This window comes from Lactuca virosa, chromosome 5 (assembly GCF_052849685.1).
Source record: "Lactuca virosa cultivar CGN04683 chromosome 5, Lactuca_virosa_CGN04683_v6, whole genome shotgun sequence".
Lineage (NCBI taxonomy): Eukaryota > Viridiplantae > Streptophyta > Magnoliopsida > Asterales > Asteraceae > Lactuca > Lactuca virosa.
This window is the reverse complement of record NC_136430.1, coordinates 14,419,321-14,563,499: the sequence shown is the minus strand read 5'-3', so window position 1 is coordinate 14,563,499 and position 144,179 is coordinate 14,419,321. Positions and strand designations below refer to the sequence as shown.

Here is a 144,179-nt window from a genome sequence, read left to right as displayed (position 1 = left end):
AGTTGTGAGGAGGTTTAACCTCAGATCTGGACCCTAAGAGGTCCCAAACGCCTTATGATTCATGCTTCTCTCAATTTTCGTTGAAGCTTTTGGTGTGTACAACCCTTCTAGCTCATGTTTATGGCATGTATTGCTCTAGATGCCATGCATGGGTGTAAAGTTAATGACTTTACGTGATTTCTGAGCCCCATAAGTGTAAATCTAGAGTTTGGGAAGAGATCAGGCCCTGAAATCGTCTGTATGCATGAGAGTCTGAATAGACTCGCCGAGTCCAGCTTCTGACTCGGCGAGTAGCCTAGGGTTTGTCCTGAATAGTTGAGTCGCGTAATAACTCGATTAGTCGGAGGGTTGACCCGTCGAGTTGGGTCAGCCAGAGGGCCCCTGAGAGTCGATGAGACTCGGCGAGTCACTATATGCACTCGACGAGTTAGGTCAAAAAGGACTGTTGACCAAGTTTGACTTCTGTTGACCTTAGGGTTTGGTCAACAATTAGTAATGAGATTTAGGATGGATAAAATGGTCTTTTATTCGCTCCAGGAGTTAAGAAGGAAGAAAGAGTGGTCCTTGGGATATTTGAGTAGGATCAAAGTGATATTTAGAGTTGTGTAATCGATGTGCTAAGCGGAGACTAGTTCGAGATGTCCGAGTACAAGATTACACTGGACGGCTTATGAGGTGAGTCTTCTCACTATACTTTACCTTGAGTGGTAAGTAGAGTTATGTGACAGAGTATCTTGTATGCTATGTATGTGATGTGTTGCACTGCATTATTTCTATGTGATTTATGTTGTGTGTATTCCAGAGTTTACAGAGTTAGGACCGGAAGGTCCACAGAGCTAGGACCAGAGGGTCCACAGAGTGAGGGCCAGTAGGCCCACAGAGTTATAGCCTCGAGTGGCTAATATGAGTTATATGTGGTATTTTGGGGAACTCACTAAGCTTTGTGCTTACCGTGTTATGTGTTATGTGTTTCAGGTTTTCTCAGGATCGAGGGACGGCACCGGCTTGATTGTACACACCAGAGAAAGAGTTATATTTTGAGGATCCTGGATTATTAATGGAGTTGTGCTTGTAATTTGAATAAACGAGATTTCTATACAATATGTTATATAAAGTATGTGATTTTGAAATGAAAAATCTGTTTGAAAATTTTCGGTGTTACATGAAATTTCTCTTGTCATGACACACATGACGAGTAGCTCCGGTATCGATCCACCATTCTCTTGAATTAGTATCCAATATGTTTACCTCCGAGACCATGGTGGTAAGATCTGTAATAATGGCCACCAACTGATCCACATCATCGTTCACCATGTTTGCTTGACGAGGATTATCCGTTTTGTTTGTGGGTACTCTGAAGCTTTGTGACCTGGTTGGCCACTATTGTAGCACTTGAACTTCTTCTTGAAGTTTCCACCTTTAGGGCCTAGGTTTTTACCCTTTCCTTTTCTTTTGTTTGCTCCCTTGACTTTATTCTTGGAAGCTTGACCAAATTCCACCACATGAACCTTTGAAGATTCAACTACCACCTTTCTTGAGGCCATATGACTGTCTTATTCAATGCCAAGACGCACCAAAAGCTCCTCTATAATCATCTCCTCTCGTTTATACTTAAGGTAATTCTTGAAGTCTATTCAACGGGGATGAAGCTTTTCAATGATTGATGCAACTTGGAAAGGCTCATTTAGAACCATCCCTTCTGTAATGTTATCAAGTATAATCACTTGAAGATCTTGGACTTGACTCATAACAGATTTCGAGTCTATCATCTTGAAGTCCAAAATTTTGCAACAACATGCTTCTTGGTTCCAACATCTTCAGTCTTATACTTATGGTCCAATGATTCTCACAGTTCCATAGCCCTTTCAGTTCTGCAATAGACATTGTAAAGTTCATCGGTTAACCCATTCAACACATAGTTGCGACACAGAAATTTGAAGTGCTTACAAGCCTCCACCGCGCTCACAGATTAAGCGTCAACTTGTCCCTCGACAACTTGGGGAGCATTTTATGTGAGGAACCAAGACAAGTTTAGATTGGTTAAGTAGAAGAACATTATCTGCTGTCATCTATTGAATTTAAGACGAGAAAACTTCTATGGTCTTTCAGCAGGATCAACCATGGTGTTTGGCACAGGTGGAGTAGCATTCTGGTTCACATGTGGAGGAGTCAGTGTTTCACTTGTTCCAACCATTCTAAAAAAGTTATTTCAAACAAATGATCAGAAACACAAATAAAATTGTTTACACAAAACAAATGTAAGACGATTAGCAGATATAAAGCCGAAAATTAGAAGAAAACATATTTAATCGAAACAAACTTGATTAAAACAGTTTTAGCGAGAATCTTTTTAAGATTGTGAGTCTTTGAAAATAAATCTGCAAAATAAATAATTAGTGAATTATAACACCGATTGATTGAGGCTCGTGTTTGACACGATTCCCTTAAACAGATTCGCCGTCTGTTTCCAGGGTACAACAACCGAAGCAGTATATTCTGTCCGATCTGACCATTTGCCTAAAAAGTTCGCCAAAATTTGTATATAGATAGTAGGAGAAAAGAGTATTCGATCAGGGTATATCAGAATGAGAAGACAAGGTCTCTTCATATACCAAACTTTCTAACTACACTCATTAATTCGTAATTAAAAGAATTAATATTAATTATGAATTAACTCACCTTAAATGCATTAGTTACAAAAATTATATCAGAGACCAAAACTGTAAAGTTCTGCAAAAACATGGTTTACGCGGGCTGGAATTTCAGATCTGCACCCCCTGCACGTGCATAGGTGTTAGAGTAAAACTATGTATATAAGTTTGTAAACTCATTACACATCTATGCTTATAAACCCAATAAGAGTTTGTACTTTTTCTTATGTTGAACATATTTTCACAGTCAATTTATTTGCTAATTTTATTTTCAAATACTTATTTTAGCATCGATATCTCATTCACATATTTTCCGTTTTGGACACAACATATATCGTTTCGAAGCTCTCACGGTGGAGAACATAACTCACTTAGGATTAATAAAATATACAATATATATTTATATTTAAATTTGTCCAAAATTTAATAATAATAATACATAATTTTTATTAAAATTTCCAACACCTGCAACTTAAAGATTATAAGGTTTTGAAATTCCTTATTCTTCTTTTGGTATCAACTTAAAGTTGTATTTTTACAAAAACTTAAATAGAAAAAAGGATAACAATTGAAATTCGCCTAAAAGAAAAAAATGATAACAATTGAAATTCGCCTAAAATGTATTTAAATATCTACAATCCTTTATTCTAAACCATTTTACTGAAAAAATCAAATTATTTTATTAAAAAAAAAGGATAATTGCTAAAAGTCGCCTAAAATGTATTTAAATCTATCAATATAACCATCAAGGCTGAATTCGAATTCGAGGAACTGAGGGTTATCCCCATCTCCGGTCTTTAACTTTGGGTATACCCGGTCCTCTCCCCTTCCCCCGTTATCTCAGATACGGGTATCCGGGTATCCACTAGATACGTCTATGTTTGCCATCTCTAACTAAAAGAGAAACATATGAAAGGTGTGGTCGGTGAAACAAACTCTTAACAATCAACATGCTATAAATCAAACCATTTTAATTGTCGATTAACATGTCCTTTATACCACTTTTGTATTATGTTATCCAAATTAAGATTTGCTTCCTACATATTTAACTAGTATTTCAACACTTTCATCAAGTTACATGTTTTTCACATTAGAAATTTTCAAAAAAATTAATAATACAAATATGCTTTGTATGCCACCCAAGAAACGTGTAGGGAAGAGGAGAATAACCAAAAGCTTCACTCTACTTCCATCTTTTTTTATGCCCACAATTCCCTTACAAATATACTCACCAAACCCCCCTGATTTCACCACCACCATCTCCACCTCCACCTCCACCTTGTTTCTAGTTCTTACACAGCCAACGCCGCCAATGGCCACCATTGTCCTTGTTGCACTTTTAAGCCTCTTGGTGTCAATTCAAAAGGGTGATGCACATGATTTGAAGATTGGGAGCTCTGGTGATTGGAGCATTGCGTCTGCTCCCTATACTACATGGGCTGAGAGAGCTAGGTTTTCAATCGGAGACACCATATGTAAGCTTTTCATTTTCAATTATCATAATCTTTTTATTAATATATTTTATCTTTTTATTGAATTGATGTAAAATACCTTTTTGACCTTTGCAGTGTTCAACTACGATGGTAGTAAGGACTCGTTGCTGTTAGTGAGCCAAGCCGATTATAACAATTGCAATACCGCATCGCCCATTGAAAAACACAATGATGGCCACACTGTGATCACATTGGAACGGTCTGGGCCCCACTACTTTATCAGTGGTGTACCCGAAAACTGCAAAAAGAATGAGAAAGTGACGATTGTTGTAATGGCAGATCGGAGCCAGAAAGCAACCTCAGAATCTCCATTTGTTGCATCTTCAAATTTCATGATCTTCTTCTGCTTAGTTGGAGTTTTTGCTTGCTTCTTTATTTAATCATCTGCATGAACAGTTTGGTTTTCTTTCGATTATATTTCATTTTTTGGTTTTTGGTATTGTATTGGAGTGTCCTAAGTATGAAACAAGTTTGCACGTGAGAAAATAAATAGATAGTGGTTTTGTGTGAATTAATATATAGGCATTTGTTGTTCCCATATGCTAAATTAAAGCGAACTATCATTTTGAGTAGATTGTCGTTTCATATTTACAATTAACATCAGTACAAGGTTTTTATATGATAATGGACCATAAAAGAGATGACTTAATATGATAAGTTATATATATATACATACGAGTATCTTTTCGATTTAATACAAAAGAAATGTTTTTATAGAAAAATTGAGGGAAACGAAAGTACGAAACCAATGTTCCCTATTAAGTAATGTCCTTTTACAAATTTGCCCTTGTTTATTTGGTCCTATTTCTCCAAATGCGCCGTCAATTTCAAAAGACTCAACTTTTTCATTTATTTAAATAAATTTTCACCACCTTCAATTCTCTCTTGATAGATACAAGTTTTATGTATCTACCCGCAAAAAATACTTCTGAAGGAAGTAAGATGGCCCGATAAAACAGATATGAGGAAAGCAAAAGCCTCCAAAGTCAAGAAAATGAGTTGTATCAAGGCTAAAAGTCTTTCCCCAGTTCAATTTTTTTCACCAATCTCATTGTGTTGTGCAAAAGCGAATCCAATATCCCAGCAACCTGACATGACACACAACGGCAAAAAAAAAAAAAAATCAAGGATAGAAAAGTAATTTCACATTCCCAATCAGCAGGCTTTAACTTTTCAGTTTGTACTTCCTGCATGCATAGTTGAACACTCATTAATCAGTTTCTTTCACAATTCACACTCACACATATTAAGTACATTTATGCATGCACAAGGTACAAACTGGAAGAAAATTAATCTGAACCGTGAAAATGCCGCCGATAATTGCACAGAGGTTGGTGATGAAATGAGGAAACGATTTCGGAATTTCTGTTATTAAGATCTGGTTAAAAAAATAAAAAATAATAAATTAGGAGCTTAAACAGACGTAAGAAAAGGAAAAGTTGTAATTAATTGGGGTTGGAATGTTGAACCTGCATAGGCGAGGGTTCAAAATGAAACTTTGCAACAGGGATTGTAAGCGCGTGAACCAAACTACTATGAGCAGTATACTCGTAATCCTCGATCAACTGATGAGATGAACTCATCATCTCAGTCTTGACAACTTGAAGATAGTGCTCTATCTAATTTTAATTTATCACAGCATTAAAGTTAATAAATTAAAACGGTGTAATTACGAAAAAATTAAATTAAATGCATATATATATATATATATATATATATATATATATATATATATATATATATATATATATATATATATATATATATATATATATATATACCGTAACATTTGCCTTGTCGCCTGTGTTGATGTAGGAGTTGCCAGCCAACTTGTCATGGTTTTCAATGTAAGGTCGAAGTCGCTTAAGATCACTCATCATTTTTGGAGTCACCTTTTTACCGAAAGTAAAACTAGAAATCACATGTGACATGTTCATTTGGGAAGCATCAAACGAGTGGGATTCTGATCGGGCTGATATTATAATATTTCCCGGAACCTGTAAATGTATGACATTTTTCAATCAATTTTGCAAAACTAGAATATATAATATAATATGTTACCTTTTTAACTCGTACAAATCCTTCAATCCTACATCCTGCTGCCTGTGGTGCTGGTCTTTTTGCTTCAACTGTAACCTTGGCATGTTTTTTGGACTCCAGTTCAATAGGTTCAATCAGGTTTTCCATTGCCTGTAGGAGGGAACAAAACATTGGTGTCAATAGGACAAAATTTGCAATTCTTTTGTCCCACTCAAAAGACTGTAGATACTTCTTAAATATGAAAAATACTGCAAATTTAAACATTAATTTTCATACCTTAACCAAGCTATCTGTATCCCGGTCTCCATAATATGATTCATGATTGTGGTGTCTTTTCGGATCCCTGATTCAAAAAAAAAAAAAAAAATGACAGCATCAAGAGCGAGCTTGGGATAAAATATTAATTTACAGATAAATTAAAGCTATTTATTTACCTAGTATCACTTCCCTTACGGAAGATGCGAACAGATGGATAACCTTGTATGTGATGGCTGAAAATCACCAGTAGAGAGAGATCGATTATGTTTTAACTTTTAACCATTGAGGGCAAAAATGCCAATTGTTATGTTGTTACCTTCTACAAAGTTGAGTTTCTTTAGTGCAGTCGACCTTTCCCAGGATGATACGCCCATCTGTTTCTGGATTATGTCTGCAATGCAAACAAGGGACTAAGTAGGTATTAGCTAAGAAGCAGAGAATCATTGATGAAATTTAGGCAATAATTAAGACCTTTCCCTTATAATATCAGCTGCTTTCTCCCATGAGGGTGTCTGAGAATAATCAAACAGAGATGATAAGAACAATTGGAATATTATCGATCTTTAAATGTCACAGAATAAGCATACCAGACGACTACTCCAATAGCACCAGGGAGCAAAGAAATTTACAACCAAAATTGCATGCCTACACTTTGACCAAACAAAAAATGTTTTGTAAGTATATTGCCCAAAAATGAGATTAGCTATATACTTGATTTCACTTCACTTACTGATGAGAAATTTTATCAAAATTATTTGAGTTTAGTGTCACGGATCCTTCACTGTATTCCTGGTGGACCTTATCATCATGCTTAATTACAGTAGAAACTGGTGTAGAGTCAAATTCAGGGCCTTTGGTTTGCAGATGCTTATTGATGGAATACTTGCGTATTGTTTTACTTACATTCAACCTGTTCTGAAAATAACAGAAATAAAAGTCAATCCCCAATTTACTTTAAATTAAAACATAGGATAGGAGTAGCTTCTAGTCTACCAACTAAAAAGATGAAATTTACCGTTCCCAATACATCACTCACATCCAGAGATGCAAACTCACATGATAAAGCTGGAAAACTGCATTGGAATATTTCAATAAATGTTTAAGTGATTATGTAGCATACCACATATTTCATGGAGCTTATACCTCATATTAAACCCAATGAGTAAGAACTCCGAGTCAGAACTTTGGTCAACTATGACAGAAGTTGTAGTACTCATGGTCAAATAATTCTGTAGCTCCTGCAACAATCCCCTAACACTTCATTACAATGGCATGCGAAAGAAAAAAAGGTAGCAAGAGATAAGCTACCTACCATTCCAAATAGAAACATCATAGAGAAAGCTGCCATAATGGATAACCCAGCACCTGAAAGTGATGCCTCTGTCAAATCGCTTGGAATTTTCCTGATGAAATAGAAAATTGGAAGAAAAAAAAAAATTTGTAAGAGTACAAAAACCTTACTCTGAGTTATTTAATATTACCCAATCAACATATCCAACAAAGCATTCTAAAAGCGAATAACCAAATAACTCCATCTTCTTGAAAAAAGTATACATATAGTTTACGACAGATTCCTTATATAAAACATGCTTCTTTTATAAATTTTCATCAGTTAAAGTTTTGCCAGGTTCCCACGTTATTAAAAACAAGTATGAAACGCACAGTAAGCACAGCTAATCGCCAAATAGATGACATATTTTAACATGTTAACTACAATCAATAGCAGCTATAACGCAAACACTTTGTTTCCATTAATTAAAATAAATATATGGAAATCGGGACCTGAAAAAATCGACGGATTTGATCTTCGCCACAAAAACCATGGCTGCGTTGTGGATCTCGTCCAATATCCGTACCGGGATTCGTTTTCCGACGTCTGGCGAACTAATGAATTTGGGCCTACGTTCGTCGTCCAGAAAAAATGGTTGAAAGTATCCCGCTTAGCGCCTACGAGGACAGCGTTTTTTCTCAACTGATTCACAGAATTAGAAAAATGGTCCCTCTAATATTCTCCAACTTCCATTTTTCCGTTATAAATTTAGCAAAATGGACGATTTCGTGCCCGCTCTAACCGGAATGAAACATTACTGAGAAGAGAAAAGTGCCGGGTAAAAAAGTTTCGCTCTATTCAAAAAGGACTAAACTGCAAATGTGCAAATGTCTTTATCGATGGCTCAAAATTGTCACTTTTCTCCAAAAAAAAGTTTGAAATAGAATTACAGGTTCAAAGTTTTCATTTTGTTGCGAGTTTGGTTCAATCTGTTTTAATTTTTATAAAATAACGATTTTGACCTTTGTATTTTCATTTTCTATTTATTTTTTAAATTACAATAACTAAAATAGGAAAAAACAAAAATCTATTTGTATTATCACCCCCACCCCATATTTTTCTCTATCCCATTCAGAAAGAAACACCACCAGATTCCGATGGCTATTTTGGTGACCAACCTTTCAAGCAACGAGTGGATTCTGTCGCCAAAGACATTTTTTAACAGCAAACCAGAGGGGTCCGACAACTAGAAGGTTTTAAGAATATGGGATTGGTTTTCGAAGACGGAGATTGACGGAGGTTTCCGGAAACAAGGAACCAATCACCGGAGCGAACAGGTCTAGATCTGTCTATCATGTTCATCGTATTCCGATAGCGGTGATTAGATCAGCAGTAGTGGTGACACATAGATCGAAGCAAGGGTTTGCTAAGGTTTGTAGAGGTGGCGGCGACGCTAGAGTTTATATATAGATGGTGGCGTCGTCTCACTTCACCTCTTCATCATCATTCTTACTTCACCACAGACAACAGTGGAATAAACTCGAGCCACCAACGGAGGTAACTTAAAGCCGGTGACGAACGACCCTAGGGCTCCGGAGTCGACGACGACGCTAATAGAGATAGTCAAGGATTCGACGGCGGCACTAGAAAGCCAAACGACACAGATACGAATCGTAGATCCGACGTATGATGTTCAGATCTTCGTCGACGGTGATGGTTTGGATGGTCCGACAGGCGGTTCATAACAGTAGAAGGGAGAGAATGAGAGAGATGACCATCGTAGCTGCAGAAAGAATGAAGAATGGTGGTCTCCGGAGGTTCAGATCTTAGTTTTTTTTTTCCGGCGAAGTCGACGCCGGATAGTTCTAGGGTTCCGGCGTCGGCGGTGGTTTTGGTAGTCGGACAACGGTGGTGCTCCAGCAACCGGTGGTAGTTGCTTTTGAAATAATGAAGAGAGAGATATGATGTTTATGTGTGTTACAAAAAAAACATGTGAGTGTAATAGGGTTATATATTTCTGTTCTTTTTGGTTTAATTTTTATATAGAAAATACAAATTTAATAAAAGAAAATTAGAAAAAGAAAATAACAAGGGCAAATCCGTCATTTTAGAAAATTTTAAAACAAACTGGACCAAACTCGCAATAAAATGAAAACTTTGGACCTCTGGTGCTAGTCCAAACCTTTTTGGACTAAAGTGGCAATTTTCGACATACCACATGGACCATTTGTGCGGTTTTGTCATTCAAAAAGTGTTATTAATTTTTTGTGGTAAAAAATAAAATAAAATGTGATGTGCACAAAATATATAAATTCAAATTTTTTGATATATTTAATTTTTTTATTCGATAAACTAAGGTTGTGTTTGGCACGCCACAGCTAGCTGATAAGCTAGCTTATTTTTTGAGCTTTTTTAAGTTGTCATGTTTGGCAAGGCAAAAAGTAGCTTATAAGCTAACTTATAAACTAGCTTTTTAGGAGTTTTTTTTTTAATTTTCCAAATATACATTTAATTAATTATATAAACACATTCTTTTAAAGGTCATTTATGTCATTCTATATCTTTCAACTAGTTTTACCAAACGCTATTTTTTATCAGCTAACTTTTTAACTACCAACTAGCTTTTTATTTAACAGCTAGTTTTTTATTTAACAGCTAGCTTTTCAGCCATCAGCTACCTTTTTAGCTAACAGCTAGTACGCCAAACATAGCCTAAATATTAAAAAGTAATAATTTAAATTTATATTTATATCCTCAATTCTTTTTTATTCTCGTACCTTATGTGGCATATAAACCAGATAAAAAAATGTTAAAGGTTAAAGTGTCCAAATTAGCATGTGATAATCAAGTTCATGTCTTTAAAATGCCCAAAAAATTAGATTAATGAACTTTTAAACCAAATCAGGTTAGTTTAAACAGCTACACTAATATTATCTAACTGAAAATTTCACAACATTAACTTGATCCAACATGTACAATCTTATAAACCGAAACATAAAACATGAGAAAAGCCAGCCCATAGTTACGAGAAATGGGTTAGATGGTTTGGTTTGAAAATTTATTTTAGAGAAAAAAATGCAAAAATTGAAACTATTTATTTATTTATTTATTTCTTTAATTTTGTAAGTTATAATTTTTTGAAAAAATTATATAAGATTATGGGAAGTGATTCGTACACAATAATTTTTCTCCATACACAACAATTTGTGTTTTATAGAGTTGTACAATATAACATTTTAAAACATAAATTGGTACGAAGAAAAACGTTTATGCACGACTCAGTTCTTATTGGTAAAACATACAAAAAGTTTTAATAATATATAATCTGTACATAAGAAACAAAAAAATTTAGATTGACAGCCACATAAATGATGATTTACTACTACCAGCAATGTCCCCATGAGAACACTACATATAAAGCTCAACAATTGGATTCAAGGATTATCCTTGTTGAAACAATAATATATCAAAATGAGTTAGGTAAATGTAGGAATTTAAATTCGATGATGAAATCATTAACATACAAGAACTAATTGAAATAACTTTATCTGGAAGCGCAGAAGAAATTGTTCCATATTCACGCACCATACATAAGTGTAAGCTTGAGTAGAGGTGCCACTTAAAAAAGAATTGCGTATATACCTTCATTAAACGTCAAAATATCATATGTACCCAGTTTAAAACTTAAATATCATATATACCCTTTATGTAACACCGATATCTCCAGGTATTATTCTTTAAAGTTTAAATTATTGTTTTTGCATTTTGGTGTCCTACGTCGAGCGTAGGATAGCCCCCTACACTTAGCGTATGTGGAAGATCTAATGTGGGGGTTTAATGAAATACACTGAGCGTAGGTTGAGCTATGTCGAGCATAGGTGCGTTGCACCAAAACCCTAATTCTTGGGGTTGTGAGCCCTATTTAAAGGCTCTAACTCCTTGAGGCCCTCCCCATGCTCAGCATCCACCCTCTTAATCAGTCACCTTGAAACCCTAGCCACCTTGTGAGAGTTTTAAGACCTTAGAGTGTTTTTGTACGCATATTTGAAGGAAGGGTTCATTGGGGAAGCACTTAGGAGCTCTAAACTTTGTAGATCCGGATTTTTCATCTCATAATCCACCTCCAGAAGGTATAAAGCTTCCATCTTGATGATTATACATGTTAGATCTATTTAGACATGAGTTTTTGTGCTTTTATCCCCATAACCTTGGTCTTTGTGAGTATGAGCTACTCCAGACCATTTGAGTGCCATTTCCAGACATTTTTTAGCTTGAAAAGCCATAAAAATGAGAACTTGGCCACTCTCATCCATCCATGCATGAATTCTTGAGCAAAATGTGGTATTATGGACTTAGGGTTTGGTTTTGTGCTCTATTTAGCCATGCAGATGGTTAAGTCAGAGACTTTACCCATTAAGACATCCTCTAGATTCAGATCTGAGAGTTGGAGAGGTTGGCCTTTGATATTAAGAACTTAATATAAAGTTGAGCGTAACTCTCTCTACATTTAGATTAGCGTGAAATTCCCCCGATTTTTGTCTAAAACTCTATGCCGAGCATAAAGCGGTGTGCTACACTGAGCGTAACACCAGATAGTTGACTTTTTTTTACCAGTTTGACTTTTGGTCAACTAGATTGGGTATTAGTCTTGGAAGGGCAAAATGGTCTTGTAACGCCCTAATTTTTCAAACAAATTTTTCATTTTTAAAACCACATAAACACAATCTCACATTTCTCAAAACTCAAATGTATAAGTTGTTCAAAACTCAAGACAACAAAATGTTTGACAATATCCCAGAATTCTCAAAACATAATCTCAAGCTGGTGTGTACAATCATGCTGGCGCCTTCCTGCGATCCTGAAAGGTACCTGAAACACATTTCACACAACAATGTAAGCACGAAGCTTAGTGAGTTCCCCAATATACCACATACATAAATAATAAGCCTCTCATGCCTATAACTCGGCATGGACCCTCTGGTCATGCGTCTCGGTAGGAACCCTCTGGTCTCACGGCTCGGTGTGGACCCTCCGGTCATGTGTCTCAGTGAAGACCCTCCGGTCTCACAACTCGGGTTGGACCATCCAATCTTGTATCTTAGTGAAAACCCTTTGGTCTCACAACTCGGTTTGGACCCTCCGGTCCTAACTCAGTATAGCATAGAATAATATAGCATATATCACAAAGACAAAATGCGTAATATCACATAACTCAATAATAACACATAGGACCCTCCAGTCGATAACTCAAATAAGACCCTCCGGTCATAGAGTATTACCACTCAGGTAAGTATAGTGAGAAGACTCACCTCGCATAGTAAAGCAGTATATCCCTCACTCGAACTGCTGGTCTAGACTCTGCCCCTCCATAGCCTCCAAAATCCACAGCTTGACCAAACCCTAAAGTCAACGGAAGTCAACAGTCAAAGCTGAACCAACTCGTCGAGTGCAACTCATGAACTCGTCGATTTCCTCAATACTCAGTAATCACTAAAACCCGAGTCAAGTCGCCGAGTTGCTAACCAACTCGTCGAGTCTATGCAGAGTCTAGAAGTTCGGGGGAAAACCCTAACTACTCGTCGAGTCGTTCCACCAACTCGTCGAGTTTACTCTGCATACAAAAACGGGAAAACCCAACTCAAATCGTCGAGTTGGATGCCCAAATCGTCGACTTCCTCACCCCTTTCTCATTAAACTCATTCCAGTCGATTCCAATGCTCCAAACTCCAGATCCAACCTCCTAGGATGAAGTTACCACATAAAGTTGCTAACTTTACGATCATGCAAGGCCTCACAAGGCTATATCACTCAAAACTAAGCTCAAGAAGGGGTTCAGGACATGAGGAAGGGTCTAAGCTTCATAAAGCTTGAGACTTTATGTACATGAGGGCTTAGAGGAGTCCAGATCTGTAACTACCCCCCTGGACAAGCTCAACTCGAAAATGGCCCTCATTTTACACCAAAATACCCATAAAATCACACAAGAAGAGATCTAAGAAATGGCAAGCCAAGGTAATGACTTTTTACCTCCAAATAGATGCTACAACTGTATGAATGCTGGATCTAAAGACTCCTTCTTGTTCCAAGTTCTTCACTCTTCAAGCTTCCTCCAAGAATGCACACTTTTGGCTTCACACACTCAAAATATGGGCTAGCTAATTAGGGTTTCTCTCTGGACATGATAGGGTGATGAGGGAGGCGGGGTAACAGAGTTAAAGTCCTTTAAATCGGGTGCAAACCCGAATAATTAGGGTTTTCTCTAAACAGCCTCAACTCGTCGAGTCCAGCTCTCCAACTCCACGAGTAGACTTCATAACTCGCGCGTCCAGATCAACTCCTACATGACGAGTTGGGCCAACCAACTTGTCGAGTAGGCCCTTCAACTTGCACCAAATCCTCAAGTCATACATCCAGGAATCGGGGTGTTACAGGTCTTTTGTCCCTTGGAGGATTAGCTTGAACCATGACTTTTTGAGTGTTTAATTATTACCTAATTTTTAATTAGGTTTTTCTTGTGTATATGTTTAGTGTGTGGAGTTTCGGTATCATCATCTCAAGTGTGTGATTATCTTGTTTGCAAATTGAGGTGAGTTTTCTCACTATACTATATAGGTTGCTACATTGTTTCTGTGACTCTTGCATGAAAGATTGTGGTTGGATCACAACACTTATATGAAAGACTGTGATTGGATCACAACATTTATATGATTTTTCAATGATAAGAGTATTGTTTCTCAAATAATTAAGTGATTGATCGATTGTACTATAATGTCATAATTGTAGCGGAAAGAGTTTGAGAGGTTAGCGGTATTTGTATCACAAATCAATAGTTATTATTATGGATATATTTTAACATTTGTAAATTGTTGAAAATTTATAATTTGTCGTTTCATATGTATCTTTTTTTTATTGAAACATTTTTACCATTTTCTAACATAACATGAAATAGCTATGGAATATTAAGATATTGATATGAAATTTAAATGTTATTTTAGATATATAATTATCCCTTTTAAAGAAAAACTTTTTTGGATCATATATATAAAAGTCTTTTTTATATTTTGTTTTTTTTTATAAAAATTGTTGTGATTTGAAATTATTATAAAAAATCACTAATGAAAAGTAAAAACACATTAGTATTTATATATAAAGTTAGTAAAAATTTGGTTTTAACAGATTTGTGTTTTGTCATGTTATTGTAGTAATGACCGATATTTTTTATAAAAATTCTATGAAAATTTAATATTGACGTTTTTTAAAAAGAAAAAAAAATTCAAGTGAAATGAAAAAGAAACAATTGGCAATGAGTGGTGAAATAAATAAATCTAAATCAATGTTTTTATTTGTAAATATGTCATTTAATTATTAATACATTTGAATTAATAGCAAATCATAACTTCTATTTATTTTTATCCTTAAACATATATTTTTATATAATAACTCATTGTTTTATATAATTTAATTTATATGAATAAAACACACAAATATTAGAGTCTTATAATTAAATATCATAAATATAAATAAAAAAAAACTTTTGATTTGTAGTGATTTAATTGTGTATAACATTTATTGGAAGTTAAAAGGTTGTATATTAAATTAAAACTACAATGTAGTAACACATTAATACTCATATATGATTTTAATAAAAAAAAATTAGTTATGGTAATAGTATGATATTTTTTGAAAAAAAAAATGAAAAATAATGTAGTAAAATACAAAAAAAATTTGCAATGAGTTATCAAATAAATAATCTAAACGATGGCTTAGTTATAAATACATTACTAATGTAGTTAAGTTAATATAAAATCAATATTTTTATTTATTTTAGACTTAAAATATAATATTTTTATATAACAACTCATAGTCGTATAGAACTTATTTTATATAAATAATACATATAAAATATTATATGTTTATAATTATGTTTTTAATTTAATAGTAAGTTATGAGGTTTTTAATATAACTTTTGATCTATACATTATATGATATTTTATCCATTTAATTGATTAAACACAATTTTACTATTTAATCATATGTAATTAAATCTCATAAATAAATTAAGTGTCAGTTGTAATGGTTTAATCTAAGTAACTCTTAGTTATTTGAAATTTGAAGAGTAATAATATTAATATAAAACTTTAATATAATGACACAATAGTATTTATATATGACTTTAATATAAAATTTGGTTTTAATAAAAATTTAAGTATAGACACATTAATATTACTTTTTTCAAAAAATAAAAAGATGAAAAAATATTCAAATAAAATAAAAAAGTGACATTTATTTTTTAATAGAGTCGTATCAATAAAAAAAATCAAAACTTCTATTTATTTCAGTTTTAAAGCAAAATCTTTTTATATAATAAGTTAGTCTTACACCAATAATAGTTTTATATAAATAATCTATATAATATTTTGTGTTTATAATTAAGTTTTCAATAATAAGTTTTGAGATTTTGACGAAACATTTTATCTAAAGATTAGATTATCATATTATCCATTTAATTGATTAAATACAACTTAACTATTCAAATTATATTTCATTAAGATTTATAACTATCATTTAAGTGTCATAAGTAAAAAAAAACTTTTAAATTGTATTGGTTTAATGTCAAATAACTTTTAATTAAAAGTTGAATAATTATAATATTAGATGAAAACTTCAATGCAATTAACTAATTTTGATTACCTTATTCTATTTATATAATTTATCTTTATATTGTTATAATATAAATAACTAGATTATATCTCGCGTTAAACGCGGGGAACGCATAAAGACATACAAATGTCAACCGATATTGCATAATAATTATAAAAAAAAATTATGGTTATTGGTATTATTGAAATGTGTAAAAGATTGAAATCGATAAATATCTATAATCGTTGAAAGACCTCTTTGTATAAAACATTTTTTGTTTTATTAGTTGAATGACATTCCTCGTCACATATGGTTATGATATTGTTATATAAGTATAAGTGTTCTAATTAGATGTTCCTTCCATAATAAAGTTACTTAATTTAAGCCTATATTGACAACCAATATATCGTTTTTTTCACTGCATTAAATATTGACATCTATTTCATTTATTCAAATAAAGTCATAGAGTATAATTTATGGAATGTTAAATGTTATATGAATTTAATTTTAATATATCATCAATGAAAATTCTTTTCTAAATCATGATTGGTTTATTTTAAATTGATTATGAATATAAGTGCTAGCTTTTATGTTTGTTCTTATTTATTTGGTGTTCGCAAGAACTTTGCATTAGTCTTGTCGCAACTTTGAATAATTTTAGTATATCATCAATGTAATTTGGTATATCTTTCAATTATATGAAATATCAAATAATGACATTTCATTACTATTGAGCTAATTTAGTTTATATATTGCATTTTTACTAATTGTACTTACAAATCTCCTAATATCTTATAATTTTTATCCTACTTTATAATTTTTCATAACTATACTATTTTCAAGATTGTCTGTCTTAATAGTTTTTTTTCAGTCTATTCAATTTTATATTTCGTTGTACAACATCATCGTTTGTATGTATTCTAAAATTTCATTTTAAAAATGCTTAATGTTTACATCTTGATATTTTTTTTAATAAACCCGTGTAATAATTATGGAATATATATCTTGTTTGAATTAGCATTTACTTCATTCACTAAATTAAATTCATCATTAAACGGATATATTTTGCAAAGTAATAATTATAATGGGGCAACATTATCTAAGGCATAAATGCTTGATATACTTTTGGAGGGAAAAAATCGGGATCATTAAAAAAATTTATATAAAGAAAATACAAATTTAAATTGGGTGAAATTATGGATGAAATTACTGACGAAAATTATTTTAGAGGAATTGTATTATGTAAAATATAATACTATGACAAAATTCGAAATATGTATATTGTTGTGTAAATTTATAAATTTTATTGTTACTATATAAAGATAAAACAAAGTAGGTTGCTATGTTAAACAAAAAAAATTATTTCAATGAACGTATGTAACTAAAAAAATGGAATTTGAAGATGATAATTTAAAACTTAAAGTATGAAGACATGTGATAAAAAAAATATGTGAAAGAGATCTAACCATATTTGACCAATTTGTTAGTGAGAATATCATAAATGGACCCTTAATGATCAACGGATTATTTCCTGTATGACAAAAGGTGAATTCTATAATTTGTGGATTCGAAATGTTTTAAGTAATGCTAAAATAAACATGTATATTGAAGTGTAGATGAAAATGTCATTTTCATGCAAACGACATGTTTTATGGTATCATGTAGAAAAATACTTTAGAAAATAAAATGTTTTAAACACATATACTTAACTTAGATCCTGATCAACCAGGTTCATCAATTGTTTCTCCCTTGAATTTTCAATAATCACTTTTATGGGATTAGTCGACACAACCTGACCAAGAAAATATGGAGAAAAAAAAATAAATGGTTGTTGTATTATAGATGTGTAATACAATAAATATTTATGTGTAGACAAGATAGAATGTTAAAATAAAATCTTACCAAATACAACACGAGTGTCGAGATTCCTGGTTGTCAAATCCTAGAAAGTCACAAAATTATAAGGATCCACCATAATAGCAAAATCATTTGATACACGAATTTTGGTTGTTTTGTAGAAATTATTCTTATGCTTATGATAAACCAGCATGTAATCTCCTTCATTTTTGGCCATACCAAAACTACTAATTTCCCTTAATGATCCTTCAACAAAGAGAGCTTCAAACGAACTAATGAGATTTTATTTATTGTTGCTTGTATTATAGTGTCATTTAAGTGAAAAAATTTGGTTAAGTTTAAAATTTAATAAATTAAAAGCAACATAATAATAAAAAGAAAAAAATGTACCTACTCGTCAATTAAAATCATGTCCAAGTAGCTGAACATGTTTGGGTTGTTTTTTAAGTTTGCTTCCAAAGCAAGAGTACTTGAACACGAATGTTTCAGGTTTCCTTAGATACATCGATGTCAACAATCTTATCAAAGACGATCTCATTGTGGTTGTTTTTTGTCATGGGTGTAAAATGAAAAAGAAAACAATTAGAATTAGAAAGAATTTTTATATGAAATAAAAGGGACATATAAAGATGTATGATTCATAAAGTGGTATGAAAGCTATTATAGCTGCCAACAAAGTTGTTTCCATACTTAATTTCAAAGGATGCATAAATAGATTATATATTATTTCCTATTAAATCAACCTAAAAGTGTAATAGGATCATACCAAAATATTTTAAAATCATACCAAAATTAACCGGATTATTATAATAATTAAAAAAATCATAATCATCTCTAATATATAAAAATAACATTTTGCTAATTAGTGTCAATGCCAAATATAGTTAATTTTTGTTTTCTTAAAGGTACATAATATATTTTTTTGTTTATTTGAAAAGTTTCAGAAAAGTAGTTAACCGATTTCATGTAATTTGTGACAAAGAAATCGAAATATATGAATACATATATTTGATATAGGAACAAAAAAATAATCGAAAAAAATATAAAAAACGAAAGAAGGTACTGACATTCTATTGCACAACAGCGAAAGTTTGAAGCAGAGAATGATGATGGAAGTTATAGACAATAAGAATGATGTTGTAGGAGAAGGTTTGAAGAAAAACAATGATTGAAAATAAGTGTGAGCCGCGGATTCAATGATGAATCGTATATATATGTGATAATTTGAATATGATTTTTTGGTATTAATGGTTTCCTAATAAAAGTGGATTTTATATTAATGGTTTACTAATATAAACAAATTTATATTAATGGTTGATATTAATTCCTTAATTGAAATAGTCTGTTACTAATATGTTTTTAAAGCTGACCATATTAAAACCTTTATAACCGGAAATTCAAGATTTAAAATATGGGAAGATTTGATTGGAATTATATACATTCTATTTCAACGGATATAAGTTAATTTTGTTTGACAATTGGAAAACTTTTATTAGAATTAAATACATTCAATTTGGGGAAGATGATATCAACAATTTGATCTAAGGATAGAAAACATAGGATTGAAATACAATGAAGGGCCTAGATTGTTTAAGATGATGTCATAATGTTTCTCTTTTAATAATATTTAGAGATTTAATATATTATTCTATAATAACTTTGAGTAAAGTACACAAATGGTCCCTATGGTTTGGGATAATTTGCGCGCTTAGTCCTTAACTTATTTTTTTAACTCGGAAGGTCAATATTGTTTGTTTTTATTACACACTTGGTCTCTACTGTTTGTTTTTGTTATGCGATTGGTCCCTGTCTTACCTAAAAAGACTATTATTTAAATAGGGAAAAATGGTGAGATAGGTAACGTAAGGTGAGGATGGTGGGGTTGGGGGTTCAAAAAAATTAAAAAATAAAGGGAAAAATAGTCTTTTTAGGTAAGACAGAGACCAAGCGCGTAACAAAAACAAACAATAGGGACCTTCCGAGTTAAAAAAATAAGTTAGGGACCAAACACGCAAATTACCCCAAACCATATGACCATTCATGTAATTTACTCTATAACTTTCAGTATACAAAACTTGGTATAAATGAGAATATACCGTTGAAACCATATAATTTCTATCTACATTATGATGCAAATTTTAATCACAATCTCACATAAACATACAATGCATTTAATTTGTTTTTTTATCAGAATATGATAGTATATGTCATTATAAAGAATATTTTCTATGTATCCTCTCCAAAAGAAAGATATATTAACTTTTGGTCATTTTCAATGAGAAATATGTGTTTCTATAGATTTTTTATAACAATGTAATCAATCATTTTTAACAAATGAAACTTGTAGGATTCAATTTTAATTTTAATTTATATTATATTTTAGATGGTACAATTTTATAAATTAAACAACTTTGTGCAAATAGTTATTTTTGATTTTGAATATATTTGTACTCTCAATATCTAAATTATTGGTTCTTATCAACTATTTTAACTGTAATTGTATTCTTGTTTAAGGAAGAGTAAAAATATATCGGTAGATGTAAAACGTTTGGCTTGGTTAAAATAATAATCACGTGGAAGATAAAGAAAAAAATAGTAGGCCGAGTTTGACGATGGAGGTGTTGTCTACTGCTCTAGCATCGCAGAGAAAGCACTACACGTCGCATAGTGCTCCGAGTTATTATTCTCAGACACATAATCGTTCACGCTCCTCGTTCAATCTCCTATTGTAGATACGTAAGCCTTGATTTTGTATTCTGAATTGATTGCTCCTTTTAAGGTTAATTATTTATTTATTTGGTTATCGATTTTAAGTTGTGTTTTCATTGTTGTTGTGAATCTCATCTAATTCAATATTTTTGATTTATACTATTGGTTATTGTTAGCAAACTACTCAAATCACTTGATCATTGATTCATATTATTAGCTTTTGTCAAATTCGTGATGGTTATATGTGTTAATTGCTTGCCTTAGCATGCTAATGGTTGATTAATGGAGTGTGTGGATTTACTGCAAAAGCAAATCCGCATCTGATTCTGCTGATTTATTGGGGCACAAATAACTTTGAATTGATGTAGCTAATTACTGATTATAATAAGTCGTAGTATAATCAATTTGGAAATTCACATCCAAAAACACTTTGCAATCAGGATTGTAGAAGCTGAGTAGTTTAATTACCTATTTTACATCCAGTCTCTTATTTAAAAAAGAAAAAAAAGACTAATTTATGGGAGGCATCAGAAGCACTATTTTGAAACTCAAACACTCGTAAAAAAGATCTATAGTCATCTTTGAGAGCATTTGATGGTTGTATTAGAAGTTAGAACACTTTAGTTGAAAATATAGTTGAATTTGCTCAAAGTTGATTGTAAGTCATCATTGATATGGTGCCAAACCTGAATAACTAATGCTCCAAGTTTTCATACCCGTTTTATAATTACCTGACTACTGGTGGTTGCTTCCTATTTCTCTTTTTTGTCTTGTCTATCTTTAATGTTGTAACATCCTGTTTCGGACCGTCCGTGATTAGGGTTCGTGGACTGCGACCCGGGCATGAGGAAGTCTCGGGGTTGCGACGAGTTGCTAGGAGCGTAGGGCATCTCGTCACCTTTCTGTGGATATGAGGTTCATTAGAAACGGAGTTATATCGAAGAAGCAATGGAAGTTTGAAGTTATGGAAGGATAAGTCCTTTAATTGAAAAAGGTGGCAGCAGAGTACGCTGGGCGTACGTGTGTGTACGCTTAGCGTACTCATGTGCATGATTTTTAAGTGCAGCCACCTAGTATGTTGGGCGTACCAGTGGGTACGCTGGGCGTACTAGGCACCGAAGGAAAATCCTAATTGAGGGGATGTCCCTATATAAAGAATGAGATGGCCTCATTCCTGGCCACCATTCTTAGACAACAAACCCTCTTAACCCTAAATCTTCGTTCATAGAGCTTGTGAGTGCATTTGAGAGCCTTTGAGTGACATCTTGTGTTCTTGGAGTGAAGAAGAAGCTTTGGAGAAGAAGGAGTGAGAGTCCAGGCTCTTGGATCTGAGCATATCTGTGTTAGGAGCTTCACATAGAGGTATAAAGCTTCAAGCTTTCCCACTCTTTTGATTTGTGCATTATAGTAGAGTATTTTAGGGTTTTGTCCCAAAAGTTGGAGACTTTATGAGATATTGAGCTCCAGAGACTATGATCAACCCTTTTGAGTGTATTTAGTGGTGTAATGTCATAAAAATCCAATCTTGGACGTTGGAATCAAGCCATGCATGAGATATGAGCTTTTTGAGATAAGAGAGTGAGTGTTTTGTGTGTTTGTGACCATATTAGCCATGCAAAAGCTTAAAGTCACTGAATTTATGGAGTAAGAGCTATTAGGGAGTCCAGATCTAGGCTATGAGCCAAGGTCTTAACTGATTAAGAGCAAAAGAGTAGAAAGAGTGAAGCTGGGAAGTACGCTGAGCGAAATTCCAGTACGCCCCGCGTACTGCCCAAGTGTCCCCGATGGCCAATCTGGATTCGTGAGTACGCTGAGCGTACCAAGGGAGGTACGCCCCGCGTAACCTCACTGTGGACTTTTGGGCTAAGTCTCATTTTGGGCCTTGAGTGTTGGGCCTGGAGTTTGGGCTTATTGCAATAGAGTTTTGGACTAGAGAAATATATATATATATATATATATATATATATATACATATATATATATATATATATATATATATATATATATATATATATATATATATATATATATATGTGTGTGTGTGTGTGTGTGTGCTTTGGGCCCTTGACTGGGGCTTGCCATTCAGATTTGAGAGTTGGGCCTCGGGGGAGCCCATTTATTATTGGGCCTTGGTGGGCCCAATGGGTTTTAGGTCATTGATGAGCTGGTTAGTGGGCTACCTTTAGACCTAATGAGTGAGAGTTTGGAGTTAGTTCCTAATTGGGTTAATTGTGGGTTTTGGCTCAGAGATAGAGGCCGGTGCGTAGCAGCAACGTTTATAGGGTTTGTTCATCATCCGAGGTGAGTCTTCTCACTATACTTTACCATGAGTGGTATCCATGTCTGACCGGAGGGTCTTATGTGCTTATTTGAGTTATGTGATATTATGCATTTTGTCTGTGTGATATATATGCTATATTTGTGTTTACTGAGATCGGACCGGAGGGTCCAACCCGAGTTTTGGGACCGGAGGGTTCCCACTAAGACAGGACCGGAGGGTCCAAGCTGAGGTGTGAGACCGGAGGGTCCTCACTGAGACACGTGACCGAAGGGTCTACACCGAACCGTGAGACTGGAGGGTCCACACTGAGACGCATGAGACCGGAGGGTCCATGCCGAGTATAGCCATGAGAGGCCTATTGTTTGTGCATGTGGTATTTTGGGGAACTCACTAAGCTTCATGCTTACCGTGTTATGTGATATGTGTTTCAGGTTCTTCTCATGATTGCGGGAAGGTTCCGGCTTGATTGTACACACCAGAGAAAGAGTTATGTTTTGAGGATCCTAGATTATTAATCAAACAATTATGGAGTTGCATTTTGTAAATTAAATAAAAGGGGTTTTTATGAAATGTGTTATGAGAATTATGTGATTTTAAAATGAAAATTTTGTTTGAAAATTTACGGTGTTACAAGTTGGTATCAGAGCGTTGGTTTGAGGGATTCGGATGCACCTCCGGGTGTGTTTGGATTCAAACTGAGGATTTGAGAAAAAATTTCAAAAGAGGTAAATTTTTATAAAATGAGAAAGAGTTTAAGAGAGAACGAGTTAGAGCCGTGTGTACAATCAGCCAGAGCCCGAACGGTGATTTCCCAAAATACCCTTACTTTTGTGTTATGAGATATTTATGAGACATTATGCATGCTAGAGGGTAGGCTAGGTAATTCATATCTTAGGACTAGAGTGGCCTGATTTGTGATGCCTTAGCCTAGGAGTTGTTGCTATCTGTGATATGCTTTTGAGAATGAGCTGAGTAAGAGTATTTAGCAGGAATCACCTAGAGAGAGTTCTGAGTTGAGTGATAATCTAGTAGAGATGCCTAGATGTACATTTGAGGAGTTTACTGAGGGAGTAGAGAGATACCCACGAGAGGTAGGGTTGCTTGAGTTCGGTGATACCTTTTGAGTGTGAGTAGAGCAAGTGGAGTTGTAGCCTAGAGTGGTTTTACATGTTGGTGGAGATTATTCGATGCCCGAATGTTGCTTGCTTTGTGCTTTGTGGAACTCTTGATGATGGGATTCAGCTACCCAGTGAATATGACGATATTCAGGAGGTAGATGGCTGGCATCATGAGGAGTTCTTCAGCAGCTGATGACGGAGAAGTGTGAGAACCTAAGAAGAGCCTGGGGAGTGACTTTAGTTAGAAGAGTGCGCTGATAGAGGAGAGTATTCACTGGATAGCGACCATGTATATCGGGATTGGTGATCGAGGAGGTTGAGCAGCTACTTAGGAAATCTGGGACGATCTGTGTGGAATGTATGGGTAGATGTGGCAGGTAGTATGGGCCCGTACTACTGAAAGCAGAGGGCCCGTACTCAAAACAGGGAGAATTCCAGAGGTTCTAAGTAGTAGATTGAGAAGTGATAACATGGTTCGAGTACCATGATTCGTAGCAGATTGAGAAGTGATAACATGGTTCGAGTACCATGATTCGTAGCAGATTGAGAAGTGATAACATGGTTCGAGTACCATGATTCATAGCAGATTGACAGGTGATAACATGGTTCGAGTACCATGATTCGTAGCAGATTGAGAGGAGATCACATGGTTCGAGTACCATGATTCGTGGTGGCTAGTGCTTCTGGTTTTACCAGTTATCCCGTTGTGATTGATTAGACTGAGAACATATATGATGGAGTGTGGGGCCAGAGGGCCATGTCGAGCGCATTTTAATGGAGCATACCTAGAGAGGGAAATCGAGTTAGTTTTGAGAGATTTTCATTGGTGAGATGCCATTTGGAGTCGCAAGACACAGGGATGAGTGGAGATGAGACTTTATGGATAATTGCGGCCTGATTTGAGCAATCGGCCGATAGTTGAGATGTCACTTTCTGTGACAAGAGTTGTGCTGTTCCCGTTTCCTGGGAGAAGCAAAACGAGATATTGAGCTTTCGGTTTTAGAGTTGGAGGTAAACCCTGTAGGGTAGCATAGGGTTGCAACCTTTTCACCAGTGTGTTTGCTGCGAGGTATTCCATATACCACGAGAGAGCTATTAGTAGAGACTGAGATGAGGACAAGGAGATGCCTTAGTTGAGTCAGGCATGCTTTTAGCTGCGGTTTCAAGTAATCAAGAGGACTATACTGGGGCGGTGGCCCTCGTTGTCTAAGTTGTGTATCGACTGTGAGAGTGAGGTATCTTGCTTTGATGATGATTTCTGTGATGGGAGGCTGGTCGAGGAATCAGAGACGAGGTGTGTGATAGTGCATTATTTCTAGATGGAGAGTCGAGACTAATTCGGAACAGTTGGGGTATCCGGCGGTGTGTCGGTCAGAGGCTTCGAGATGACTAGAGGCAGTCACGTCGAGAGGATTCTGAGATTTTTGTCTGAGTTACGGGATATTTTGAGTTGTTTGGTTTTCATCGGAAGATCATCGAGTGTTACGTTGTACGAATCCAGGAGTCAAGTGTGATGTACCTGGTGAAACAGTCTGTGGAGTACACTGTTGGTATGACAATTGGTGATGGTTCGAACCCTGAGTGGGGGAGAACTGAATATTTTATAAAGAGGATCAGAGATTTGTTCAGGTGTGGTTAGAGAACTGATTATGGAGATCTGCGGTACGAGAATTATGATACTTGGGTCATTAGTAGATAAGACAAGGTGCAGAGTGAGATAATGCAACCATAGTAAGTAGTCGTTGGCTAGGGACCTTATTGTGGTTAGGAGCTCTTCAAGTCGTAGTGGTTGAGATTCGAGGCGGTTGGCTCGTTGAGGTACGGTTTCGACTGCTGAGAATTTCTAGTTCAATATATGAGTTATTATATGCACTCCAGGAAGGGGCAACAGTTGTTGGCAGTCAACTTCAGAGTCGGTATGAGTATTCTCGCATGGGTTTTGAGTCGTAGAGGATGAGGTTTCGGATAGTCGTCAACGTGTTCTTGACATTGAAGATTCCTCCGTGTTTCAAGTTGTGAGTTGGAGTATTTCGAGGTTACGAGCTGTGCAAGTGGAAGATCAGTGGATGAGACAAGACATTGTGAGATTCTGAGAGGGTGTATTGTGGTATCCGAGTATGATGCCCTGAGTGGAAGATCAGTGGATGAGAGAAGACATTGCGATATTTTGTGAGTATGACGCCCTGAATTTTTGGATTATTTATAGACTTGAGTTTGCAAGTGGAGTACCGAGTGATTATTGTTCTAGTGGGAACCCATCAGTTAATTGTCGCTAGAGCAAGAGTTTCTAAGGGTCTACCTGTGTTGAGAAAAGTGCCTTGCTTACGAGAATTTACATCAGGAGTGGTGGTGCATAAGCTGAGTGGGTGTGTGCACCTATCTATGTTGGGTTGTGGAGCATGAGTTAGTGAACTCAATGTAGTGATGACTTGATGATGAGATTATGAGGTGATAAGAGAGCGAGTGGATCCGAGTGGGAGTAATCACTTAGGATTATCAGGGAAAACCATGGAGTGAGCCCATGGCGAGTCAGTGAGTGAGAGAGTGTTGTAAGACTACGGGGAGCCGTAGCATCCATGAGTCAGTGGGAGAAAGAGTATCGTGTGGATACAGAGAGCCGTAGCATACGTGAGTCAGAGAAAGGGTATCGTGTGACTGCGGAGAGCCGCAACATACGTGAGTCAGAGAAAGGGTATCGTGTCACTGCGGAGAGTCGTAGCATACGTAAGTCAGAGAAAGGGTATCGTGTGACCTGCAGAGAGTCGTAGCATATGTGAGTCAGGGAGAGAGTATCGAGTGACTGCAGGGATCCGCAGCATACGTGAGTCAGAGAGAGCATTGTGAGACTACGGGGAGCCAAAACATTCGTGAGCTAGCGAGAGAGAAAGAGAGAATATCGCAAGACTGCGGGGGGCCGTAACATTCGCGAGGCAATGAGAGAGCGCCATAGGACTATGGGGAGCCGTAGCACGTGTTAGTCAATGAGAGAAAGTGTTGTATAACTGCGTGGAGCCGCAACCTTATTAGTCAGGGTATGGCGCAGAGTGGCTCTTAGGCATGTGTAGCCTTAACAGAGGAGTCTGTGAGAACCTGGTGACCGAACAAAAGGTGAGACTGGGGTCTCGGAAGTGGTCGAAAACCATTGTATTTTGAGATTTAGAGGGCTTGTCGCGAATCTGACGGATCGAGGTGTAATGCATACGTATAATCATGGAACGTGGGTCATGAGTTGAGTGCTAGATTGGGACGAGTGGTTCCAATTCTATGTCGGACCAGACTCTGGTGGGTGAGTTGTGTTCTATCTGTGTGGAGACGAGCAGTTTGAGATTTCGGGTGGATCTCATTCTGAGGGAGATGTGTTTCCGTCTGATGTTTTAGACTTGAGTGAGCTAGTTCGTTGGTTTGGGAAGGACCACGAGACACACAGAACTATTAAATAGTAGACGACAGAGGTCGGGAGAGAGGCGACTCCAGGAGGGGAGTGTAGTGTTCGCTTGAGGTAAGGCAAACTTCATGACTTCGCGTGTCACATGAAGGGTTGAGATGGCTAGTGTGAAAGGGAGTTATAAAGAATGACTGGTTGGACGAGCAATGAGTAGCCCTTGGAGGTCCAACCATCGGGTCGGGAGTTGATTTGGTATTCAGTGTCGGAAGGAACATTTGAGAGGAACTGGGGCTTATGATTATGGGAGTTTGAGGATCATTCCTTCAGAAGAGTTCTGATAGCTTCTCAGGCGGTGGGTTCTTGGTGGGACATGACCTTTCCATTTATTTTGAGTTACAACCGGGGTCGACTAGAGAAACATAATTGGTAGAGTGTTCCTAGAGTTTGTTATTCGATGAGCGATTAGCATGATGATATCCTGCGAGGGTGGTCGGGCAGGGAGACGGACCACTACAGTTTTCAAGTTCTGAAGAGACAGGACGAATACCGCAGCGGTAGAAGAGTCTGTCCATTTTTGGGATTGGGAGTTCTTATTGGGTTCGATCTATGTGTTGATAAGGAGCGATTTCGAGGGAGAAATCAAATTCAAGTTGGGGAGAGTTGTAACATCCTGTTTCGGACCGTCCGTGATTAGGGTTCGTGGACTGCAACCCGGGCATGAGGAAGTCTCGGGGTTGCGACGAGTTGCTAGGAGCGTAGGGCATGTCGTCATCTTTCCGTGGATATGAGGTTCATTGGAAACGGGGTTATATCGAGGAAGCAATGGAAGTTTGAAGTTATGGCAGGATAAGTCCTTTAATTGAAAAATGTGGGAGCGGAGTACGCTGGGCGTACGTGTGTGTACGCTTAGCGTACTCATGTGCGTGATTTTTAAATGGAGCCACCTAGTACGTTGGGCGTACTAGAGGGTACGCTGGGCGTACTAGGCACTGAAGGAAAATCCTAATTGAGGGGATGTCCCTATATAAAGAATGAGATGACGTCATTCTTGGCCACCATTCTCAGACAACAAACCCTCCTAACCCTAAATCTTCGTTCATAGAGATTGTGAGTGCATTTGAGAGCCTTTGAGTGACATCTTGTGTTCTTCGAGTGAAGAAGAAGCTTTGGAGAAGAAGGAGTGAGAGTCCAGGCTCTTGGATCTAAGCATATATGTGTTAGGAGTTTCACATAGAGGTATAAAGCTTCAAGATTTCTTAATCTTTTGATTTGTGCATTATAGTAGAGTATTTTAGGGTTTTGTCCCAAAAGTTGGAGACTTTATGAGATATTGAGCTCCAGAGACAATGAACAACCCTTTTGAGTGTATTTAGTGGTGTAATGTCATAAAAATCCAATCTTGGACATTGGAATCAAGCCATGCATGAGATATGAGCTTTTTGAGATAAGAGAGTGAGTGTTTTGTGTTTTTGTGACTATATCAGCAATGCAAAGGCTTAAAGTCACTGAATTTATGGAGTAACAGCTACTAGGGAGTCTAGATCTAGGATATGAGCTAAGGCCTTAACTGATTAAGACCAAAAGAGTAGAAAGAGTGAAGATGGGAAGTACGCTGAGCGTAATTCCAGTACGCCCCGCATACTGCCCAAGTGTCCCCGATGGCCAATCTGGATTCGTGAGTATGCTAAGCGTACCAAAAGAGGTACGCCCCGCGTAACCTTACTGTGGACTTTTGGGCTAAGTCTCATTTTGGGCCTTGAGTGTTGGGCCTGGAGTTTGGGCTTGTTGCAATAGAGTTTTGGACTAGAGAAATACACACACACACACACACACACACACACACACACATATATATATATATATATATATATATATATATATATATATATATATATATATATATATATATATATGTGCTTTGGGCCCTTGAGTGGGGCTTGCCATTTATATTTGAGAGTTGGGCCTCGGGGGAGCCCATTTATTATTGGGCCTTGGTGGGCCCAATGGGTTTTAGGTCATGTATGAGCTGGTTAGTGGGCTACCTTTAGACCTAATGAGTGAGAGTTTGGAGTTAGTTCCTAATTGGGTTAATTGTTGGTTTTGGCTCAGAGATAGAGGTCGATGCGTAGGAGCAACGTTTATAGGGGTTGTTTATCATCCGAGGTGAGTCTTCTCACTATACTTACCATGAGTGGTATCTATGTGTGACCGGTGGGTCATATGTGCTTATTTGAGTTATGTGATATTATGCATTTTTTCTGTGTGATATATATGTTATATTTGTGTTTACTGAGATCGGACCGGAGGGTCCAACCCGAGTTGTGGGACCGGAGGGTTCCTACTGAGACAGGACCGGAGGGTCTAACCCTAACTGTGAGACCGGAGGGTCCTCACTGAGACACATGACCGGAGGGTCTACACCGAGCCGTGAGACTGGAGGGTCCACACCGATACACATGAGACCGGAGGGTCCATGCCGAGTATAGCAATGAGAGGCTTATTATTTGTGCATGTGGTATTTTGGGGAACTCACTAAGCTTCGTGCTTACCGTGTTATGTGATATGTGTTTCAGGTTCTTCTCAGGATCGGGGGAAGGCGCCGTCTTGATTGTACACACCAGAGAAAGAGTTATGTTTTGAGGATCCTGGATTATTAATCAAACAATTATGGAGTTACATTTTGTAAATTAAATAAAAGGGATTTTGTGAAATGTGTTATGAGAATTATGTGATTTTAAAATGAAAAATTTGTTTGAAAATTTACGGTGTTACAAATATTACCTTTATACAACATTATTATTGCTAATTAGTGACCTATGTAGCTAAAAATAATAATTTTTAGTCAATACTCTATAACTTTGCATCTTACGAATCACGTTTTTGTTTGACTTTTGAGAACAATGCTTGAAGGGATGATGACATGGGTCTCTTTTATTTCCATTTTCACCAATGTTCTTGTTTTTCTATAAACTAGTTAAATACTTCATTTATGTATTAAAAAACATGCTTTCTGATTAGTTATGATAATTTTGTAACAATTTGGAACATTAGTTATAGATAAACATGAAGTTGGTTCAGTGACTGGCACATCCCTGAGTTCAATAGAAGCTGCTAGCAAGTTCATATGTAAAGACAATTCTTTATCTTTGCTATTGGCTGGGACAGGCCCATCCTTACAAGAGGCTGCTACAAATGCTGCTTCATGCCATCCTTGTATTTCTCAGGTACTGAAATATCATGCTCTTAAATTCCTTATTTTAGCGTGTCTTAATGGTCTGGTTGTCTTAATGTTTCTAGGTGCTTGTGGCCGATTCTGATAAATTCAAACACACTCTAGCATAACCATGGGCGAAATTAATCCATTTCGTACAGCAAAAAGGTGAATACTCGCATATAGTTACTGCTTCAAATTCTTTTGGGAAAAATATATTACCTCGAGCAGCTGCCCTTCTTGATGTCTCACCGATCACCGATGTCATTAAAATATCAGAGCCTCGAACATTTGTCAGGTACTTTTTCTATTCTCTTTGCTTATTAATATTATTTTCTTTTTTATTAAAAAAAATTCATATATATGACAGGGCGATATATGCTGGCAATGCTCTATCTACTATCCGCTACACTGGGTCGAATCCCTGCATGTTGACCATCAGATCGACCTCATTTCCAGCTTCTTCTACTTCACTTAATTCTAAAACCAATGTTGCACCAATACACCAGGTTGATCTATCAAGTTTTGGTGAAGGTTTGTTATGTGTTATTTAACTTTAATCGAATTAATATATATATTTTTTATTTTGCAAAGAATATAATTGATATTATTTTGATTGAGGGGAGTTCTAGACATGTGAAGCAAACAACTCAGGAATTGGAACGCCCGGATTTTGGAAGCGCACGTGTTGTGATCATAGGGGGGCGAGCACTTAAAAGTGCTGAAAAATTTAAAATAGTTGAAAAACTTGTTGAAAAGCTTGGTGCAGCAGGTATGTTAATCTTATGTATCAGAGAGGAAATTTGTTATTAGGTTAATTGTAAGTTGTAGTTTCTGATGTCATCCCTTCTGTTGCTTGCATAGTTGGTGCTACTCGTGCTACTGTTGACGCGGGGTATGTTCCCAATGAGCTCCAGGTAAAGTCACATGTGTTTTTTTAGTGTCACTAATCTGGATGAATGATGTTAAGTTTATATGAGTTTATTATGTTGTATAGGTTGGGCAAATGGGGAAGATTGTTGCTCCAGAGCTTTATATGGCTTTTGGTGTGTCTGGAGCCATCCAACACATTGCTGGAATGAGAGATTCCAAAGTCATTGTTGCAGTAAACAAAGATGCTGATGCCCCAATATTTCAGGTCACCACTCAACCCTTTTTGTTCTTTTTTTTGGGTCAAAAGTGTAAAATTTCACACCTTTTTCAAATTTTCAGTTTTATACCTTGACCTATTTTTTTTGTTTTCGGAAAAGTAACTAATCCCGGTGTCTTCAAGTTGCCAACAAACTGATTTTATTGGCAACTTAAAAACATGGGTCATTTTTCAATTTTACACTTTTGACACATGTTTCCAAGTTTCCAATAAATCGGTTTGTTGGCAACTTTAAAGACACCAGGATTAGTTACTTTTTGGAAAACTATATATATATATATATGGCTAGGTTATAATGTGGATGGACAACTATTGTGCGGACGTGTGGACAGTACTATTCTATGAGAATTACTAAGAGATAAGTTGTTTAGTAATGTGAATACGTTCAACATCACACAACTATCGTCATTTTCATGCATTCTCACTAATTCTTATTCATTTTTGTTCTCACACATCATTTTTCACTCATTTTCATTCTTACAGAATACGACTCAATAAACATTCTGACAACATTATGACAGAATAAAAATAATAATAATAAATCTATAATAACCTTATAGACGATTTAATTAGTGAGAATGTCTAATAATGACAATAGTTATGTAAGATTGAACGTATTCATATTATCAAACAACATATTTTCTGTCATTCTAATAGAATAGCACTGTCCACACGTCCACACAATAGATGTCAATCCACATTTGAACCTAGCTCTCTCTCTCTCTCTCTATATATATATATATACATATATATATATATATATATATATATATATATATATATATATATATATACATATATATATATATATATATATATATATATATATATATATATATATATATATATATATATATATATATATATATTGTTGTGACATGTTCGCAGATGGTTTGGATACTGAACGATGGATCCGACTTGGGTGCCTGCCTGAGAACACAATCACAAGAGAATCGTTAAAGGACGACCATGTGTTCTCCCGGGACGTCACTCCGATGATCAAGTTAGTTTTTCTTCAGAGAGAGAAAATATGGGGTTAATTTTCATAAGAGAGAAGATGGATCCCTTCCTTGAGGCGGAAGAGATCCTTTTGTACCTGTTACTAACGGATCGTGGGGACCGTGCCTCGTGAGCATGAAACGTGGCCTCCTCTTATTGGGAGAGCTATTCACGCTAACTAACTATCAGGTGACGTCAGTTTTGGGCGTCACCCGAGCTATTTGTTGCCTTCTCATTGGCTGTGAGTTATTGAGAAGATCACATTGAATGTTCTTACCACGTGATGAGAAATGAGCTGATGCCCTGGCCTTGGCTCGTTTAGGCCAAGATCGGGTCTTAGCCAAGGTAGTAACGTTTATGTTACATTTTCCGTTATATTTAACGTGTTCGTTAGGTAACGTTAACAAGTCCCTTAGGCATTAGGCCTCTGTGTTCATGACATATCAGAGTTGTTCTGGTCTACTCACAGATACGTGTCGGGCTGCTATTGATAGCCTATGCTGATGGCAGGGCGAAATTGTCGTTGATTGGCGGTTTCATCATGAAGACGGTTCGCTGCCCCTTTCTTTGTATTTAAATCTCTGCCTTCCCTGGCACATCTTCCCCACCTGCTACCTTACTTTTTTTACGTTTCTTTTTGAATGAAATCTTTTTCGTTTTTTCCTCCAAATCCTTCCATGGCTACTTCTCGCACTTTGGGAAGGAATCTCACTGCTGAATAGTGGGAATCTTTTCAATTTCGGTTCGGGTTTGTTTCAGAACATGGGGTGCAGATCCCTTTGCCTGATGCTTCTTTGTACAGTCCTCCTGAGGGTAAATTCGGGATCCCAATCGCCCTGTTCGAGGCAGGTTTGCGCTGGCCTACCACTGATTTCTTCAAGTTAATCATCCGGGAGTACGGGTTTTCAGTAGGAGAGTTGACCCCTATCGCTATCAACAAGATAGTGGGATTTGAACTCCTTTGTCATGCCATAGGCCACTTGCCGACCGTTCCTGCTTTCAAGCACTTCTTTAATGCCTCCACCCAGTCGGGGACTTGAACCCTTTCCCGCCGACGGGGAGTCCCTATTCTTATCCATGATAAGAAGTCAAAGAAGAACTGGCAAGAGAAATTCTTGAAGGTGAACAATGATCTCGTGGTACTCAGCTACCCGAGGACTAAGGTGTACGTCGACCGTGCTCCCGTATTGTTTGGCACTGACAAGGAACTGGCTGATGCCCTGGAGAAGATCAGCATCACCAGTGAAGATTGGCTTGACTGCTTCTTGGCCGCCGGCGGGATGAGTGCTGCTTGGAGGGCTCGCGGGAAGATTCCTGAGATCTTTGTTGAGAAAGAGGGTACCTTTTTCGCTTCTCTTCTCTCCCCCCCTTTTTAAAAAAAAAAAGATTGCCAAGTCACGTTTGTAGCGGTGCTCCGGCTTAACCAACATTATTTCTTATTTGTACCGGGTGTGGAGGAAAGTGTTTCTTTGGAGAAGGACCTTCGGGATTTGTATGATGGCGAGCTTCAGATTCACGACCCTGACCTGGTGGAGGCTCTTCCACCTCCTTTTTCTGGCCAAGGATACGTGACGACTGCCGGTTCTGAAAGTGTTACCTGCGCTGGTGAGGATTTGGAACTACATGACGTTGTCGTCACTGGTGCTTCTCAGAAGGATCCTACATCGTCCGGGTCCCCCAGGAGTCTTCACCGGATTAAGAGGCGTTTTGTTTTATTGGAAACCTCTTCTGGTGGTCGAACTAAGGAAGCTAGCACCGGACCCCCTCTACGTAAGAAGCGTAATTTGAGTCTCTTACTAGGGGTCTTAAGGATTCCAACCGTGCCCCCGATGAAGGTCCTCCGAATCTGCTAGAGGGGGCACAAATCGAGGCGACTGGATCGCCTTGTCATACGGGAGAAAGCAGCACCGAGAAAACCAGCCCTATGCCCACATCCAAAGGGGGTCTTCGCCTCCACCTCTTCTGGTAAAACCACAACTGTCCCCCTGCTGATGGATTCTCATCCGGATGCTTATAAGCCAGCTTGGAGACTAACTGTTTAGGATCTTGTCTCTGATCATGACACCACTCTCGAGGGGTGTCAGCATGCACTTCCTCCTGCCACGACTGAGGTCCTAAGTGCGCTTTCCGACGAGCATATGGCTGACGGGTTATGTTACGCTGCCGCCCAAGTGTCGTTTTATTTTGTCGCGGCCGTCGAACGTATCTCCGAGATGGAGGACATGCAGTCCGATTTGGACAGGAGGGGCATTGAATGTGAAGAATTGAAGGCCCAAGTGGCGAAGTTGGAGGCCGATAAGAGCGACTTGGGGGCTAGGCAGGAGGCGGTGTTACTTGAGAGGACGAGCTTGGCGGATCAAGCGACAAAACTGGGGGAAGAGGTGGAGGGCCTGAACGATTGTGTGGGGGTCCTGTCATTGGAGAACACCAGTCTGCGCAAGCGGGTGGAAGAGCTGGAGGTTGATCTGGTGACCGAGAACGCTGCAAAGGGAGCGTTGGAGAGGGATATTTCTTGGATCCTTAGCGACGGGCTCAGTCGGGTTGTGGATACGTTGATTGAAAATCCACAATTCCTCCATGGCTTGATTCTTGTGAAAGACGCTTTGTGTCGCCGCAGGTATGGAGCAAGGTAAGAAGATAGTCTGGGAGTAGGTGTCCGCCGGGGAGGTCGACCCGAAGTCGGAGGAGAATGTGGCGGCCAGGACTCAAGAAATGGAAGACGCCCTAGTGACTATCATGGAGACGGACTTTGTTGGCCATCTTCTTTTGGGCGCCCTGGACATGGCTGGGCTTCGAAATCTCTGTGAGGAGTCTCAGAACGAGGAATCTTCCCCCGGTGATGATAACACTTCTGTTGGTAAGTAGCTTTTGTGTTTGGCTTGCTTTGATGTAACTTTGTTGAACAATTTTCTCTATTTCTTGCTTTATTTTTTGTATTTGCTGCCCTCAGGGGCTACTTGAAAGTCCGGGAGTTCGGCGACGTTGACAATATTTATTTTCTATATGTGGGTATGAATGCTTGCTATTACCGCACATATTCTTTTGTTTGCTTCATGTATGGTTTGTGTTGGCCATCACATGGTATTTACGCAGGGTTTGGTTACACCCCTGGTGAGAGTTCTCTTGCTAGTGAACTCTTTTTGCTTCACTGAAGATGGTCTTTGAGAGATTTGTTCTAATCTACTGCTTAAAGAGCCTGGGTGTAGCCAATATTATCATCTTGAGGCTCACCCAGTTTTGTTTACTTTTGTTTTCTTCATGTATGGTTCATGTTGGCCATCACATGGTATTTACTCAGGGTTTGCTTACACCCCTGGTCAGAGTTCTCTTGCTAGTGAACTCTTTTTGCTTTACTGAAGCTGGTCTTTGAGAGATTTGTTCTAATCTGTTGCTTAAAGACCCTGGGTGTAGCCAAGATCGTCATCTTGAGGCTCATCCAGTTTTGTTTATTTATGTTCGTGGAAGGTTATTACCCTTCTACACTCATGTCACATGTTCTTTAATTGATGAACATGTTTTAGGAGGAAGGTTATGAGCCTTTCTAATAGAAACTCACTGGCTTCCTCCTTGTAACGATTTCGCTCATGTGACGTTGGATGACCAGTCCTTGTTGTCACACGGTAAATGTACACAAACTCTTTAGATTTGGATATAAGGAGTATCTGAATTGCCCTTTCTTATTTACTCTAGTTTTGCTTAGAGAAAAATATGACTTCAAATAGTAAAGTAACTTATTCTGATTACATTTACATACTAAAATGAACACACAATGTGTTAGCTAGCACTGTTGCTACCTTTAACACTTGTTTCAAGAGTAGAAGTGACACAGGCTCTGCACATTCCACGTTCTTGGAATGACACGCCCATCTTGAGCTTCTAGGACATAGGCACCATTCTCACATGCTTCTATCACTTTGTATGGTCCTTCCCACGTTACACTGAGTTTCCCTAATAGTTCAGTGTGGCCGAACTCATTTTTTCTTAGTACCCATTCTCCAACTTTGAAGTTCTTGGCCCGGACTTGGCGGTTGTAATAGCTCTCAGTCCGTGACTTAAACAGTGCTTGGCGCATCTGTGCCGCCTCGCGTTTCTCGTTGAGCATATCCAGGTCTTGGCGTCGCCCTTCCTCGTTGGCTACGTCCTCGAAACTCTCCGTTCGCAAGGAGCCAATGATTATTTCCAATAGGAGGACCACCTCTGTCCCATAGGTTAGACTGAAGGTCGTTTCTCCCGTGCTTGACCTTATTGTGGTGCGATAGGACCATAACACTGTCAGGAGCGCATCCACCCACGTGAAATTTGATCTGAGTAGCCGTTTATTTAAACCATTGAATATGGTTTTGTTGGATATCTCCGTCTGTCCGTTGGCCTGAGGATGCACTACTGAAGTGAACCAGCGGTGGATTTTCTTGTCCTCACACCATTCCTTGAAGGTACTTCCTTCAAACTGAATGTCGTTGTCACTTATGAGGATCCTAGGAGTTACAAAGCGAGCCAAGATGTTCCTTGTCACGAAATTTAACATCTGCTTGCCAGTGACAGTGGCGAGTGGTTCCGCCTATATCCACTTGGTGAAATAGTCCACGACTACCAGTAAAAACTTTACGCCACCCGGTGCCGGTGGGAATGGTCCCACTATATCGATCCCCCATTGGTGGAAGGGCCAGGGGCTGGTGATGCTTGTCAATGGAACGGCTGGTTGATTTTGGAAAGGTGTGAATGCTTGGCATTCCTTGCATATCTTGGTTAAGGCTGCGACATCGTTGTACACGTCCAGCCTGTATACTCCTAGGTGGAGTATCTTGCCTGTGAGTGCGCGAGCACCTTCATGTGCTATTGTGTCCCCGGAATGGCTTTCTTCGAGAAACTCCTGCCCCTCTGTCTTAGAGATGCACCTGAGCCACAGGCTTAAATATCCTCTCCGGTACAACTGATTGTCCCTTATGGCGAAATGCGGTGCTTTGATTTTGACTTTTCCCGCCTCCTGTGGATCGTCCGGAAGCACGCCATGGCGCAGGTAATCGAAGAATGGTTTTGTCCATTCTGGAGGGTCTCATATGGTATTGACCTTCTGGTTATCAATACTCATTTCCGGGAGTACTTCGACCAGCACTTTCTTTGTGAGATGATCGTATGAGGTAGAGGCCAGCTTGCTAAGGGCGTCTGCCCTTGCATTTTCCCCCTGAGATATTTACTTTATTGAAAAACTTTTAAACGTGCTGACTAAACAATGGACCTTGTCTAGGTATTTATGCATCCTAGGGTCCTTTGTCTCGTATACTCCATTGATTTGTTTTGTGACAAGCAACGAGTCACTGAGAGCTGTTAGTTGTTTTGTGCCAACCTCCCTGGCCAGCCTTAGTCCTGCCAGGAGTGCCTCGTACTCTGCTTCGTTGTTAGATACTTGGAATTCGAACCGTAATGCGTAGGTGATCTCTTCGCCTTTGGGGATTTGGAGGATCAAGTCTTCTCCTGAGCCTTCTTTGCTTGCTGCGCCATCAGTGTACAACTTCCAAAGTTCTTTGCCGGCCTCAGGCTCTAGTGGGTCGACATAGATTGTCGTCGACACTCCCTTGATGGTATCTGGGATCTCAACCAGGAATTCTGCAAGGGTCTGGGATTTGATGCTGGTTCTGGAGTGGTATTGGATGCCGTGTTCGCCCAACTCTATGGCTCACTTGGGTAGGTGTCCGGACTTTTCCGGCCTTAGCAGCACTTGTTTTATTGGGTAACTGGTCAGAACCTCCACCTTGTGGGCTTGAAAATATCTCTGTAAAAACGTCTAATCGGCGTAGACCAGGGCGAGGACCAGTTTTTCCAAGGTCGGGTAATTTCCTTCTGTCCATTGCAGGTCCCTCCTTACAAAGTGAATGGGGATTTTCTTGCCTTCCCTTTCCACTGCTAACACAGAGGAGATAGCCTCCTCAGACGCTGCTAAATACATCTGTAGTGTCTCCCCGGGGAGCGGAGAGGCGAGAGTCGGGAGTTGTTGCAGTGCGCCTTTTAATTTTTGCAAGGCCACACCCGCTTTGGCTGTCCATTTGAATTGCTTTTTGTCTATGCATCCTTTGAGTGTTTGGTACAGAGGAAGCACCTTTTCTGCGGATTTGGCAATGAATCTTCCAAGCCCCGTTAACCTACCGTTGATCTCCTGTACTCCTTTAAGGTTGTGGGGAGTTTTCGACTCGAGTAACTCTTGTATTTTGGTGGGATTGGGTAGAATCCCTTCCCTGGACACCTGATAACCAAGGAATTGTCCCTCCTTGACTCCGAAAGTACACTTAGCCATATTTAACTTCATCTGCGCTTTTACTATCATTTTTAAGGTTTCTTCCACATCTTGGAGTAACATCTCTTCATTGCGGTTTTTAATTACCATATCGTCGACGTAGACTTCGATATTCCGACCAATTTGGTCGGTGAATACCTTGTCCATCAGTCTCTGGTAAGTAGCGCCAGCGTTTTTGAGCCCAAATGGCATTTTCTGATAGCAGAAGATGCCCTTTTCAGTATGGAAGGCTGTTTTTGCTTCATCTTCTCGCTTCATCTGCACCTGGTGATAGCCCTTATATGCGTCGAGAAAACATTTGAATTGGAAGCCTTCAAGCGATTGGACTTTCTGATCGATCTCCGGGAGAGGATAGCAATCCTTTGGGCAGGCGTTGTTGAGATCTGAATAATCTATGCACATTCGCCATGCCCCATTGGATTTCCTTACCATGAATGGGTTTGCTATCCATGTTGGGAACATTGCTTCCCTGATTATGCCAGCACTCGCCAGGTCGGCCACTTCTGCGTTAATAGCCTTATTGCGGTCTGCCGCCTATCCTCGTTTCTTTTGCTTCACAGGTTTACTCCCAGGTGCGATATTGAGGCTGTGTTCTATGACCTGTCGATCGACGCCCGTCAGATCCTGTAACACCATAAATTTTCAAATAAAATTTTCATTATAAACACAATAAAACACATGCCACATTTTCTCAAAAATCACAAGTATCAATTTATCAACATTTTTCAAAAGTTGTTTATCACAAATCCAGGATCCTCGAAACATAATTCCTTCTCTGGTGTGTACAATCAAGCTGGTTCCGTCCCGCGATCCTGAGAAAACCTGAAACGCATAACACATAACACGGTAAGCACGAAGCTTAGTGAGTTCCCCAAAATACCACACACATCTCATTATCCACTCGAGGCTATAACTCAATAAGACCCTCCGGTCAATGTGTCTCAGTGGGACCCTTCGGTCCCACAACTCAGATGGACCCTCCGGTCCCTCAAATCAGCAACTCAGTATAATACACAGTAAGCATATCACAAAATAAATAGCAGGATATCTCATAACACAACTCATGCACATAAGACCCTCTGGTCACACATTAAATTACCACTCAAGCTAAGTATAGTGAGAAGACTCACCTCAGGTAAACTCGGATGATCTCGAACTCGAAACACTGATCTAGCCTTCGCCTAATCACATACAGAAATTACCTCTAATTAACAATGGCTCTCAAAGGCTAGACTATTTCCTTCCTATGCTCTCTCAGATGTGTAAAAGACCATTCTACTCTTCCTGACCTCTTTCACTCATCTCGACCAAACCCTAAGGTCAACAAAAGTCAACTCCAGCTTTGACCAGACTCGTCGAGTGCACTCGGGAGACTCGTCGAGTCCAGTCAATTCATGGCATCCCCAGCAAGCTCCAACTCGACTAGCTAACCCCTAACTCGTCGGGTCACCTGTCACACCCCCAGCCATCGGCGGAAACACCGGGTAGTGTAACGTTATTCTTCGTATCACAGTTATATAACATACATTGAACAGTACTAAAGAAAATACATACCTTTATTGATAACTGAAAGTTACATAACTGTTTTTCTAGAACCTATTACATATTATCCGACTATGGCATACTTCTTAATGAACAAAAAGGTAATAGTAAAACTTCTTCTGTTCGAATACATACCAGCTTTTCAAGTTCCTGAAAACACATGCATTTTAAAATACGTCAACATAAAGTTGGTGAGTCCACAGGTTTTGACTCCATAAAATAATACATTTTCCACATTCAAAAGTATAGTTTTTGAAAGTATCATTTTGACTCTCCATCATTTAGTATGTATATTAGGTATAATAGTTTACTTATCAATTAAGTGTTATACCTAAACATTCCTTAATCCTAAGGTATAAGTAGGGAAACTTATACTTAACATTACTACTTGTATACGACAAAGTATAATGTTTCTAACAATTTGCTACCATGAGCCTGTAACCGCTGCTATGACATAATACCTCTGATAGAACACACTCATGATTTACCATGAGAAACAAACACACTCATGATTTACCATGAGAAACAACACCGTACGCTTCATCGACGCCGGAACAATAACAAATAAAAGGATAGTTCATCACTTGCTTTTGGTTGACTGTAGCTAACAGTCACAAGTGGGGTGGTCAACCCGTATACTAATTATACATGACTTCCTCGCTCACACAGATTAACGGTTACAGTTCAGAGGATTTCCACTAAGATCCCCAATCTTAGTTGATGAATACAATTACTCATGTAGACTTTGACGGCTTCCTATAGCTCTAACAACAAAAGCATCTTTATGTCTAAAACCCTAAGTTACTAGACTATGCTTTTAAACATTACTCCTAACTTCATAATATTTAGGCAGTATAACAGCTATATCTTGAAGTAAAACCAGGTTTTATCTTGACCTAAAACCAATAATAACAACATATAACGTTCCTAGTTTTATCTTGACATAAAACTATCAATAACAATACCAAGTTTTATCTTAACATAAAACTAACAATAACAACGTATAACATATCCAGTTTTATCTTGACATAAAACTATTAATAGCAACATACTTTATAACTTAACATATAAATCTTCCGAATATAACTTCGGAACTATATCGCACACAACATATATATAAAATCTTAAGTATAACTCAAGATCTACATTAGTAAATTAACATACTGTTAAGTTGATAATAGTTGTATATATTCAAAATATTATATTTAGAACAACTATACCCCGGCTATTATAACTATATACTGTCATATAGACATAATAATAACATATATATAATATCTAGCATGCGTTTTCCCCCGAAATATTAGAAAGTGGGGCCGTGAAACTCACCCTAGTAGCGTGATTTTATGTTATCTAAGCAAAAACGGTCAGCGTACGAGGTCGTCGGGACTCGGGATGCAAAATGGCCTCCAAAAACGAGATAAAGAGAAGAGTTTAGGTGAAAGAAGTGTTAAGGTCGAATTTGCTATTTATAGGCTGATTTTTGGCCATTCACGACGTGAACCAAGCATGTTCACGTCGTGAGCTCGATCCTGCTCACTTCGTAGACCCGCCATTTGGTCCCTAGCTTCGGATGGTGTCCCTTTGACTCCTCACGACGTGAATCAATCCTTGCTCACGTCGTGAGTTTGGATCTTATCCCCTCGTAGCCTCGTCACACCTTCTAGATCCGAAATGTGGCGGTTTGAGTCCTCACGTCGTGAGTTTTTATGCTCACGTCGTGAGTTTAGTCAAATTAGGGTTTCTAACAGCGATATCTTTGGAAGGCCATAACTTTTGCATACGAACTCCGTTTTTGACGTTCTTTATATCCACGCGTAGGTATTTATGAGTACTACAACTCTCTTTTAGACTTAAATAGCTAATTCTAAGTCTATTTTAAATTCCTCTTATTATAGAGATTTATAGTGTTCGGTTTATCATAACTTCTTCATGCGAAGTCAGATTCAAACATTCTCTATATTTTTGGGATCGTATGGACGTATACTTTGAGTTGTATTATAAAGAAGATTCATATTTGTATTAGAATTTATCATGAACTACATAACACTCTTACCACATTACTAGGTTAACATAATCACATTACATGATTGGCATAATCACATGTGATTTTCTATTGACCTATTTTGACTAGTGTTACATTCTCCCTCCGTTAGAATAATTTCGTCCCGAAATTTATCTTATGGATGGGGTTTCGTCAAACAGTTGGGGGTATTTTTCTTTCATCTGATCTTCACGTTCCCAAGTAAATTCAGGTCCTCGCAAAGAGTTCCATCGAACTTTCACTATGGGAATACGACTTTGCTTTAATCGTTTGACTTCTCGATCCATAATCTCAACAGGTTCTTCTACAAAGTTGAGTTTCGTATTGACTTGTATCTCTTCGAGAGGTATAACAAGAGTGTCATCGGAAAGACATCTTTTGAGATTTGATACGTGAAAAACATCGTGCACATTACTTAGCTCTTGAGGCAACTTAAGTTGGTATGCGACGGAACCAATTCTTGCCAGAATTTCAAAAGGTCCTATATATCGTGGGTTTAGTTTGCCTCGTTTCCCGAATCGAATTACACCTTTCCAAGGAGAGACTTTCAACATTACTTTATCTCCAACTTGGAATTCTAAAGGCTTACGTCTTACGTCAGCATAGCTCTTTTGACGATCACGTGCAGCCTTTAATCGATCCTTAATTTGCACGATCTTTTCAGTTGTCTCGTGGATTATTTCTGGTCCAGTACGTAAGGTATCGCCTGTACGTTCTCTGGCCATCTGCGTATCTCCAACTTCTGCCCAACACACTGGGGAACGACATTTTCGTCCATAAAGAGCCTCAAATGGTGCAGCCTTGATGCTGGTGTGATGACTATTGTTGTAGGAAAACTCAATTAATGGTAAATGAGTATCCCACGCATTTCCAAAGTCTATTACACAGGCTCGGAGCATATCTTCTAAAGTCTGAATGGTTCTCTCACTCTGACCATCAGTCTGTGGATGGTAAGCGGTACTCATGTCTAGACGTGTTCCTAAGGATTTTTGTAGAGATTGCCAAAATCGTGAAGTGAATCTACTATCTCGGTCAGAAATAATAGAATTTGGAACTCCATGCAATCTGACAATTTCCTTAAGATAAACTCTAGTCAGCCTCTCCATCTTGTCGTTCTCCTTAATTGGTAAGAAATGGGCAGACTTAGTCAACCTATCGACTATCACCCAAATAGTGTCGGACCCACTAGGAGTTTTAGGTAACTTAGTGATGAAATCCATTGATATCTGCTCCCATTTCCATTCAGGTATTTCCGGTTGTTGAAGTAAACCTGAAGGTTTTGATGTTCTGCCTTTACTCTAGAACAAGTCAAACATTTGCTCACATAAGTAGCAATTTCAGCCTTTATGTTTGGCCACCAATAATGTACTTTTAAATCTAAGTACATTTTGTCAGAACCTGGATGCACGGAATATTTGGACTTGTGGGCTTCTTCTAAGACCAAGTCCCTGACTCCACCGAACCTAGGCGTCCAAAATCGGTTCATAAAGTATTGTATTCCGTCATCTTTTCGTATAAGTTGCTTTTCCATTCCTCGCAAAGCTTCGTTCTTAATGTTTTCTTCTTTTAGAGCCTCAAGCTGAGCTTCTCTAATTTGTGCGGTAAAGTTAGAATGGATAGTTATAGTTAATGCTCGTACTCGTCGGGGTTTAATATATTCTTTCCGGCTCAAGGCATCTGCTACCACGTTTGCCTTTCCGGGATGATAACGAATCTCACATTCGTAATCATTCAACAATTCAACCCATCTTCTTTGTCTCATATTAAGATCTTTTTGGTCGAAGATGTGTTGGAGACTCTTGTGGTCGGTAAAAATAGTACACTTAGTACCGTATAAGTAATGTCTCCAAATTTTTAGTGCAAAAATTACAGCTCCCAATTCAAGATCATGGGTAGTGTAATTATTCTCATGCATCTTAAGTTGTCGTGATGCATAGGCGATAACTTTTCCTCTTTGCATCAACACGCATCCCAATCCTTGATTTGACGCGTCGCAGTATACAACGAAATCTTCTGTTCCATCTGGAAGGGATAGGATTGGTGCACTACACAACATTTGCTTCAGTTTCTGAAAAACAGCTTCTTGTTTGTCTTCCCAGTTGAACTTTGTATTCTTCTGGGTTAGTGCTGTAAGTGGCTTGGCTATTTTAGAGAAATTCTCTATGAATCTACGGTAATAGCCAGCAAGTCCTAGGAATTGACGCACCTCTGTTGGCGTCTTTGGTGCTTCCGAATTCCTGATTGCTTCAACTTTGGATGGGTCAACATGAATTCCTTCGTTGCTAACTACATGACCTAAAAATTGTACTTCTCTAATCCAAAACTCACATTTGGAGAATTTAGCGTACAACTTTTCTTTTCTTAGTAGTTCCAAGATTATTTGCAGGTGTTGGCCATGTTCTTACTTGGTTCGTGAATATATCAATATATCATCGATAAATACGATCACGAATTTATCCAAGTATGGTTTGCAAAAACGATTCATGAGATCCATAAACACTGCTGGGGCATTGGTTAATCCAAAAGACATAACTAAGAACTCATAATGACCATAACGTGTTCTAAATGCTGTTTTTGGAATGTCGTCTTCTTGTACTCTGAGTTGATGGTATCCTGATCTAAGATCTATCTTTGAGTAGTACCTGGATCCTTGCAGTTGATCGAATAAATCATCAATTCTCGGAAGTGGATAACGATTCTTGATCGTTAGCTTGTTTAGCTCCCGATAATCAATACACATTCGAAAGGATCCGTCCTTCTTCTTGACAAACAAGATTGGTGCTCCCCAAGGTGAAAAACTTGGTCGGATAAAGCCTTTGTCAAGAAGTTCTTGTAGTTGGCTAGACAATTCTTGCATTTCAGATGGAGCCAACTGATAAGGAGATTTTGCTACTGGTGTTGCTCCTGGAATTAAATCGATTCGAAACTCGACTTGTCGGACGGGAGGTATTCCAGGTAGATCTTCAGGAAACATGTCAGGGAAATCACACACTTGAGGTATGTCCTTGATTTCTTTTGTCTTTCTCTTCCTATCTACAATGTGGGCTAAGAATGCGCTACATTTCTTATGTAGATATTTCTGGGTCTTAGTACAAGAGATGACTTTGAGGTTCTTCCCAGATTTATCACCATAGATAATCAGGGCTTCGCCGTTTGGTAAGGGTAGTCGTATGGCTTTCTCATGACATAGAATTTCGGCGCGGTGTGAAGATAACCAATCCATGCCAATTATGACATCAAAACTATCGATTGGCATTGGCATGAGGTTGACGTGAAAAAGGTAGTTATTAAGAGTTAACAGACAGTTTTCTAGGATTTCATGTGTTTTCTCAGTTTGACCGTTAGCGATTTCTACTTCATAGATTTCTTTTAATCTGCTAGACTCATGACTTAACAATTTTCTAAATGTCGGAGTTATAAAACTTCGATCTGCTCCAGAGTCGAAGAGTATAGAAGCATATAAATTATCTATAAGAAACGTACCAGATACGACCGAAGGGTCCTGGATAGCCTCTCTGCTTCCGATCACAAACGCCCTGCCACGTCCTATGCCTCCTTGACTCCTTAACTTTGGACATTCTTTCTTGATATGTCCAACCTCCCCACACTCGTAGCATCTTCTTTCTTCACCACGGCCTGTCGCATTATTGGTTTGTTGTTCGACTATTACAGGTGTTGTGCTCTTGCAGTAACTAGTAGTATGCCCCTTTTTCTTGCACTTCATGCAGACAAAACAGTCACCTGGATGATGACGGTTGCACTGATTGCACCATGAAGATTTTGGTTGTGTAGGTACTGCTGTTGTGGCTGCATAATTAGTTACCACTTCTTGTCTTTTCTCAGATGATTGTTTGGGATTCTTCCTATTAAACTTGCGCTTGTTTGTTCTAGATTTGGGAGACTCAGCCTTTGAGACCACTTCTGTTCCTTGGATCTCTGTGAGGGTTAGCTGATGAGCTATCCTCTTGGTGCTGTCATAAGTCGTAGGCTTTGATGCGATCACCATGCCTTTAATTTGCGATGCTAAACCCCAGATATATCACTCAATCTTTTTATATTCAGGGTTTATAAGTGCTGGACACATTACAGCAAGATCATTAAATCTAGCGGTATAAGCTTTTATCTCTGAACCCTTCATGGTTAGGGTCCACAGTTCTTGTTCCAGTTTATGTATCTCCTCCCTAGGACAATACTCCTCTACTAGCATTATTTTTAGCTCTTCCCATTTCATGGAATTTGCAGTATCAATTCCCATGGTATTCACATGGTTGTTCCACCAGGTGAGTGCTGTATCAGCGAAAGTACATGCTGCAAATCGTACTTTATAATCATCTGGAAAGAAGCTTATTTGAAAGACGGGCTCTGTCTTTTCTATCTACCTCGTCAAATTAAGTACCCCTTCATTTCCATGAAAGCTTTTTGGCCTGCAATTCATAAAATCTTTGTAGGTACATGTTCTAGTGGTCCCTACATGGCCTTCATTTCTAACTCCATCTCTTGTGACATTAGATAGAGCCGCAACAATTCTTTGAGCTATGATTTCTTCAAGTTGTATTGTACTTATTGAGGGGTTTATTTCTGGTGGTGGTTGCGGTTGTTGTTGTTGTGGTGCTGATGGTCGGTTAGGGGTTAGCCGATTACTCCTTCTAGGCATTTTGTTTTAGTTCCTATTATAAATAATAAGAATTTTATGAGTTTTGTTAATCATTTAATACACGAGTACTAAATACTCCAGTTATTATTCACAGTGTAAAACGTAATAGACAACACAATGATTACTGTAACATATGCTTCATATTATTACCAGTAGTTACATTAGTTTATTTAGGTTATAAGAGAAAAGTTTCTATAAACATTGCAAAACTTGCAAGGCTTTCTATATCCTTGCTATAAACTTTCCTCTTTTCGCCTTAACTAGTCTGATTTTCTCTATTTACATAACCACTAGTTGGAGCTTATCTACCAGAAACCTAAGTGATGACCCAGCATGTCAGTGACATTAACCACTTGCTCTTCAAGTGCTTGAGTTCTCTGCTCAAGACTTCCCGTGCATTCTTCATTTCTTGAGGTTTGATTGTAGAGCTCTAACTCTGCAATCCTGGCATCGTGATTAATCATGTCATTATAAGCAAAATTTATACGATGATGGACATCCATCACCGATTCCTGATCTCGTGTCCTTTGTCCTTCTAGCCTTCGCACTCTTCCAGAGAGATGAGTAGCCCTCCCTTCGACAATTTCCATTTTGTCTTCAATTTTGACACTTTTCTCAAACAATTGGGATAAAGTGTTATCTTCAGAAGAATGTGGGAGATGTGGTCGAGATGATTGACCAGTCTCATACATCTTGGCAGCCCTTTCTTCCGCCACCCACCTATCAACGGTTTGTGCGATCCGTGCAGGTTCATCTTGAACTCTATGACTTCCTGAAGATGTCGCCTTCTAACTCTTCTTAATCTTTGGCCATATCGGTATGGATTTACGTGCCGTGCGTTTCATTTTTACTCCTCCTGGAACTTTATGGTAAAGAGTGTTCAGTGGTGGTAAAGATGATGCCACCGATTCTGTCTCCTCCATGGATTCACTTTCTTCCATTGGTTCACTCTCTTCCCATTCGTTGGAGGGTAAAGGTGCTCCATCGTCAGAAGTTATTGGATGAAAGGTGGTTGGATTTATAGGGTAGTAAGGATCGCCTGCCATCATGGGGAATGAAATTTCCTCTTCTTCATCCGTATCCTCGATGATTATCCATTCTCGTGAATGTGCCATGTCGAATTCCTATATGTTTTGGATCATCAAGAGTTTTAGTCTATCAAATATTACTCCCAAATTAAATAGTTCATATGATCTGATCATAATAAAATGTAGTTGCGCACCTACACCTAGTTGTGATAGGATATATGCACATATAAACTTTAGTTGGAATATTTGATCTAAATCCTTGAGATCAAAAACATTCCGGGTATTAAGGTGTATTCTCATCGCGGGTATGAGTCTTTACATATGACTCTATATTCTTATTTATTGTATTCATGCTTTAATTATTGTTTGTTACTTCAGGTCTATCTGATAAGGCTCCGGCCAGTCAGGACAGTCGAAAGGGCAGGATCATTTTAGCATATAGCTCCAGCAACCCAAATCGACATGTCTATCCTTGTCACCGCTCCCGTAAGTAGTCCTTCAGTAGAATAATTAATAATACTTTTTATTTATAGGTTAAGGGATATACCTAAACCTAATAGAGTAAGCCCTAAACTATAGACGTGCTTTCCTAAGAAAGTACTAGTTCACTATAGTTAATAGCTCTGATACCAATTTCTGTCACACCCCCAGCCATCCGCGGAAACACCGGGTAGTGTAACGTTATTCTTCGTATCACAGTTATATAACATACATTGAACAATACTAAAGAAAATACATACCTTTATTGATAACTGAAAGTTACATAACTGTTTTTCTAGAACCTATTACATATTATCCGGCTATGGCATACTTCTTAATGAACAGAAAGGTAATAGTAAAACTTCTTCTGTTCGAATACATACCAGCTTTTCAAGTTCCTGAAAACACATGCATTTTAAAATACGTCAACATAAAGTTGGTGAGTCCACAGGTTTTGACTCCATAAAATAATACATTTTCCACATTCAAAAGTATAGTTTTTGAAAGTATCATTTTGACTCTCCATCATTTAGTATGTATATTAGGTATAATAGTTTACTTATCAATTAAGTGTTATACCTAAACATTCCTTAATCCTAAGGTATAAGTAGGGGAAACTTATACTTAACATTACTACTTGTATACGACAAAGTATAATGTTTCTAACAATTTGCTACCATGAGCCTGTAACCGCTGCTATGACATAATACCTCTGATAGAACACACTCATGATTTACCATGAGAAACAAACACACTCATGATTTACCATGAGAAACAACACCGTACGCTTCATCGATGCCGGAACAATAACAAATAAAAGGATAGTTCATCACTTGCTTTTGGTTGACTGTAGCTAACAGTCACAAGTGGGGTGGTCAACCCGTATACTAATTATACATGACTTCCTCACTCACACAGATTAACGGTTACAGTTCAGAGGATTTCCACTAAGATCCCCAATCTTAGTTGATGAATACAATTACTCATGTAGACTTTGACGGCTTCCTATAGCTCTAACAACAAAAGCAAATTTATGTCTAAAACCCTAAGTTGCTAGACTATGCTTTTAAACATTACTCCTAACTTCATAATATTTAGGCAGTATAACAGCTATATCTTGAAGTAAAACCAGGTTTTATCTTGACCTAAAACCAATAATAACAACATATAACGTTCCTAGTTTTATCTTGACATAAAACTATCAATAACAATACCAAGTTTTATCTTAACATAAAACTAACAACAACAACGTATAACATATCCAGTTTTATCTTGACATAAAACTATTAATAGCAACATACTTTATAACTTAACATATAAATCTTCCGAATATAACTTCGGAACTATATCGCACACAACATATATATAGAATCTTAAGTATAACTCAAGATCTACATTAGTAAATTAACATACTGATAAGTTGATAATAGTTGTATATATTCAAAATATTATATTTAGAACAACTATACCCCGGCTATTATAACTATATACTGTCATATAGACATAATAATAACATATATATAATATCTAGCATGCGTTTTCCCCCGAAATATTAGAAAGTGGGGCCGTGAAACTCACCCTAGTAGCGTGATTTTATGTTATCTAAGCAAAAACGGTCAGCGTACGAGGTCGTCGGGACTCGGGATGCAAACTGGCCTCCAAAAACGAGATAAAGAGAAGAGTTTAGGTGAAAGAAGTGTTAAGGTCGAATTTGCTATTTATAGGCTGATTTTTGGCCATTCACGACGTGAACCAAGCATGTTCACGTCGTGAGCTCGATCCTGCTCACTTCGTAGACCCGCCATTTGGTCCCTAGCTTCGGATGGTGTCCCTTTGACTCCTCACGACGTGAATCAATCCTTGCTCACGACGTGAGTTTGGATCTTATCCCCTCGCAGCCTCGTCACACCTTCTAGATCCGAAATGTGGCGGTTTGAGTCCTCACGTCGTGAGTTTTTATGCTCACGTCGTGAGTTTAGTCAAATTAGGGTTTCTGACAGCGATATCTTTGGAAGGCCATAACTTTTGCATACGAACTCCGTTTTTGACGTTCTTTATATCCACGCGTAGGTATTTACGAGTACTACAACTCTCTTTTAGACTTAAATAGCTAATTATAAGTCTATTTTAAATTCCTCTTATTATAGAGATTTATAGTGTTCGGTTTATCATAACTTCTTCATGCGAAGTCAGATTCAAACATTCTCTATATTTTTGGGATCGTATGGACGTATACTTTGAGTTGTATTATAAAGAAGATTCATATTTGTATTAGAATTTATCATGAACTACATAACACTCTTACCACATTACTAGGTTAACATAATCACATTACATGATTGGCATAATCACATGTGATTTTCTATTGACCTATTTTGACTAGTGTTACATCACCACCTGACTCAGTTCATCGGGACAAAACCATGGCTACTAGCCGAGTCAGCGACTCAACTCGGTGAGTCTATTCAGACTCTTTTGCATTCAGAGCATTTAAGTGCAAGATACTTTCCCAAACTTCAGATCTATGCTCACAAGGCTCATTAATCACGTAAAGGTTCGATCTTTATGTCCATGCCTCACACAACTAGCTCTATTTGATAAAATGACCTCCATAATGCTGTCTTAGGCTCAATACTCTTATGTGGTTGCATAAAGCTGGGTTCTTGGGACTCTCTGGACCTCTCAGGGTCCAGATCTGATGTCTAAGCCTGAAAGGGACTTCACATGTTCCATAAATCAACTTAAAAGAGGGTAAATAAACCCTAAATTCATGAGATCTACTATTCATACGAAAACAGGTATCGATTCATACCTTAAACAGCAGCCTTGAATGAAATAGCAGAATATCTGAGCCCCTCAAGTCAGCTTAGCTTGAACCCCCTCCTTCTTTCTTGCAAGAATGCACCAAGATGATGAAAATTAGCTCCTTCTTTCTCTCTCTCTGGATCGATTATGGTCCCTAAAGGGAAGGTATGGCCGTAATTGAAGGCCATAAGGGCCTTTAAATAGGTCACAGACCCGGACAATTAGGGTTTCTCTACCCAAAACCTACTCGGCGAGTCCCTCCTCTGACTCGTCGAGTCCACTCATTAAATCCACGCGAGCAATTCGACTCGACTCGGCGAGTTGGTCCCTCAACTCGTCGAGTCTCTCCTTCAATCTCCAGATTAACATACACAATAATGTCCCTGAAAATCTGGATGTTACAGATCCGTTGGTTTCCAGGCGAAGAAGGTGGAGTATTGCCTCAGGAGTGCCACCAGTCGTGCCTTAGTTTCGTCTGTTAAGTGAGTGCCGATTCACATGAGCTATTTTGGATACTCCGTGTTTATCTGGTGTTGCTCGGTGGAATATTCCTTCTTAGACTTCTTTGGCGTGCGCACGTGTTGTGGGGAGGCTATGATTTGGTGGCAATGTTGTGCTCTATTGCTTGTGTCGAGGACCGTCGCCGATCCCTGTCGTGTGCTGAATTTAATGATGCCATGTATCGTCGATGACACGAGATGCAGTAATGCGATTGCTGATCGCCCAAGCAGAATGTTGTGTTCTGATGGGTATTGCATCACATAGAATTCGAATGTCCTTGTGATTCGGTCCCTATCGTCGTGGCTGACCAACGTTAAGGGCATCCAAACTGTACCTTGTGGCCACAAGCTATGCCCGGTGAATCCTACTAATGGTCCACCGGTTGGGGGTTGGAGCCCTTGTTGGATAAGGTGTCTAAGTCCATAACTATTTCTGGTATGTACTTGACCCGACCCGACATGGTCCATTTGGGTTGCATGGCACCATGCAATTGGATAAACTAAAATGAGAGAAATAACACTTATGGTTTATTAATATATTATAAGTTCTAATATATTAATAATATTATTTAATTAGTTTGATCAAGAATTAATTTAGAATTAATTAAGTGATCAAAAGATAACTAATTAAATATATGGGTAGATTATGTAAATCTTCCATATCTTATATAGTGGGCTAAGAGGCTCCATGGATTATCAAGTTGGGTTCCACCCATAGGATGCTCCATGGGAGTTACAAACCCATGGGTCATGGAAATGAAGAGTCATGACACATTAGGGTTTACATGGTGTAACCCTAGATGTGTCAACACTATATAAGAAACCGATTCTCCACCAAAATAGGCTACACATAAGAAACAAGAGGGCTAGAGCCGATTTTGCAAGTGTAAGATTCTCTCAAAGTTTACTCCTTTGCATTTGGTGTTGTGTGAAGCATTTGAGGCATCACACTTGGGGTGCTAGGCTCACAAGGTTTCAAGGATCATAATCAACAACAAGGTAAGTTATTCTATCTTTCATTCAAGTTAAAAATGTTCCCCATGTATGCTAGATAGGAATATAACCTTGGAATTCAACTTTGCATGATTATTAGACAAACATAGATCCAAGGTTATTAGGGTTGCATGTACACTTAGGAAGTGTTAGAATGTTCAAAACCCATCAGTGGTATCAGAGCCTGGTTTGTTTGTTGTTTTTTTTTTGTGTGCAAACAGCTTGAAAAAAAATCGTTAAATTACAAGTTTTTTTTTTAAGTGTAATTTTTGATTCTTGAAAGTGTTCATATTCATGTTCTTGAACTTATGAAGATTAGATGATCATATGAATTGTTTGTAACCTTCATGGTAGTTTAATTCATGATCATAATGTATTTTAATGGAGTCCATAACTTGTCCTCAAGTTATGGAAAAACAAAAGTCTCACTTTTATTAAAACCATTAAAAGAACACAGGAGTTATAAAAATGAAGAGTCTTCATTTTTATTACTCAATTAATTCATAAGTTATAAGAAATGAAAAGTTTTGGAAGTTTACAAAACTTGCCCTCAAGTTTTGGAACATGTAAAGTCTTGATTAAAACTTTAGTTCCAACCCTTAGAATTTTAAAAGTTAAAATTCAACCCTTATACTTTATAATATTATAAGTTACTAATATATATATGTATAACGTCAAGTCGTTTTACCGCTAGTACGCCTCATTCACGAAGCCGGTCTATAAGGGGGGTATAAGGTTGTTGCCTATAAAATGGCAACTTAATGGGTGTCCACTCTCACCCACCGCTTCCTTGATCGGTGGAGGGTCGTTAGCCGAACGGGTAAGACAAGGACTTATAAATTCTCATTAAAAGTATGATGAATATTATAAAGTAACTAAATGCTTTTATTAAATTCCCAATCTTAGTTACTTTAGGAAAATGTGAATAAGGTGCTAATCCATGAAATTACACTTTACACTTTGTTTAAGTCGTTGGTGGAGCGTGTGTGGTTAACCGGCACACTAACTTGGACTTAACAAGGTAGTTAAAGGGTGACTTAAGGTTTACCATAGCATCGGTGGAGTGTGTGTAGTTTACCGGCACATCGATTGAGTGATAAACCTTGAGGGTACCAAGTGATTTGCATGGTTACTTCACACCTCGTTTTGTGATCCTCGGTATCCCAGTCACAAAACTTGGAGGGCACACTCGAGATTGAAACATGCCTTTGAAAAGTTCATTGAATCTCAAAAGAATCTAGGAATTTCTAAGAACCAATTAAAAACCTAATATTTATATTTCGTTTTTCATGGTGGAAATTGGTGAATCGTCATTCACCTACCTTTCAAATATGTTATAGCTTGGATTACGGCATACCTCTTCTAAGTTATAATATATTGTGATTGGATCCTAGCCTTAATATTACATTTGGGTGTTTTATTAAGGACTCTCTTAATATCTAAACTAATATTGTTCTCTTCTTTCAGATGTCTTCAAACAATGCTGCTTCTGGCTCTAATCCTAATGGCTCCTTTACCCTTATGAACTTGTGTGGGAAAGTCACTTTTGATGGATCCAACTTCAATGAATGGATCAGAAACATCAGGATGATTACCCGCTACGAGGACAAAGAATATGTCCTTGACAAGGAGCTTAAGGAGATTGATGAGACCACTGCAACTCCCCAGGAGATCGCTGAATTTCGGGCACATGAAAGGGATGCTACAAAAGTGGCATGCATCATGTTGGCCACCATGACAGCGGAACTCCAAAAGTCCTATGAGGACTTCTACCCTTTTGAAATGCACCAAGATCTGATGGAAAGATACCATCAAAGTGCACGACAAGAGAGGTATGAAATCATATGCTCTATCATAACAACCATGATGAAGGACGGGGAATCCATCACGAGCCACATGCAGAAAATGCAAAGGTATGTGGATCGGTTGCTGAAGCTTAATGTGAACTTCCCTGAGGAGCTTGCAATAGATATCATTTTGCACTCCTTACCATCGTGCTATGATCAATTCCGCATGACATATCACATGAATAAGGAAGAGGTCACACTCAGCAAACTTCAGGGACTCCTCAAGACCGCAGAAACAGGTCTTAAGGATAAGTCGGTTGTTAACACTCCTACTCCAAACTCCGCCCCGGTTTTGGCAATCGGGAAAGGTAGAGGGAAGAAGAGGAAGAGCTCTTCGAAGGGTACCAAGGCTAGGACCCTTGATGGCTCTTCTTCAAGTGGAACCAAGAAAGGTTTTGTCACTCCTTCTTCTGACCCTAAAGAGGCTGAATGCTTCTATTGCCATGAAAAGTCACATTGGAAGCGGAACTGCCCAAAGTACCAGCAAGATGTGAAGGATGGGAAAGTTAAACCCAACCATGCAGGTATTTACACTATCTTATCTAATAACTCACCCCATTCTAACTCTTGGGTCCTTGATACTGGTTGTGGTATTCATATCTGTTCTGATTTGCAGGGACTAAGAAGAAGTGAGAATGTGGAGCATGGAAGAATAAACTTAATCATGGGGAATAGGAAAGCTTTACCTGTCACCAAGATTGGAGTTTATACTTTATCGCTAAGTAGTGGGTTTAGTTTAGATTTGAATAAATGTTGTTATTCGCCAGAAATGGCAAGAAATATTATTTCCTTTCATGCATTGTATAAACAAGGTTTCACCTTTTCATTTGATAATGAAGTTGGTTCGATTAATGCTTTCTTTAATAATGTTCTTTATTTTAAAGCATTACCTTGTGATGGTGTGTATGAAACTGTATCTGTGGTTGATAACTTAGGAAATAATGTATTGTGTATTGATTCTGTTAATGATAATAACTTGGATAAAGCATCATTATGGCATTGTCGTCTTGGACATATAAGCAAGAAACGCATAGGCCAAATCCAAAAGGATGGAGTATTGGAGTCATTTGACCTAAAGTCAGATGATAGTTGCGAATCATGCTTACTTGGAAAAATGACAAAGTCACCCTTCACAGGTTCTTGTGAGAGGGGGTGAAGGTTTGTTGGATCTTATACACACGGATGTGTGTGGGCCCTTCAAACATGCCACAAGGGATGCTAATCGTTATTATTTGACTTTTACTGATGATTACAGTAGATATGGATATGTCTACTTAATCAAGCATAAGTCAGAGACTTTTGAGAGGTTTAAAGAGTTTAAACAGGAAGTCGAGAATCAATTGGGCAGGAACATTAAGATGCTTCGATCCGATCGAGGTGGTGAGTATCTTAGTTTAGAGTTCCTCGACTATCTTAGGGAATGTGGGATTGTCTCACAATTGACACCTCCCAGGACACCGCAGTTGAATGGTGTAGCTGAGAGGCGTAATCGAACCTTGTTAGATATGGTTCATTCCATGATGAGTCGATCTTCGCTACCAATCTCATTTTGGGGGTAAGCCTTAGAGACTGCCGCCCATATCCTTAATCTAGTTCCCACAAAGAAAGTTGCCAAAACTCCTCATGAGATGTGGACTGGTAAAGTACCCAAACTAGACCACATTAAGATTTGGGGTTGCGAGGCTTTCGTGAGACGCGAGACTCATGATAAGCTCGAACCTCGAAGTGAGAGGTGTATTTTCATCGGCTACCCACAGAAATCCTTTGGTTACCTCTTCTACAGACCTAGTGAGAATGTGGTCTTTGTAGCTAGGAGGGCTTTCTTTCGAGAGAGAGAGTTCATAAGCCAAGGAGACAGTGGGAGGCACGTTGACCTTGAAGAAATTCAAGAGTCAAGTGGTGAAGGAACTTCAAACCCTATCACTCAACTTGAGGAGGAAACTTCTGTTGAGCCAATTGACAAGTCTGTACCTCTGAGGCGTTCCACAAGGGTTAGGAATGCACCTGAGCATTACTATGGATTCCATATTACTGCGGAAGGTGATACACTTATCAGTGATGAGACACTGATAGGTCTGGATGAACCTAACAGTTACGCGGAAGCCATGGCAGGCCCTGAGTCAGCCAAGTGGAAAGAGGCAATGGACAGCGAGATACAGTCCATGTATGACAATCAAGTTTGGAACTTGGTTGAGAATGTACCAGGTCGTAAGACTGTAGGGTGCAAATGGATCTTCAAGAAGAAGACCGACATGGATGGTAATGTACACACTTATAAGTCACGACTGGTTGCAAAGGGTTTCTCACAAACTCCGGGAGTTGATTATGATGAGACCTTTTCTCCAGTGGCCAAGATTAAGTCTATTAGGGTTCTGTTAGCCATAGCCGCATTTCATGGCTATGAAATATGGCAAATGGATGTCAAAACCGCTTTCCTTAATGGAAAGTTGGCTGAGGAAGTTTACATGAGTCAGCCAGAGGGTTTTGTCAACACAGAGTACCCTAATAGAGTGTGTAAGCTTGAGAAATCCATTTATGGGTTAAAGCAAGCACCTCGCAGATGGAATCTTTGCTTTAATGAGAAAGTCAAGGAATTTGGTTTTTCTAGGAGTGAAGATGAATCTTGTGTATATGTCAAGGCTAGTGGGAGTATAGTTAGCTTTTTGGTATTGTATGTGGATGACATACTACTCATAGGAAATGACATCCCAACTCTGCAGGAAGTTAAGTCCTGGCTTGGGAAGTGTTTCTCTATGAAGGACCTAGGAGAAGCTGTCTATATTCTAGGGATAAGGATCTTGAGAGACCGGAGTAAAAGACTAATTGGACTTAGTCAGAGTACCTACTTGGATAAGGTGCTGAAGAGATTCGGTATGCATGACTCCAAGAAAGGAGAGTTGCCCATCCAGAGTAACGCCAGATTGAGTAAGACACAAAGCCCTAGTACTGAGGCTGAGATAGCAGAAATGAGTCGAATACCTTATGCTTCGGCTGTAGGATCGATCGTGTATGCTATGACGTGTACTCGACCTGATGTAGCCTTTTCTTTGAGCATGGTTAGCAGGTATCAGGGGAACCCTGGCAAGGCACACTGGACTGCGGTAAAGAATATCCTCAAGTACCTACGGAGGACTAAGGACTGGGTCCTTACCCTCGGTGGGAGTGAAGACTTGAGAGTTGTAGGGTATAGTGATGCTAGCTTTCAGACTGATAGGGATAATTTCCGCTCTCAGTCAGGCTGGGTCTTTACCTTAAATGGAGGAGCAATTTCTTGGAAGAGTTCCAAGCAAGAGACAGTGGCTGATTCAACTTGCGAATCAGAGTATATAGCAGCTAGCGAGGCAGCAAAGGAGGCGATATGGGTGAAGAACTTCATTGGAGACCTTGGAGTTGTACCAGCTATTAAAGAGCCAATGGAAATTTTCTGTGATAGTGAAAGTGCAGTTGCCTTAGCCAAGGAACCAAGGGATCACGGGAGATCCAGACACATCGACAGAAAATACCATTTCATCAGACATCGAATAGAAGAAGGACTCCTCGTGGCAAAGAGGGTATCATCGGATGAGAATCCAGCAGATCCCCTCACGAAGGGACTGACTCGGGTTAAGCATCTCCAGCATGCTCGGAGCATAGGGCTGAAGGATGATATTAGATTTAGTAGTTAGATAACCTTGAAATTTGTAAAGTGTAATTGACATTAGATGATGAATAAAAGGTGTTTTATTTATGAGTAAAGTGTTGCTATCTCTTGTCGATCGTTTACTATATTTCTTTTGCATGTTTTGACTTCCAGAATAATTATGTTTGGTATATCATATTATTCGAACCTCCATAGTCGGTCATATGTCGGAAGTAGGTATGAATCAAGACTGTCATGATTGGTTGCAGAGGTCTAAGTTGTTGGACATGGCTACAACACTCATGAGTGCTCATAAGTTCTGAGCATTGGACTCAACCCACGCTCACTGGAATCACTTCATGGAATTTATCTCGAGTGATCGTGAGACGGTAATATCATATAAGTCTTCAAACCTAGATATATGATTTGTTACTTATGAGTTGGTTATGCATTGATTGTACGAAAACGCATTGGTAACTCGATGTTATAAAACGTGCTCTTGTGTATAATTCAATGAGTAGTAGAACAAACATATGAGTCGAAGTTTATCTGTTCCTTCTTGGATTAGAAGCTGATATCTGGGCCCCTCGATGATTTTGTTTTGACCTATGTACCGGGCCCGGTCAGAACTAAGTTGATGTGTTCAATTGAGTTCTATGTCAAACAAATCGGAAATCGGGAAACAAACTGCTGGACACAAAGTAAGACACTAATCCATGTATTTGTCCGGCTGATATCTAGAACAGAGGATTATATGATCACTTATCTTAAATGGCGTATCATCATCTTCTCAGTTCCGAGAGACCTTGAAAGAGCTACGATTGCCGATCGGTTCCTGAAGTATTGCAGTTATAGTTATTAGACTTATCCAAGTGGGAGACTGTTGGATAAGGTGTCTAAGTCCATAACTATTTCTGGTATGTACTTGACCCGACCCGGCATGGTCCATTTGGGTTGCATGGCACCATGCAATTGGATAAACTAAAATGAGAGAAATAACACTTATGGTTTATTAATATATTATAAGTTCTAATATATTAATAATATTATTTAATTAGTTTGATCAATAATTAATTTAGAATTAATTAAGTGATCAAAAGATAACTAATTAAATATATGGGTAGATTATGTAAATCTTCTATATCTTATATAGTGGGTTAAGAGGCTCCATGGATTATCAAGTTGGGTTCCACCCATAGGATGCTCCATGGGAGTTACAAACCCATGGGTCATGGAAATGAAGAGTCATGACACATTAGGGTTTACATGGTGTAACCCTAGATGTGTCAACACTATATAAGAAACCCATTCTCCACCAAAATAGGCTACACATAAGAAACAAGAGGGCTAGAGCCGATTTTGCAAGTGTAAGATTCTCTCAAAGTTTACCCCTTTGCATTTGGTGTTGTGTGAAGCATTTGAGGCATCACACTTGGGGTGCTAGGCTCACAAGGTTTCAAGGATCATAATCAACAACAAGGTAAGTTATTCTATCTTTCATTCAAGTTAAAAATGTTCCCCATGTATGCTAGATAGGAATATAACCTTGGAATTCAACTTTGCATGATTATTAGACAAACATAGATCCAAGGTTATTAGGGTTGCATGTACACTTAGGAAGTGTTAGAATGCTCAAAACCCATCAGCCCTTCCTTCCACGTATCAGGTAGCTGCCGGAAACATTGTTCATATTGATGGGTTTTGAGAAAAAGAACATCCTATGTGCACATGCAGAACCCTAAAGCATTTGGATCTAGGTTTCTCTATTGTAAATGCAAATTATCCAAACCTTGTAAACCCTAATCTAGCATACTTTGAAAAACGAGATCTATAACAAAACAAGTTTAAATGATACCTTTCAATAGTTGCAAGAATCTTCGATCTTTAAGAAGCTTAGTGTCACAAGTGTAACACCTCTAATGGCTTACAAACACCAAAGCAAGAAGATGATCTAGAAGAGAGAAGGAGAGAGGCATAATTTCGACTATAGTAACTTTAGGGTTTCTTGGTGTAGCCGAAACTGAAGCCCTGGGGTCCCTTAAATAGCTGAGCTGCTACGATTTCAGTCAAAACCCTAATTGGATGACTTAGGCCCTAAGCAGCTTAAGAATCTTCTGGAATAAATTAGAGTGGGCTACCACTCCAAATTTCTTCCCCCTTATGTCCATGAGGATTCACAGGCCAAATTCAATTATCTTATAATTGACAGTTTCAGTCCCCCTTATTTAATTAATCTCTTTTAGCCACAAAATTAATGCTTAATTAATTCATGACCAATATTAATTAAACTATATGATTTCTCTTTTAAAATATTATTCATATAATATATTAATAAACCATAATAACCTCTATCTCTCTCCATAAATCATCCTATCTAGTTGCTTTGGTGAAGGCAACCCGAAAGGACCATGCACAACCGAGTCAAGTACATACCAAATATAGTTACAGGCTTAGACACTAATCGAACAGTCTCCCACTTGGATAAGTCTAGTAACTATAAATGCAAGTATGACTTTAGGATCCGATTAGAAATTTTAGCTCTCAAAGATGTTGTCGACCTCTGATCTTATCAGTAACCTGTCCTTTAGATAAGGGATCGTATAATCCTCCATTCTTGATATCGTGCGGACAAATACATGGAACATAGTCATACTTATTGTCCAGCAGTTTGTTTCTCGATTTTTGATTCGTCTCACATAGAATTTAATTGAAGAGATCAATTCAGTCATGACCGGGCCCGACACATAAGTCAAATCAAATCATCGAGGGGCCCAGATATCGCATTTACCCTCTTAGGATAAAAGGAACAGATAAAGTTTGACTTATATGCATTTACCATTGACTCATCAAATCATGCACAACAATGCGTTTTATAACATCAAGTTACTGATGCGTTTACGCATTATCAATGCACAACCAACTTGTAAACAATAAACCATATATCTAGGTTTAATGACTATATGATATTATCGTCTTGCGATCACTCGTGATAAATTCCATGAAGCGATACCTGCAAGCGTGGGTTTAATCCAATGCTTAAATCTTAGTTCATAAGCACTCATGCACGTTGTAGCAAACTTTTGCTATGTCTAATACACTTTAGACAATCTACAAACCAATTCATGACAGTCTTCATTCATACCTACTTCCAAAGTATGAGCGACTGTGGACTGTTCGAATAATCTTATTATTCAGGAAGTTAAAACATGCAAAGTGAAACAATAGGTAAATGATTAACACAAGACAGTAACTTTACTTATAAATAATACACCTTTATTTAATCATCAAATGTTAATTACAATTTATCTATTACATGTTTCGAGGCTATCTAATCTAAACTAATATCGTCCTTCAGCCCAATGCTCCTAGCGTGCTGCAAGTGCTTAACCCTACTCAGTCCCTTCGTAAGGGGATCTGCTGGGTTATCCTCTGACGATACCCTCTTCACTACGAGGAGTCCCTCTTCTACCCGATGTCTAATAAAGTGATATTTCTTGTCGATATGTCGAGATCTGCCATGATCCCTTGGTTACTTGGTCAAGGCAACCACTGCTTCATTATCACAGAAAATCTCCATAGGCTACTTTATGGCTGGCACAACTGCAATGTCTCTAATGAAGTTCTTCAACCATATTGCCTCCTTTGACGCTTCGCTCGCCACTATGTACTCTGATTCACACGTTGAATAAGCTACGGTCTCCTGTTTGGAACTTTTCCAAGTCACTGCTCCTCCATTTAGGGTAAAGACCCAGCCCGACTGAGAGCGGTAGTTGTCTCGGTTGGTCTGAAAACTGGTGTCACTATACCCTCGCACCCTTAAGTCATCACTCTCACCAAGGACTAGAAACCATTCCTTGGTCCTCTGAAGGTACTAAAGAATATTCTTGACTACGGTCCAATGTGCTCTGCCAGGGTTTCCCTGATATCTGCTGACCATGGTCAAAGCGAAGGCCACATTAGGGCGATTACAAGTGATAACATACATGATTGAGCCAACTGCGGAAGTGTAAGGTATTCGGCTCATCTCTGCTATCTCGGTCTCCGTACTCGGACTATGAGTCTTACTCAGTTTGGCGTTGCTTTGGATTGGTAACTCCCCTTTATTAGAATTCTCCATACTAAAACGCTTTAGTACTTTATCCAAGTAAGTATTCTGACTAAGTCCTATTAGTCTCTTACTCATGTTTCTCACTATCCTTATTCCCAGAATATGGGCAGCCTCTCCGAGGTCCTTCATAGCGAAACACTTCCCAAGCCAAGACTTAACTTCCTTCAGGGTCGGGATATCGTTTCCTATGAGTAGTATGTCATCGACATACAATACGAGGAAGCTTACTATACTCCCACTGGCTTTGACATATACACATGATTCCTCCTCGCTTTGTAGAAAACCAAAATCTATGACTTTCTCATCGAAACAAAGATTCCATCTGCGAGATGCCTGTTTCAATCCATAAATGGATTTCTCAAGCTTACACAATCTATTAGGATGCTTCGCATCGACAAAACCCTCTGGCTGACTCATGTAAACATCCTCAGCCAACTTCCCATTAAGGAAAGCGGTTTTGACATCCATTTGCCATATTTCATAGTCATGAGATGCAACAATGGCTAACATCACCCTAATAGAATTTATCTTCGCAACTGGTGAGAAGGTATTATCATAGTCAACTCTTGGAGTTTGAGTAAAGCCCTTCCCAACCAATCGCGCCTTATAAGTGTGTACATTCCCATCCATGTCGGTCTTCTTCTTGAAGATCCATTTGCACTCAGCCGTCTAACGACCTGGCACATTGTCAACCAAATCCCAGACTTGGTTGTCGTACATGGACTGAATCTCGTTATCCATAGCCTCTTTCCATTTTGCAGACTCTGGGCCTGCCATTTCTTCCTTGTAGCTGTTAGGTTCATCTAAATTTATTAGTGTACTGTCACTAATAAACCTATCACCTTCACTTGTTATATGAAACCCATATAACACAGGAAGAACACTAACTCTACTAGAACGTCTAAGAGGTAAGGACTCGTCAATCGGTTCAACAGGAGTTTCCTCCTCAGGTTGAGTGCAAGTGTTAGAGGTTCCTTCATCGTTCGATTCTTGAAGCTCTTCAAGATTGATTTGCCTCCCACTGTTTCCTTGGCTTATGAGTTCTCGCTCTCGGAAAACCCCTCTCCTCGCAACGAAGACAACATTGTCACTCGGTCTATAGAAGAGATATCCAAAGGACTTCAGCGGGTTGCCGATGAAAATACATCGCTCACTACGAGGTTCGAGCTTGTCGTGAGTCTCTCGTCTTACGAAAGCCTCGCAACCCTAAACATTGATATGTGCCAATGAGAGAGCTTTCCACGTCCACATCTCGTGAGGTGTTTTGGCACCCTTCTTTGTAGGGACTAAGTTAAGAATATGGGCGGCAGTCTCTAAGGCATACCCCCAGAATGAGATAGGTAGCGAAGCACGACTCATCATGGAACGAACCATGTCTAGCAAGGTTCGATTACGCCTCTCGGCTACACCATTCAACTGCGGTGTCCTAGGTGGCGTCAATTGCGAAACAATTCTGCATTCCTTGAGGTAGTCGTGGAATTCAAGACTAAGGTACTCTTCACCTCGATCAGATCGAAGCATGTTGATTTTCCTGCCCAACTGATTCTCCACTTCCTGCTTAAACTCTTTGAACTTTTCAAAGGTTTCTGACTTGTGCTTGATTAAGTAGATATAGCTATATCTGCTATAATCATCAGTGAAATTCACATAGAAGCGGCTTGCATCCCTTGTGGTAGATCTAAAGGGCCCACACACATCTGTATGTATGAGATCCAATAACCGTCACCCCTTTCACAAGTACTAGTGAATGGTGACTTGGTCATCTTTCCAAGTAAACAAGACTCGCACACGTCATCGTACCTAAGGTCGAATGACTCCAACACTCCATCCTTTTGGAGTTGGGCTATGCGTTTCTTGTTGACATGTCCAAGACGACAATGCCACAAGCATGATTTGTCCAAATCATTGGAAGAATCGATATACAACCCTAAATTGTCTACAACCATCACAGTTTCATATATTCCATTACAAGGCAATGCTTCAAACTAGAAAACACCATTAAGATAAGCATTAATAGAACCCTTTTCATCATCAAATGAATATCTAAATCCTTGTCTATACAAACCATGAAAAGAAATGATGTTTCTAGCCATTTCTGGCGAATAGAAACAATTATTCAACTCTAGTCCTAACCCACTACTAAGCACTAAAGAGTAAACTCCAATCTTGGTGACAAGCGACGATCTTCTGTTTCCCATGATCAGGTTTATCTTCCCATGCTGCACATCCATATTTCTTCTTAGGCCATGTGTAGGATGCTTTTATTTTTCCATCCTTGATGTCCTGCAGATACTTCGGGCAGCTTCGTTTCCAGTGCCCTTTGTCGTGGCAGTGATAGCACTCTGTATCCTTTGGGTTAGAAGAGGGTGCAGTGGTACCAACTTTGGTTCCACAAGAAGAGGTGCCATCGTGAGACTTTCCCTTATGGTGCCTCTTTGAAGGAGCCTTCTCTTCTTACCCTTTCCTTGCCCAATAGCGAAGACTGGGGCAACAGTAGCAGTAGGAGTTGTGTAACATCGTAAATTTCAAAATAAATTTTTGATTTTAAATCATATAACCTTCACATCACATTTCATAAAACTCGTTTATTTATTTTACAAAACACAATCCCTCGTTAGTTACTTATTAATCCAGGATCTTCGAAACATAATTCTTTCTCTGATGTGTACAAGCATGCCAGTGCCATCCCACGATTCTGAGGAAACCTGAAACACATAACACATAACACGGTAAGCACGAAGCTTAGTGAGTTCCCCAAAATACCACATACAACACATACGCCACTCGAGGCTACAGTACGACCCTTCGGTCGATGTGTCTCAGTGGGACCCTCCAGTCCCGTAGCTCGTTGGACCCTCTGGTCCGGTCATAGCTTGTTGGACCCTTCGGTCCGGTCTGTATCGTTGGACCCTTCGGTCCGGTCTATATCGTTGGATCCATCGGTCCGGTCTATATCGTTGGACCCTCCAGTCCGGTCTATACAACACATAACATTCATATATCACATAACACAAAATCTCATACATACACATAGCACACAAGACCCTCCGGTCTACACATAGATACCACTCTAGGTAATGTATAGTGAGAAGACTCACCTCGGGTAACTCGGATAATCTCGCACACGGGTATACTGATCTAGCCCCCGCTTAATCACATAAACAATATCCTCAATTAAATAATGGCTCTCAAAGGCTAGATTAAATCCCTTTCAACAATCCCACAGAAGGGTAAAAGACCATTTCACCCCTCCCTGACCCAAAAGTCCAAATGTTGACCAGAACCCTAAAAGTCAACAAAATTCAACTCTCCGGGTTACGCTGCGCGTACCAAACCTGTACGCTGGGCGTACCCGGCAACCTCACAGAATCGGGGAACGCGACCTCCTACGCTGCGCGTACTGGGATTACCCCCCGCGTAAGTCCCAGTTTCATGCTCCTTTGCTTTTGGGGTCTTAAACGGTTAAGACACACGTCCAACTCCAAGATCTGACTACCCCTAAGCCTCTTAATCCATAAAGTTGGTGACGTTAAGCCTTTGCATGGCTGTAAGAGTCACCAACACCCAAATCATTCCACTTCCAACACTTTAAAACCCATAACTCAAACATGACTCCCTAATGACGATCAAGTTGGGATTTTTATGGATCTACAACACACATATCACTGAAATGGGACAGATCTAGGTCCATGGAGCCCCTTTTGCTCATAAAGTCTCCACCTTTGGGACTTAAACCCTAGAAATGGACCATGAAACACCAAACCAAAATAAAGAGGAAAGTTTTGAGCTTTTTACCTCTAAGTGAAGCTCCTTCCTCTGAAGAACTCAGATCCAAGCTTGAACTCCAAACCCTAGCCTCCACAAGCACCTCCCCTTCTTCTTCACTAACACACGAAGGCACTTTTAGCTCAAAACACTCACACACAAGCTTTAGAACGAAGGAAATGCTCTCTTAGGGTTTCTCTCTGTGAAATGGTGGCTGAGGATAAGGCCATATCATTCCTTATATAGTGCACAAGTCTCATTTAGGGTTTGCATCTGGACCAGTTACGCCCAACGTAACTTTGGTACGCCCAGCGTACCTTAAAGAGTCCGCGTCCATTTCGAGCGCATGAGTACGCGCAACGTACTCTCCAGTACGCCCAGCGTACTCATTTGTAACATTTTCCACTCAGGGACCAATCTTGACAACTTGACAAAAGAGAAGGGTTAAATAGTTGCACCTGACTTTCGGGATGTTACAATTCTCCCCCACTTATTTTGATTTCGCCCTCGAAATCGCTCCTTAAACCACACATAGATTGAATTCAACAACCCGAAAGGCATCACCAAAAGGACCTCATGCCGCACCGAAACTTTTCCATGGACACCTGAAAACACCCAGAAAACTCCCAAATCCATAAGTAATCCAACCCTTCTGCCCCTAATATACTCCTTCTCAAAGTCTGGCAACTCTGGTGGCCTGACAGCCGTCAGATCGCCTACTCAAGCGATCACCATGATATTCGCTCCTCGAATATCAAACCCTGATAACTCACTGGTCCTTTGATTCTCACAAGACCAATTCCAACAATCGGCTACCGTTCACTCATACAAAACATGCCAAATGATCTGATCACGCCCCAAGAAACGGGAGGGTTCACACCCCACCGGGGCTCATCCACTAAACTGCTATCAGACCCCATCCGAACAAAGAATCCCCAACACTCTGTCCTCAGACATAAGAGAATGACCATGCTCGCTTAAAAGTATCCTCAGACATCACCATGATAAGCTCCAGTTTTGTTTCTCATATCCCTTTTCAATACTGAGCACCAGATCAATTCCTGAGTCCACCGATGAACCTCCAAAGGTCACCTATAACATGTCCCGAAATGTCTCATTGACTCCTTCCCTACAACAACTATCTTGGCCCAGTGACACACAAGTCACGAAGTTCTCTTTACCCCAACAGCTACCACATTCCCACTAATCGTTTCACCCTCGACCTCGGTCGAACACTACTCCCTAGATACATGCGCCTCGCGGTATCTCTTGCACCAACGAACTGACCCACCTCGTTCTAAAACATCAGAAGACAAACAATACTCCTCCAAATGGATTCCCTCTCAGAATCCGCAGTCTCCTCTCGTCTACTCAATGCACCACTCGAGCCAAACTCAACTTGAGAGTCCGGCCTGACCCAAAATTGGAACCACTCGTCCCTAAAAGAACCACCCAACTCATGATTCATGACCCGCAACCCATGTGCACCTCACTTATCTAATTCCTTCGAATTGCGATGTCCATACCTCACTCAGAATACAATGATTCTCGATCATTGAGGAGGCCCCGGCCTCGCCCCTGGTCCGACCACCAGGCTCCCAAAACTCATAAATTAGGGCTAACCCAAGCTTAAAATTCTTCTACGTCGTGCTCTGATCAAATAGTACTTCCTCATAACCACCTCTTGCTGACTAGAGAATACTACGGCTCCCCGTAGCATCGCAACAACCTCCCTCAGACTAGTGAGTACTACGGCTCCCCGTAGCATCACAGCACCCTCTGACTAGTGAGTACTACGGCTCTTCGTAGCATCACAACACCCTCTGACTAGTGAGTACTACGGCTCCCCGTAGCATCACAACACCCTCTGACTAGTGAGTACTACGGCTCCCCGTAGCATCATAACACCCGCTGACTAGTGAGTACTAGGACTCTTCGTAGCATCACAACACCCTCTGACTAGTGAGTATTACGGCTCCCCGTAGCATCACAACACCCTCTGCTATATGCCCACCTCATTCTCTCGTTAACACCACACTGCGTCCACTAACCCATGCGCCGCGGACTAACATAGACAGGTGCCCATCCTCAACCAAATTATGCATCACTATTCCTGACGACAACCGCCATCACCAAAACACCTCTCCCCATTGCAATCCTCATTCTTAATTAATCCCTCTTAATGTCAATACCCGAAGGGCTCCTACTCGAATCGTAGATACTCGATACACCACTTACCTCCTCAAACTCAAGACTCTATAAGTAATTCGGAATTCAGGGCATGATACCCGGATTCCTCGGAACACCATTACAGAACATCACGATGTTCTGCCACAACCACTGATCTCCTACCTATGGCATCATACACAGATACCTTAATGCATTCCCTCAGGATCTCATAACTATCCTTCATTTCACACAACGCGCAACTTCGGAGTATTCCAACTCCTAATTGAAACATGGAGGAATCATCAATGACTCGGAACATATTGACGACAATCCGAAACTCCCACCTATAACGCTCAAAACTCAAGCAAGCATACTTACAACGACCCGGAAGTTGGTTGCCTAATAAACTTTTACCCTTCCCAACTGCATATACTAGCCCATACATTGCACCATACTTTCTCAACCACCGCACTAACCTTACGAGCTAGCTCCCTCGAATTTACCATAATCACCACAAAGTCTTCGACTAACAGCCATCTGCCGTGGAGACGCTCATCCGTTCTCAAACATGAACCACATGTATTACCACGATTTGTATCTTGCTTCTACCATCAATAACCCTGGTCTCATGAATCCATTCCGCAGGTTTTTATATTCAGTTCTCTAACCGTTCTTGAACAAATCTCTGATCTTTTCAATACAATGCCTGTTTCTCCCCCACTCAAGGTTCGAACCATCGCCATTTGGCCCACTAACAATCCATCCCACAAACTGTTCCCACCAGCACTTCGCACCTACCCTGGGAAAGTGCTACACAACGCTTGATGATCTCCCGATAAGGATCAAGCAACTCCAATACCCCTAATCTTGGATGAGATCCTCAAAAACTGCTCATTGTGGCTGCCTCTAGTCATTCAGAATCCCGTACATTTCTTCTACCAGAAATCTCAATAGTCCAGAAAAATCCCTGACTCTCAGTCCGGAATTAATGAGTCATCATACTCCTTATCCTCGACTTCTCAGCCAACGTTCCATCACATGAATCATCGCAAGAGCAAAGACTCCTTTCCCACACTCGATACCCATCATAGACAATAAGGGCCACCGCCCCGATATACTCATCTTGATCATCCGCGCGCTACGGCTAACATATGCCCTACTATACTCAAGTAGGGTGCATCCTGGTCCTTGACCACCTCGGTCCTCACTGACAACAGGCCCATGCTATAACATCACCTTGCGGCAGACATACTGCCAGATACTCCGGTGGAAGATTACCATCAATGCTACCCCGCAGGGTTTACCCCATCTCAGAACTGAAATTTCAACACCTCTTATGTTTCCCACAGGAAACGGAATTTGCACCTCTTAGGTCACAGAAGGTGACATTTGCACTATCGGTCGATTGCTCAACTCAGACCGTAGTCCTCCATAAAGCACCATCCTTACACACCCCTGAGTCTTGTGACTCCAACTGGCATCTTACCAAAATCACTCGGAACTATCTCAAATACCCTCTCAAGGTATACTCTGATGAAACTCGCTCAACCTGGCCCTCTGGCCCCATAATCCTTTGCATCCGAACTCGGTCTAATCAACCATGATGGAATAAATGAAATAGGCACAAGCATCATCTAATACAAATCATGGCACTCAACCCATGACATCACCCCTCATTCTGCTACTAATCGTGGAACTCGAACCATGACATCACCTCTCAATCTGCTACCAATCATGGAACTCGAACCATGACATCACCTCTCAATCTGCTACCAATCATGGAACTCGAACCATGACATCACCTCTCAATCTGCTACTTAGAATCCTCCGGAATACTCCCTGCATCGAGTATGGGTCCTCTGCTTTCAGTAGTACGGGCCCATACTACCTGCCACATCTACCCATACTCTCTACACGGACCATCCCAGATTCCCTAAGTAGCTGTTCAACCTTCTCAGCCGTCATTCTTATTACGCGTGCTCGCTCCCCAGCGAAATGCTCTACTCTGTCAGCGCACTCATCTGATCATGATCACCCCTAGGTTCTCCCAAGGTCCTCACACTTCTCCGCCATCAGCTGCTGAAGAATTCCTAATGATGCCAGCCATCTACCTCCTGAATATCGTCATATTCACTTAGTAGTTGACTCCCATCATCGAGAGTTCCACAAAGCACAAGGCAAGCATCATTCGGGCATCGAATAAATACGTAGAACTCACTCTAGGTGATAACTCCACTTGCTCTGCTCATACTCAAAGATATCACCGAACTCTGCAACTCTACCCCTCGCGGGTATCTAGCTACTCTCTCGATTAGGCTCCACAATGCTCATCTAGGCATCTCTCCTAGATTACTCCTCTACTCAAATCCTTCTCTACAAGGATTCATGCTGGATACTCCTACTCAACACATACTCGGAATTGCATCACAGATAACAGCAATTTCCTAGGCTAAGTCATCACAAATCAGGCCACTCTAGTCCTAAATTATGAATTACCTAGCCTATCTCTAGCATGCATAATATCTCATAAAATATCTCATAAAATATCTCATAACACAAAAGTAAAGGTATTTTGGGAAATCACCTTTCGGGCTCTGGCTGATTGTACACACTTTCTCTTTCTCGTTTTCTCTTAGAAACTCTTGCTCGTTTTTAGAAAAATCATTTATTTTGAAAATTCTTTCTCAAATCCTCAGTTTGAGTCCAGATTTACCCGAAGGTGCATCCGAATCCCTCAAACCAAGGCTCTGATACCAACTTGTAACATCGTAAATTTCAAAATAAAATTTTGATTTTAAATCATATAACCTTCACATCACATTTCATAAAACTCGTTTATTTATTTTACAAAACACAATCCCTCGTTAGTTACTTATTAATCCAGGATCTTCGAAACATAATTCTTTCTCTAATGTGTACAATCATGTCAGTGCCGTCCCGCGATTCTGTGGAAACCTGAAACACATAACACATAACACGGTAAGCACGAAGCTTAGTGAGTTCCCCGAAATACCACATACAACACATACACCACTCGAGGCTATAGTACGACCCTCCGGTCGATGTGTCTCAGCGGGACCCTCCAGTCCCGTAGCTCGTTGGACCCTCTGGTCCGGTCATAGCTCGTTGGACCCTTCGGTCCGGTATGTATCGTTGGACCCTTCGATCTGGTCTATATCGTTGGATCCTTCGGTCCGGTCTATATCGTTGGACCCTCCGGTCCGGTCTATACAACACATAACATTCATATATCACATAACACAAAATCTCATACATACACATAGCACACAAGACCCTCCGGTCTACACATAGATACCACTCTAGGTAATGTATAGTGAGAAGACTCACCTCGGGTAACTCGGATAATCTCGCACACGGGTATACTGATCTAGCCCCCGCCTAATCACATAAACAATATCCTCAATTAAATAATGGCTCTCAAAGGCTAGATTAAATCCCTTTCTACAATCGCACAGAAGGGTAAAAGACCATTTCACCCCTCCCTGACCCAAAAGTCCAAATGTTGACCAAAACCCTAAAAGTCATCAAAATTCAACTCTCCGGGTTACGCTGCGCGTACCAAACCTGTACGCTGGGCGTACCTGGCAACCTCACAGAATCGGGGAACGCGACCCTCTACGCTGCGCGTACTGGAATTACGCCCCGCGTAAGTCCCAGTTTCATGCTCCTTTGCTTTTGGGGTCTTAAACGGTTAAGACACACGTCCAACTCCAAGATCTGACTACCCCTAAGCCTCTTAATCCATAAAGTTGGTGACGTTAAGCCTTTGCATGGCTGTAAGAGTCACCAACACCCAAATCATTCCACTTCCAACACTTTAAAACCCATAACTCAAACATGACTCCCTAATGACGACCAAGTTGGGATTTTTATGGATCTACAACACACATATCACTGAAATGGGACAGATCTAGGTCCATGGAGCCCCTTTTGCTCATAACGTCTCCACCTTTGGGACTTAAACCCTAGAAATGGACCATGAAACACCAAACCAAAATAAAGAGGAAAGTTTTGAGCTTTTTACCTCTAAGTGAAGCTCCTTCCTCTGAAGAACTCAGATCCAAGCTTGAACTCCAAACCCTAGCCTCCACAAGCACCTCCCCTTCTTCTTCACTAACACACGAAGGCACTTTTAGCTCAAAACACTCACACACAAGCTTTAGAATGAAGGAAATGCTCTCTTAGGGTTTCTCTCTGTGAAATGGTGGCTGAGGATAAGGCCATATCATTCCTTATATAATGCACAAGTCTCATTTAGGGTTTGCATCTGGACCAGTTATGCCCAGCGTAACTTTGGTACGCCCATCGTACCTTAAAGAGTCCATGTCCATTTCAAGCGCATGAGTACGCGCAGCGTACTCTCCAGTACGCCTAGCGTACTCATTTGCAACATTTTCCACTCAGGGACCAATCTTGAAAACTTGACAAAATAGAAGGGTTAAATAGTTGCACCTGAATTTCGGGATGTTACAAGTTGGTGCAACGGATTTGTCATTGAGGTTGCTCTCAACAGTCCTCAACAAGCCTTGAAGCTTGATCAAGTTGACCTCCTCTTTGTTCATGTGGTAGGTCATGCGAAACTGGTTGAAGCAGGCTGGCAGTGAATGAAGAATGATGTCAATCGCCAGCTCTTCATCAAAGTTAACATTTAACTTCAGCAGGCGGTCGACATATCTCTGTATTTTCTGCAGATGAGCAATGATAGACTCTCCGTCTCTCATCTTCGTCATGATCATCGAAATGATGATCTCGTATCTTTCCTGCCTGGCACTCTGGTGGTACCTGTCCAGTAAATCCTGGTGCATCTCATAGGGATAGTAGTCCTCGTAGGACTTTTGGAGTTCTGCAATCATAGTTGCGAGCATGATGCAATGGACTTTCGTAGCATCTCGCTCGTGGGCCTCAAAGGCAGCAATCTCCTCTGGAGTAGCAGTGTTGGCATTCACCTCCTTCAGTTCATTGTCGAGGACATATTCCTTATCCTCGTAACGGGTAACCATTCGAATATTGCGGATCCAATCATTGAAATTGGTCCCATCAAAAATCACCCTCCCACACAAATTCATGAATGACAATGAGCCTAAAGAGGTTGAGCCTGAAGCGTTGTTGGTGTTCGAGTTAGACATCTGAAAAGAAAAAAAAAGACAAAGTTTGATTAGCTAAGAGTCACCAATTAAACACCCAAATGAGAAATTAGGGCTCGGATCCAACAACATTATTTACAACTTAAAAGAGGGATGCCGTAATTTAAATTGCAAATAATTTGAAGGTAAGTGAATGACGATTCACTAATTTCCACCATGAAAAACGAAAAACAATTAGGTTTTAAATGTAGTGAAACTCCTAGATCTTTTGAGATTCATTGAACTTTTCAATGGCATGTTTAAATCTCGATATGCCCTTCAAGTTTGCGACTGGGATACCGAGGATCACAAACAAGGTGTGAATAACCATGCGAATGTACTTGGTGCCCTCGATGTTATAGTCACCTAATCAATGTGCCGGTTAGCCACACACGCTCCATTGATCAATGACAAACAACGAGTCACCCTTTGCCACCTTTTCTTAGAGCCAAATTAGTGTGCCGGTTAACCACACACGCTCTAGTAACGTCTTAGCAAGGGTACAAGGTGTAATTCCATGGAATAGCATCAAATTCACATTTTTCCTAAAGTAACTAAGATTGGGAATTTTATAAAAATATTTAGTTACTTTATTAATCATTATACTATTAATGATGAATTAGGTTGCCCTATCCTACCCGTGCGGCTAACGACCCTCCACCAATCAAGGAAGCGGTAGGTGAGAGTGGACACCCATTAAACGGCCATTTTATAGTTCATAACATTATACCCCTCTTATAGATCAGCTTCGTGAATGAGGCCTACTAACGGTAAGACTAACATTTATCTTATACATATACAATAATTATTCTTATAATATTATAATAGTATAGGGTGAATTTTAAACTTGTAAAATTCTAGGGTATGGAATTTAATTATTTCAGAATTAAACTTTTAATCCAAAAAATTAAATTCCAAAACTTGAGGGCAAGTTTTGAAACATTTCAAAACTATCTAGATCAAAATTCAAATAATAATAATTAAACAATTAATTGGTGATTATCTAATTTTGACCTAATCCAATTTCATGCAAGATAATTGATCAAATAATTCAAATAATTAAGGTTTATCAAATAACGCAATAATTATCTAATTAAATGATAAAAATCTTTTATTTTGACTAAGATAATCACATGGAATCAATAAAAATCGGATTTTATTAATTAAAAACAATTTTGGTAATTATCTCAAATCAAAATAAGCCAAAATCCCGAGATTTGCACTCTGACTCGCCACCACGTCGTGGTCACCAACCAGAAGCAAAAAACGAAAAAAACTTTGCTTTGAATGATTAATCTATGCATCAAATACAAAAGAAAAACAGCCAAGGCTCTGATACCACTGATGGGTTTTGAGCAAAAGAACATCCTATGTGCACATGCAAAACCCTAAAGCATTTGGATCTAGGTTTCTCTATTGTACATGCAAATTATCCAAAGCTTGTAAACCCTAATCTAGCATATTTTTAAAAACGAGATCTATAACAAAACAAGTTTAGATGATACCTTTCAATAGTTGCAAGAATCTTCGATCTGCAAGAAGCTTAGTGTCACAAGTGTAACACCTCTAATGGCTTACAAACACCAAAGCAAGAAGATGATCTAGAAGAGAGAAGGAGAGAAGCACAATTCCGACTGTAATAACTTTAGGGTTTCTTGGTGTAGCCGAAACTGAAGCCCTAGGGTCCCTTAAATAGCTGAGCTGCTAGGGTTTCAGTCAAAACCCTAATTGTATGACTTAGCCCCTAACAGCTTAAGAATCTTCTGGAATAAGGCCCCCTTGGACGAAATTAGAGTGGGCTACCACTCCAAATTTTGTCCCCCTTATGCCCATGAGGATTCACAGCCTAAATTCAATTATCTTATAATTGAAAATTTCAGTCCCCTTATTTAATTAATCTCTTTTAGCCACAAAATTAATTCTTAATTAATTCTTTACCAATGTTAATTAAACTATATGATTTCTCTTTAAATATATTCTTCATATAATATATTAATAAACCATAATAACCTTTCTCTTTCTCTCTCTCTCCATAAATCATCCTGTCCAGTTGCTTTGGTGAAGGCAGCCCAAAAGGACCATGCACAACCGGGTCAAGTACATACCAAATATAGTTACGGGCTTAGACACTAATCCAACACATATAGTATATCAGAGAAACTACCATTTTCAATGTATATTTGGTGGACCTTCGTGTTACGAATGAACCCTGATATAAGGAGTGGGTCTCGTGGATCCCAATTTGATGGTCTGAGATCGTTGCTCGAGAAACTGATGTTAAGTAGGTTTCTCGATAGTGCCTCAATCTCGCTTTCTGCATGGTGAGGTGCGTTCCTCTTACGGGAGCTAGAGATAGTGAATACCTCAGTGTCGTCAAATGGATTTGTCTGCAACAGATTGGGATTTGATACCGTCATCTGATTTGGTGAGATATCCGATGACAATTGTCGGAAACTGCTCTGGAGGCGTGGTTCTATTGTTCTTATCGTGATTGGTGGGATCTGTGTTATCAGCACCTGGGATGGTTCGTGTGTTTCGAACAGATCTTTTACTGCCATTCGAGATACTGTTGGGCTTAGATCCCCCTTATACAGAGAACCGACGTTGTCTATTGGCTGTATCACTCTAAGGATACGTCCGGATGGCGCCAAATGTTGTGACATGTTCGCAGATGGTTTCGATACTAAGCGATGGATCTGACTTGGGTGCTTTCCTGAGAACACAATCACAAGAGAATCGTTAAAGGACGACCGGGTGTTCTCCGAGGACGTCACTCCGACGATCAAGTTAGTTTTTCTTCAGAGAGAGAAAATCTGGGGTTAATTTTCATAAGAGAGAAGATGGATCCCTTCCTTGAGGCTAAAGAGATCCTTTTGTACCTGTTAATAACAGATCATGGGGACCGTGCCTCGTGAGCATGAAACGTGGCCTCCTCTTACTGGGAGATCTATTCACGCTAACTAACTATCAGGTGATGTTAGTTATGGGCGTCACCCGAGCTATTTGTTGCCTTCTCATTGGCTGTGAGTGAATAAGAAGATCACATGGAATGTTCTTACCATGTGATGAGAAATGAGCAGCTGCCCTGGGCTTGGCTCGTTTACGCCAAGACCGGGTCTTAGCCAAGGTAGTAACGTTTCTGTTACATTTTTCGTTACATTTAACGTGTTCGTTAGGTAACGTTAACATATATATATATATATATATATATATATATATATATATATATATATATATGTAGAGAGAGAGAGAGAGAGAAAAGATAAGATCGGGTGAGGACTCTTTTAAAGTGAGGTTCGTGATGACACCTTAAAAAAATTGAAAAAAAATCTAAAAAAAATACAAATCATAAAATCGAGCATAGTACTATATCCGGGAGAAAAAAAATTAGATTTTTTTTAAAATGATCAATGATTCAATTTTAATGATGTAATTTTTTTTCCAATTTTTTTCTCCCAGATATAGTATTATGCTCGATTTTATGATTTGTATTTTTTTAGATTTTTTTTCAATTTTTTTAAGGTATCCTCACGAGTCCTTACCGGAACCGGACCTTCGGGGGTGTCTGGACTCAAATCGAAGGTTTGAAAGATTTTTACAAGAAAATAGTTTTTCTAAAATTTAAAAATAAGAAGATTTGAGAAAGAACAAGGTGTGTGATGCGTGCAACCGGCCGAGCTCAAGTAAGTATTCCCCAAGATACCAATACATGTTATGTTATGATGTGATATGATTATGAGAACTACATGCTAGATTTGGGCTAAGGATCTTGGAAGATGCCTTATGTGCCTGTTATATGTGTTTATTGAGTTACATGCTAGAACTGATAAGTAAGTAATATGATGGTCTGAATAGGAAATGTTCGGTATGATTACTCAATGCTCGAATGCTGCTTGCTTTGTGCTTTTAGGGATTCTAGTTATCTTTAACTAACTAGTAAACGATTACATTAAGTCACATATTGCGAGGACTAAATAATTTCAGAAGGTTAGGTCTAGCCCTATTACGCAGCTCTTGTTTGAGTTCAACCGTTGTAGGGCAGGATTTCTCATTCGAAGAATTATCTGGTCTTAGTGATATGTGATGGTATTCGCAAGCTAGTTAGGTGAGGGTGACGGGAATTCCGTATGCAGTTGATGGCGGAGAGTTACCCTAGGGTAAGCCTAGGATGAGATCAGTACAGCGAGCAGTAATAGTGTAAGGGACTTGGTTAACTCAAGGAAATCTTTGAGGAAAGTACGGATAGATGTGGAAGGTAGTATGAGCCCGTACTACTGAAAGCAGAGGATCCGTACTCGAGTCAAAGAGGGCCGAGATAGAACCAGAGAACTTGTAGTATGTGAGACCTCCTGAGGTTATGTATGACCCTGACGATTATGTGTTTTGTTTCAGAATGGTGATGATTACGCGGCACGGAGGAGGATCAGGTTCAAGATCAGGTTCGGGATCAGGTGCCGAGCCGGTTGATGAGGGACTACGTGAGTTCATTGCTTCTGAGATCACTAGAGGCATCCTTGAGTCGACCCCGGTGATTTTCGGGTCGATCAAGGAAGGGATTATTGAGCTGATGGAGGATCGCCTTAGGGCGTTTAGGAGTGACTGGGCGGCTAGCCAGTCAGGAGCACGCACACTGTCCTTTAAGGACTTCAGGGGATGCAGTGCACCAGACTTCCATGGGGTGAAGGACCCCATTGTTGCCAGAAGATGGATTGCAGACATGGAGTCTGCTCAGTTGACTAGCTTCTTCCCTGAAGGGTCGAAGGTTCGGTATGCTGCTGGATGTTTGAGGGACAAAGCTAGAGATTAGTGGGAGTCAGTTGGTGATTCTTTGGGAGCCTCAGCCATTGAGGCTATGACCTGGTCTGACTTTGTGACCAGGTTTAGGGTTGAGTTTGTACCGACTGTGGAGCTTCAGCAGCTGGCCACGGAGTTTCTGGACATGATACAAACTACTGAGACGGTGGCGGAGATTACCGACAAGTTTCGGGAGAGGGCCTTATTGGTGCCTCAGTATGCAGGAGATGAGGAGATGCGGAAGACCCGCTATCATGATATGTTGGGAGCTGACACCCGGGAGCATGTCAGCTACTCAGCATGCCCGACGCTGGATTCTATGATTACCAGGGCGAGGGAGAGGGAGATTGACTTGGAGCACATTAGGAAGAGGAAGGCAGTGACGAAACAAGTTACTGGGGCTTCGGGGAAGAAGCCCAAGGGATTCGACTCTAGGTCGAAGGGCCAGCAGGGCCGGAGCCGCTGTGGGAAATGTGGCATGTCACATGAGGGGGTTTGTCGCACCGGGTCGGGATCAGGCTGCTATAAGTGTGGCAAGACTGGGCACTTTGGCAGGGATTGTACTGCCCCTACCCACACTTTTCAGACATCAGACTTGATTTGCTTTCATTGCAACTAGAAGGGCCATAAAAAGGCCAACTGCCCGAGATTGACAGCAGCAGCAACGCCAGTGGTGGCGCCAGCTCCAGCGACCCTGCGGATCACGGATGGCCGGAAGGGTATGTCAGAGGCTCCAGTGGTGAGGAACCGAGCCTTCCAGTTGACTACTGAGGAGGCACGCACCGCACCCGATGTGGTGACGGGTATGATCTCTTCTCCCTAGCTTTTATTATATGTTGTTTATAATATTTATGTGCCATGTTATGTGTTTTGTTTAGGATCGTTCCATGTGAACGGTACTCCAGTTCATGTGTTGTTCGATTCGGGTGCTACCAGATCATTTGTCTCTCTTGCTCTTAGAAAGAAGTTCCCTGAGTCTTCGGGCATGTTGGATTTCCCTCTAGAGGTCGATATTGCTGACGACCGATCGGTTCGAGCATCAAAGGTTTTCAGAGATTGTGCTTTAAGGATTGTTCGAGGAGCTAACTAGTAGACTTGGTTCCCATACCATTGCATGGGAACAAGGTCATCATCGGGATGGACTAGTTGAGCCTAATAGGACTGTGATTGACTGCGCTCAGCAGTTGGTACGTGGTAGGACCCCAAGTTAGGGAGAGCTGGTGATTCAGTGCGAGAGGCCACAGCGTGGACCAGCTCTATGCTCAGAAACGAGGGCTAGACGCTACCTTCAGCAGGGTTGCGCCGGATATGTCGCCTACGTCATGGATACCCGAGAGGAGGGCAAGGCGAATGTGAGTGATGTGTCAGTGGTGCGAGAGTACCCAGATGTGTTTCCAGAGGAGTTGCTTGGGATACCTCCAAAGCGGCAGGTGCAGTTTAGGATCGATCTGGTCCCCGGTGGTGCTCCGATAGACAAGGCACCATATCGGTTGGTGTTGGATTAATGTCTAAGTCCATAACTATAATTGGTAAGACTTGACCCGACCCGGCATGGTCCATTTGGGTTGCATGGCATCATGCATTTGGATAGACTATAATGAGAGAAATAACACTTAAGGTTGGTTAATATATTATAAGTTCTAATATATTAATAAGGTTATTTAATTAGTATTGATCAAGAATTAATTTGGAATTAATTAAGTGATCAAAAGGAGACTAATTAAATATATGGGTTGATTGTGTAAATCATTCATTCTTATATATGTGGGCTTGTGATCCAAGATTCCTTATGTTGGACTAAGTCCATGGGGTGACCCATGGATACTCCATAGAGGTTAAAATCCATGGAGCATAAGGAATGGGTAAAGTTATGAGTTACATGGTGTAACCCTAATAGCCACCATATAAAAGAATCCCATGGCTCAAGAAATCGTGCACTAATGTGTGAGTGTGAGGGCTAGACGATTTCAAGGAGTGTTCAAGTTTATCTCAAGTTATTCCAAGTGTATTTGGTGTTGTGTGAACCATTTGAGGTGTCACACTTGGGGCACTAGGCACTCAAGCTTCATGAAGACATTCTACATTAAAGAGGTATGTATTCTATCTTGTTATATTTATTATTTTGTATGCTAGATTAGGATAATACCTTGGATGTTCATAATTGTATGTATAATAGAGAAAACATAGATCCAAGGTATTTAGGGTTGCATGTACACTTAGGAGTGTTAGAATGCTCATAACCCAACAGTGGTATCAGAGCCAGGTTTGTTTTCTTGTTATACTTGCAAAAGTAGCTGAAAAATCGAGTTGGATGCATATATTCGATTGTTTTGGCTGGAATTGGACTAGGAACATTACCCTAAGATGTTTTTGGACTTATAAACTTGTTTTTGATGTGGTAATGTTCATGCTAATCCAATTTCTAAGATAATTGTCATAATTTCAAGATTTGTATTAGTTTGTATGTTCATGCTAATTTCTTAGAGATTGATGATTTGAATTATCTTGTTCTTATGAGGTTCTTAGATTAATAGAAAAGTTGTGTGAAATAGTTGTTTTCAATCCATTTTAATCTAAGAGTTGATTCCAAAGTGTGTTTTTGTAACTTGTCCTCAAGTTATATGAAAAGTCACATTTAAGAATCATAAAACTCATAAAAGTTGGCAAAGGTTATGAAATGAAGAGTCTAGTTCTAATTAAATGGTTTTATGACTCCATAACTTGTCCTTAAGTTATGGAGGTTCAAGAGTCTCTTCATTAAATTAAAAAAAAATGTAACCTTAATTAGTTCCATAAGTTACAATAAAAAAAAAGTTATTTTTTTTATTAATTAGTTTAAAGTATTCCATAACTTGTCCTCAAGTTATGGAACTTGAAGAGTTTTTTTTTTTTTTTTAATTAAAACTACTTTAAACTCATAAGTTATGGAATTAATTAGTTTTGAATAGTTTCAAAACTTGCCCTCAAGTTTTGGAATTTGAAAAAGTTTTCACTTATGAATACTTTAATTCCAAGTTAGCCCTTAGAATTTTAAAAGTTAAAATTCAACCCTTATACTTTATAATATTATAAGTTAATAATATTTATATATATGTATAAGAGTAAAGTCAGTCTTACCGTTAGTAGGCCTCATTCACGAAGCCGGTCTATAAGGGGGGTATAAGGTTACTGCCTATAAAATGGCAGTTTAATGGGTGTCCACTCTCACCCACCGCTTCCTTGACTGGTGGAGGGTCGTTAGCCGAACGGGTAGGACAAGAACTATAATTCTCCTTTCATTAAAAGTATTAATGATAAATACTAAGTAACTAAACTCTTATTAATACCCAATCTTAGTTACTTAGGAAAATGTGAATTTGGTGCTAACCCATGAAATTACACTTTGCACTTTGCTTAAGTCGTTAGTGGAGCGTGTGTGGTTAACCGGCACACTAACCTGGACTTAACAAGGTAGGCAAAGGGTAACTTAATATTTATCATAGTATCGGTGGAGCGTGTGTGGTTAACCGGCACACTGATTAAGGGGTAAATATTAAGGGTACCAAGTATATTTGCATGGTTATTCACACCTTGTTTTGTGATCCTCGGCATCCCAGTCACAAAACCTGAAGGGCACACTCGAGATTGAAACATGCCTTTGAACAATTCAATGAATCTCAAAGATCTAGGACTTTCAAATCCAATTAAAACCTAATAAATTATTTCGTTTTTCATGGTGGAAATTGGTGAATCGTCATTCACCTACCTTCAAATATTTTATAGCTTGGATTACGGCATCCTTCTTCTAAGTTATAAAATAGTTTGTTGGGTCCTAGCCTTAATATTTCATATTGGGTGTCATATTAAGGACTTTAAATCAACTATCTTGAATATCTCCCAAAAAGATGTCTGGTCTAGACATTTATGATCTTCCCAAATCTCTTGAAACAAGCTTTCCTAAATGAAGATGATGTCGCATGGATATCATACTTCTTTCACCTCCTCCAATTATTCTCCCTAACCCACAAGTTCCTAAAAAGTTTAAGGTCACTCAAGCCCTATTGGCAAGGCAAGGTCTAGGTGTGATCACATCTTGGAGATGTAGTCACATATTGACAAGCCGGGAGAGTTGGGTGTCAAAGTCTTGAGAAAGTTGGTGGCTCAACTACTTTCTAAGTCACATAGTGAGTTCTTTTCGGAATCCTATGAAACAGACTAAGACAAGACCCTTAATGATCTTATCTATTTGCTAAGATCAACTTCCTAAAACGCTATGGACATTGACAATGATGACATTGGATATCCAGTAAAGCTCTCTCTTCCCAATGGAAAGGGATCGGCCATAGTCAACTCGGTTGACCCAATGGTAAAGAGAGAGGCGAAGTCTGAGATAGTCCCATTATCAAGGGTCCATAGGTAACTATTGCCAAAGGAAGGGGCATTGGTTACGAATCTGCCAAATTTACCTAAGGATGTTAAAGTCAATAAGTTTGGCTCTACTTCAGGTAAAGTCCATTGTCTAACTCTATTAAGTACATGCTGATTCTGATCGCGAAGATGGATTTCAATCGCATGGTTCGGTGATCAGAATTTTGGGCTATTACTTAAGAGTTATGATATTTATATTGCTTAGGAATAGATAACAACAAAGTTTTCATATGGATTGTAAGGATAAGTTTTTCCGCAAAGTTTTAAAATAAAAGAAAAAGGTTTTGATTTTATTTATTTTAAGTATCCTTACAATGGCATTTGTGAAAAGTTGTTGCTTATAAGATTCCATTGATAGCAATATTGGAAAAATGGATTTGATTCTTTCGGTTGTGGTAGTGTCTAATATTACCAAATAAGGAAAGATTCTCATCACCCAAGGTTCAATAGGACCGAAACTTGGAATCATGCAAGTTGTATAGTATGATGAATGAGAACTTTCAGCTTGGAAAATTAAGACTAATTCCTTATGTGAATAAGGAAAGGACTAAGGGATCGAGTACACATTCTTGTGCACTGGTCAAGTCCACCACAAAAGATCAAGAAGACTATTCGTCATGATTTACTTAAGTTCAGTAAATATGGTTATACTTATAAGTTTAAGTATAAGTCTGTAGCATTGGAGAAGTTTCAATGTGAGACAGAACGAATAAGAAGAATCAAAGTATGGCAGAAAGATAAAAGTTTCTCAAATCTGAAAAGATGGGAGAGTACTTTAGTATCATGTTTATGATCATCTTAATGATTAAGATACCATATCACAATTGGTCCTCTAAAGTCATCTCTTATGACTAAGAAGAGGAGTCATGAATTGTTGAAATGGTTAAATCAAAAAGATGAGTCATACTTCGTTCCAAAACAATTCTTAGAGTCATACTCCAAGATTGTAACTTGAGTGACATATCTTAAAGAGGGTTTGTTAACATTAGTCAAATGTAAGAGTAAAAGGTTATCTACTCTTGTACATTTGAAATTGGTAAGTTGTGATGTTTTGGATAAAACAGAGACCAACTTAGGCCAATTGTGTAAAGTGTTAGTCTTGATAAAGAATCCGCACTATCTCTTGAATATTTGACAAGGGAGTCTTATATGTCAAGAGGACAGTGGGAGTCTTAAAGCTCTTGAAAGTTTCAAGACTTAATCCAGAATAAAACCTAAAGTCCTTCACTAGCACACGACTTGAGGTTTATAACCTATCGTGTTGAAATTTTTGTGCCTATTCAAGTTGGCTTTGCATAGGAGTTCTGAGAGTTCTCAATTGGTTGCACAACTACTTGGAAGCAATGGCAGGCACCTGAGCTGCCAAATGGCAAGAATTTAAGATTGCACAAATTTAATCAATATGAGTTTGGATTTGTCACTAACCTTGTCTTGTGATTATGGTTTTGACAAATTCACATGGATAAGAACACATACACTATTAAATCTAAGTGTCATAAGGTTTCTCTCCGATTCATGAAAATGATGGTGAGGAAACACTTTCACTAAGTAGATTTTAGCTAGATAGCAATTGTGATATTTGCATTCTCAAAGTCGTTAGTGGAGCGTGTGTGGTTTACCGGCACACTAACATGGACTTGTGAGAAGTGGCAAAGGTCTAAACAATTGAGACTATGATTACGGCATCCCTTTTCATAGTTCTAAAATTGTTTAGACACACATGTGAGCTATCTAAGAGAGGTGTATGATTTTGATAAAGTTTTATCAAAACAATCTAGTATCAGAAATCTGAACTTTGGTAAGAAAGTCAGCTGATTTCTGAGTACATGTCAAAGCTAGTGGGAGCATAAGTGTTATGCTAATAATCATCATGTTAGTAGGAGCATGATAATTATGACAAAAGGTTGCAAGTTAGCAATGTTAATTATAGAAAACAAAAGTTTCAATTCGTGAGGTTGCAGGGGTTGAAAAAGTTGTTTTGCTATAATTAAGGGAGAGGAAATTATACTTCATTTCAATTCTAAAAGCTTAGATTGAGATTTTAATCGTATTTAATCAAGGATATATATATGAATTTCATGTTGGAATGGCTCAACATAAGGAAATTCTATATATGGGTCCATTATTTGCGTTCTAAAATTCGATTATGATTACGACATCCCTTTTCATAATCTGAATTTTGAGAACTTGGCAAATTGAAATGGAAATATTATAGCAAAAGACTGGTTTAGTCTTTATTTGCGTTCTAAAATTCGATTATGATTACGGCATCCCTTTTCATAATCTGAATTTTGAGAACTTGGCAAATTGAAATGGAAATATTATAGCAAAAGATTGGTTTAGTCTTTATGTGAGACATCATGAATCCTGTCCCATATGCTTCGGATATAGGATCGATTACATGTGCTATATTCATCCTTTCTAAAATTTTCCAAATGCCTGGGGCATTATGAAGGGAAAAGGTCTAGAATTAGATATGACTAAAATGATTAAGCAATTGTCGAGGACAATCTAAGGTTTACCAAAGATTGGGTTGCTCAAGGACAGTTGGAAGTATAATGTTAATTCTGGAAGGACCATATTGACATAATCTGTAAGGAGGCAACTCTTGTTCAGAAGTGATAGTCAAAATGGAATATGGAAATGTTTCAAAGTTAGAAATTATTCAATCTGTGTAAGTTAGGAAACTTAATGAAAGAAGGATGTTTCCAAGGAGCTGATCTCCTATGGAATGCTCTGTAATGATTGTTGTCAAGTCTTTCTGACTTTGTGCATAATCATTAAGAGGATCAATGCATATAAGTTTAGAATCTAACAGATTTCAGTAAATGGCATGAATTTGGAATTCTTGCATTTGCAGTAAGGATTTGGGACTATGAAAAGAGGATCATTGGAGTGATGTTCAATTGATCTATTTTACAAAGTAAAGATCATAGACAAACATAGTATGCATACTTGGTGTATGGCATGACTAGTGTTTAGAAAACATAGTGTACATGCTTGGAGCATGGGACAACTATTGTTTTAAATTCAAGTATAAAGTTGATAAAACCGAAACAATGAATAATGAGTAATCAGTATGGTGATAAATAAAAGTGTTTATTTATATTCATAGGGTTTGATACCACATTTGATTCATTTATTCTTGTGTTTCACTTTGCATGTTTTGACTTCCAGAATAACTAAGTCGCTCTTCCTGAATGATTAAGTTATTCAAACCATCCACAGTCGGTCATATGTTGGAAGTAGATATGAATCAAGACTGTCATGGGTTGGTTTGTAGAGGTCCAAGTTGGTGGACAAAGTGGTGCTACAACACTCATGAGTGCTCATAAGTTCTGAGTATTGGATTCAACCTACGCTCATTTGAATCACTTCACGGATTTTATCACGAGTGATCATGAGACGATAATATCTTATATTCTTCAAACCTAGAGATATGAGTTGTTACTATGAGTTGGTTATACATTGATTGCACGAAAACGCATTGGTAACTCGATGTTATAAAACGTGCCTTTGTGTATGATTCAACAAGTAGTAGAACAAGCCATATGAGTCGAAGTTTATCCATTCCTTTTACCTTTGGGATAAAAGCGATATCTGTGGGCCCCTCGATGATTTAAAGATGATACATGTGAGTGCTTGGCCAAGCCAAGACTGATTTGATTTGTTCAATCAGTCAGTCATCATGAATCGGAAATCAGGAAACAACAAATGGACAGAGAGAATGATTGATAATCCATGTCTCAGTCCATATGATATCTAGAATGGAGGAATATATGATCCCTTATCTAATGGACAAGTCATTGACAAAGGTCAGAGTTCATCGACAAGGTCAGAGTTCGACGGAAGCTTTTGAGAGCTACGATTGCTGATCGGTTCCTGAAGTCATACGCAATAATATTTTTAGACTTATCCAAGTGGGAGACTGTTGGATTAATGTCTAAGTCCATAACTATAATTGGTAAGACTTGACCCGACCCGACATGGTCCATTTGGGTTGCATGGCATCATGCATTTGGATAGACTATAATGAGAGAAATAACACTTAAGGTTGGTTAATATATTATAAGTTCTAATATATTAATAAGGTTATTTAATTAGTATTGATCAAGAATTAATTTGGAATTAATTAAGTGATCAAAAGGAGACTAATTAAATATATGGGTTGATTGTGTAAATCATTCATTCTTATATATGTGGGCTTGTGATCCAAGATTCCTTATGTTGGACTAAGTCCATGGGGTGACCCATGGATACTCCATGGAGGTTAAAATCCATGGAGCATAAGGAATGGGTAAAGTTATGAGTTACATGGTGTAACCCTAATAGCCACCATATAAAAGAATCCCATGGCTCAAGAAATCGTGCACTAATGTGTGAGTGTGAGGGCTAGACGATTTCAAGGAGTGTTCAAGTTTATCTCAAGTTATTCCAAGTGTATTTGGTGTTGTGTGAACCATTTGAGGTGTCACACTTGGGGCACTAGGCACTCAAGCTTCATGAAGACATTCTACATCAAAGAGGTATGTATTCTATCTTGTTATATTTATTATTTTGTATGCTAGATTAGGATAATACCTTGGATGTTCATAATTGTATGTATAATAGAGAAAACATAGATCCAAGGTATTTAGGGTTGCATATACACTTAGGAGTGTTAGAATGCTCGTAACCCAACAGTTGACTCCTCCCGAGATGTAGGAATTATCTATACAACTGTAGGATCTGTTAGACAAGGGATTCATCAGACCGAGCAGTTCACCCTGGGGAGCCCCGATTCTGTTCGTGAAGAAGAAGGACGGGTCGCATCGTATGTGCATAGATTACCTGGAGCTGAACAAGGTAACGGTGAAGAACCGTTACCTACTCCCGAGGATTGATGCTCTCTTCGACCAGCTACAGGGGGCATCTTGGTTTTTCAAGATAGATTTACGTTCGGGCTACCATCAGATGAGGGTCAGAGGCGAGGATGTACAGAAGACTACGTTCCGGACTCGCTATGGCCACTACGAATTCGTGGTGATACCCTTCGGGCTCACCAATGCTTCTGTCGCGTTCATGGACCTCATGGATCGGTCTGTGATAGTTTTCATCGATGACATCTTGGTTTACTCCAAGACGTAGGAGAAACGTGAGGAGCACTTGCGGGAGGTGTTGGTGTTGGATTAGGTGTCTAAGCCCATAACTATTATTGGTATGTATTCGACCCGAGAGTAGCATGGTCCATTTGGGTTGCATATCATCAGGACAAATTGTTAGGATGGACTTTTGAGAGAAGGTTATTTGTGGTTTATTAATATATTATAAGTAATAATATATTAATATGAAATCATATGTTTTAATTAGTATTGATCAAGAATTAATTTGGAATTAATTTAGTGGTCGAAAGAGACTAATTAAATCTATGGGGACTAATTATGATAATTAGTTATATTTATATGTGTTGGGCTTAGGATCCATGTTGGACCAAGTTTATGTATGGATACATAAAGAGTTGGGCCACATGAACCATGGATCATAAAACCCATGGGTATGGATTTGGGTTATATCCATGACCCTAGAAATCCCACATATAAATAGATACTTCATTGCCCAAAATCGCCACTTGTATTTTTTTAGAGTTCATGGTGTCTTTTGTGTGCATGGAATTCTCTCTCAAGTTCATCCTTTGTCCATGGTGTGTTGTGATTCCATTTGAGGCTTCCACACTATTGGGGCTAAGCTCTTTAAGGCCAAATACACCAAGAATTCAAGCTCCATCAAAAGGTATGTCATGCTAACTAGTATATTATATTTTTATGTTAAATGCATGCTAGTTGTAAGATTAATACCTTGGAAACCATTTGCATGTATAATTAGTGAAAACATAGATCCAAGGTATTTAGGGTTGTATGTGCATCATAGGATGTTGTAGTATATCAAAGCCCAACAGTGGTATCAGAGCCAGGTTGTTTTCATTTATACTTGATGCAAGTTGCTGGAAAAAACTGAAAAAAATCGAATTTTTTGCTGTCGGGACAGCAGACTCGACGAGTCCAGTGATGGACTCGACATGTCCATGAACAAATTCATCCAACTCGTCGAGTTGGTTCATGCACTCGACGAGTTGGACCCCTGACAGCTTATCTTCGAGTTTTTTGGCCTGTTTTGGATTAGAATCATTACCGCAAAGTGTTTTTGTTCATAAAATTTGTTTTTTGATACTATGGTAATGTTTATTCTCATCCAAATAAAGGATAATAATCAAAGTTTCAAGTTTTATACATGTTTATATGATGCTTGAAAAATGTTGATTATGAATGTTCATGTTTATGAGTTTGTTTAGATTAATAGGAAAAATTATGAGATACTTGTTTTCAATCCAAATTAATCTAGAAGTTGTTCATAATATGTGTTTTTGTAACTTGTCCTCAAGTTACATGAAAAGTCACATTTATGAATTTTAAAACTCATAAAATTTCCATAAGTTATGAAAAAAATGAAGAGTCACATTTTTTAATGCTTTTAAAGTCTTCCATAACTTGTCTACAAGTTATGGAACTTGAAGGGTTTTTTCCATTAAACCACTTTAAAATTCATAAGTTATGGAAACCATAAGTTTTTGAATTCTTCAAAACTTGTCCTCAAGTTTTGGAATTTGTAAAGTCAAACCCCATATACACTTTAATTCCAAACCCAAGAATTTTAAAAGTTAAAGTTCAAACTTTATGGACTTCATTAAATTAATTAAAGTGTCTAATTAAAAGAGTTAATAATTCCATAAAGACATGGTTTAAGTTTAATTAAATTAAAAGTATAGTTTAATTAATAGATTAAACCACCAAGTATTTTAAATGTTTAAAATACACCCTTATACTATTATAATATTAATAGTTAATACTTATATATATATATATGTATAAGAACAAAGTCAGTCTTACCGTTAGTAGGCCTCATTCACGAAGCCGGTCTATAAGGGGGGTATAAGGTTACTGCCTATAAAATGGCAGTTTAATGGGTGTCCACTCTCACCCACCGCTTCCTTGACTGGTGGAGGGTCGTTAGTCGAACGGGTAGGACAAGGACTATAATTATCCTTTCATTAAAAGTATTAATGATAAATACTAAGTAACTAAACCTTTTATAAATACCCAATCTTAGTTACTTAGGAAAATGTGAATTTGGTGCTAACCCATGAAATTCACACTTTGTACCTTACCAAGTCGTTGGTGGAGCGTGTGTGGGTAACCGGCACACTAACTTGGACTAGTAAGGATAACAAAGGGTGACTTAATGTTTGTCATAGATCGGTGGAGCCCGAGTGGGTAACCGGCACATCGATTAGGTGATAATATTAAGGGTACCAAGTGAATTTGCATGGTTATTCACACCTTGTTTTGTGATCCTCGGCATCCCAGTCACAAAATTTGATAGGGCACAATCGAGATTGAAACATGTCATTGAAAAGTTCAATGAATCTCAAAAGATCTAGGAGTTTCAAATCCAATTAAAACCTAATAATTTATTTCGCTTTTTCATGGTGGAAATTGGTGAATCGTCATTCGCCTACCTTCAAATATCTTATAGCTTGGATTACGACATCCCTCTTCCAAGTTATAAAATATTGTGTTGGGTCCTAGCCTTAATATTTCATATTGGGTGTTATATTAAGGACTTAAAAATCAACTAACTTAAATATCTCCCATTGTAGATGTCTAGTTTAGACATCTATGATCTTCCCAAATCTCTTGGAATTTCACTTCCTCTACCCCTCCAATTATTCTCCCTAACCCACAAGTTCAAGGTCACTCAAGCCCTATTGGCAAGCAAGATCTATGTGTGATCACATCTTGGAGATGAAGTCACATATTGACAAGCCGGGAGAGTTGGGTGTCAAAGTCTTGAGAAAGTTGGATGTTCAATCACTTTCTAAGTCACATAGTGAGTTCTTTTGGGACTACTATGTGACAGACCATGACTTGACCCTTAATGATCTTACCTATTTTCTTGGTGCTGCTGAATCAGAAATGATTTGAGGACTAGTAAAGCGAATTTGATTAGAAGATCAACTTCCCAAACCTTCTATTGCCAAAGGATAGGGCATTGGTTGCGAAGCTGCCTAATTTACCTGAACAATCATAAGGTTGGTAAAGTCAAAGAATTTGACCCTACTTCGGGTAAAGTGCACTATCTAACTCTATTAAGTTCCTATTTGAGATTCTTATACATGGTGTGACCAGATCACATTTTGATGTTTTGTAGAATCGAAGAGAGAAAGCTTAAAGGAAGTATATGCTGATTTTGATCGCGAAGATGGATTTCGATCGCATGGTTCGGTGATCAAAATTGTGAGTTGTTGCTTAAGAGTTATGATATATTGCTTAGGAATAGAGAACAACAAATTTTTCATATGCATTTGCAATGTAAGGATAAGTTTTTCCGCAAGTTTTAAATAAAAGATAAGGTTTTATTTTATTTATTTTAAATATCCTTACAGTGGCATTTGTGAAAAATGGTTGTTTATATGATTCCATTGATAGCAATATTGGAAAATGGATTTGATTCTTTCGGATGTGGTAGTGTCATAATTTACCAAATAAGGAAAGATTCTCATCACCCAAGTTTCAATTGGACGGAAACTTGGAATCATACAAGTTGTATGATGAATGAGAATTTTCATCATTGTAAAATTAAGTCAAGTGAAAGGACTAAGGGATTGAGTATACATTCGTGTGCACTGGTCAAGTCCACCACAAAGATCGATAAGACTATTCGTCATGATTTACTAAAGTTTAGTAAATATGGTTATACTTACAAGTTTAAGTATAATTCTGAAACATTGGAAAATATTCGATGTATGGTAGAACGAATGAGAAGAATCAAATTAGGCAGAAAGATAAAAGTTTCTCAAATCTGAAAAGATGGGAGAGTACTTTAGTATCATGTTTTATGATCATCTTAATGATTAAGATACCATATCACAAATGATCCTCTAAGGACATCTTAGTGCTTTCTTATGGCTAAGAAGAGGAGTCATGAATTGTTGGAATGGTTAAATCAAGAAGATGAGTCATACTTCGTTCCAAAAGCAAAGTCTTAGAGTCATACTCCAAGATTGTAACTTGAGTGACACATCTTAAAAAGGTTTATTAACACCGGTCAAATGTAAGAGTAAAATGTTTTCTACTCTTGTATGTTTGAAATTGGTAAGTTGTGATGTTTTAGATAAAACAGAGACCAACTTAGGCCAATTGCGTGAAGTGTTAGTCTTGATAAGAATCCGCACTATCCCTTGAATATTTGTTTTGACAAGAGAGTCTTATATGTCAAGAGGACAGTGGGAGTCTTAAAGGTCTTGAAAGTTTCAAGAACTAATCAAGGATAAAACCTATAGTTCTTCACTAGCACACAACTTGAGGTTTATAACCTATCGTGTTGACATTTCTGTGCCCATAACTACTTGGAAGCAATGGTAGGCCCTTGGGCTGCCAGGTGGCAAGAATTTAAGACTGCACAAGTTCAGTCCATATGAATTTGAAATTGTCACTAACCTTGTCTTGTGATTATGGTTTTGACAAAATTCACATGGAAAGGAACACATACACCATAAAATCTAAGTGTCATAAGGTTTCTCTCCGATTCATGAAAATGATGGTGAGGAAACACTTTCACTAAGTAGTTTTTTAGTAGATAGCAATTGTGACATTTGCATTCTCAAAGTCGTTAATGGAGCGTGTGTGGGTAACCGGCACACTAACATAGACTTGTGACAAAATGGAAAAGGTCTAAACAATTGAGACTATGATTACGACATCCATTTTCATAGTTCTAAAATTGCTTAGAATCACATGTGAGCTATCTAAGGAAAGGTGTATGATTTTGTTAAAGTTTTATCGAAGCATCTTGTATCAGAAATTTGAACTTTGGTAAGAAAGTCAATAAAGTATTGATTTCTAGAAGTCCAGTTGTTTTCTAAGTACATGTCAAAGCTAGTGGGAGCATAAGTGTTATGCTAATAATCATCATGTTAGTGGGAGCATGATTATTATGTTAAGTGTTAATTATAGAAAACAAAAGGGTTTCAATTGGGAAAAGTTGTTTTGCTATAATTAAGGGAGAGGAAATTATACTTCATTTCAATTCTAAAAGCTTAGATTGAGATTTTGATCATCTTTAGTCAGGGATATATATATGAATTTTGTGTTGGAATGGTTCAACATAAGGAAATTCTATATATATTGCGTTTTCAAAATTCGATTATGATTACGGCATCCCTCTTCATAGTCAAATTTTGAGAACATGGCAAATAAAAAATATTGTAGCAAAAGATTGGTCTAGTATCATGTCTTTATGTGAGACATCATGAATCGTGTCCCATATGCTTCAGATATAGGATCGATTGCATGTGCTATAATATTTATACTTTCTAAATTTTCTGAATGCCTAAGGCATTAAGATCTAGAATTGGATATGACTAAAATGATTAAACAATTATCGAGGACAATCTAAGGTTTACCAAAGATTGGTTGCTCAAGGATAGTTGGAAGTATAGTGTTAATTTTTGGAAAGGACCATAATTGACATATTCTGAAAAGAGGAAACTCTTGTTCAGAAGTGACAGTCAAAATGAGAATATGGAAATATTCCCAAAGGTAGAAGTTGTTCATTCAATCTGTGTAAGATTAGGAAACTTAATGCAAGAAGGTTGTTCAAAGCAATGTACTTTTAATTTCAGACTTTGGTTCCATGGAATGCTCTCCATTGGGATACTCTGTAATGATTGTTGACAAGTCTTTGTGACTTTGTGCATAGTCATTACGAGAGGATCAATGCATATAAGTTTAGAATCTAACAGATTTCGTTAAATGGTAGGGATTTGGAATTCTTACATTTACGATAAAGATTTGGGATTGTGAAATGAGCATCATTGGAATCATGTTCAATTGATCTATTTCACAAAGTAAAGATCATAGATAAACATAGTGTGCATACTTGATGTATGGCATGACTAGTGTTTACAAAACATAGTTTACATGCTTGGAGCATGGGACAACTATTGTTTTAATTCAAGTATAAAGTTGATTATTTGAAACATTATACAATGAATAATGAGTAATCAATATGGTGTTTAAATAAAATGTGTTTTATTTACTCTCAAATGTGCTTGGGACCATAGAGGATTAGTATTATCCTTGTGTTTCACTTTGCATGTTTTGACTTCCAGAATAACTAGGTTATTCTTTCCAAATGACTAAGTTATTCAAACCATCCACAGTCGATAATATGTTGGAAGTAGGTATTAAGGCAAGACTGTCATGAATCGGGTTTGTAGATGTCCAAGGTAGTGGACATAGTAAGAGTTACTACAACATTCATGAGTACTCCTAGAATAGGGATTCGAGTATTGGATTCAACCCATGCTCATTTGAATCACTTCATGGATTTTATCACGAGTGATCATGAGACGATAATATCTTATATTCTTCAAACCTAGAGATATGAGTTGTTACTATGAGTTGGTTGTACATTGATTGCAAGAAAACGCATTCGGTAACTCGATGTTATAAAACGTGCCTTTGTGTATGATTCAACAAGTAGTAGAACAAGCCATATGAGTCGAAGTTTATCCATTCCTTTTACCTTCGGGATAAAAGCGATATCTGTGGGCCCCTCGATAATTTGGTGATGACAAACGTAAGTGCTCGGCCGGGCTTGGACTGATTTGATTTGTTCAATTAGTCAGTCGTCATAAATCGGAAATCGGGAAACAACAAATGGACAAAGAGAATGATTATAATCCATGTCTCAGTCCATATGATATCTAGAATGGAGGAATATATGATCCCTTATCTAATGGACATGTCATTTGATTTGTTCAGAGTTTGACAGCGACTTTAAGAGCTACGATTGCTAGTCGGGATCTTGGAGTCATACTTGAATAATAGTTTTAGACTTATCCAAGTGGGAGACTGTTGGATTAGGTGTCTAAGCCCATAACTATTATTGGTATGTATTCGACCCGAGAGTAGCATGGTCCATTTGGGTTGCATATCATCAGGACAAATTGTTAGGATGGACTTTTGAGAGAAGGTTATTTGTGGTTTATTAATATATTATAAGTAATAATATATTAATATGAAATCATATGTTTTAATTAGTATTGATCAAGAATTAATTTGGAATTAATTTAGTGGTCGAAAGAGACTAATTAAATCTATGGGGACTAATTATGATAATTAGTTATATTTATATGTGTTGGGCTTAGGATCCATGTTGGACCAAGTTTATGTATGGATACATAAAGAGTTGGGCCACATGAACCATGGATCATAAAACCCATGGGTATGGATTTGGGTTATATCCATGACCCTAGAAATCCCACATATAAATAGATACTTCATTGCCCAAAATCGCCACTTGTATTTTTTTAGAGTTCATGGTGTCTTTTGTGTGCATGGAATTCTCTCTCAAGTTCATCCTTTGTCCATGGTGTGTTGTGATTCCATTTGAGGCTTCCACACTATTGGGGCTAAGCTCTTTAAGGCCAAATACACCAAGAATTCAAGCTCCATCAAAAGGTATGTCATGCTAACTAGTATATTATATTTTTATGTTAAATGCATGCTAGTTGTAAGATTAATACCTTGGAAACCATTTGCATGTATAATTAGTGAAAATATAGATCCAAGGTATTTAGGGTTGTATGTGCATCATAGGATGTTGTAGTATATCAAAGCCCAACAGTTGGATACCCTGAGGAGGGAGAGCTTGTATCCGAAGTTCTCCAAGTGCGAGTTCTGGTTGCGCGAGGTGCAGTTTCTGGGGCACCTTGTCAACCAGAACGGGATTTTGGTCGATCCGGCCAAAGTAGAGGTCGTGATGAGATGAGAGGTTTCGAAGTCTCCATTTGAGATTCGGAGTTTCCTTGGATTGATAAGCTATTATCGGAGATTCATTCAGGACTTTTCCAAGATAGTCGTACTCTTGACCCGGCTGACGAAGAAAGCAATTGTATTTCGATGGGGGCCTAAGCAGCAGGCAGCGTTGGAGACATTGAGGCAGAGATTATGTGAGGCGCCGATTCTCGCCCTGCCAGAGGGCGTGGAGGATTTTGTAGTGTACTGTGATGCATCCATTTCAGGTTTGGGCGCAATGCTGATGCAGAGAGGGCACGTCATCGCCTACGCCTCGAGGTAGCTGAAGCCTCAGGAGGCGAACTACCTGACGCATGATTTGGAGTTGGGGGTGATCGTCTTTGCCCTCAAGATATGGCGACATTACATCTATGGGGTCCGTTGTACCATTTACACGGATCACAAGAGTCTGAGGTACCTCATGGATCAGCCGAATCTGAACATGAGGCAGCGTCGGTGGCTAGATGTGGTGAAGGATTACGATTGTGAGATCCTCTACCACCCGGGGAAGGCCAATGTCGTGGCCGATGCTCTTAGCCGCAAGGCGGCCCCGATCAGAGACGTTTGCTTGCGGGTGATAGTGGTGACTTCGCTGGTGGACTAGATCTGAGGCCCAGCAGGAGGCTATGAAGGAGGAACATCGGAAGAGCGAGCGTATTGTAGGACAGGTTTCCTCCTTCGACTACGATAGTCGTGGGTTGTTGGCACTACACCGTAGAGTGTGGGTTCCATATCATGGAGGGGTGCGCCAGATTTTGATGGAGGAGGCGCACAAAATCCCGATTCTGGATTCATCCTTGGGCGACGAAGATGTACAGAGATCTTCGTCCTGACTACTGGTGGCCCTGCATGAAACGGGATGTAGCCTGGTACGTCGAGAGGTGCCTGACATGCAGGAAAGTCAAGGAGGAGCACCAGCGGCCTCACGGCAAGATGCAGCCGTTGGACATCCCCATGTGGAAATGGGAAGATATTACCATGGATTTCATCACCAAGCTTCCCAGGACCGCACGGGGAGTGGATTCCATATGGGTCATCGTGGATCAGTTGACCAAGAGTGCCCATTTCGTACCTATCCAGGAGAGCATTTCGGCCGATAAGCTGGCCGACATCTATATTCGAGAGGTTGTAGCTCGACACGGAGTGCCAGTCTCCATGATTTCTGACAGGGATGTGCAGTTCACTTCCAGATTCTGGAAGAAATTCCACGACGAGTTGGGTACTCGTCTGCACTTTAGCACCGCCTTTCACCCGCAGACGGATGGTCAGAGCGAGCGGACCATCCAGACTTTGGAGGACATGTTACGGGCATGCGTTTTAGACTTCGGTGGTAGCTGGGATACCTACCTTCCCTTGGTAGAGTTTTCCTACAATAATAGCTACCACGCGAGTATCGACCCTCCTCCTTTCGAGATGTTATACGGGAGGAGGTGCAAGACCCCGATTTTCCAGGGTAAGGTTGGGCAGCGAGTCATGGGGAGTACCGAAGTGGTACTCAAGACGACGTAGAGGATCCAGCAGGTCCGGAACAGGCTTCAGACTGCTCAGAGTTGACCGAAAAGTTATGCCGACATGCGTCGTTCGGACCTGGAGTTCCAGGTCGGGATATGGTTCTCCTGAAAATGTCACCTTGGAAAGGTGTCATCCGGTTCAGGAAGCAGGGCAAGTTAGGTCCCAGGTACATCAGTCCTTTCAGGGTTGCTGCCCGGGTAGGCAAGGTGGCATATAAGCTGGATCTTCCATCCGAGCTTAGTCATATTCATAGCACCTTTCACATCTCCCAGCTGCAGAAGTGCCTGGTAGACGACTCCGCAGTGGTGCATCTAGAGGATATTCAGGTGGACGACAACCTGAACTACATTGAGCGACCAGTAGCTATCCTCAACCGGAAGTCGAAGGACCTGAGGAACAAGAGGGTTGAGTTGGTGAAGGTGCAATGGCAGCACCGTAAGGGATCAGAATGGACTTGGGAGCCGGAGGACGAGATGAGGGAGCACTACCCCGAGCTTTTTCCAGACGCAACAATAGACTTCGAGGACGAAGTCTAAAATGAGTGGGGGAGAGTTGTAACACCCGATTCCCGGTATGTATTTTTAAATATAAGTAATTGCATTTTTACGTTGGGACTCGGTGAGTTGGAGGCCTAACTCGTCGAGTAGACTAGACTCTTGGATGCGGGATTTAAGTAACCTACTCGACGAGTCGGAGAGCCCGACTCGGCGAGTAGGACTGTCTGGATGAAACCCTAATATTTAGGGTTTGCACCCAATTTAAGAACCTTATCTTGTCCCAACCCAGCCTCCATCGTCCCTCCCAGTCCAGAAAAGCGCTAACTCGAAACCCTAATCATTTATTGAGTGTTCTTGAGCTTTTTGGTGCCATTTTGTGTGTATTTGAAGTTTGAGAAGGGGAAGGAAGCTTGAGAGATCAAGAGGAAACAAGAAGATCCATAGGTTTTGGCACATTTCAAGCTCATTTGAGGTATAAAGCTAAAACCTTGACCATCTATCTCTTAGATCTCTAGTTAGGGTTCATTCCTACCTTTTCTAAACCGTAGAAGTGCCATTTTTGGGATTTTGTGGTTATAAAGGGGTATGAATTCAGATCTGGAACCATTGAGGGTTCCTATGGCATAAAGGTGCCAACTTTATTGCCATAAGAGCCCCATGCATCTTGTAGACTCCATTTTAGGGCCATTTGAGCCAAATACCCCATGCATAAACGTCAAGTTTGTAACTTTACGTGTACTATGAACCCTAGGAGGCCATATCTATGTTTTGGATGTGTTCAACCCGATTGAAATCAACTGTATGGACATGGAATTTGGGGGACTCGACGAGTCGGGGTATGGTTCCCCAACCCTTTTCTGCTTGGATCGAACTAGTTGAGTCTAGAAGAGGACTCAACAAGATACATGTGAAATTGGACCTGGAAATCATGGAACTCGGCGAGTTCAAGAAAGAACTCGGCGAGTTCAAGGCAAGTCCCAACTGCATGAAGGCGTACTCGACGAGTTCATAAGGAACTCGGTGAGTCCAGGGCTAAATGTGTCTTCTTGCATGAAGAAGGACTCGACGAGTTCAAGGTTGAACTCGTCGAGTCAGATGAAGAAGGTCCCGACTTTGTATGAAGGAGAACTCGGCGAGTGCGTGCAATACTAGGCGAGTAAGATCGAGGTTCTAGTGTTTTGAGGATTTGGGGACTCGGCGAGTTGAGTCAACCAGAATTTAACTTGGACCCAGAGTTGACTTTGACCAAGGTGTTGACCTTGACCTTGACTTTGACCAGGAAATGGTAATTAAGGAAGATTGTTGTGTGTAGGATCTGAGAGGGGTTGTTTCCGGCAGCAAGGACAGTTCAGACACTTTACGACATTGAGGTGAGTTACCTTCCAGTAGGAGTGGGTCTACGGCCACAATGCCAGCCCACTAGTAGGAGTTGGTTGATAGATGATTGTCTTTGTGATAATTATCTAGGTTTGCTACTACCTGATATGTTTTATGTGATTAGCACGATAAGATATATGTGATAGTGGTAGTAGGGGGATTAGTCCCGGTTATCGATTGAAAGATACCGAAGGGGTCGTCAGAACCCACACATGTCTAGTAGTATGTTCATGATATGTTCTTATGTGGTAGTGGTAGGGGTGAAATAGTCCCCGCTCAGCTCCCGACTACCGGTTGAAAGATATCGAAGGGAAGTCCAGCTTCCGATTATGCCAGTCAGATACCGGTTGAAAGATATCGAGGGATAGGCAGTATATGTTTATGGTATGTGGTATGATGGGGGAACTCACTAAGCTTCGTGCTTACAGTTTTCAGTTTGTTTCAGGTACCTCTTCAGCAAAGGGGAAAGAGCCGGCACGGTAGCAGCGCATCCCACACTTATGATTTCCGCAATTTGAGATCCATGAGATTGTACTCTGACATTATTACTATTTTATGTTATGGTTTTTGAGACACGTGACTAAGGTTTTATGAAATGATATGAATCGTTGATGTTTTTCTGTAAACTGTTTTATAAGTTACTTAATTAAAAACAAAAGTTTTGGTCTTGAAAATTGGGATGTTACAATATATATATATATATATATATATATATATATATATATATATATATATATATATATATATATATATATATATATATATATATATATATATATATATATATATATGTGTGTGTGTGTGTGTGTGTGTGTGTGTGTGTTTCTATTTTTGTTTGTTGTTACATTGTAAATTTGTAAGATGATAATTTATTTTTCAAGTGCAGGTTGCTGATTACGGACTTGTAGGTGATCTTTTTGAAATAATACCCGAGTTGATAGAGAAGCTCCCGGAGAAAAAATAACTTACCAAAAAATTATTTTTATGTCTTCTTTTGTCCTATCTCTAAGAAGATATTGTGATTCAACTCTCTATTTTTGTCGTCCGTTTCAAAAAAGTAAATTAAAATTAAAACCTTGTAATCCTCACCGTTGTAGTCGTGTACTCCTTTCTTTTCTTTTGGTTGTTTTAGTGGGCATGTTCAATATAATGTGCACATTCATGATTCATGTAAGTTAATGTTAATAAAGAGTATTGAACCCAACCCACAGAACCAAAAGAACAATGATGAATTTAATAGATTAGGATTAGGATTAAGAAAATGAATTTGAATATGGTAAAATTTTAAATGTCGGGTGTGTCGTGTGTCATGTATATTTATTAATTTATTATTAAATACAGGTGATTGAAGGTCTTCACTTCCGTCCATGTCAGAATTCGAGTTAAACGGAATATTCAATATTTAGGTTATGAATTGACAGGTGTTATAAATTATAACCCTCCATGTTTACTGTCATTTTTAATATACCTTATTTTATTTTACAAACTATACTTGTTCTTCTATAAGAATATTAAAAAGAACATTGAACTATATACAAATTAGGGCAAAGATTTATTGCAAATATTCAAATATTTATAAAAAAGCCATTTATCATATTGACATTTGTAAGTTGAGGATACCATGGAATTTTTATTTTATTTTATTTTATTTGAGTTTTTGTAGAAAGAACCATACCTTTTACTATACCTAGACCAAGTACAATAAAAAACCATGCTTAAAAATTGGTTTTACAATGTTTAAGAATAAAAATTGTATAAGTTTATTAAAATGAAACTTATGTGATTCGAACGTGACAAACTTTAATTCGAATGTTAAATCTCAAGTGATCATCAAAATCATCTTGTAACTGTTAAATTTCATTATTTTATCAGTGCTTATTTTTTTTTTCTCTAAAATGTCAAAAACTTAATAACATACTTGTAACATGTCGGAGTAATTATTATATTGAACTACAAAGTTACATGTATTCGTCCAATGATGATTTGCAACATATTTTCTTGGTTTACATATATACCCACATTAAGCAAAATTAAAAAGCTAATTAACTCATGCTTATTATGAAAATGCACATTATATTTCAACATGGTTTTGGATTTATTTACTTGTTTTGAGTTCATTATCAGGGATGAATCAGTTGAGGAGTGATAAATTTCATCAATCTCATTATATAGATTTTTGGATTTCTTTTGAAAAATTGATCCACTTTCAATGAGCCGTTCATCAAAGAAAAAAAAAATTCAAGAAAAATAGTTGGCCAATGAAGATAAAGGTACTAAACAAAGCCCTCGTTTCTTCAACACCATATTTGGATTAACCTTTCTCTTGTTTCCTTCTTCACAAAACCCAACCTTCTCCTACAAAATCCAATCCACATTTACAAACAACTAATTAACCTTTTGTTCCATCATACCTAATTTTTTTAATTCAAGATGTTGTGAAAATGGAAAAATAGCACAACCCTTTATAAAAAGCAAAAATGTCAAAAATTATAACGGTTTTTTTTTTTTTTTCATTTGGGTAACACGACCAAAGAGGCCACGATTCATTTAACTAACCTGATCAGAGATGTCTACGACTGTAGTGTTGTTGTTTTTGTTCTTGATTTTCACTTGATCAAAATAAGCAACCTGCTTGAAATAACAAAACATGTGTCAATGATCTTTGTATATAAAGTGACAACCATAAAAAGACCCGAGAAAATGTAAATTAATTCTCGAAAACCTTAATGATATATCAGTGAACCTGCAATATGCCATTTTCATTTTGATTTTGGGTCGAATTACTACATTAAATCCCATTAATGAGTTTTAATGGTCTATGTTAAATTGTTGAAAGATAATTAAACGCATGAAGTCTAACCTTGGGACTACATACAGGAGAACTAGCCGTATCTTCTAAAGAATCATCAACCATTACTCCAATGGTTTTCCTCTTCTTGAACCTCAGTTTCTTATCTTGATCATGATCATTTCGGATCTTGTTGATAGCCGAAGAAGAAGCAACATGAGGCACTCGAGAATTTAAGGTTTCATCATCACAACTCATGATCATTTCTTCATCATTTTGCCATAGAAACTCCTCGAAGTAACAGGTCCAGCTGCTTTCTTCTTGCTCATCAGCTAATTCATTCATGGATGTTTCTTGAAAATTCTTCATGTTTTCAAGACACATATGTATATATATGAAACGAAGAGTGAATTGTTAGGGTTTGTCGCAAAGCCCTTAATTCTGGGTGTGATAAGTGGTATTATATATAGAGCTAAGGTTTCATAAATTTAAGGAAAAATAAACTTAAGAACATATATGTGTTGGAATCTCGATTGTAGTGAGGGAAAGTTTTGACCTTTGTTGGTTGTGATTCTTGAATTAGATTATCATTAATAGACCATATTTCAAACCCATTTTCTTTCCACTAATGGTTTGAATGGGTCACCTTTTAAATTAATCTTTTAAAAAACTGATGTACGGATAAATTTTGTTAAAAATTATTCAAGACTATATCCTATCTTGTGAGTATATACTGTATATTATAGGCCGAAGACACATTTCGTAAGAAAACAATTATTTTTCTGTTACTTTTCTCTTTATTATGTATGTTATAAAAAATTAAACAGATGGTTTTGTTTTCGATGCCACTATAATTAATGAAAATGGGCGTTTGACCCTCGTATGACTTTAGATGTGCTGACAAATCGTTTTACTTGAGAGTTGAGATATAATATAACGTTTTGGATTTTACACTTCTTGCAAACATTATTATCATCATGGGTATGACATCACCCACAAATTCAAACGATCCTAATTGTTGTGGATTAGCCTATGACTTTATGAAACACTTGTCATATTTTGGTTGGTAATGGTTGACAATGGTTTTATATATAAAATATTATATTATTAATTTATTATATCCATTTCATCACTCTATCCTTCTATATTAATTATTACCGATTTTTGTAATCTTAAAGGAACTTTGCAACGCATAACTTAATGTTTATTGAATAAATTTGGTTAATTAAAAGTTAAATATTGTTGACTAAGTTTGCCAATCTATTGTAGGGATGTTAAATATATATACCACAAAAAATCAACATGTGACTAACCAAATCAATAAAATTGGTAACCAATATGTTTGACAACAAACATATTTTCTTTTCGGAACCTCTATATATATATATATATATATATATATATATATATATATATATATATATATATATATATATATATATATGACCTAACTTGCAAGACACTAAAAGGCAAGGAACAAGTACAATTACAATATATATATATATATATATATATATATATATATATATATATATATATATATATATATATATATATATATATATATATATATATATATATAAAGGACCTAACTTGCAAGACACTAAAACGCAAGGAACAAGTACAATTACAAAGTTATAATTTTGGCCGATAGTACCATACAAATCAAATAGTCTCGGTATAGTAACCCTACAACTCACAATTTAATTTTTATTCGCTAGATCTTTATTATTTCATTCTAATTCTAATATGCCTTTGAATTTATGGAGGACTATGTTTTGACTGCAACATATTCAATCCACAAAAAAGGTAACGAGTTAAAGTATTCGACCACCATTCCTAATATATCGGATAAGTACAATCTTGTAATATCGACGTGTCTGAGGGTTCACTATTATTAAGAGATAATAAACCTACTAATAATGACAATATGAATTACCCTCTTGATGTTGAACTTGAAAAGGTCTAGTCATGATAGGAGAGTACCATCTAGGTTTATGGATTTTATTATTAAAGATAAACATAAATTTGGAATTGAAAAAGTTGTTGGGTATGGTAATTTAAATCCTAAAATTATGTGTTTTTATATCTACTTTGAATAAATTTGTAGAACCTAACAATATTTACAAAGCTATTGATGATGTAATTTGGATTAGGGATATAAATGAGAAAATGAAGGCCCTATAGAAATGAGACTTGGATTGATACTCATTTACCCAATGGTAGAACACTCATTAGTTGTAAATGAATCTATAAGGTAAAATATAGATATAATTGTGAGATAGAAAGGTTTAAGACGAGGTTGGTTGTAAAATATATAACAAAAGAGAGGGTATTGATTTTGTGAGACCCTTTCTCATGTTTTAAAGCTTGACACATTTAGAAAACTCATTAGTTGTAAATGAATCTTTAATGTAAAATATAGATATAATTGTGAGATAGACAAGTTTAAGTCAAGGTTGGTTGTAAAATATATAACAAAAGAGAGGGTAATGATTTTATGAGACCATTTCTCATGTTTTAAAGCTTGACACATTTAGGCGTGGTATAAGTATGACTATAAATTTTAGATGCAAATTTTAATAACTTGATGTCAATAACTTTTTTCTGTATAGATCCATTAAAAAAAAAGTTTATATAAAACTGTTGGATTTGGTGTCTAAGCCCAGAACTATAATTGGTATGTACTTGACCCGAGAGTAGCATGGTCTATTTCGGGTTGCCATCATCAGGACAATTTGATAGGATGGATATTTGAGTAAGAAATTATTTGTGATTTATTAATATATTATAAGTATAATATATTAATTAAAGAATCATATTATTTAATTAGTATTGATCAAGAATTAGTTTCAAATTAATCTAGTGATCAAAAGAGACTAATTAAATATGTAGGGATTGATTTGGTAAATCAATGATTCTTATAGTGTGGGCCAATTGTTGTTTAGGATGGGCTAAACCAATATGGTGGTCCATGGATAGTCCATGGAGGTTTAACCCATGGATCCTAAGGAATATGAAAGGTCATGGGTAGTAGGGTTTGTATGGATGTAACCCTAGACCTAGCCACACTGTAAAAGAGACCCATAGTCACAAAAATCGGCACCCCATGCATTCCAAGTAGAGTGAGAGCCAATTTTCTGCTTCATAACTTCACACTCAATATTCTCCAATTGTTCATGATGTTTGTGACTTGTTTGAGGTGCAACACTTGAGGCACTAAGCTCTTAAAAGGCCAATGTCTACAAGCTACACCAAAGAGGTAATCTTCTAACTCATTTTTATGATTTATATGTCAATTGTATGTGTAACGCCATGTTCTGAAAGTATTCGTTTATCGATTTCAGAGCCCGAGATAAGGGGAGTTTCGGTCTTTTATGGGATTTGAGTTTTAGGCGAGGAGGTTTCGGGCCGGGATATGTTGCTAGAAGCGTAGTGTTTCTCGGCACATTTTCATGGATATAAAGTTCGTCAGAAACGGACTTAGAATGAAGGAGTTATAACACTTTGAAGTTACTGACATTAATGGTCCCTTAATGGAAGAAGTTGGAAAGAAGGACCATGCATGCAAAGTGGAAGGCGCGTGGGTACGCCCAACGTAAGCTGGGTTACGCACATCGTATAATGGGAAATGGTCGCGGGTGCCTTTGGCGTACGCCCATCGTACAGTATGTACGCCCAGCGTACGTCCAGAGTCCAGAAACCCTAAATTTAGGGTGTACCACCATATAAAGAACATTATACCCTCAAGATTTAGCCTCCATTCCACCCTAAATAGGTGTTACGAAACCCTAAACCCTCTTGAGAGTTCATAGAGCTTGTAAGGCCATTTTGGAGTGCATTTTAGTGTTCTTGGAGATGAGTGATCATCTTGGAGTCTCATTGATCAAGGAGGAGCTTTTAGATCCAAGTTCTCTAGCTCATTTACAAACATCAGAAGGTATAAAGCTTCTATCTTTCCTTATAGAAGTTTAGATCTAGGTCTAAGGAGCTTTGGCCCTTTTTAGGTCCAAAGAATGGACCTTTATGATGAAACCTAGTGTTTGAGCTTAGGGGTGCCACCCTCAGAGCTAAAAAGGTCCCATAAGCAACAAAGTCTCCATCTTGGACGTCTTAATGAGTTCGTGCATGAGATCTAGCCCTCTTTATGGAAGAAGAATGTCATTTTGGGAGTTTGGACTTGTTTGGGCCGAGTTAAGTCACAGAGTCAGTGACTTTATGGATTAAGACATGGAAAAGGACCAGGATTTGTAATTGTAGCCTCTAGAGTGGAGGAATAAGCACTTAATGGAAAAACGACTTAACAGGGGGGTTACACTGAGCGTACGTGCAGGTACGCCCAGCGTACTCACCATTGGGCCTGTACGCTTAGCGTACGCAGATGTACGCCCCGTGTAATCTGTCTGTATGGGCAATGTGTTATTGGGCCTCGGTTTGGGCCATACTTTGGGTTCTTGGGCCTTAGTGGGCCATCAGTAGTCAGATAATATGGGTCAAGGAAATAGTTGGGCTTAGAGGAAGGCCCAATAGAGGGAATGGGCCCAATTTAGCAAATTGGGCCATTAGTGGGCCACTAGTGGGCTTGGGAAGCTTGCATAGTGTTGGGCCTTAGTTTTGGGCCTTAGATGTGGACAAAGTTGGTTTAGGGGTAGAATGGTCATTTTACCCCAGAAGGGTTATTGTATTGGACTAAGTGATGTTTGGTATTGGTAGTCGGGAAGCCGAACGGTCAGCAGTTCGGGAATTTTCCAGTCAGCAGCCAGAGGAGTATCAGAAGGGTTCAGCAGTGCGAGGTGAGTCTCCTCACTGTGCGTATGGGTCTACGGCCACAATGCTGGCCCATTATGTTTGTGTATAGTAGGAAGACTCGGGGGTTAGCCCTAGGCATTATTATGATATATGTTCCGGATCACGATCCGATACCGGGCGAGGCCCGGGGAATGTAGTATGCTAGTTATACTTGTTGTCTGTGTGATACTTGTATGTGCCTGGTAGAGAGGTGAGTGTGGGCGAGGTCCCGTATCTCATCACTATCCGAGTATGGACGGGGTTCCGTATCTCATTAGTAGCAAAGCAGGGGTGAGGCCCGAGTTAGGAGGGAGGTGAGTGTGGGCGGGGGCCCGTATCTCACTATCAGGAGGAGCGTGGATGGGGTTCCACGACTCATCAGTAACAGGACAGGGGCGAGGCCCAAGTTAGGCGAGGCCTTAGAACAGGAGTATAGTAGAGTATGTTTAGCTATTTGTTATGTGCTATGTTATATGTTTGTATGTGTTTAGAGGGCGAGGCCTAGAGACAGGCGGGGCCTAAGAGAAATAGATATGTATACCGAGCGGGGCTCGAAGCCAGGCGGGGCCTGAGGTCGGGCGGGGCCCGATGTAGCGGGCGAGGCCTAGTGTTTGCAGTATCCACAGTGTTTGCAGTATGTGGATATGTGTGGTATGTGGTACGTTGGGGAACTCACTAAGCTTCGTGCTTACGGTTTTCAGTTTTGGTTTCAGGTACTTCCGGTAACAGAGGGAGGAGCTCGGGGTGATCGCATGGCACACACCGTATTTGTTTATCCTGAGACGTTTTACTCTGATATAAAAAGAATGCGTTTTGGGATTTTACTTTGATTGGATATAACACTTTTGTTTATGAATGAAATGGTTGATAACTATGCTTTTACTAATGATTTAAAAAGAAATTTTTGGATCGTATTTTTAAGGATGTTCCAAGTTGGTATCAGAGCCTTGGTTTGAGGGATTCTGATACACTCTCGGCTGTGTCTGAACTCCAACTAAGGACTTGGTATGAAAATTTTCAAAAGTAAAATCATTTTATAAGAGAGGTTTAAAAAGAGAAAAAGAGAAAAGGGTGTGGTGCATGCAATCAGCCGAGTTCAAGTAAGTTCTCCCAAATTACCCATACAAGTTTATGTTATGCTATGTTAGAAATGCATGCTAGATTAGGACTAAGGATCTAGGAGGATGCCATATGTACCTGTTATTTGTGTATCAGCTTTATGTGTTGCATGTTAGTACAAATTCCTGAGTAGGGAATAGAGGAGTATGATTGGACTATGTGGTTAGATTTTCCTTTTGTCTGAATGCTACTTGCTTTGTGCTTTGTCGGACTCTGAGTAATGGGATTTAGCCATTAGGTGAACACGTTAAGTCACATGCAATCAGGGTTGAATAATCTCAGAGTTCTGGATTTGGCCCTATTGTGCAGCTGTCGTCTGAGTCTAACCGTTGTAGGGACGAGTGCTTTACTTGAAGGATTATCTGAGCCTTGTCACATGTGATGGTATTCAGGTAGTGGCTAATTGGCATTACGAGGATACCTTCAGTAGCTGAGGACTGGGTGCGGGTTGGAGATTACCCTAGGGCAAGCCTAGGATGAGGGTAGTGTTGGGAGCAATAGTAGTAGTAAGGGACTTGGTGGAGTCAAGGAAATTCTTGAGGACGGTACGGATAGATGTGGAAGGTAGTAGGGGCCCATACTACTGAAAGCAGAGGATCTGTACTCGATTCAAGAAGGGCCGAGATAAAACCAGGGAACTTGTAGTGCGTGTGTGGTCCCTCGGTAGTGATGTGTATTCTGATGGTTGTTATGGTATGTTTTCAGAATGGTGACGTTGCGTGAGAGACCAGTGGGTGGATCAGGCGCCGAAGAGGGATCAGGCTCAGGTTCAGGAGCCGAGTAGCTTGAGGAGCGGATGAGAGAGTTTATTTCAGCTGAGGTTTTGCGCAGTATTCTAGACCAGACTCCTGTGATCTTTGGTTCGGTCAAGGAGGGTCTTTTGGAGCTTCTGAATGAGAAGCTGGGAGATTTTCGTACTGAGAAAATGGCCATGATGGGGGCGCGTTCGCTGACTTTCCGAGAGTTTAGAGCTTGTGGAGGTCCGGATTACCATGGGGCCAAGGACCCCATCGCTAGCGGCAGGTGGTTGGCCGATGTTGCTAACGCTTTCCGTACGAGCCGATGTCCCGAGGGGGACAAGGTCCGACTTGCCTCCTGTCTTCTGAAGGACAGAGCACGGGATTGGTGGGAGGAGGTTGGTCATGCTATTAGGGATGATGCCGCGTTGGACGCGATGACATGGAGTGACTTCTCGACCAGGTTCAAGGCCGAGTTTGCACCAGTGATTGAGGTGCAACAGTTAGCACGAGAGTTTCAGGATTTGCGGCAGACTACAAAGACAGTGGCGGAGATCACCGCCAAGTTCAGGGAGAGGGCTCTTCTTGTTCCGCAGTATGCCGCGGACGAGGAGATAAAGAAGGCCCGATACCACGAGATGCTGAGGAGTGACATCAGGGAGTTTGTGAGCAGGTCCAGCTCCAAGACGCTGGAGGATATGATTGCTCGGGCCAGGGAGAGGGAGATCGATCTGGAGCACCTCAGGAAGAGGAAGCCGGAGAAGGTTCAGGTAGTTGCAGGTTCAGGCAAGAGACCCAAGGGGTCAGATGTGAGATCTAGGGATTATCAGGGCCGCAGTCGTTGTGACAAGTGTGGCAGGACGCACGAGGGTGCGTGCAGGAGTAGTAGTGGTGGTGATTCGGGCTGCTTCAAGTGCGGCCGGACTGGTCCTTTTAGCAGGGATTGTACTACTACCACCACTCAAGGATCAGACCTGATATGTTTCCATTGCAGTCAGAGGGGCCACAAGAAGGCCCAGTGTCCAAGTTTGCTTCCAGCAGGACAGGTGATGGCACCTGCCCCTGCAACCATGAGGATCACCGACGGCCGTCAAGGCCGGGCAGAGGCGCCTGCGGTGGGGAGCAGGGCTTTTCAGCTGTCTACAGTGGAGATGTGTGCAGCATCGGACGTTGCAGGTGTGTACCTTTTTCCTTCCTATCAATTTTTATTCATGATTATATCGTTATGGTACTGCATCTATGTTAGTGAATGTATGTTAGAATTTTATTTTTGTTCGTGTTCGGATCATATGCCATCTGCATACCATGTTTTTTCGGGCGATAGATCATAGTGGTACCCCTTTTGAACTGGTTCTCAGGATGCAGTCACTGTAGCAGGTGTGAGTGGGGTTCGGGAAGTGTTCTGTTAGTCTTAAAGAGCGGTTCGGATTTGATGCTAGTGAGTTTTGGGTCACTAGTAGCGGTAAGCATTGGGTTATTAGAAGATTTGTCATGGGATAATAGGAAGGATCGGGAATCCTTTCCAAGCTGTGAGCTGTAAGGATGTAGCAGGATCAAAGTGGGGGAGAACCCTCCAAGTATTCAGGAGCAGTAGCATGCTAAATCTGGAGGAGTTAGTGACCTTCGAGAAGGAAGGGAAAACAGTCTGAGGGGCTGTGTAGGTAAAGGAGTGCATGAGTTGGGAGTTTGGGAAAATTCCCAACGTTGAGTTTGTATAATCATGTTAGCTGAGGGCTGGTTTGGGAAGCCAGGTCGGAGGATCGCCAATAGGACTCGAGTGAGTCGGGCTATAGATTATGCGAACGTCCGGCATGGGATGCTTCCGGATTAGTAGTCAGTGGCAGAGACAGCATGGAGAGTGTGGTAAGACTGCGGGATAGCCGCAACATTCGTTAGTAGCCAGTTAGAGGAGTATAGGCAAAGGCTCGTATCTCCTAAGTCGGAGGAGTGTGGGCGAGGGCCCGTATCTCCTAGTTAGCATAGTTTGGGCGAGGCCCGTGTCTCCTAGTTAGCAGGATAGAAATCAGGAAAGGATAGCTCGTTGAGATATAGTATGGAGTTGGCCTGCATAGCCCTAGAGAGGTGAGACCTTGGGAGAGGCCGCTCCAAGATATAGTGGGTGAGACCCGTGGGCGAGGCCCGTATGTTGGTAGCAGTGCAGGTGGGACCTGGTAGAGACCTTAGGGTCAAGATAGGGGATTGAGGATACCAGGACTTGTAGAGCCAGAGTGGCAGGGTGGATGGAACAATTTAGATAGCCGAAGTTTCCTTCGGGAGTCGCTGAGAGCGACTGAGCGATTGAGCTTGGGTTCAGTAACCGGTGGGAGTCCGGTAACACAGTTAATGGTAGAATAGTTGGGGACCAGGGTGGTCTCGGTTCATTCGGAAGGCGGATAAGAGACAACAGAGCCTTCAGTCAGGGGCAGTAATGATAAGAGAAGTTGTCGTGGGACAGCCAGTTGACTGAGAAGTGCTACGCTTCTCACAGCAGGGTTAAATAATCTCAGAGGGAAGGGTTTGACCCTGTTGCGCAACTCTTGTATGAGTCTAACCGTTGCAGGGATGAATCTTTTACTTGAAGGATTATCTTATCTATTCGCTGGGATATGATGTCAGCACCAGAACATAGTAAGAAGAAGCATTCAGTGGGTGTCGGTGAAGTAACCAGCACTGCGGATGGCTGGAGGTGTAGTTACAGAAAAGGTATGTCCTTCATAGAGATAGAGAAGGAAGTTGTTAGGGAAAGTTGCCTTGGGAAGGCCAATAGACGCGCAAGGAAAAGAGGTGAACCCCTAGGATGTCTAGCATGGGTACTCGGGGAGTACCGAAAGGAAGGTCGGTTGGATAAGAGCCATGTCCTCAGGATGGTTGGTGATGAGAGTGCTCTCGAGGTGTTATTGTCAAGGATTAATTCTGTCAGGATGACCGGGTGGAAGGTCAATGGAAGTGGTCCTTCGGGGATCGGACCCAACAGGTGATGCATGCTTCGGGAAGGAATTGGTGAGTAGGTTGCATGATAGTAGCCGTAGCGGACTTCGAGGACGAAGTCTAGTTTAAGTGGGGGAGAGTTGTAACGCCCTGTTCCGAAAGTATTCATTTATGGATTTCAAAGCCCGAGATGAGGGGCGTTTCAGTCTTTTATGGGCTTTGAGTTTTAGGCGAGGAGGTTTCGGGCCGGGATATGTTGCTAGAAGCGTAGGGCTTCTCGCCACCTTTTCATGGATATAAAGTTCATCGGAAACGGACTTAGAATGAAGGAGTTATAGCACTTTGAAGTTACTGACATTAATGGTCCCTTAATGGAAGAAGTTGGCAAGAAGGACCATGCATGCAAAGTGGAAGGCGCGTGGGTACGCCCAACTTAAGTTGGGTTACACCCAGCGTATAAAGGGAAATGGTCGCGGGTGCCTTTGGCGTACGCCCAGCGTACGTCCAGAGTCCAGAAACTCTAAATTTAGGGTGTGACACCATATAAAGAACATTATACCCTCAAGATTCAGCCTCCATTCCACCCTAAAGAGGTGTTACGAAACCCTAAACCCTCTTGAGTGTTCATAGAGCTTGTAAGGCCATTTTGGAGTGCATTTTAGTGTTCTTGGAGAGGAGTGATCATCTTGGAGTCTCATTGATCAAGGAGGAGCTTTTAGATCCAAGTTCTCCAGCTCATTTACAAACCTCAGAAGGTATAAAGCTTCTATCTTTCCTTATAGAAGTTTAGATCTAGGTCTAAGGAGCTTTGACCCTTTTTAGGTCCAAAGAATGGACCTTTATGATGAAACCTAGTGTTTGAGCTTAGGGTTGCCACCCTCAGAGCTAAAAAGGTCCCATAAGCAGCAAAGTCTCCATCTTGGACGTCTTAATGAGTTCGTGCATGAGATCTAGCCCTCTTTATGGAAGAAGAATGTCATTTTGGGAGTTTGGACTTGTTTGGGCCGAGTTAAGTCACAAAGTCAGTGACTTTATGGATTAAGACATGGAAAAGGACCAGGATTTGTAATTGTAGCCTCTAGAGTGGAGGAATAAGCAATTAATGGAAAAAGGAATTAACAGGGGGGTTACACTGAGCGTACATGCAGGTACGCCCAACGTACTCACCATTGGGCCTGTACGCTTAGCGTACGCAGATGTACGCCCCGCGTAATCTGTCTGTATGGGCCATGTGTTATTGGGCCTCGGTTTGGGCCATGCTTTGGGTTCTTGGGCCTGAGTGGGCCATCAGTAGTCAGCAAATTGGGCCATTAGTGGGCCACTAGTGGGCTTGGGAAGCTTGCATAGTGTTGGGCCTTAGTTATAGGCCTTAGATATGGACAAAGTTGGTTTAGGGTTAGAATGGTCATTTTACCCCAGAAGGGTTATTGTATTGGACTAAGTGATGTTTGGTATTGGTAGTCGGGAAGCCGAAGGGTCAGCAGTTCGGGAATTTGCCAGTCAGCAGCCAAAGGAGTATCAGCAGGGTTCAGCAGTGCGAGGTGAGTCTCCTCACTGTGTGCATGGGTCTACGACCACAATGCCGACCAATTATGTTTGTGTATAGTATGAAGACCCGGGGTTTAGCCCTTGGCATTATTATGATATATGTTCCGGATCACGATCCGATGCCGGGTGAGGCCCGGGGAATGTAGTATGCTAGTTATACTCTTGGTCTGTGTGATACTTGTATGTGCCTGGTAGGGAGGTGAGTGTGGGCGAGGTCCCGTATCTCATCACTATCCGAGTATGGACGGGGTTCCGTATCTCATTAGTAGCAGAGGAGGGGCGACGCCCGAGTTAGGAGGGATGTGAGTGTGGGCGGGGGCGGAGGCCCGTATCTCACTATGAGGAGGAGCGTGGACGGGGTTCCACGACTCATTAGTAACAGGACAGGGGCGAGGCCCAAGTTAAGAGAGGCCTTAGAACAGGAGTATAGTAGAGTATGTTTAGCTATTTGTTATGTGCTATTTTATATGTTTGTATGTGTTTAGAGGGCGAGGCCCAGAAAAAGGCGGGGCCTAAGAGAAACATATTTGTATACCGAGCGGGGCTCGAAGCCAGGCGGGGCCTGGGGTCGGGCGGGGCCCGATGTAGCGGGCGAGGCCCAGTTTTTGAAGTATATGGATATGTGTGGTATGTGGTAGGTTGGGGAACTCACTAAGCTTCGTGCTTACGGTTTTCAATTTTGGTTTCAGGTGCTTCCGGTAACGGAGGGAGGAGCTCGGGGTGATCGCATGGCACACACCGTATTTGTTTAGCCTGGGATGTTTTACTCTGATATAAAAAGAATATGTTTTGGGATTTTACTCTGATTGGATATAACACTTTTTTTTATGAATGCAATGGTTAATAACTATGCTTTCACTAATGATTTAAAAAGAAATTTTCGGATCGTATTTTTAAGTATGTTACAGTATGCTAGATGTAGGCTTAAAGCTTTGGAAACAATATTGCATGTATAATTAGAGAAAACATAGATCCAAAGCTTTTAGGGTTGTATGTGCACCATAGGATGTTGTAGTATACCAAAACCCCAACAGTGGTATCAGAGCCTAGGGTTGTTTTCAATTATATTTGATGCTACTTGTTGTTTAAGCTTGAAAAATCGATTTTCTGCTGCTCTGGACAGTGGACTCGTCGAGTCCACTGGGGGAATCACTGAGTCCCAACACAATTCTGACAAACTCGTCGAGTTTGTTCTTGCACTCGACGAGTTGGTGCTCCAGAATGCAGATTTTCGATGTTTTTGGCTAGAATTGAACTAGGATCATTACCCTAAGCTATTTTTGAACATATAAACCTGTTTTTGATGTGGTAATGATCATGCTTATCCAATTTATAAGATAATTGTCAAAGTTTCATGTTTTGTATGATTATGCTAATTACATGAAATTTGTTTGATATGAATTATCTTGTTCATATGAGTTTAATCTAGATCATGGACATTATTTGACATGCTTGTTAGTTTATTTGATGATTTTTATGGCCTTTAATGTACTCCATAACTTGTCCTCAAGTTATGGAAAATGAAAAGTTTTCCTTTTAAAATACTTCATTAAACTCATAGGTTATGGTCTTGAAGAGTTTTTTCCATAAATGATTTTTTATGAACTCCATAACTTGTCCTCAAGTTATGGATTTCCAAGAGTCTTTTGATTAATGGCTATATTAAACTCATATGTTATGGATTCCAAAGGTTTTTGAATAGTTCAAAACTTGCCCTTAAGTTTTGGAATTTGTAAATGTAGAGTCTTCTTTTGACACATTTAGTTCCAAACCCTAGAAATTTTAAAAGTTTAAAATTCAACCCTTATACTATTATAATATTATAGGTTTAATATTTATATATATATATATATATATATATATATATATATATATATATATATATATATATATATAAGAGTAAAGTCAGTCTTACCGTTAGTAGGCCTTATTCACGAAGCCGGTCTATAGGGGGGGTATAAGGTTACCGCCTATAAAAATGACAGTTTAATGGGTGTCCACTCTCACCCACCGCTTCCTTGACTGGTGGAGGGTCGTTAGCCGAACGGGTAGGACAGGACATTAATTCTCCCTCATTAAAAGTATAATGAAAATACTAAGTAAGTAAACTTTATTAAATTCTCAATCTAAGTTACTTAGGAAAAATGTGGAATTGGTGCTAATCCATGAAATTGCACTTTGCACCTTGTTAAGTCGTTAGTGGAGCGCGTGTGGTCAACCGACACACTAATCTGGGATTGACAATGTGTGGAAAAGGGTAACTTTATGTTAATCATGGATCAATGGAGCGTGTGTGGTTAACCGGCACATCGATAAGGTGATTTGTAACATTGGGTGTACTAAGCTAATTTGCATGGTTATTCACACCTTGTTTGTGATCATCGACATCCCAGTCACAAACTTGAAAGGCACGATTGAGATTTAAGCATGCCATTGAAAAGTTCAGTGAATCTCAAAGGATCTAGGAATTTCAAATCCAATTAAAACTTAATAATCTATTTCATTTTTCATGGTGGAAATTGGTAAATCGTCATTTACCTACCTTCAAATATTCTACAATTGGATTACGACATCCCTTTTCGCAATTGTAGAATATTGTGTTGGGTCCTAGCCGTAATATTTCATTTTGGGTGTTATATTAAGGACTTAAATCAACTAACTTGAATTTCTCCCTCATAGATGTCTAGTTTTGACAACTATGGTATTCCTTATCCTTTTGGAAAAAGCTTTCTAATGAAGATGATATCCCACATGGCGATCAAGGTGAAAGATTAATCACTTTGTTGTGCATAAATGGGACTGGAAATCATACTTCACTTTCTCCACCTCCTCCAATTATTCTCCCTAACCCACAAGTTCAAAGACTTGAAAAGTTTAAGGTCACTCAAGCCCTATTGGCAAGCAAGTCTGTATGTGCCAACATCTTGGAAATGAAGTTACATATTGACAGGTTGGGAGAGTTAGGTGTCGAAGTCTCAAGGAAGTTGGTGTTTGACTGGGGTCTTCAATTACTTCCTAAGTCATATAGCGGGTTCTTTAAGGACTAATATACGGGAGATCACGACATGACCCTTATTGATCTAACATATTTGCTTGTTGTTGCTAAATCAGCAAAGATTTGGTGCACTGGTAAAGCAAATTTGATTGGAAGGTTTACTTCCCAAACTTCCATGGACATTGACAATGGTAACATTGGAAGTTCAGAAAAACTTTCTCTTCCCAATGGAAAGGGATCGGCCATGGTAAAGTCAATTGACCAAATGGTAAAGAGAATGGCTAAGTCTGAGATAGTCCAGTATACTATTCCCAAAAGGTCCATATGTTCCTATTACCAAGAGAATGGGCATTGGTTGCGAAGCTGCTCTATTTACCTGAAAGATTATAAGGATGGTAAAGTCAAAAAGGTTTGACTCTACTTCAGGTAAGTCCAATATCTAACTCTATTATGTTCCTATTTGGAGATTCTTAATACATGATGTAATGTAATTACATTTTGATGTTTTGGAGAATTGAAGAAAAGAAAGGAAACTTAAAGGAAGAATAAGCTGATTCTGATCGCGAAGAGATGAATTTCGATCGCATGGTTCGGTGATCAGAATTTTGAGCTGTTGCTTAAGGGTTGTGATAGATTGCTTAGGAATAGATAACAACATTGTTTTCATTTGTAATTGCATTGTAAGGAAAAGTTTTCCACAGTTTTATAAATAAAGAAAAGTTTTATTTTTGTCTTATTTTAAGTTTCCTTACAATGACATTTGTGAAAAAAATTGTTGCTTATATGTTTCCATCGATAACAATATTGGAATATGAATTTGGTTCTTTCGTTTATGGTAGTGTCATAATTTACCAAATAAGGAAAGATTCTCATCGCCCAAGTTTCGATTGGATAGAAACTTGGAATCATGAAAGTTGTATTGTGTGATGAATGAGAATTTTTCATCTTTGGGAAATAAGACTAATTCCTTGTTCACATGTATGTGTGAGTCAAGTGAAGGACTAAGGGATTGGGTACACTTGATTGTGCGCTGGTCAGGTCCACCACAAAGAGCGATAATACTATTCGTTATAATTTACTAAAGTTTAGTAAATATGGTTATGCTTACAAGTTTAAGTGTAATTCTGAAACATTGGAATAGTTTCAATGATTGGCAGAACGAATAAGAAGAATCAAATTAGGCAGAAAGATAAAAGTTTCTCCAATCTGAAAAGATGGGAGAGTACTTTAGTACCGTGTTTTATGATCATCTTAATGATTATGGAAAACCATATCACAATTTGATCCTCTAAGAATATCTTGGTGCATTTGTATGGCTAAGAAGAGGAATCGTGAATTGTTGAAATGGTTAAGTCAAGAAGATGAGTCATACTTCGTTCCAAAATCAGGTCTTAGAGTCATACTCCAAGATTGTAACCTGAGTAATATAATCTTAAGGAAGGTTTATAACACTTGTCAAATGTAGATTTAAATGTTTCTTACCCTTGTACATTTGAAATTGGTAAGTTGTGATGTCTTGGATAAGACAAAGACCGAATAAGACCAATTGTGTGAAGTGTTTATCTTGATAAGAATCCACACTAACTCTTGAATATTTGTTTTGTCAAGGAATGGTTCTTGACAAGAGAATCTTATATGTCAAGTGGTCAGTGGGAGTCTTAAAGATCTGAAAAGTTTCAAGAACTAATCAAGAGTAAACCTATTGTTAAACACTAGCACACGTCTTAAGGTTTGTAACCTATCGTGTTGACATATTCTTGTTTCGGTGCCCATTCCAGTTAAAGTTGACTATGCATGTGAGTTCTATGAGTTCTCAATTGTTTGCATAACAACTTGGAAGCAATGGCAGGCCCTCGTGCTACCAAGTGGCAAGAAATTAAGATTGAACAAGTTCAGTCCATATGGGTTTGGATTTGTCACTAACCTTGTCTTGTGATTATGGTTATGAAAAATTCACATGGATAGGAACATATACACCACAAAAATCTAAGTGTCATAAGGTTTCTCTCCAATTCATGAAAATGATTGTGAGGAAATGCTTTCACTAAGTAGATTTAAGGAGATAGCAATTGTGTTATTTGCATTCTCAAATTCGATTATGATTACGGCATCCCTCTTCATAGTTCGAATTGTGAGAAATGGAAAATGTCTAAGCATTTGGGACTTATTGATGTAAGTTCTAAAATTATTTGGACTCACATGTGGGATATCTAAGGAAAGGTGTATGAGTTTGAGAAGCCTAGATAAAGTTTTATCAAAGCATCTCGTATTTGAAATCTGAACTTTGGTAAGGAAGTCAATAAGTACTGATTTTTAGAAGTCCAGCTGATTTCTGGGTACATGTCAAAGCTAGTGGGAGCATAAGTGTTATGCTAGTAAGATAATAATTATAATGCTAGTGGGAGCATAATTATTATGGTAAGTGTTGCAAGTTAGCAATGTTAATTATAGAAAACAAAAGTTCAATTCGCAAAGTTGTGGATTTGAAAAGTTGTTTTGCTATAATTAAGGGAGATGAACTTATACTTCATTTCAATTCTAAAAGCTTAGATTGAGATTTTAATCAAATTTAGTCAAATGTTAATTGCGTTCTCCAATTCGATTATGATTACGACATCCCTCTTCATCGTTCGAATTGTGAGAACATGGCAAATAAAAATATTATAGCAAAAGACTGATCAAGTATCGTGTCTTTATTTAAGACATTATGAATCGTTTCCCATATGCTTCAGGTATAGTATCGGTTGCATATGCTATAATATTCTCGTGTTCTAATTTTTCCTTATGCCTAGGGCATTAAGAGGGAAAAAGGGACTAGAACAAGATATGACTAAAGTGGTTAAGCAATTGTTGAGGACAATCTGAGGTTTACAAAAGATTGGTTGCTTATGGACAGTTGTAAGTATATTGTAAACTTTGGAAGGACCATGTTGACATACTCTGAAAAGAGGTGACTCTTGTTCAAAAGTGATAGTCAAAATGGGAATATGGAAATGTTTCCATAAGTGGAAGTTATTCTTTAAATCTGTGTAAGATTAGAAAACTTAATGCAATAAGGATGTTCAAAGGAATTTACTTTGAATGTGAGACTTTGTTTCCATGGAATTGCTCTCCATTGGAATACTTTGTAATGTCTGTTTCCAGGTCTCTGTGACTTTTGTGCATAGTCATTACAAGAGGATCAATGCATACAAGTTTAGAATTTAACAGATTTCAGTAAATGGCAAGAATTTGGTATTCTTATATTTATCACAAGGATTTGGAATTGTGAAATGAGCATCATTGAAATTCTTTCAATTGATCTATTTCACAAAGAAAGGACCATAGGCAAACATAGTGTGCATGCTTGGAGCGTGGGATAACTATTGTTTTAATTCAAGTATTAAGTTGATTATTCGAAACATTATACAATGAATAATGAGTAATCAATATGGTGATTAGATTAAAGGTGTTTTATTTACACTCAAAAGTTTTGGGGCCATATAGGATTAGTATTATTTTTTTGTTTCACTTTGCATGTTTTGACTTCCCGAATAACTAGGTTATTCAAACCATCCACAGTCGATTAATACTTTAGAAGTACGTATTGAAGCTAGACTGTCATGAATGGGTGTGTAGGATTGTCTAAGGATTTGGGCATAACACAAATTTGATGCAGTATTCATGAGTACTCTTGGAATAAGATTCGAGTATTGGATTCAACCCATGCTCATTTGTATCACTTCATGGATTTTATCACGAGTGATCATGAGATGATAATATCTTATATTCTTGAAATGGAGATATATGAGTTGCAGTTTACAAGTCGGTTGCACATTGATAATATGAAAACACACCGTAACTCGGTGTTATAAAACATATTGTTGTGTGTGATTTGATGAGTAAATAGAGCAAGCATATGAGTCGAAGTTTATCCATTCCTTTTACCCTAAGGGGATAAAAGCGATATTTGTGGGCTCCTCGATGATTTAGTGATGAAAATCGTAAGTGCTTGGCTAAGCCTCGACTGATTTAATTTGTTCAATTAGTCAGTCGTCATAAATCAGAAATGGGGAACAACACATGAACAGAGAGAATGATTATAATCCATGTCTCAGTTCATATGATATCTAGAATGGAGGAATATATGATCCCTTATCTAATGGACGCGCCATTTGATTTGTTCAGAGTTCGACAGCGGCTTTTAAGAGCTACGATTGCTAGTCGGGTTTTGGAGTCGTACTTGCAATAATAGTTATTAGACTTATCCAAGTGGGAGACTGTTGGATTTGGTTTCTGAGCCCATAACTATAATTGGTATGTACTTGACCTGAGAGTAGCATGGTCCATTTCGGGTTGCCTTCATCAGGACAATTTGATAGGATGGATATTTGAGTAAGAAGTTATTTGTGATTTATTAATATATTACAAGTATAATATATTAATTAAAGAATCATATTATTTAATTAGTATTGGTCAAGAATTAGTTTGGAATTAATCTAGTGATCAAAAGAGACTAATTAAATATATGGGGATTGATTTGGTAAATCAATGATTCTTATAGTGTGGGCCAATTGTTGTTTAGGATGGGCTAAACCAATATGGTGGTCCATGGATAGTCCATGGAGGTTTAACCCATGGATGCTAAGGAATATGAAAGGTCATGGGCATTAGGGTTTGCATGGATGTAACCCTAGACCTAGCCACACTATAAAAGAGACCCATAGTCACCAAAATCGGCACCCCATGCATTCCAAGTAGAGTGAGAGCCGATTTTGTGCTTCATAACTTCAGACTCAATATTCTCCAATTGTTCATGATGTTTGTGACTTGTTTGAGGTGCAACACTTGAGGCACTAAGCTCTTAAAAGGATAATGTCTACAAGCTACAACAAAGAGGTAATATTCTAACTCATTTTTATGATTTATATGTCAATTGTATGCTAGATGTAGGCTTAAAGCTTAGGAAAAAATATTGCATGTATAATTAGAGAAAACATAGGTCCAAAGCTTTTAGGGTTGTATGTGCACCATAGGATGTTGTAGTATATCAAAACCCCAACAAAAACTTCCTCAAGGTTATTTTTCAAAAGATGATAAGACAATGTGTAAGAGTCATATCTTTATATGGGCTTATACACGCTCCTAAAAAATAAATGAAAGACTGTAACATCCCAAAATTCATGACCAAAAATTTAATTTTTAATTACGTATTTATGAAAACCAGTAGTCTGAAAACATCAATAGTGTTATCCTATATCATAATAAAAAACCAATATCTCAATAACCAAAACATGTCATAAGAAAACAACATCATAGTACAACTCCCAAAGATCCAATGCGCGGAAAATCATAGTGTGATGCGCTGCGATCATGCCGACTCCTTTCCTTTAGAAGAAGAAGTACCTGAAACCAAAACTGAAAACCGTAAGCATAAAGCTTAGTGAGTTCCCCCATCATACCACATAATCACATACTTCCAGACATATCTGGGTGCCCGACCTACCCTGTCAGGCATATCTGGGTGCCCGACCTACCCTGTTGAGCATACCTGGGTGCTCAACCTACCCATGTCAAGCATATATGGGTGCTCGACCTACACTGTCAGGCATATCTGGGTGCCCAACCTACCCTCCGGTTTATTTCAACCGGTTACAGGGTCCGTCTCACCCCTACCATTATCACATAATAACAGATCATAAATATATTGTCAGGCATATCTGGGTGCCCGACCTACCCTCCGGTTTATCTCAACCGGCTACGAGGTCTATTTCACCCCTCCTACTTCTAGCATATAGTGGCATACCAGACAATTATCACAAAGACAATCATCTCTACTATAAACAACTTCTAGTGGGCCGCCATTGGTGCTTTCGACCCACTCATACCGCCAAGGTAACTCACCTCGAAATCTGGAAGTAGCTGAACAATCCCCGACTCCGGATATCAACCCAACTCAAACCCCTACACATAAAATATTTCCTTAATTACCCTTTCATACTCATAACTCATTAAGGGTCAATTTTGGTCAAAGTCAAAGTCAAAGTCAACACCCTGGTCAAAGTCAACATTCAGAGTTGACTCAACTCGCCGAGTTACCCTTCGACTCGTCGAGTTTCCATTAATCACATAATCGTGATATCACAATCCAACTCACCGAGTTTTTCCTACAACTCGTCGAGTCCCTCTTTTTCCAACAGAGTCGGGACACTTCCAGAACAACTCGTCGAGTTCTCTTATGAACTTATCGAGTTCTTCTGTCCGTCAACCTTCTTAATGCATTAAGTCCCTATTCTTATCTAGGCCTTATATTCTGGATCTAAGCTGGAAATACGTCTAGAAGGGTAAAGTGTCCAACTTTACTCGTTAAGGACCTCTCCCCAACGCATAAAACTCAAACCCTAACCCAAAATGGCTTAGACCCAACTCCAAAAGCAATCACAATGTCAAGATAGACTATAAGGTCACAGATCTGGACTCAAGGGACAAATTGGTCACGTAAAGCTCCCATATTTACTCGCATGCATGACCTAAAAGGGCTTAAAAGACCAAAATGATGGTCTAAAGGTTGCATGGGACTTCCATGGCCATAAAGTTGGCACCTTTATGCCATTAAGTCCCCTCAAGGCCCTAGATCTGAAGGGTTTGCCCAAATGGGACGTGCAAATCCAAACCATCAATATACATGGACCAAAACATGAAAGAAAGCATCCTAGAAGTATATCTAAGCATGACATGGACAAGGTTGAAGCTTTATACCTAAGATGAATCAGAAATGCAGCTCAACGTCTGGATCTACAGTCCTTCTACACGTCCTTGCTCCTTCTTCAAGTTCATTCTTCTTCAAAATCACCAAGAATGCACAAAAATTGGCTCAAAACTCTCAAAAGTGCATTAGGGTTTCGAGGCTAGGGTTTGGGATGATGGAGGCTGGAAATAAGGCCAACACCACAATTGAGAGTTTTGCACCCTATTTAAACACCTTAACACCACAATTGTGGCCTCCCTCACCGCCTCCCTTAGTCCAGAAAACCCTAATTCGAAACCCTAACCCATTTTGAGTGTTCTTAAGCCATTTTGTGTGTTTTTGGTGGTTTTGAAGCTTGAGAAGGAAGGAGAAGCTTGGGAGTTCAAGAGAAAGCAAGTAGATCTAGAGGTTGTGTTCCATTTCCAGCTCATTTGAGGTATAAAGTTTATACCTTGTCCATTCATCTATTAGATCTCTTCTTGGAGTAGTTTAGGGCTTTAAGGAGCCATTTTTGGAACCATTCATGTATGCAAGCATGTTTTGGGGTATTGACTTCAGATCCAGAGCCTTTGAGGGACCCCATGGAATAAAGGTGCAAAATTTATGCCCATGGGAGTCCCATGCATCCTAGCAACCACTTTTTAGGGCTTTTTTAGCTAAATGACCCATCCATGCACGTAAAGTTAGAAACTTTACATATTATATCGACCCTAGGAGGCCAGATCTACGTATTGAATGCGTTAAGCCCGACCGAAATCGACTGTATAGTTTTGGATTATAGGGGACTCGATGAGTCGTTATTAGGACTCGGCGAGTCGGGTCATGGTTTCCCCCAACCTTCTCTGTTACTTACCAACTTTTCGAGTCTAGAAGATGACTCAACCAGTTAGACATGTTTTGGATTTAAGATCAAGAAATCGACGAGTCCAAGGATGAACTCGCCGAGTCAGTGAGCAAATGTCCCAACTGTATGAAGGAGAACTCGACGAGTCCAAGGAAGGACTTGACGAGTTCAAATGGAAAGTCCCGATTCTGTCACGAGGAGAAACCCGACGAGTTAGAGGGTAACTCGACGAGTCAGATCGCAAATTCGAGATTCTCTGAATTATTGAACTCAATGAGTTGATGAACCAACTCGGTGAGTTAAGTCAAGCAGGATGTTGACTTTGACCAGAGCGTTGACTTTGACTTTGACTTTGACCATTATTCAAGATTGATCCTTAAAGGGGATATGAATATGAAGGAGTAAGTAAAGGAGACTGATATGTGTAGGAGTTTGAGGAGAGTTGAACCCAGCACCGAGGACAGTTCAGTTACTACACTACATTGAGGTGAGTTACCTTCTAGTATAAGTGGGTCTACGGCCATAATGCCGACCCACTAATAGGAGTTGGTTGTTAGATGATTGTCTTTGTGATAATTATCTAGTATGTTATGCTTTATGTGCTAGTATGCTATGATGATATGTGATAACGGTAGAAGGGGTAGAATGGACCCCAGTACCGGTCGACAGGGTTGAAGGGGTATGCCAGTACCCAGATAAGCTAGTCAGTATATGATTTATATGTTTATGTACTAGGATGCTATGTGGTAGAAGTAAGGTGTGAAATAGTCCCCAGGCACCAGTCGACAGGACTGAAGGGGTAGGCCAGCACCCTGATGTGCAAGGCTAGGTACTGGTCGACAGGACCGAAGGGGTAGGCCAACACCATGATATGCTAGGCTAGGTATCGGTCGACGGGACCGAAGGGGTAGGCCAACACCCTGATATGCTAGGCAAGTTACCAGTTGAAAGAGACCGAAGGGGTATTTAGTACCCGGTTATGTATGTGCTATGTATGGTATGTGGTATGATGAGGGAACTCACTAAGCTTTGTGCTTACGGTTTTCAGTTTTTGTTTCAAGTCCTTCTTCTTCGAAGGGAAAGGAGCCGGCTCGGTAGCAGCGCATCACACCATTATTTTCCGCACCATGATGTTCTTGAGATTGTACTCTGACATTATTATTCCATGCATCTACTCCTACCGACTCTGAAGTTGATTAACAAATCAACTGCTGTCCTTCCCGGAGTATAGATAAAAATCTATTTATCGAACTAGCAAATCTCAACAATCGAAACTTAACCTGAACAACCCAACCGCCTCGAACTCAAGCATCTGCAAACCCGAAGAAACCCTAACCACAGTAAGATCCCTGATCACCGACTACTTTAATCTTTCTTAAACACGTACACATGCATCTTCCCGCTCTGTATCTGGCCTTGTCCGCCACTAAACCCAAGTCTCATAAATCCGGACCGCAGATCCCCATAACCCCATCTTTTGCACTGCAACTCAAACAGATTGCTGATCCTCCCAACAGAATATCCAGTTCTCCCCCACTTAGGGTTCGAACCATCACCAATTGGGATACCACGCTGACTACTCTATAGATTGGCTCACCAGACATACCATACTCGACTCTTGTAACGTACCACGTAAAATACTCCGAATCTCAGATGGAATTCTTGGAAACTTCCCAATGTGACTGTCTCCCGAATCTCATCCGACTGCACATGCAAATATTTCGACAGTCCTAGAATAGCACTGAATCATTCTTTGGAAATAATGGACCATCACACACTTCATTCTTTGAATCCTCAATCAACACCCCACTGCAAGAATTGACATAGAACGGGAGGCCTCACTCTCACAGTCGATCCGCAACATAGACATGAAAAACGTCGTTTCGATATACTCCACTTGTTCTCCTGAAACGGTTTCTTGTATACGACTTACTAAACTCAATCAAGGCATACCCTAGTCCTCGTTGGGCACAGTCCCCACTGATGACTCCTTCACAACATAAGAAAATAACTCAAGGCTCTCATACCACAAAATCCTCTTGGAACTAATACCACAACCACCTGGTGCCCCACGGGGTCTTCCTCTAATCTCTGACATCAGAAGCTCACTCACCCATCCTCCCATAAAGGAAAGCAGGAATGATATTATCCTCGACATACAATTTTGTCATCACAAGCCGTCGACCGACCACTCAACTCAGACTGCAATCCTCCACATCGCCTCATATCCACCTCCTCTTCGAGATTTGTGACTCCAACTGGCACCTCACCAGTCAAATCGCTCGAGATCTAAAATAAAACTTTTTACCCAGGGTATACTCCATTTAGGCTCAATCGACAGGGCCCTCTGGCCCCATAATTTCCCATATCCACTCCCAGTCTTAAAAACCACAAATGGATAACTGGTAAAGGCGGAAACACTCTCTACTACGAATCATGGTACCCGAACCATGTTATTTCCCCTCTTCCTGCTACTTAGAACCTCTGGAATTATCCTTGTTTCGAGTATGAGTCCTATGCTTTCAATAGTACGGGCCCATACTACCTTCCACATCTACCCATCCTTTCCACAAGGATCATCCCAAACTTCCTAATTAGTTGCCCGACCTTCTCGATCGACCAATTGCATTCCTCATGCTCGCTCTCCAGCGAATACTCAACTCTTAAACAACGCTCTCGTCGGACTGAAATTACTCTCTAGGCTCTCCTAGGTTGTCACACTTCTCTGCCATCAGCTGCTGAAGGACTCCTCGCAATGTCAGTTAGCTATTCTAGCTAACTCACATCATTCGTGAGTTCCACAAATCACAAAGCAAGTAGCATTCGGCCATCAAGTAACCTCCACCAGCACATACAACCACTCTAGCATACAACTCCACTTGCTCTATCCACAACTCAAAAGGCATCACCGAACTCAAGCAATCCTACCTCTCATGGGTATCTAACTACTCTCTCTGTAGATTCCTCAATGCACATATATGTATCTGTTCTAGATTACTTCTCGACTCAAAGACTTGTCTAAAAGATTCCTACTATGTACCCTACTCAACATACACACAGAGTAAATAGTAGATAATATCAATCAATAACATCCCCCTAGGCTAAGGCATCATGAATCAGGAACTCTAGCTCTAAATTACTGAAATACCTAGCCTATCATTTAGCATGCCGCGCTAATATCTCATAAGTATCTCATCTCATAATATAAATAGGTAATGGTATTTTGGGAAATCACCGTTCGGGCTCTGGCTGATTGTACACACTGCTCCATCTCGTTTTCTCTTAAAATCTTTTACTCGTTTTAGAAAATAAATTTTTTTTTGAAAATTTTCTCAAATCCTAAGTTTGAGTCCAGACATACCGAGGGTACATCTGGATCCCTCAAACCAAGGCTCTGATACCAACTTGTAACACTCTAAATTTTTTTCATTTTTAAAGCCACCCAAAACACAGTTTCACATTTCTCAAACCTGAATGTATAAGTTGTTCAAAACACAAGACAACAAAATGTTTGACAATATCCTAGAATCGTCAAAACAAAATCCGTAGCTGGTGTGTACAATCATGCCGGCACCTTCCCGCGATCCTGAGAAGTACCTGAAACAAATTTACACAAACACTGTAAGCACGAAGCTTAGTGAGTTCCCCAAAATACTACGCACAATATAATTAGCCTCTCAAGGCTATATCTTGATATGGTCATGTGTCTCAGTGAAGACCCTACGGTCTCACAGCTCGAGTCGGACCCTCCAGCATGGTATCTCAGTGAAGAGCCTCCGGTCTCACAACTCGATTTGGACCCTCCGGTCCTAACTCAATTAGGCACAAAAATAATATACAACATAAATCACAAAAAAAATGCATGATATCACTTAAATCAATATAAGCACATAAGACCCTCCGGTCAATAACTCAAATAAGACCCTCCACTCATACAATATTACCACTCAGGTAAGCATAGTGAGAAGACTCACCTCGTAGAGTAAAGCAATATGTCCCACACTTGAACTGCTAGTCTAGACTCCGCCCCTCCATAGCCTCCAAAATCCACAGCTTGACCAAAACCCTAAAGTCAACAGAAGTCAACAGTCAAAGCTGACCCAACTCGTCGAGTTCAACTTATGAACTCGTCGAGTTCCTCAGTACTCAGTAATCACGAAAACCCGAGTCAAGTCACCGAGTTGCTAGCCAACTCGTCGAGTCCATGCAGAGTCCAGAAGACCGGGGAAAAACTCTAACCACTCGTCGAGTTGTCCCACCAACTCATCGAGTTCACCCTGAATCCAAAAACAGGAAAGCCCAACTCAACTCGTCGAGTTCTTCAAGCATTACACATTAAACTCATTCCAGTCGATTCCAATCCTCCAAACTCTAGATTCAACCGCCTAGGATGAAGTTAAGACATAAGGTTGCTAACTTTACGATCATGCAAGGCCTCACAAGGCTAAAACACCCAAAACTAATCTCAAGAAGGGTTTAGGGCATAGAGAAAGTCCAAAGCTTGATAAAGCTTAAAATTTTATGTACATGAGGGCCTAGAGGAGTCCAAATATGCAACTACACCCTCTGGACTAGTTTAACCCGAGAATGGCCCTCATTTTGCACCAAAATGCCCATAAACTCACATAAGAAGAGATCTATGAAATGGTAAGCCAAGGTAAAGACTTTTTACCTCCATATGGATGCTACAATTGTATGAACGTTGGATCTAAAGGCTCCTTCTTGTTCCAAGTTCTTAACCCTTCATGTTCCTTCAAGGCTAAAACACCCAAAACTAATCTCAAAATAGGAAGTAGCTCGATTAGAGTTTTTATCTGAGTGATAAAGTGATGAGGGAGGGGGGGTAAAGGAGTTAAAGTCCTTTAAATAGGGTGCAAACCCGAATAATTAGGGTTTTCTCATTCAGCTCTAACTCGTCGAGTTGGTCCCTTTAACTCGTCGAGTTGGTTCTTAAACCCACGCGGCTAACTCAGCTCCTACAGGACAAGTTGGGGCCATCCAACTCATCGAGTAGGTCCTATAATGTGCATAAAATTCTCAAGTTCCACATCCAGGAAATCGGGGTGTTACACCTATAACCCGAGATCAAGGATTTACGCTTTCATTTCACACGAAACTCATTGATTCACAGAACCCCCTCACTAATCCGAGGTATAGAGATTCCCAAACCATCTCTGAGACTACCAGTCTTGCACCTGGTCCAACCACCAGCTTCCCAAGAGTCCAAATGATAAGGCTATCCAGCCCAAACATCCCTCTAAACCACTTACTGACCACACACTCAACCCTGAAACCCAAGATCCAAAACCTTGACCCAACAGTCTCTACCAGGTCCCAGCTGCATTTCCATAATGATACGAGCCTAGCCCACAGGTCCCACACAAGCTAAACCACAGAGCAGCCTCGCCCATGGGTCCCACCCATCCAGAGCTACACAGGCCCGCCTCCGTCTCGGACCCCAATGGTCCTCAACCTCAAATAGAGAAATACTCATCGACAATCCTGACCGGCGTTCCCAAGGAACAAACGGATCCCCCCTTTATTCTCATGACTACCTCTAACGATAGTCTACCTTGAACTGGTGAATGATACGACCCCATCGCAGTCTTACAACACTACAAACCAACCATGGTTACCACCCATGGCCTAACCATGCCTTAACCATCACAACCCCATGCATACTGAATCGAAACCTGCATCCATTTAGGTGTTCGGGTCATACCTTGAATTCCAGAGCCCTCAACCTGGACTCAACCACAAGCCTGCTATAGATAATAAAGAAGGCACCGACCAATGTTTGGAAGTTTCCTGAACTCCCACTTACACAACCTCTATCTAAACAGCCACTTGGGCCGTATCCCTCCTGGTCAGGTTGTTAAACTTTCCCTAGTTCCACACCCGATTCAACTCCCGAGATTCTGATTGATTCTCCCCCACTTGAATTTGAAGAATCTCTCTCTCATCCTATAAATCCGATGGATTCCCAACCTGACAACATCAACCTTATACAACATGAACCGCCTTTGACCTGCGCTAATGTTCCATTGTTAGCCAAACTCAATGATCGCCCAATTCATGAAATCCCGATGAATACTCTTGAAATCTTAACCCGTCTGATAACCCAAATAACCTCCCATGATACCTTACCAATTTCTTGATTTCCTAAGTTGGTGACTAGAAACCATAACCTTTACCCTGAATGATGAATCTTCATCCCAACTTCCATTCTCAAGGAACTACTGAACTCTAACCATATACAACCCATACGAATATAAAACTCCCCTGACATTTCCAATGACCAATCAACTCATTCACTGACACCACCATCTTCCTGCTACTGCTTCTCTCCTAGAAACGATAGTGTTGAACCCCAAAAGTTCTTCCATAGACGACTGCCGATCCCACCATATCAAAAGATGAAATAACTGAACCATGACGAAGAATCCTTCAAACAATACCCCTGCATTGATCCCGACAAAACTCGGAACAACAACTGAACACGCTGAAACCCAATCAACAAGATATGACCCACTACTGATTCATTGAATACTTTCGGCATGCAGAATGACATATAACAGTCCTTGATAATATAACCCAGATGATAGCAGAAAATCAACCCGAGATATAACTTACTCAAACCCAAGCAAAATTCCAACGCCATACAAATTCCTGACAACAACCCAGAAGAAAACAGAAGGTAACATATCCACAAAAGAATCTGAAAGAATCCTAACTTCCTCTTACTGAGTTACCCCGACCATCCTGAGGACATGTTACATAACTTCCCTCCGATCCCATAAGATAAGAAATAACAATAGGATCCTGCTTCCTGAAGGATTCTAGGAATTCCACAAGATTTGGGCTCCAGATGAGCCCCCAACTGCCCCGCTACAATCTCGTCTCGAAAGGCCCCGATATGACCATCAAAGATCTCCAAAATCCCTTCCTTGGATGAACCCAAGACTACTGAGGTCAATTCCAAAACACCGCGAGTAATCTTCGATGAGATGAACTCCCACGATCGTGCATCGATCGGCTCAGTACCTGCTCCTGAGCCGGAACCAGAATCTGAACCCCGTTACTGAGTGCTCAACACCATACCGAAACAACATGCAGAAGATCCGAATACACCCATGAATACTCATCCCACTGGCTTCCAAGATTCTCCAAGACTCTCCCCGATTCGAGTATGGATAATGTGCTTTCAGTAGTACGGGCCCAATACTACCTTCCACACCTATCCATACTTTCCTCAAGAATCCTCCCGAATCCTCTAAGTCACCTTCTAAAATCCATACACCAAATACTCGCTAACCAGCGCATCGAAACCCACTAAAGCATTTCTCCAGGCATCCTTAGGTTCCCGACCACGCACTGCGATCAACTGCTGAAGAACCCCCCCCCCCCCCCCCCGCATAATGTCAGTTACCCACCTCATGAATACAATCATATGCAACAAAGATTAGATAATCCTTTGAGCAACAGACTCATCCCTACAACGGTTGGACTTAGACAAGAGTTGCGCAATAGGGTCAAATCCATCACTATGAGATTATTCAACCCTTGTCACATGTTACTTGACATATTCACTTAGTAGCTAACTCCCATCACCTAAGAGTTCCACAAAGCACAAAGCAAGCAACATTCGTACAGTAACACTCCAATCCATAAAATAATCACGAGCATCCAATCCTACATACTACAATCGAAACTAAGATCTCCTACTCCTGCTACTAATTGGCTTACTCATACAAATTATACCCAAACCAGCATCCCATGCTTCCTACACTACCAGGTATCACATATCAGGTCAACCTATCACTGGCTAATCATAACTAGCATACAAGTCTACAAGCTTATACAAGAGGCATACAAGGCATCTCTCCTAGCATCTATCATGCAAAAAACTTAGCAGATCCTTAGCCCTAACTAGCATGCGATTCACAGATTCATAAATCAAATCATACCAAATAACATGTATGGGTATTTTAGGAGAAACTTACTTGAGCTCGACTGATTGCATGCACCACACCCTTTCTTATCTTAGAAAACTCTTTTCTTAAAAATACTTTTCTTTTTGAAAACTAACAAAATCCTCAGTTTGAGTTCAGACACACTCGAGAGTATGTCTGAATCCCTCAAACCAAGGCTCTAATACTAACTTGCAATGTCCCATAAATAATGACATAGAATTTCCATAAAACAAAGTTAATTGAGATTTATCAAAACATCATCAAATCATAGTAAATCACAGAATGCGGAAACATGTGGTGTGTGCTCTACAATCATCCCGAGATTTTCCATTTGAAAACCGAAGTACTTGAAACAGAAAATGAAAACCGTAAGCACAAAGCTTAGTGATTTCCCCAAGATACCTCATACCATACATATATAAATCACATATTGGGTCCACGTCCTCCATCGGGACTCGCTCGGTCTCGAGCCTCACTCGGCCTCGGCCCCCGTCTGGCATCGAGCCCCACCCGGATTGTAGATCTGTCAATCACCAGGCCCCGCCTGATATTGTGCTCCGCCCGATACACACACAATCATATAACCATATATTCATATAAACATATAACCTTACTAACACATGCAATAATCACAAAGCCTATAGCATACCATATAGTCATCGAGCCTCGCCCGGTAAGCATAAAAACATATACTTTTAATTGACATTCAAAATACTCATCAGGCCCTACCTGGCATCTAGCATCCTAACATATAAACCATGGGCCAACATTGGTGCATTTAACCCGCTAAACCCAGTGAGGAAACTCACCTCGCACTGCTGAATCCCGCGGATAAATCTCTGGCTGCTGGCTGACCGATCCCTGAACTAACAATATCAAAACAACACCCAATCAACATTCGGGTCCCAATCCATATCCATAAGTCCATACTCGGGGTAAAAATATAATTTTACCCCTAACCTAGCTTGGTCCACTCCTAAGGTCCAAAATCACAATCTAAAAGGCCCAAAATCCAAAATAATCAACCAAGGCCCAAACATGGCCCCACATATCCCGTGGTCAACCTTGGTCAAACTCAAAGTCAAAAATCCTTGTTGACCAAACACGTCGTGTTGATATAGCCCCAAAACATAGATATGACTTCCTTGAGCTAGAAAACCACGTAAAGTTGCCAACTTTACGTTCATGCCTGTCTAAATGAAGCTCTTAAGCTTAAAAATGACTTAACAAGGGACTTATTGCATGCATGTAACCAAATATCTCATAAAGCTTGCACCTTTATGCTTAAGGAGTCCAGTACCAATTCAGATATGGGATTAAAAACCCTTAAACATCTTCACTCTATCCTCAATCCAAAAAGGAACCAAAACCACAACAAAGCACAAAAGAAGAGATCTAAACATATACAAGACAAGATGCAAACTTGATACCTCAAAAAGCTTCCCCACAAGATGATGATTTTGGATCTAAAGCCTTTTCCCCAAACAAAGCAACTTCAAGATCTCCTCTTCCTTCACCAAGACCAACAATGAGCACCAAGAACTTCTTACTAGCTAACGAACACCAAAAATAGATTTAAAGATCGATTTTAGGGTTTTAGTGTCAATGGAGGCTGGTAAGGAGACCAGCCCTTGGGGCTTAAAGAGATTATATAGGGTGAAACATCCTAAAAATTAGGGTTTCCTTCCCAGCTTCGAACACGCCGTGTTTAGACACCAACACTTCGTGTTGACCTTAATGAGAACCACACTTTTCCTTAAATAGACACGCCGTGTTCAAACCTCAAAATGAGATTTATTCCCAATAATTGATCCTCAAAATTCCGGGTGTTACATATGTTGTGTATTGATAATGACATCATTAGGATTTTTTTTATTTTGAAACAACATTGGTACTCAAGATATTTTAGTAAAATGAGACACTTTCTACAAAATGTTATAGTATACCGGGATTTTCCACAAACAAAGATAACATGGTTTTAAAAGCGTAAAAAAGGTTTTTTCGGTTCTGGAAAATAGGGGATGTCACATATATGGATTTTCAAGACCATATGACTCGACTAAATGCCCTAGAGAAAAACCAAAGTTGTTTTTGTTGGTGAGCGCTGATGAACTCATGACTGGTTGTGGAAATGGCGAAGGAGGATTAGGGGTGGGGTTGAGCAGGAGCAACTCACGGATTTGATGCAAGTGATTCCTAATCTCTAGTTAAGGTGATTCCTAATCTCTAGTTAAATTTACACAAGATGACTCTAGAGCATTATTGGTAAAGGGGTGTTTATGGTTAGTGAGGTTCGTCAAAGACTGAACTATTTCTTTTTACCAAATGTCGATCGGGTGGTGTGGTGTAATAAATATGTTCCTCTGAAGATAAATATTTTTATGTGACTTATTTACTTGGATCGACTTTCAGTTATATCCAATATGGTTGGTAAAGAAGTTGATGTGCATTCCATTCTCTATCCATTTTATCTTAATGATCTGGAAGATATCATACATTTTCTCATGAAGTGTGAAGTTGCTACTTATACATGGAATGTTATGTGACAACTGGAAACATTTGGAATAACCAAGGTTTAAATTGTAACTGTGTACAAGTGAATCCACAATGTAACCTTGTTGTATTAAAACATTGGAAGCCAAAAGGACATTGTTTGTAAAAGTATATATATATATATATATATATATATATATATATATATGTATATGTATATGTATATATACATGCTTTGAAAATCATATTTGTAGCAAACAATTAAAGGTAAAGCAAATCCAAATAGGTGGAACATAAATCATGAATTTAAAACATTGCTTTATAGTTTTTGGCCAAGTACCCCACCCACCTTGAGATTTTGGTTGTAAGGAGGACAAAATTACCAACCTAGAACACCTCTAGGCCGAAAACACCCCAAGATCCAACCACTAGGACGGAAAACACCTTTGTGGGGGAGTTAGGACCGAAATCACTTAGGGTGCAAGGTGATTTCGGTCATGCCTTGGCCGAAATCACCCCTTTGGTCCCTTTCTAAAGTGATTTCGGTTTAGGGAAGGAAAGAGATAAGGATAGTTGACTTTAAGAAGTGATGTCCCACCCTTTTCCCATGCAAAACAATACCTAGTGTATATCCAAGCAATTAACCTCGAGTTAACCAAGTAAGTGTCACCTCATTTCTTTTCCTTATCTTTGGACGAAATCTTTCCTACAACCTCCACCATTTCCATTACAACTTCCAGTTAACTCCATTTTCTATCAAGAGCCCATTTCCAAGTCTCCAATAATTTCATCTTCAAGCTTATCCTTAGTGATTTTGGTAAGCTCTTCTTGTTGATCTAGTGTTGTATTACACTTTCATGTTAGCTTCATATTATTTACACATATTATTATGTGTTAAAAACCTTTAGGATAAGATCATTCCCAAGGGATTTCATCAACCACATTCAAGTGTTTAGGCTTGAAGATATTCACACCATATCTTCAAACAATCTACAAATCCACTCAAGGTGAGTTCATACCCCCACATTTTCGACATTTTCGTGTTTTAGGGGGGAATACAAGTCAAAATTGTTTATCACACAAATACTTGGATGTTTCATCTTTATGTTAAAGTATAAGCCATTATTTGCATAAGATGTGACTCTTACTAGCTTTTGTACAAATATTTGTGATATAGTAGTTTTCAAATGCAAAACTAACAAACACAAAACATGATCCATGTTATAAAAATCATGAGAAAAATTATGATTTGCAAACCTATAAGGTTTTTGGAAGCCTTTTACCAAAATATAGCTTTCCTAACAAAAAGGAGTATATCCTAGTTCCATCACTATTTTGTGGGTTAGAACCCAAAAATATGAAGTTTGATCTGCATTTTGGAAACTAAACAAGATGATTACTATGTATTTATATAAATAATTATATAAATGTTCTTGACAAACAAACATGATAAACTATAATTGTTATAGTTTGTGAGTCGCAAAACTACACTATCATTACAGAAGAAACATATAATTATTTAAAGGTATAATTATTCAATTTACAAGAAAAAAGGAGTTTTTAGTTCACGTAAATCGATTGATACTGGTTGTGAGACATTTGGCTTCACTGTACCCACCAGAGTACACATACTAAGACCTGTATTATAACCAGAGTCTCTTGTAGGGAGAGCGTGGCACTTATGTATAGATCTATACGGGATTGACAACCCCGCACCTAAACTGTTGGATACAGTTAGACTGGCATGTCTGGGGTGAGAAATGTCGTAAACAGTTCCGACTCCTGAAGAACGTCGTTCAGGTAACTAGTCACATTAGTATGGTCATAATAACTCACATAGAGTATCGACAATACATTTGATTTGCAGGTTAACATACATTAAAGTAGTTTGATATAAACATAAAATTTCATAACACTACTTTTCAGTACAGCATTAGTTACATTTCCAGTCTTTGGATTAAGACTTACAGTTCATTTTAAAGAAAATATTGGATTTTCTGGAAGTATTCACTATCATTTTTACACGAAACTGTTACAAAATTCTTCTCATACAAAACGCTTATGAACTTACCAACTTAATTGTTGATTCTTTTTTGAAAATCACTTGTATGCTCAGGAAATCAGTAAACAGGTAACCACAAGAATTTTAGGTGGATGGGACGTCGTCGCATCACGTTATTATTTTGTCATGTGCATTTGATAAAATGTAAACAATGCTTTTTGAGTAAAATGTGAACTTATTAAATATTCAATATAATGGTTGTGATGCTTTGATTGCTATTATTCAATTGTTATGATACTATACACAAAGTCATCCGCCCCCAGACGTTTCCGTCGTTCTGGTTTGGGGCTGTGACAGATTAGTATTAGAGCATTGGTTATATTGAACTAAGTATATCAAACCATGTAAGATATACAACTATAAATACAATGGGGCTAAAACACTCTGACTAAAAGTATACTTTTTAACATATAATAGTATTTTATAAAAAGTATACATACATGCATACATACTAGAAGCGATGTCATAATAAGAACAATGTAAAAGTATTTAGAGGAGTTAAACACTATGGTTAAGCCTAAACAGTTATGTAATCATATATGTGATAAATATAGCCTGATCAACTATATTTATACAAGATATGACCAACATGTGTTTAGGGGTGGTCATGGTGGGCAACAAATCTAAAACTTACCAACCCTAAATACCAAGTGAACCTCTAGAGTCAAACATGAAGTTAAATTACTATAGGAGTATTTTAGAACATTACAGAGTCACACACTTAACTTTTCATACATTTCTTATATCTCTATTCTCGCACAGACATCATGGCAGGATTTTACATGCCCGGAGACCCCTATTTACCTAACCAGGGAAATGGTGGGTGGATCGAAGAGGATCCTGAGGAACTAATGGAAGAAGAACCCGAAGAAGAACCCGAAGAGGATCCAGAAGAGGATCTATAGGTGGAGGTAGAAGAAGACGAGGAAGAGGAAGAGGAAGAGGAAGAGGAGGACTCGTATGTGGAGTCCGACGTCATAAACCCACCTTACGTCGCCCGAGTTCCCGCCCATCGCTTGGGCTACCATGGACCCATGCCCCGTTGGGCAAAAGACTTCGAGAGGTGGAGCAAGTAGCAACAACAGCACTCTCCATTCGGCATGCAACGAGGTTTCTATAACCTCATTCACGGAGGACCGGCAGGCAGGGCCCTCCTGTCATGGTTCAACACATCTCCCACCTCAGAGATCAGACCAGGGCGTCAGCGAATCAGATCATGGAGCTAGGGGCCACTGCCTAGGCCACTGATGCATGCACTCAGCCACTAGAGATGGACTACCCCTAAGACATGCCATCTCATTGACAGCCTTTATGAGGACCTTACCACTGCTCGAGCGAAAGTGAGAGAGTATCAAGAGATACATTCGGCTCTTGAGGAGAGGGTGATTGCAGGAGAGATGTGTCGTCAACACCGCAACAACTCCACCACAACCACCACCACCTCCACCAATGGACACTGCTGTTTTTCAGGCCGCTGTAACAGTCGCCGTGGCTGCTGCCATGGCCCAAATCAGCAGCAACGACACGAACGGAAACGACAACGGCAGCGGGAACGGGACTGGCAATTCCAACCATGGTGACAACCAAGGGTACCCTCGGATGTGCTCTTACAAAGAATTCATGAACTGCAAGCCCCAAACCTACCATGGCGATGGCGGAGTCGTTACTCTAACAAGATGGTTTGAAAATACTGAGTCCATCTTCGAAATTTCCGCATGTCCTGACAAGTTCAAGGTCAAATATGTCGCATGTACATTTGCAGACTCGACCTTGCCGTGGTGGAACGACCACGTTAAAGTTTTGACTCTAGTCGTGGCCAACACCATGAGTTGGGAGGAACTGAAAGCCATGATGCTCGAGGAATACTATCCAAGGAGCGAGACGCAGAAGCTTGAACAGGAACTGTGGGAACAATCCATGAAGGGATCCGATATTGCCACATACACTTCCTGATTTAATGAATTGGCAACTCTGTGCCCGGGAATGGTCACTCCTGAGGCCAAGAAAGTGGAGCGTTACATTTGGGGGCTATCCCCTCAGATCCAGGGGATGGTCATATCTACCAATCCGAGCACCCTCGACAGTGCCAAGTGTCTGGCACAAACTCTTGTCGATCAGGTAATTCGTCAAGGCATAATAAATCCCACGTCCGAACAGCCAAAGGGAAGTGACAACAAGAGGAAGTTTTGGAACAAAAATAAGGGTCAACCCACTCATGACCCAGCTAAGAAGCAACAAATGGTGGCTGTCCATGCCATCACCGCCCCTATCGCCCCTACTGCCCCTGCACCAGCCAAGCAATATGTCGTAACTCTTTCGAAGTGCGACAAGTGAAATTTCCACTACCACGGAGCCTGCAGAGAAATGCAATGTAACAATTGAAACAAGAAGGGGCACACAACCCGTTTCTGTAGAGCACCGGCACAACAAACCACCCAAGCCGCTAATGCTGAAGTGAGTCGCGCCTATTACGGTTGCGGTGAAACAGGGCATTTAAAGAAGGATTGCCGGAAGGCACAAAATAGAAATAGCGGAGGTGTGGGAAGGGTTCTAGCAATAGGGAATGAGGAGGTCATGAGGGATCCCACCGTGGTTACTGGTACGTTCCTCCTAAACAACTCATATGCATTCATACTATTTGATAGTGGTATGGAGAAAAGCTTCGTGAGCCACCAGTTTAAACATTTACTCAAACAGAAACCCCAATCGCTAAATGAAACATTCACCATAGAAATGGAAAATGGTAAAAAAGAAAGCACTAAGGATATATACATAGGATGCACTATAACTCTAAACAACCACTCCTTCCAAATCGACCTGATGCCGGTCACCATAAGGAGTTTTGATGTTATCATCGGCATGGATTGGTTGAGCCCCCACCATGCCGATATTCTATGTTACGAAAAGGCCGTTCACTTTAACCTACCAAATAACGAAACCCTCATCATTTATGACGACAAACCCGATGCGAATCTCCAAATCATCTCCTGCATCAAGGCCCAAAAGTATCTTCGCAAAGAATACCATGCCTTCTTAGCTCATGTTGTTGATAAGAAACAAGAAGTGCAAGAAATCAAGGATATTCCGGAGGTCTGCAAATTTCCCGATGTATTCCCAGAAGACCTTCCGGGAATCCCACTTGTACGCCAAGTCGAATTCAGAATCGACTTAACTCCTGGAGCCACTCCCATAGCCAAATCCCTATACCGCTTAGCACCGGCCGAAATGCAGGAACTATCCGGCCAACTAAACGAGCTGCTGAGAAAATGATTCATCAGGCTGAGCTTCTCACCTTGGGGAGCGCCGGTCTTGTTCATGAAAAAGAAGGATAGATCTTTCCGCATGTGCATAGACTACTGAGAACTGAACAAGCTCACTATCAAGAACCGTTATCCCCTATCTTGAATCGACGACTTATTTGATCAACTGCAATGATCGAGCTACTTCTCAAAGATTGATCTAAGGTCAGGGTACCATCAGCTACGGATTCAGGAGGAAGATATTCCAAGGACGGCATTCAGAACTCGCTACGGTCACTACGAGTTTGTAGTGATGCCCTTCAGTCTGACTAATGCACCAGCGGTGTTCATGGACTTAATGAACCGTATGTGCCGAACTTACTTGGATAAATCTGTGATAATATTCATTGACAATATACTAATATACTCACGGAGTAAGGAGAAACATAGTCAGCATCTACGGCAGGTTTTGGAAACGTTAAGGGCAAAAAAGCTATACGCAAAGTTCTCAAAATGCGAATTCTGGATTCGAAAAGTAGATTTCTTGGGGCACGTAGTCAGCGAGGAACGGATACACGTGGATCCTTCCAAAGTCAACACGATTGAAAAGTGGGCAACCCCAAGAACACCGACATAGATCCGCCAATTTTTAGGTCTTGCTGGCTACTACCAAAGATTCATACAAAACTTCTCTAAGATCGCAAAGCCGCTCACTACCTTGACTCAGAAGGGAGTGACCTTCAGCTGGGAGAATAAACAAGAAGTTGCTTTCCAAACGCTTAAGAAAGCTCTGTGTAGCGCTCCAATCTTGTCTCTACCAGAAGGGACTGAAGACTTTGTGGTCTATTGTGATGCATCCAAGCAGAGCCTAGGATGTGTGCTCATGCAACGAGGAAAGGTCATCGCCTATGCCTCAAGATAACTCAAGACTCATGAGGTCAATTCCACCACCAACAACCTAGAACTAGGAGCAGTGGTGTTTGCCCTGAAGATCTAGCGGCACTACCTGTACGACACAAAGTGCACCATCTTCACAGATCATAAGATTCTTCAACACATTCTCAACCAAAAGGAGCTCAACATGAGACAACGACGATGCGTGGAACTGCTAAATGACTATGAATGTGAAATTCGTTATCATCCAGGCAAGGCCAACGTGGTAGCAGACGCCCTGAGTCGTAAAGAATACTCGGGTCGCCGAGTAAAGTCATTAACCATGACCATCCATTCACACCTGTCCACACAGATTAAGGAGGCACAACTGGAAGCCTTGAAACCCGAGAACATCGTAGGGGAGGCATTGCGGGGAATGGATAAAAACTTCGAAGTCAGGGATGATGGATCTCGTTACTTCATGGATCGAATCTGGACCATGAGATTCGGGGGGTACAGAGACGTTGTCATGAACGAGGCTCACAAGAATAAATACTCCATTCACCCTGGTTCAGACAAGATGTATCTGGACCTAAAGAAACTTTATTGGTAGCCAAACATGAAGGCAAAGATCGCTACCTATGTGGGAAAGTGCCTAACTTGTGCCAAGGTTAAGGTAGAATATAAAAAGCCCTCAGGTTTGGTTCAACAACCGAAAATACCTGAGTGGAAGTGGGAGTGGATAACCATGGACTTCATAACCAAGTTTCCCAAGACAGTGGGTGGACTTGACACCATCTGGGTGATCGTTGACATGTTAACCAAATCCGCACACTTCCTACCAACAAAGGAGACCGACAAGATGGAGAAGCCCACAAAGACATACGTTAAAGAAATAGTACGACTACAAGGTGTGCCAATATCTATTATCTCCGACAGAGATAGTAGATTCACCTCACGGTTTTGGCAATCACTAAAAAGGTCATTAGGAACCAAACTCGATATGAGCACAACATATCACCCTCAAACAGACGGTCAAAGTGAAAGGACCATACAGACGCTAGAAGACATGTTAAGAGCTTGTGTGATAGACTTTGGTAAAACCTGGGATACCCACTTACCACTCGTCGAATTCTCCTACAATTACAGCTATCACACTAGCATCAAAGTCGTGCCATTCGAAGCCCTCTACGGACACAAGTGCAGATCCCCTCTGTGCTGGTCTGAAGTGGGTGACACACACTTAGAAAAAGGACAAATGTCTGATAGCACACTCACTGTCCCAGAAATCATACGAGAAACTACAAAAAAGTTCGTTCAGATCCGTGAACGATTAAAGGCATCCCGGGATCGGCAAAAGAGCTATGCTGGTAAGCGACGAAAACCCTTGGAGTTCCAAGTTGGTGACCGCGTTCTGTTGAAGGTCTCCCCTGGAAGGGAATGATACGTTTTGGCAAACACGGAAAGCTAAATCTAAGGTATATCGGGTCATTCGAGATCCTTGTTAGAATCGGCCCGATAGCTTACAAACTCTGACTACCACAAGAACTTAGTAACGTGCATCCCACCTTCCATGTGTCCAACCTAAAGAAGTGTCTGTCCGAGGAGACTCTCATAGTCCCACTCGACGAAATCGAGGTAAATGAGAGTCTACAATTCGTAGAGGAACATGTGGAAATAATGGACAAGGAGATCAAGAGAATGAAACAAAGCCATTTACCAATAGTGAAGGTCCGTTGGAACGCCAAGCGAGGGCCTTAATTCACTTGGGAGCGGGGAGATCAGATGAAACAGAAGTACCCACAACTTTTCCTCTAGTTGTGAGAGCCCGTACAAGATGCTAATTTCGGGACGAGATTCCCTCTAACGGGGGGATGATGTGACATCTGGAAAAATCTGGAATAAGCAAGGTTTAAATTGTAATCGTGTACAAGTGAATCCACAATGTCACCTTGTTGTAATAAAACTTTGGAAGCCAAAAGGGAATTGTTTGTATAAGTATGTATGTGTGTGTGTGTATATATATATATATATATATACATGCTTTGAGAATCATATTTGTAGTAAACACTTAAAGGTAAAGCAAATCCAAATAGTTGGAACATAAATCATGAATTTAAAACATTGCTTTTATAGTTTTTGGCCTAGTACCCCACCCACCTTGAGATTTCGGCTGTAAGGAAGCCGAAATCACCAACCTAGAACACCTCTAGGCCGAAAACACCCCAAGATCCAACCACTAGGACCGAAAACACCTTTGTGGGGGAGTTAGGACCGAAATCACTTAGGGTGCAAGGTGATTTTGGTCATGCCTTGGCCGAAATCGCCCCTTTGGTCCTTTTCTAAAGTGATTTCGTTTTAGGGAAGGAAAGAGATAAGGACAGTTGACTTTAAGAAGTGATGTCCCACCCTTTTCCCATGCAAAACAATACCTAGTGTATATCCAAGCAATTAACCTCCAGTTAACCAAGTAAGTGTCACCTCATTTCTTTTCCTTATCTTTGGACGAAATCTTTCCTACAACCTCCACCATTTCCATTACAACTTCCAGTTAACTCCATTTTCTCTCGAGAGCCCATTTCCAAGTCTCCAAGAATTTGATCTTCAAGGTTGTCCTTAGTGATTTTGGTAAGCTCTTCTTGTTGATCTAGTGTTGTATTACACTTCCATGTTACCTTCATATTATTTACACATATTATTATGTGTTAAAAACCTTTAGGATAAGATCATTCCCAAGGGATTTCATCAACCACATTCAAGTGTTTAAGCTTGAAGATCTTCACACCATCTCTTCAAACAACCCACAAATCCACTCAAGGTGAGTTCATACCCCCACATTTTCGAGATTTTCATGTTTTAGGGGGGGGGGGGGGGGAATACAAGTCAAAATTGTTTATCACACAAATACTTGCATGTTTCATCTTTATGTTAATGTATAAGCCATTATTTGCATAAGATGTGATTATTACTAGCTTTTGTACAAATATTTGTGATATATTAGTTTTCAAATGCAAAACTAACAAAAACAAAACATGAACCATGTTATAAAAATCATGAGAAAAATTATGATTTGCAAAACTATAAGGTTTTTGGAACCTTTTTACCAAAATATAGCTTTCCTAACAAAAAGGAGTATATCCTAGTTCTATCACTATTTTGTGGGTTAGAACCCAAAAATATGAAGTTTGATCTGCATTTTGGAAACTAAACAAGATGATTACTATGTATTTGTATAAATAATTATATAAATGTTCTTGACAAACAAACATGATAAACTATAATTGGTATAGTTTGGGAGTCGCAAAACTACACTATCGTTACAGAAGAAACATATAATTATTTAAAGGTATAATTATTCCATTTACAAGAAAAAAGGAGTTTTTAGTTCACGTAAATCGATTGATACTGGTTGTGAGACATTTGACTTCACTGTACCCACCAGAGTACACATACTAAGACTTGTATTATAACCTGAGTCTCTTGTAGGGAGAGCGTGACACTTATGTATAGATCTATACGGGATTGACAACCCC

The 144,179-nt window shown here is 39.4% G+C and overlaps 3 protein-coding genes and 1 pseudogene across 5 annotated transcripts; 2 read left to right on the top strand and 2 right to left on the bottom strand.

Annotated features, from left to right (window-relative positions):
* The first annotated feature begins 3,755 nt into the window (after positions 1–3,755).
* Positions 3,756–4,716, top strand: LOC145115648 (early nodulin-like protein 14). The gene is made up of 2 exons (XM_079051993.1): positions 3,756–4,126; positions 4,220–4,716. Exons 1-2 carry the CDS (start codon positions 3,775–3,777, stop codon positions 4,522–4,524), a joined length of 657 nt encoding a protein of 218 aa, XP_078908119.1. The 5' UTR covers positions 3,756–3,774; the 3' UTR covers positions 4,525–4,716.
* A 187-nt stretch (positions 4,717–4,903) lies between these two features.
* Positions 4,904–8,535, bottom strand: LOC145115581 (protein disulfide isomerase-like 5-4). The gene is made up of 15 exons (XM_079051889.1): positions 8,225–8,535; positions 7,755–7,845; positions 7,586–7,680; positions 7,458–7,515; positions 7,173–7,357; positions 7,030–7,087; positions 6,914–6,954; positions 6,759–6,833; positions 6,619–6,675; positions 6,461–6,527; positions 6,206–6,334; positions 5,926–6,141; positions 5,614–5,763; positions 5,445–5,522; positions 4,904–5,232 (listed from the first exon to the last, which is right to left on the bottom strand). Exons 1-15 carry the CDS (start codon positions 8,263–8,265, stop codon positions 5,155–5,157), a joined length of 1,419 nt encoding a protein of 472 aa, XP_078908015.1. The 5' UTR covers positions 8,266–8,535; the 3' UTR covers positions 4,904–5,154.
* A 19,634-nt stretch (positions 8,536–28,169) lies between these two features.
* LOC145111011 (electron transfer flavoprotein subunit alpha, mitochondrial-like) lies at positions 28,170–100,516 on the top strand (annotated as a pseudogene).
* Positions 100,517–101,534: 1,018 nt separating this feature from the next.
* LOC145116951 (vascular-related unknown protein 1-like) lies at positions 101,535–102,839 on the bottom strand. 3 transcript variants are annotated; one of them, XM_079053249.1, is made up of 3 exons: positions 102,393–102,839; positions 102,089–102,163; positions 101,535–101,887 (listed from the first exon to the last, which is right to left on the bottom strand). In XM_079053249.1, exons 1-3 carry the CDS (start codon positions 102,702–102,704, stop codon positions 101,771–101,773), a joined length of 504 nt encoding a protein of 167 aa, XP_078909375.1. In that variant the 5' UTR covers positions 102,705–102,839; the 3' UTR covers positions 101,535–101,770. The 3 variants fall into 3 exon arrangements, with proteins under 3 accessions (XP_078909375.1, XP_078909377.1, XP_078909376.1); XM_079053251.1 differs by having other exon boundaries at positions 102,089–102,160; positions 102,408–102,839; XM_079053250.1 differs by having other exon boundaries at positions 102,089–102,160; positions 102,393–102,838.
* Between the last annotated feature and the right edge of the window lie 41,340 nt (positions 102,840–144,179).

Excerpts from the sequence above, each read along its gene's own strand:
- LOC145116951 (XM_079053249.1), bottom strand. The coding sequence starts at position 102,704 with ATGTGTCTTGAAAACATGAAGAATTTTCAAGAAACATCCATGAATGAA. Across the intron at positions 102,164-102,392 it reads CTCCTGTATGTAGTCCCAAG|CAGGTTGCTTATTTTGATCA; the intron begins GTTAGACTTCAT and ends TGTTATTTCAAG. Across the intron at positions 101,888-102,088 it reads TCGTAGACATCTCTGATCAG|GAGAAGGTTGGGTTTTGTGA; the intron begins GTTAGTTAAATG and ends TGGATTTTGTAG.
- LOC145115648 (XM_079051993.1), top strand. The coding sequence starts at position 3,775 with ATGCTTTGTATGCCACCCAAGAAACGTGTAGGGAAGAGGAGAATAACC. Across the intron at positions 4,127-4,219 it reads TTCAATCGGAGACACCATAT|TGTTCAACTACGATGGTAGT; the intron begins GTAAGCTTTTCA and ends TGACCTTTGCAG.
- LOC145115581 (XM_079051889.1), bottom strand. The coding sequence starts at position 8,265 with ATGGTTTTTGTGGCGAAGATCAAATCCGTCGATTTTTTCAG. Across the intron at positions 7,358-7,457 it reads TGAGTGATGTATTGGGAACG|AACAGGTTGAATGTAAGTAA; the intron begins GTAAATTTCATC and ends TGTTATTTTCAG. Across the intron at positions 5,764-5,925 it reads GCGACAAGGCAAATGTTACG|ATAGAGCACTATCTTCAAGT; the intron begins GTATATATATAT and ends AATTAAAATTAG.